A 144,179-nucleotide genomic window follows, 5' to 3' on the forward strand; every position below is an offset into this window, starting at 1 on the left:
ATCAGAAAGTATGTAGTATACATCTATATATTTAGTGTATAAAAAATAATACAATCAGAAAGTATGTAGTATACATCTATATATTTAGTGTATAAAAAAAGCATGTAGTATATATCTATATACTAGTGTATAAAAAAACTTAATGGTTTTATTTATCTTAAAAGTTTTTTTTTTAGAATAATTGACATGGTGAATGTTCATTTATCTCATGATGCTTGTAATGTTTCTGTTTCAATGAAGGTTTGTTTGTTCATGTTTTTGCAATAAAAATGTTTAGAAAAATTAGGGTTAATATTCAAGAAATGTTTTTAATTATTTCCTCTGATAGTGTCATTAACGTAGTTACATCATAATGTGCATCTATAGTTGACATTTCAGATATTTTTTTTTTCTTCACACTATTTTTGTATATCCTGACCAAATCTTTTTATCTTATAAATATTGCTTTATATAGCTTAACATTTAACATTTATAATGATTTATTATTTTCCACTAATTCCTTATTAATCTTGACCTTTATGCACTAGCTCAACAAACCCGTTGCACTTCATCAATGAATTATTGTATAACTGTAATTCATTAATGAATTACAGTTATACAGTAATTCATAATATAAACACTAATACATTTGTTACAAAAATTATGGTGTTGATTAAATGACTTAGAAACAGATAATTTAGCCGTTTATGTTCATTTAATTTCTTTTATTGTGATTTTTTATTGCTTTTTTAAAGCTTAGGCTTTTGCCAGTTTGTTCACAGTCCTTTTTACTTTTTGATGATTTTTTTTTGTATCCTGCAATATTCTTTGTTTTCTATAAAAAGTTATAAAACTCTGTCAAATCTTAGGTATGCTTCAAGAGTTGGCTTAAAAGATATAAAAAAATACAGGAGTTTCAGTTTCTTAAATTCTTTTTTTTTATTCTTTTATTTTTAAGTTCCTAAAGTTTTTCTTTGTTAACTTTAAATTTTGATTGAAATTTCTTCAAGTTTTGTTTAACTTGTTTTCAGACTTGGGAAGTAATTAAATTTTTTCATGTTGATTTTAGTTGGACAACCTTCTAGTGTAAATGTTATCCAATATTTATTTATCTATCTAATATATATTGTTAATATAGTGACTTACATTTATTGCATGCTTTAATCTAATTATTTATGTTGGTGTTTTTAAAACTGGTTTTCTTGTTTCACTAGTTTTACAAGCATTTTTATATGTAGACAACTAATCATGTAGACAACCAATTGTCAACGGTTTCTTCATTTCAGCATATACAACATTTTAACAAAGTTTAAAAATCTTTTTCATTCAATTTTAAAAATCTTTTTTTCTAATGACTTAGGTACCTTTTTATTTTGTCTTTCTATACTATCAAATCAAACATATTTTTGTAATAGTTCAAGTTGAACAAGTAAGACTTAACAAATGCTTAAAAATAGATTATCAATTTAATTTATTATCAAGGAATTTAGAGTTTTTTATTTAATAAAAACTTAAATTAAGCATAAATTAGTGTTGCATAATAGTAAAGTAAATTTTAATAAAATCTCTTGCAATAAATGTTTTGCATATTTTCTCAATTGTCTTAATTGCCACTGTTATTATAAAAAAGGTTCATCTCTTCAAAATAAATCCATAATACCATAATAAATATCTAATTAATTATCATGAAATTTATTAACTATCATAATCACCTAATATTATCAATTTATAATTTATGCATAAACATTATTTGTATTTTATAAATTGTATAAAGTTCTAACTTGTTACTTTAGTCCGTGTCAAAGTATTCAAAGTACAGAAAACGAGCCTTGGTTTATACATTAGAACAGTTCAGTTGAATTTTTTTTTATTTATAAAATAATTTTTCTCTATTTATAATTTTATTACGATTTTTAATTGAAATTTTCTATAAAACTTACATGACACTGCAAACGGTTTTTACATGCTGTTTTTACTTGATACAGAAAACAGTTTTTATTTGTTATTTTACCAGTCCACTAAAAACAGTTTTTACTTGTTATTTTTATAAAAATTGTATTTCTTTTTAGACTTCATACATTGCCTTCATATCATCATTTGTTGTATGGAGACTTCAATGTTCGTCCTGAAACTAAGGAACTTATTGAGGTAAATTTGAATGTTTGTTATCAAAACTAAAGACTTATTGAGTTTTTAAATTTGATAATTATTAACTACCATGCATTAATGTTTTTTTTAATTTATTTTTAGCTATTTCTTTTTTTATTATTGTCTAGCACATAATGAAGAACAAAGGAAATCAGGTGATTAACCATATTCACACCAACAATAATAACAACAATAAAAAAGATGGTAAACCATACAAAGTTGTTTATCAATCTTTAAATGGATCGATGAAGGTATTTCACTTAAATCTTAAAATCTTTAAAAATACTTATTATAGGTACTATGGGTTGTTTTCCTTCCTCTATTTGCAGTTCTTTTCTTTTTTTCTTTAACTTTTTTTTTTTTTCTTTAACTTTTTTTTTTTTTGCCTCTTTTTGATGATAAGATTAAGAATTAATGTATTCAGAAAATAAAATTTAAAATCATAAAAATTTAATTTTGATTTTTATACAATGCAGAATGGGTAAAAGTTTTTTTTTTTACCAGAAAAAAATGTGACTTTGTATTGTTTTTCTAAATGTGCAAGCAAAAATGGATCATATGCACATAAAAGATAATAAAATTGGTTTAATTTTTTTTTTGTGATTGCATTTCCTTGTAGAATTTTCATAAAAGATCTTAAAAATGGTAACTATTGGTAACCTCATTTTCCATCTTAAAAACCTAACTTCTTGAGCAAATAATTCAAAGATTTCAAGCCATAAATCAAAGCTATATGTAGTGTTTGAATCATAGGATACCATGGGAACAGGTTTATATAAAGCAAAAAAGGTTTCAATCTAGGACATTAAACAGAACAAACAGAATTTCATAACATTCCACAATGTAGGACATTTCATTTTAAAGTAACCTTCTATTGATAAGATAATTTTTAAATTAAGTTTTGGTCATACGGTAGAAAAATATACTTTTTAATAAAGTGGTTAAAGCTTTATTTATACTTTTTTAAACTTGCTGTTATTTAAAATGATAAATTAAAGTTTTGAAAATACATTTTTTTGAATGGAATACATTATATTTCATTTATAAAAAATTAATGTAAAGGCAATATTTAAATAGTAAATATGTTTTCTTGTAAAATTATTTTAAAATAAAATACGACTTATGTTGAGCAAAGTTTGTCATTTTCAAAGTTTTAATGTTTGAAATATTTTGTATGGTTTTGCAACACTTTGACCCAACTTTAATAATAATAAACTCCTATTTCTTTAAGTTGTTTAAATTTAATTATAATAGTTTCATGAATAGTTGTTTATTTTCTATTTGTATCTCATTAGTTTATTAATAATAGTATTTAAATAAGTTATTTTATTAAAATATTTAAATTTTTTCTTTTAAGTTGTAGAAAGTTTTGAGCTGTATTAAATATATAAATATCAAATAAATTTTTTTTTCACTTTACATTTGGGGGTACAAATGAGAAAACAAGCAATTTCATTCTATTCTTAAATTTGAAAAGAAATATGCAAGTCAGTAGTTAAATAAATGCATAAAGTTAATCAGTAATTATATAAATACTTAAAGTTGATCAGTAATTATATAAATGCATAAAGTTGATCAGAAGTTAGATAAATGCTTAATTAAAAAGTCACTTTTTTCTATGATTTTTTTACTGCTCATCATCAAAGTTAAGCTTACCTTGCTTCCAAGCTTTCTTTTTATGCTTTTTTGCTGTCAGTATCTTTCAATCTCTTGAGTATTTCAAGTTTAATAAGATACTTATTTTCTTAGAATGTTTACATGTTTTTTTTTTGTGTCAACATGTTGATGCAAAACATTTATTGCAAAGTTGCAGCTAGTGATTAATTGGAATTGTTTTTCAACTTTTTTTTGAATTTTATTTTGAATAGCCTAAATTACTGCAACATTAAGGGTTGTTTGCAGGTGAGTAAGATTTGGAGCTACTTATACAATAAATGCTAGTGCTAATAAAGTTGATGTAGAAGACAGTGGACATTTGTTACTGGAGCTAATGGTGGCAGTAGAATAAATTCTAGTGGTTAAGGTGAAAAGTTGCGGGTTAAGATAAAACTGTTTCAAACATGTTAGCAATTTGAAATTTTGATTTTATCGATGTCAAGCAAAAAAAAAAACAGTATCTTGAAATTCAGTGATTATTGCATGCATGTAAAAACTTCACCTGAGCTAGATAGTTTTGCTTGCAGTTGGCTCAAACATTTTTTAACATGTGTCAATGGTCTATCTGCGACTAAAACATGAATACCTATTTACCATACCTATATAAATATTACATTTTTTTGATTAAATAATTGATTAAATTAGAAATTTTAATTGTGACTTGAAATTTTTTTAATGCCAGATACATTTATGTCAGTGAGCCACTGCATAAATTTCTTTATCTTCTGTCTATCCATATGAAGATGTTGCGCATTCAGCATAAGCACCACTTAAGCAGTGACCTTTGACTTTTTTACTTTTACTAATTTTTACTAACTAGCCTTAGTTGGTTTTTTTAGTTGTTTTTAATTAGTTTCAATAGCTTTTAGCACTGTAAGCTGTGAAGCAACACAACTGCAAGCTATGAAGCTGTCTGAACTCTACTCTGTGTTTTTATCCTTTTTGTACAGTTATTGTTTCAAATGGTAATCATTTTTTTCATCTTTTTTACAAAAAGAACCCTCTATAGAACAAATGTTTTTTTATTATTGAAAGAAATTGCTGTAAAATGGTGCTGCCTGATGTACTGTCTGGTATAAAATGGTGTATTATCTGATGTACTGTCTAATGTACTGTCTGGAGTACTGTCTGATGTACTGTCTGGTGTACTGTCTGGTGTACTGTCTGGTGTACTGTCTGATGTACTGTCTGATGTAAAATGATACTGTCTCATGTACTGTCTGGTGTTAAGGTCAATATTCTTAGATTACTAAATTTTGTATTTTATTTCAGATATTAGATACTTGAGTCTTTTGAAAAATCTTTAACAACTTAATCTTTAACAAAGAAATTTCTAGAGGTTTTTGTAAAATCTTTAACAATGTCATTAATAAAAGCAAGTCTATTATTCCATCTTCATACAATGACCTGATCTTATTACCTAAGACAAGTTATAACTATTTACAAAGAACTCTATCTCATCTTCCTTTCATCCTAATGAAACAGATTGATCCACTGTTAAACAACCAAATCACTCCTGCTTCTGTTGCTAACATTCTACAGCTTGTGGTCCAGATAATATTTCTGTCAAAGTCTTAAAAATTTGTTCTTCAGAACTCTTTATTATTGAACAAGTGTTAAACTGAATCTTGTTTTACTTCCCACTAGTAAATGGCATCTAAGGTTCCAATATTAAAAACTTTGAAGATCACTTAGACCCCTTAATATTATTAGCAAATTTTTTTAATTTTAATATAAAAAATTTATATATTATCTTGAGTTTAACAGCTTCTGACAATCAAAATGGATTTTAATCTTATTACATGCAATAAATGGCAAGAGATAAAATATTACTCACAGCGCAAAAAAAAAAAAACTCACAGAGAAATGGTGTGGAAGCAAGTTGTAAAATGTCTGAGGTCTACTAATCATACTTTTGCATCTCTGTCAGGGATCAGGATAAGTACTGGACACTGTATTTCATATGTAAATTTTGGAATAGTACTCATGACTTCAATGATTCAAATATATGTAGTTCATCTTTAGAAGTTGCAATTGACAAATTTTCTATATATATTGGTGAAGTATAGAAAAGTATGTACATTGAGTGATTTTTTGCCTTCAAATTTATATAATTTATAATATGACCTTTGCTACAGCGTAGCACAGGGAAGAAATGAGAGCCATGATAATTGCTATCTCGAAAATTTAGCGATAACCGACAGGCTATTCAAGCAACTTCTGCATTGTTGCTTAGGCACAAATGCTCCTTAAATCTTTAATCTAGAAATTAATTTATCTTTTATAACCATACCACACAACCTGGAGCTGTTTGTTTCCACTACTCTTAAGAGGGGTCAAAGAAAGTGTCACCAAGCATTTTCTAACTTTTTTTAAAAGGATGGGATGTGTAATAAATTGGCCAGTCTTTTGTTACTGTTTTTCATGGCTTCCTGGGTAATCACAAAGCTGCAAGCTATGTAGAATTGGTTCAGATCTTCATAAAGAATTATGCTAAGATTGTGATGCAGAATTTCAATCAAAGTTCATATCCTTAATACTCATCTGAATTAATTCTAAGCTAAAGATAAGTCGTATCTATTATAGACTTGAAATATTTTTTTCAAGAAAAGTTTAACAAAAATATTATAGGTGACTACTTTTGAGACCTACTTTGTGAATGTGATTTACTGTAAATTCAAAAGTCTGAGACTTTTAAAGAGATTTTTTTTAATAATTATGTAATTGTTGTTTCTTAGCAAACCAAATGAACAAAAATATGAAGTTTTTCTTGTTGTTTTAAAATTACTTTTTTTTTTTGTGCTTTAGTCATAACATAGAAGTTTTTACTAAATTTAGTTTTCTACTGTCTTTAGACATAACCAACTAAAATATAACATATTGAACTTGAAGATAAAATTGTTTTGTATAGTGTAATTATTTAAGCTTTTTAATGATTTTTACTTTTTGATAATAGATTTTAACTTGTTAATTGTTGATATATTTAAATAATATATATAATATAATACTAATAATAAACAAAATAATAAATAATGTTTAATAATAATAAATAATGTTTAATAATAATAATAATAATAATAAAATAATAGGTTGAATAAAAATGTTATGTTGTTTGTAAAAAACTTTAGGATCTTTTAATAATTGAAGATCGCTTGTTCATTCTACATGATTATGATGATTTTGCTCATGACAAAATAGAAAGTTTGCTTCAGTTTGATAAAGAACTTGATTGGTTAAAAAATGATTCTTTTAAAGAAATGCAATTGAACTTTATTCCTACGTAAGTAATAAGTTTTATTTTTTTTTGTAACCATTTGAAACATGAAAATCTAGTTCTTCAACAAATTAATATAGATATCCTCATGTAGAAGATCCTTATATAGAAGATTATCTTGTCAAAGATCCTTATATTGAAAATCATCATGTAGAAGGTTCAAAGGAAATCTCATTTAAACATACTTTTGGAAATGTAAGGTATGAGATTTTTGTGAGTGACATTGTTGACAATTTTGATTTTTATCTATTACATTTCTAATTTCCAGCTATATTTAATAAAAAATGTGCCTTGAGAAAATCAGGTTATTGTTTTTTGTTTTCAACTGTATGATATTTTGAAAATGAAAATTCTAAAAAAAAAAGTCTTTAGATTTGTGTATTTTTTTTTAGGGACAGGTTCAGTTTTATTTTTCAAGGATTTTTTTGTTTTTCGTGAGCTGAATTTTCAAACCAAAATTTAGGAATTAAGTTTTTCAATGCATTACTTACTTTTTTTTTTGCATTTCCATGAACCAGGAAATGTAAGGAAAAAAAACAACATCTAATCTATGATTAGATTGATGTGCAATTAAATATTTTGCTATTTTGAAATAAAAGTTTTTATTAATTTAAGACATTTTATTAAGAATTTAGTTAAGAGCCTTGGTATCATTAGTTTAAGTTTGGTGTAGGCTTTGATTACTTACAAGTTCATTGATAAAGATCTGCCTGCTTGCAGTCAGCCTAATATGTTGAGTAGTAATATATGGAGTGATATTAGATTTATTTTATAGGTGTCCATCTTGGTGTGATAGAATTTTGGCTGACAGTTCTTTTTTTGAAAAATATATTAGTGTAAGAAATTTTTACTCATTGTTTTATTAAACAAAATTTTTTATTTTTTGTGGTGTTAATAAGAAGATTTACATATATATATATATATATATATATATATATATATATATATATATATATATATATATATATATATATATATATATATATATATATATATATATATATATATATATATATATTGTCAGATCAGGTTATCCTGCTACTGGTAACATGTAACCCAGTACAATCTGCTTCATGTCCTGCTGCCTTGTAGGATACGCCTTTTTAGGCAAAGGCTAGGAGTTGCCAACTCCGATTTAAAACACCCCCTGCCTTGGGGCTCTTGGTTGAGTAAAGGCTAGAGATGGTGTCTCGATAAAAATACTCATCTTGGGCAGATGTTAAATGCACACAGCTACTGTCTTGTAGAAGGCCTCCTAGGTAAAGACTTAAGGGGTAAACAGATTCTATCTGTTGACCAGCCTCGCACCCTTTCTTCATCTATTAGTAGATGAAGAAAGGGTGCGTAGATGTATTTTTAATACATTGTTTCCAGTTTAGGATGTTGAATGCTGGATCTTCTTGACTCAATGCATGGGTTTGCTTGCGTCACTGTTTTTATGACTAGGCAACTCATTCTATTATCTCCTTTTGAGGGTACAGCTCTAAAACTCAGTTTTATGGTTCTGAGGGCGGCTGGTAGTCAGGTTTCCCGAACTCTGTGGTAGCTCTCAGAGAGGCTGATTCCATCAACAGCTGAAAAATATCAAAGTATTAACAGTGCCATGTTGCGCATGGATGGTGTCCCTGTTTGTACATTTGGTGTGCATTGCGGAGGCCACATTTGGAGCCCTTTGTTACGGCTTAGGGTTTATTAGTAGTAATGAGGCAATTGCTTGGGCTATTAAACGGTGTTTTGAGTACTATCTATGCTTTGAGTCAAGTTCTTCAATCTAATTTAAAAATGAATAAAGTACCAAAAACTATAAAACACAAAAACCCATCATCATCACCAAGTTGTCTAAACCTATCATTCACTAATATTCATGATCTTCGAAGTAACTTTTTTTCTGTTGAGTCTTATCTCTTGCAAAGTTCACCAGACCTACTTGCTCTTTGTGAGACTAATTTGAGTTTGGCTGTCTCATCTTGTGATCTTAGTGTTGATGGTTATCTTCCTTTGATTCGTAAAGACTCCAATAGTCACATGCTTGACCTGGGCATTTACATTCGTAAGAATTCACCTGTTTGTCGTGAAACTAGGTTTGAATCCACAGACTATTCTTTCATGTGCTTTCGTTTAGCACCACTTCACTCTATTGCCTTTCTCTTTGTTCTATATCGCTCTCCTTCATCTCAAGACTGCACTCTTTTTGATGTTATTTCTGATCATATTGACCAAGCCCTCTCTCTTTATCCATCAGCTAATATAGTTGTTGTCGGTGACTTTAATGCTTACCACTCTAAATGGCTTGGCTCTAGTGTCAATGACTCTGCAGGCATTAAAGCCCACAACTTTTGCCTTTCTCAATCCCTAACTCAAATAGTCAACTTTCCAACTCGCTTTCCTGACAACCCTAATCATTTACCTTCTCTACTCGACTTATGTCTTGTTTCTGATCCTAGTCAGTGCTCAGTTTCTCCACATTCACCCTTAGGTGCTTCTGATCACAGTTTGATCTCTTTAAAACTAATATCTCATTATTCTTCATCACCTGAATACCCCTATTATCGAACCTCTTACAACTACAGTAAAGCTGACTGGGATTCTTTCCGTGATTTTCTTCGTGATGGCCCTTGGGTAGAAATCTTTCAACTTCCTGTCGACAAATGTGCTTCTTACATAACTTCGTGGATTCAGGCTGGCATGAAATCTTTTATTCCCTCTCGGCGATTCCAGGTCAAGCCTCACTCTCCTCCATGGTTTTCCTCACACTGTGCTGCTGCGATTGCCAATCGAAACCGTTTCTTCCATATTTATCAGCAAAACAATTCTCCAGAAAACAGACATCTGTTTATTACTGCTAAAAACAACTGTAAAAAGGTTTTGTCTAACGCCAAAACCCGCTACTCTCTGGTCATGAAATCTCATATCTCATCTCAAAAATTAGGCTCTCGTGACTTCTAGAGAATCTTTAATAATATCAATAATAAGGGCAAATCTATAATTCCACCTCTCTTGTATGGTTCAGACTTTGTCACCTCACCTAAAGACAAAGCCGAACTGTTTGCTAAAAACTTTTCATTAATATCATCTCTTGATTCCACTAATTGCGTTCTACCTGATATTGCCAACAAACAGGTTGATCCATTGCTTGACATTCATATCACTCCAGCATCTGTATCTAAAGTGATTTCCTGCTTAGACTCTTCTACAGCTTGTGGCCCAGACAACATACCTGTTATTGTCTTGCAGAAGTGTTCTCTGGAGCTGTTGTCTATACTCTCAAAACTATTCAACAAGTGCTTATCAGAGTCTTGTTTTCCAGCCTGCTGAAAAGCCGCATCTGTTATCCCTATCTTCAAAAATTCTGGGGAGCGATCTGATTTGTCTAACTACTGTCCCATTAGTCTTCTTCCTATCATAAGCAAGGTTTTTGAATCTTTAATTAACAAACACTTAATTTCTCATCTTGAATCTAATAATTTACTTTCTGACCATCAATATGGATTTCGATCTTCTCGTTCTACAGCTGATTTGCTAACAGAAATAACTGACAGGTTTTATCGTGCATTAGACGAAGGTGGAGAGCTTAAGGCCATCGCTCTTGACATTTCAAAAGTGTTTGATAAAGTTTGGCATGCTGGTCTTCTCCATAAGCTTTCTTCTTATGGTGTATCCGGCAACATCTTTAAGATCATTGAGTCCTTCCTTTCCAATCGTAGCATAAAAGTTGTCCTCGATGGACAACACTCTTCTTCTTATTCTGTAACTTCAGGGGTTCCTCAAGGTTCTATCCTTAGCCCTATACTCTTTTTAATTTACATTAACGATCTTTCAGATATTCTCACATCTAAGGTGGCATTGTTTGCTGATGATACTACCTTTTATTCTTGTCGTGATAAGAAACCAACACCCTCTGATTGCTTGGAGGGGGCATTTGAGCTTGAAAAGGATCTCACTTCTGCTACAGCATGGGGCTCACAGTGGCTGGTAAACTTTAATTCTGATAAAACTCAATTTTTTTCAGCCAATCGTTATCGCAATAATTTAGATCTTCCTATATTTATGAATGGTGATGTACTCGATGAGTCACCTACTCTTCATCTTCTAGGATTAACTCTTACTTCCAATCTTTCTTGGAAACCGTATATCAAATCGGTTGCAAAATTAGCATCTGCTAAGGTTGCATCTCTTTATCGAGCTCGCCACTTTCTTACTCTGGATTCTATTCTCTATCTCTATAAATCTCAAATCCGGCCTTGTATGGAATACTGTTGCCATATCTGGGGCGGATCTTCTAATGATGCCCTTTCTCTTTTAGACAAGGTGCAAAAACGCATTGTAAACATAGTTTGACTAGCGTCTCTTGTGCCATCTACTAAAATTCATTCTCGTGTTACTCGTCATTCAATTAAGTGTCATCCTTTTTCTGTGACTGTTCCTAAGATCTCCAAAAACGCTTATTCATCTAGTTTTTTTCCTCGAACATCAGCTCTTTGGAATTCGCTTCCTTCATCTTGCTTTCCTGATTCATATAATTTGCAATCTTTTAAATCGTCTGTCAATCATTATCTTGCTCTACAATCTTCATCTTTTCTCTTACAGTAACTTCCAACTTTAATAAGTGGCTGCTTGCAGCCTTGTTGGAAGCGAAGATGTTTAAAAAAAAAATATATATATACATATATATATATACATATACATATATATATATATATATATATATATATATATATATATATATATATATATATATATATATATATATACTTTTTAGTGTTCAAGTGTCTACAATATATTTGGTGAACATGTGATATTGGGCGATCATAAGGTAAGTTTTATTAAAAATAATTTTTAAAAGGTTGGAAGGTTTTTTTTTCTTTCCAGGTGGCAAGAAATATTGCCACCTAGAAAAAAATATAACCTTCCTTAAAAACATAACCTTCCTTAAAAACATAACCTTCCTAAAGTATTATGAAATTAGTATGCAAATAGTATGCGAATAGTATGAAATTAGTATGCGAATGCAAATAATATTTTTTTGTTTGCATTCGCTTTCTAATATGGTAGTAGGCCGCATTAAATAGACTGCTGAGGTTCAAATCCACTCTATACATTTGGAAATACTGTGCTTAACGGCTCACTGCGGCTTTGTCCCTTTTTCAAAGTTTAGGGTTATAAATGAATTGCAAATAAAACAAAATTAAGAATATATACACACAATGGACCAAAGAGATCTCTAGGTTTTGATTTGTTGAGTTAAAAAAACCTTTTTTATTTAACAGTATTTGTTTTATAATAATAAAAAAAGTTTAACTATAAAATATTAAACTTTATTATTCAGGACCTCCAGAATCCATTAAAAACTATAAAACTCTTGTTTGTTTTTTTGTTTTTGTTTTTTATATCGAATTTAAATGAATAAGTTTTTAAACAATAATAAACATTAAAAATGTTCGAAATAAAAATTTAACCAACATACGGAACATACTTCAACTATAATTTAATTTTCCAGTTTTTAAGTCAGGTTAGGATTGCTATCATCATGATCCCTATGGTAGTATAAAATTCATTACAACCTGCTTTATGTCCTACTGCTAGAGGAAGTTAACCTAAAATACAATGCCAACTTAACTATAATATGAAGCCAACTGGTAGTAAGGTTTCCCAAACTCTGTGGTAGCTCTCAGAGTAGTTGGTTCCATCTACAACTGTAAAATTACATAGTATTAGCAGTGCCATGTTGCTCATGGCAGGTATTCCTATTAGCGCTTTTGTGTGTGAAAAATTGAAAAATGTGTCTTAAATAATACTTCTCCCAAAGTCTGCACTCTTTTCAGTGTTGTTTCTTATCAAATTGAACAAGTCCTTTCTTTTTATCTTTGGCCAATATTGTTATTATTGGTAACTTTCATGCTCATCACACTGAATGGCTTGGCTCTAATACCACTGACGCAGCTGATTAAATGCTCAAATTTTTAACTTTCTTGATCTCTTACTCAAATAGTTTACTTAGTGGCTTGCCCTAATCACTTATCTTCATTTTTTGCTTTGTGTCTCGTCTCTGGCTCTAGCTTGTGCTCAGTTTCTCCTTTAGGTGGTTTAGATCATGCTATGATTTCACTAAAACCTTTATTATGTACTTGTTCATCAAATTCAGAGATTGCACTTCCTACTACTACTCTAAAGCTGATTCATTTCTTGGTTTTTAGTTGTGATTGTTGTTGAGTTATTATCTTTTGTCTTTCTGCTGACAACTGTGCCTCTTTTATAATTTCCTGGATTCCAATAGGCATTGATGTTTTTTTTCATTCTCGTTGGTTTGTTAGAGCCTCACTCTACCTCATGGTTTTATGCTTCTTAGTTCAACAGGCTCAAACAGGCTTCTTGCTCCAACAGGCTATTGCTTTTGATATAGCAATAGCCAGTTGATTTAGCTTTTGATTTAGTTAGGTTTTCTGGTCTTCTCCATAAGTTTGTTTCATATGGTGTGTCTTGAAAAGGTTTTAAAATTATTGATCTCTTTTTACTTGCAGTATTAAACTTTTAGTAAAAATTTTCTACAAATTTCATTTCTTAAAATGTTTTATTCATCAAGTTTTTTACCTTTGACACTGGTGCTTTGGAATTCTCTCTGTCTTTAGATTTTTCTGACACATTCAGTTTGCAGTTTTAAAAGTTTTCTTTTTCTTTCTTGCAATATAACTCTTTGTTTTCTTAACTTCATTTAGTTGTTGTAGCCTTATTAGAGGTGAAATTGTTAAAAGGAAAAAAAATTGTTTTTGCTTGCTATTGCTATATTAATATATAGCAATTTCTTTCTTCTTTGTTTCTTCTTTTTTTTTTTTTCTTGTTCAACTGGTAATTTTTAATTTTTTTCTTTTTCTTTAATATAATTAGTTGCTTAATTAAATTTAATTAGTGTAGAATTATTTAAAGTGAATTGTTGAAAAAAAAATTAAAGATTATAATTTCTCAGAAAAATCACATTCATGAAATGTTTCATCTTTGATTTGAAGTTTATTTCTTCCGTGTCTTCAACTATGGAAAGAATCTGACAGCGCTGTTTGCCACTATTTAATAAAAATTATCTGAAGAAGTGTTTTTATTAAAATTAAAATGATCTACAATAACTTACTAACATGAAACCACCTCCTTTATCCATAGAAATTTGTACAAAGCTGGTTTTTAAAATCTATAATAAATTTGAATGTATCTTGAACCAAAATATTTTGTAGTTATATCAATACTATCAAGTTGACCCAGGAGATAATTGTAATTTTTTTAAAAAAAACTGTTAACATTTGACCTTTTTTAGCATTTTCAATACTAAAAGATATGTAAATGCTCCTTTTCTACTTGATAAAAATGCAATATAGACTTTTTTTCTTTATTATGCTATTTTCTACTGCAGAGTTGCTTCCTATTTTTTTTTCCAAAGAGTAGATATCAATAACCCTGTTTTACTCAAGGAAAGTTCTAGCGTTGTTTAAAGTTCCTTAATCAACTGAAGACATTCTTGTTTTATAGACTTGTTTTATAGAGGTAAATGAATATGTGCATGTATTATACATTCTATGTTTATATGTGTGTGTTCATACATGATGACAATACAAAAATGTAGAAAATTAAGTTTTTTTAAGGTTTTATGTTCATGCTTCCGCTTGTTGGTATTTAATGCTTTCAATAGTATCATTTCTTAATTAAAATTATATTGAAAATTTAATTACAAGGAAATGCCACTACATCGACTAAGGGTTTTGGTTGGGTTGCTCGTTTTAAAATTTAGAGACACAAAATATATTAGGAAATTGCATCCTTATATATATTATATACAGATATATATCATCTGTTGTATGTATGTATGTATGTATTTATATATATACATACATACATACTGTGTGTATATATATATATATATATATATATATATATATATATATATATATATATATATATATATATATATATATATATATATATATATATATATATATATATATCGGGAAGCGGGAGCGATCGCTCTGATAACTGACCACGGGAATAATATTTAGTTGCGAAAAGCTGGCCAGATTTTTTAGTTGTTTAGAGAACATTTCAAAAAACAAAAAGTAAGCGCAAAAAAGATTAATTGGACCGATGAGAGACAAATACAAAAAAAAAAATCTAGAAAATAACTTTTAACGCAAAAAAACTTAAAGCAAAATAAAGTACGTTTAGAACAAATAATTTTGAAACATCACTCTTTTATAATTTTTTTATAAAAATAGACGAGATTTTTTTATATAAAATAACATCTTACGATTGCTTAATAAGGAAACAAATGTTCTTTTATTTATTAAAGAGTTTTATATAATTTTTATTTATATACTCGTGTCTTATTTCCAGTGCTGGACTAACGAGGGTTAGGGGGCTATAGTCCCGAGCCCCGCAATGTTAGGGGCCCCGAAATAGTCAAGAAGACTTTTTTTTTAGTCATTAGCGATATTGTAAAGCAGTTTCGCTTCCTCTTCATAAAGTATTTTTAGTTGATTTCTATCTTTTTAGGTAATTTTTATCTAGCTAATTTAATTACTGCAGTAATTAAATTAACTAGATAAATTATTTTATAAATAAAAAAATTAATTTTTTTTAATAACTATTTAATGTTTCGCTTAAAATTTTAACATATTTGAAACAATTCTTCTTAGTAAGATAAACAATCAAATAATTAAATCATTGTGTTACTGTAGAATTAAATTAACTAGATAAAAATCACCTAAAAAGATAGAAATCAACTAAAAATACTTTATGAAGAGGAAGCGGAACTGCTTTACAATATCGCTAATGTTTAGCGAGTGGGCTTTTTAATTTTAATTAGTATTTAAAACAGAAAAAAGTAACTTTTAGTTAAAGGATAACGAGTTTGTAAGAATCGCAACTGAAGCGAAAATATTTAGAGCTAGTAAACTAATATCTAAGAACTTAAAAACTTTTCTTTATATTTAATAACTTTCTATATATATATACATATATATATATATATATATATATATATATATATATATATATATATATATATATATATATATATATATATATATATAGCGCGAGTTACTTTGAATGCATGTTTGTGTTTAGTAATTAGAAACTTCTTTTAAGTTTATTTCATAATTAGTTTTTTCGTATATTTTGCGTGTTTTTAGTGTTCGAAAATATTATTTTTATACTTCCGCACCAAGATGTTTTAAGAACATTAAACTTTATGTATGGGGGGGGGGGAGAAGGGCATTAGGGGCATTTGCCCCCCAATAATTTTGAAAAAGTTAACTGAAAAAATGACAACAAATGACAAAAAAGGTCCTTAAAACTATTTCGAGGTAGTACTGCCCCCCCCCCCCCTAATATAATTTTTGTTCCTGCGGGCCTATATATATATGTGTGCGTGTGTGTGTGTGTGCGTGTGTGTGTGTGTGTGTGTAGACACACACACACACACCTGATAAAAAAAGTTACAAATGCTGAAAATTTACTTTTTTAAATTAGAAAGAAAAAATTTTGTTCAAAAATTTTTTATTAAATTGAGGTTTAGAAGTATTTGAATTTTATTATTATATTTTTTATTTTTACATGTTTTTTAGGCATTCTAGCGCTAAAAATCTTAACAAATCTGATTACAAACAAACTAATAGCGGAACTATTTTGAATATTTTATTATTGCAATTTTGTTATTCGAAAACGTCGTCGAGATAAAATAAAAAAAAATTTTAATATATACAAATAAATTTGTGTTTAATGATTGAATAATTGCACTAAATGAATCAAAACATGCAAAAACTAAGTAAGTTCAATGAAATATTCTTTTTTAGCTGCATATTGCAAAATAATTTTTAGTTATTATCTTGAAGATATTTATTACTTAATATTAGGGTGGAAATTTTCTGGGAAATTCAGCTCAAAATTTTTATTGCAATATACTTATAATTATTATATACTTTTATAAAATGTATTTCTTTGTTTCAAAAATATGCGTTTTATTGTCGTAGTATTTGGGTATTCTTTAAATATTTCAACAAAAAATATAAAATAATAAAGCCCCACAAGCGAAAAATTCACATCTTTTAGTCAAATTTTTATAATCAAATTTATCAATTTAAGAATCGCGCTTTTTTTTTTAAAGTTATAAAACGCTCAAGTTGTTATATGTTATGTTATATGTAACATGTTACTTTTAATTACATTACTTTTGTAAAACAACGAAAAATAGATGTTTTCCGAGTTAGATTGATATATATATATATAGATATAGATATATATATTAAAATGTATTAAAAGGAATAATTGGGAAAGTCAAACATTTTAAAAAGTGTTATGTATATATGTGTGTACATGTATATGTTAATAGAAGCGCAACCAAGGAAAAAGAGTTTTAATTTGTTTTATTTGCGTTTGCGCATTAGATTTGTATTTGCTTTTAAACTTACTCCTCTTAGTGTAACAAAATATTAATTGCATACTTTTTTTTTTTCAGCCAGTTTACATGGCTTTTGAATTTCCGTTTGGTTTGCTGGCGGACCAGTAGTTTAATATTTGTATTGTTATTGGTTCACATGCTTTGACAGTTCATTTACCTTTCATTGTTGACGTTGTTGGTGCTATTGACATTTAACCCTTGTGAGTTAAAGTCGTTTAAAGTCGATTTTATCTAAAATCCATGAACTCCTTAATTTACCGGATTTTTTTTAAATTTTAAATTGTATATTAGTATATTTATTGTGTATTTTAAATATTTTTTAAACTTATCCTTTATGGTATGAACAGGTTAATCCTCTCATTTGTTTTTAACATTTTACTTACTGTAAAAATATGCTCAATATTTATAATGTTCTTTACTGCTACACTACAACAATAAAACTGAAAGTTAAAAAAATAAATAAATTATCAAAAAATATATATTTCGTTCGAAAAACTGAACATTTCTTCTAAACAATACTTTTTAAACGCTTAGATACACACTCGCTATACAGTTATCTAAACACAAACTTCTAATTTATGTTTTAATTATAACGCACTTTTAGTTACATATTACTATTGTACAATTGTAATCTATTTAACGTGAAAAAGATAATTCTTTTTTTTTCTTTTTTTTTGATAAACTGTCTTTTAAAGGTATTGTCGATCCGGGTTGCTTGAGTTTTTGAGGTTACATGACGCGAGGGGGCCACCCTAACCCCAGTCAAAATGTTGTGGAGCTGTAGTTATACTTTAATTAAATATTGTTGCAGATTTTCAGTTAAGCGAATACTTTCTTCTTATCGTGCCTATATGGAGCAGTAGTGTTATCACATCTAGTGGTTGCATAAAAATAAAACAATCCAGATTACCAAATGATCGTTGAATAGTCATAAAAATATATAGTCTGTTTGTTTATATGGTTAAAGGAGGATTTTTAAACAAAGACATTAACTTTGCTACAGATATAGAATCCTTTGCTTCTGAAGTCGATAATTTTGTCGAATAACATGTATATAATCAGTGTCTAAAGTAAACAAGAAATTGCAAAGAAGCATATTTTTAAAAATTCTGACAATAGTTTTTTAAACATAGAAAAAAAAGAATTCTTTAATAACATGTCATCGCTAAAACTGAAAAGCATAAATGGAGATTGCAAGTTTATTGGAAATAGACATGTAGATCTGCCAATTGATGTAAAGAAAGCAGCTGTTTACAAAAAATCTTGTGCAAAAAACTCCCAAAAACACATCATTGAAAAAATTAGGATAAAAGATTCAAAGTTATTTTTCTCAGCATATATGCGCCTTTAAAATTGTTAATTGACTTTATTTGAAAGAGATAGTAATTATATTTCTTCAGATTGACTTTAAACATTTTTTATAGTAAAAATAGTTTTTTAGATGAATTGAATTGTTTTGGAGATTATTCTTCAAAAAAATATTTGTAAAAAAACAACTTATTCTCCAACAACAGAAAACAGGATACCATTTTTGAAGCATTTTACTACGTTTGCAATACTCATAATTTGACTATTGTTTTAAACTGTTTCTTCAAGTAAACAAAACGTTTTTTTAGAAATTACCAAAAGAAGGATTACCCCAAAACCATGACACTACCACTGTCTACATTGCGAAAGTAGATATTAAAAGGTACACTATAAAAAAACAATATTAAATAATTTCAACATTAAAAAAAATTAGTTTTATAACAAAAAGTTTTTATTTTAAGATTGTTTCATAAAAAGCACAGTCAACTGCAGGCATAAAACATAGCATTGACTATACAGGGTGTGAAGAAAATTCTGTCCCACTTCTAAAAAATCATTGAACGTGTATTTCTCAGAGAATTTCATTTATTTTTACTTTATCTTACTGGTTTTAATTGATATTTACAAAATTTCTTACAATTTAAACTTTATCTTACAATTTTAATTGCTATTTACTATGTGTTTCAAAAACAAAATTTGCTATTTTTAGGAAAATGGACGCGAGAAAGAGGCATCACAATCATTGAATTGTTGAAAGCTGGAAAAACCAGCCCGCAAATTGTTTCTATGACGGGTTATCCGAAGCGAATGGTTAACAGGGCCATAAAACGATATAAAGAGTTAGGAAATGAGATGGACCGCCCTCGGAGCGGCCGCCCGCCAACTGCAGTCACTCCAGTCAACATCAACAAGGTCCGTTGCAAGATCTGCCAAAAACCCTTTGCGCTCGATGAGAAAGATGGCCGGAGACTTGGGAATTGATGAAAAAAGTGTGCGAACAATTGTTCAAAAAAAGCTTGGGTTGCGTAGTTTTCGAATCAATCAGGCCCACTTCTTGAGTGATCAAGCGAAAGCAAACAGAAAGCTACGTGCCAAGAAGATGTTGCGTCTGGTTGCTGGTGGTCGATTGAAGTAAGTGTTATTCACGGACGAGAAGATTTTACGATTCAACCTATCCACAACTCCCAGAATCTTTGTCAACTTCTCAAGAGTGGTTTGAAGAACACTTTCGCGGCTAAACTGATGGTCAAAATGCATTTCCTGAGGTCAGTGATGGTATGGGTAGGCGTATATGCTACCGGAAAAGACCCCTTTCGTATTAATTGATCAAAATGAGAAATTTAATGCCCAAGTTTATCAACAAAGCATTCTAAGAGATGCGGTGGAGCTGTGGGGCTCAAATCACTTTGGTCAGGCTGGATTTACGCTAGAACAGGACTGGGCCCCGGCCCATGGAGCCGCGTCAATAATCGCTTTCTGTAATCAATTCTTTCCGGGATTCTGGAGCAAGGATGTTTGGCCAAGTAATTCACCAGACTTAAACCCCCTCGACTTCTCAATCTGGTAGATTTTAAAACGGAAGAGCTCAGGCAAAAAATACAGAACAGTGGATGCCTTGAAGTCAGTTCTGAAGAAAGCTTGGGATGAAATTACCATCCAAGAGCTTGAGACCATCATCGAGAGCTTCCGAAAGCGTTTGAAGAAGTGCATCGACGCTGATGGTGGAAACTTTGAACAATTATTATAATTTTTTGGTTCTTTGAACTTAAATAAAAATGTTGTTACATTTTAATCTTTCTTGCAAAAGATTTTACTATCAATTGGTTATCTTAAAAAGTGGGACAAAACTTTCTCCGCACCTTATATATCTTTAGTTTTTTCTATGCTTAGAGGAATTGGTGATGTTAATAATGAGACACTAGATATTGGGACTATTTCCTGCAAATGTGTTTTTGCGCCAGCTCGTAATGTTCTTCCTTTTTTCAAAATACTTACACATATTTCTGGTTCAGTGACAATCCTTGTGTGTTACAAAATGTGGCATATTTGAATGATATTTTAGTTGTTTGACAGAAAAAAAAAGGTATCTGCAAAAAATTCATAGTCTGATAATTTTTCAAAGTTAAAAAAATCTGATGATCTCATCTGAAGAATTTGGAGTTGGGGCTTTCTTCTCAGCGTTTTTAATACTCGAATTAAGCTAATTGAACAAAATACTTTATTCTTATCTAAAAAAATTTCAATTAAGCTATGAGCATTATCAACTTCTTGCACAAGAGAATGACTTTTTTCTGAAAACTTTTGAGTAATTGTCTTAATTTGTGTATTTTCCAGCATAAAGCCTTTTATAGCAAAAGCAAGTATTGAATTTCTATTTTGTGGCACACATGAGTTAGACAAAGGAATGATTTCTGCTACATTTGGATGTTCTAAAACTAATTGCCTTAAAACCTTTACCAATGCTGATGCAATACATTTAGCAGTTCTACCACCAGTATATTCACTCCACACGCAACAGTAAACTTTGTTATCTATTGAACTATGAACAGTGAGATTAAAAAGTGATAGTTTTCTTTAATAAAATTTTTTTATATATTTGCTCTTGGAAGCTGAATAACATTTTCCATATCAAAACATAAAACAACTTTTCTGGATTTTCGGTCACTCTTCCTTTCTTAATAGAAATCTGTCTTTAAAAAAATATGATGCTGAAATTGTATTTTATACTCTAAACTGTTAATTACTTTCTCCATATTTATTTCATTCTCTTCACAGCAGTCACATCGGTCTGATTTTGGTCTTGAAAAACCTATATTAAACTCTGTATTTAACACTTTACTATACTTATGTTGCTCAACATATTGAATTCTTTTTTTTTGCGCAATATTCAGTATGTAAGTCATACATTAATGACAAGTTCAACTTATTTTCAAGATATTCTTTTTTGATAGTGCTCCTACAATAATGAGATTCAATACGTGGAAACATATTTATGTGAGTACGAACTTCGTCCAACAATGTTTGTGACAATTTGTATTTTATGTGCTATCCTTTTTTCCTTTCAACTGGAACTCCTGTATGTGGATCTATTAAACTGTTGTGAAAGTAATGTACTCTTGCTTGATGCAAAGAATTCCTAAAAAAAAGTTTTTTACAAACCCTGTAAATAATGCTGTCATTTTCCATAAAATATTGATAAGACTTTCTTCTGCTATTGTGTGAGACAGTTCTAATTCTCACTATTTCATTCCTTTTCGTAAATTTAGCATAAAAAGCATTTTTGCTATTGTCATCTAAACTCCAGAAATGTTTAAATATAAGTTTCCTATTTTTCAGGGTAATTTTTGATTCACAAGAAAATATGCACTTTAGGCAATTACTTTCTACAGATTTTCTTTCTTCAACTTTTTTTCCCTCTTAATTCAATAATTTAGTTTACAGAATAACAGCAGCAACAAAAACACTTGAGTAATATTTAATAAGATTATATTAAATTTTACACAATTATTATTAAATTCTAAACAAATTTTTTATTAATTATTCAAAGATAAATTCTTTAAGCACTATTTTCTTAAATAAACAAACAAAATAATCTCAATTCTCAGTTACCTTATTGAATTACAAAAAAAGACATTTTGTGTAGTTTCGCGGTCTGCCATCTTGAAATTGTCATCAAGTTATAAAAAGCAAATGCTTGTTAGGCTAGAATCTGGTAGTACAAATGAGCCCCTGAGATGTATAGTGGTATAAGTCACTCATATCTAGTTTGGTATAAGTCTGACTAATATCACTATGGCTGTGAACAAAAACAGCTTTTTAGTGAGGAGCATAACAAAAAACAATTCCAGCATCCTTATTGATATCATTAGACTTATACCACTCTGCCATATAATAGAATAAACAAAATGCTAACCATTGGTGGCAATAACTCAAAATATTAAAAAAAGTGACTTATACCACTATGCATCTCATGGGCTCAAATAAGCATTAAAAATTTTGGTTTGTTTGGAAACTAGTTTTTTTTAACGCTTATTTGGTTGGCCGTTTTGGAGTTCAAACAATTAAGCATAATAAAACAAGTTAAAAAAGTGGAGATAAGACAAAGTGAATTCTTAATTGACGCGTACCCGGCACATTATTACACAAATCAACAATTAAAATATAAAGATTTTGATGCTTTATTGACTGCTTTATAGTTATATTGATTTTTTACAAAATTGAAGTTAAAACAAATAAGTACTCAGGTCGCGATGTGGATCTGTCAATGTAACTCAAGAAATAACCGATATATAGAGAAAAAGTTTACAATATCTTATTGAATATCTAGAGGGAAAAAAGTCTGATGTAAAAATGTAGTTTTGATTATTTATAGCAAAATAATAAAAATAATAATCATAAAATGCAAAATAATAAAAATTAAAATAAAGAAAAAATTAAAAACAAGAATTTACTCATTTAAAAAATAAAAATTTTACGTAAAAATTTTACTCAAAAACTTTTTTTTACATTTAAATAAGAAAATACAATTGTAATCAAATAAAATGAATTACTTATTTAGAAGGGATTACTAGTACTGACATATTCTTCAAATGAGTCCTCATATGTGTCCAGAGAAGTCCTTATTTGTGATATTTTCCTCGTAAATTGATCCCTATACTGGTAGTTGTATTTATTTTGAGTCTCTTGAGCCACTTCCAAATACTGTGCGATAAGAAGAATGTGTGTTTCCATAATTTCTCTGCCATGAAACAAAATTTTATAAATGTTAAAAGGACGCCATACATATTGTTCAATGGTCTCGATGGATATTGTCTCGAGTATCTCTTTTCGAATTTATCCTAATTGATTTTATGTCATGAGTATATGCATTCTAGAATAATTCTCAAGCACTTAATAAAGTCTAAGTGTACTCCTGTTACCTTAACTGACTTAACATTCCTAAAAATTTACGAGCAGAGTTTCCACCGTTTGTATAACCAGTTAGCTGTTAGGGTACATCAATTGAAATACCCAATTCATCTCCAAACCTATCCTGATTTTTTTTCTCTTTTTTTTTATCCAGGCATGAAGAAGTGATAATACAAATAAAAGATAATCTTTGTTTACTTCTTTTCTTGAAAATATATTTGATTTCAGTAGATTTTACCTCACATAAATACTAGCATCGCGCTTCAATTTTTCTCCGTAAACCTTACATCTCATATCGCTTATAACGCTTCTGCTCTGTTCCGCATCTCCACTTAATGACAATACCATATTTTTTAGTTTTATGTATATGTAATTTCTCGCTCACTTCTTGAATTTGACAAAAGAGAAAAATTGTGCGATCAGTGAGAGCTTGCAGACGTATTTTTACAGATGTTTCTGATATTATAACTTCTTGTGGATACGAGCGCAACGACTCATAGCACAACGACTCGTAGCACAACAACTTGGGCTGTGGTACAAAACTGTGGCAGAAAGGATATTGATTGCAATTTAAGCTATTAACTTAACTATTAACTATTAATTGTACCTCATTTTGGAGATGAAATTGAAGTATCTATAACAAATGAAGCTGAATCTCTTTTTCCTTTCTTTTCTCAGCATAATTCTCGTCGCCATACTTAGCTTTTGGCCACTTGACTTTAGTAGATGTTGCACTTTGTATTTTTGAGTTTTAAGACACTAAGCAATGAAAGTTTTTGTTGGTCGCCCTGTCTAATTTTTGTGATACTCTGTTGGGAGTCATTTGGCACACTTAGAAATATAGGATCAGTAAATTTAAAGTTTTTACTATTCCAAGTAGAGTAGGTGTCCGTGAATTGTTGCCGGTATCATCTTGTCTCAGTCCATTTTTCTTAAATAATTATTGAAAGCTTGTCATTTTAATTTTTAAACTCTTTAAAGCAGTATCAGAGAATCCAGCTTCACCTGTTTTTTCAATAACGTAACTCATCATAGCATTGAACTTAAAATCTCTCGTAGTTTGTAACCATATATTAAAAAAGAATCATCCATGAAATTGTGGGGCCATTCTGTAAAAAAAAATCCACTCGTTCTTCATCGTTCATTCTATGCTTCGTAAACAACTTGTACGCCGTGTAGGATACTAAAAAAAAGCTTGCAAAAACACATTTTTTGATTTTCTCAGCAATTTTCTTTTTTTATTAATCTTAACTTAAACTAACGTAAACTGCATGAGCAAAACTTCACAGAAACACAAGATAAAGCACTATCGCCTTAACGTCTTGCGTATCTACAATCACCTTGGCGCTCGCTGCAACCAAATTGCTGCATCCAACACGCCATCGTATTTTTCAAGAACGTCCGAAAATTTCAAAGACAATTTCATCACGTGTTTTCCAACTTCGAAACTTTTTTATAGCTTATTCTCTTCCCAGTTAGCTTGTATAATGGGTGATTATTGCATTAGGACCAGTGGTAATTTTTCGAAAATATCATGTAAAATTAACGGTTTTTTTTTTAATCTTTTGTTGCTGTTGTTGTTGTTTATTTTGGTAATTATTGGTAATTTTTCGAAAATATCATGTAAAATTAACGGGTTTTTTTTTAATCTTTTGTTGCTGTTGTTGTTGTTTATATAAACTACAATTCCCTTTCATAAAAAATAAAACTTAATTACAAGTATATAACCTAAATGTCAGACCACAAGTAGAGTCAGCTGCATCAATACCAAATCGAATGCTAGAGCGACTGAAAAAAACATTTCGAAGTCGCAGTTCTTATTAATGGCGCATACTTTATCTCATTTACACACGCCCCAACCTTGAGTTTGTTGTGCAAGCCGCGACATAGCTATTCTCGAGTAAGTCCAACATAGAGCAACAAAAACAATATCATCTATTAAACACCTTTCATATGAAAATCCAACAGAAGTGATCTAACAACATTTGAAGAACGTCGTAAAAAAAACAGACCTTACCGAGCAATTTAAAATCACGCGTCAACTTGAACTTGTCAGTTTTTTCGTCCCGCAAAAACTTTCAAACAGTAAAACCAAGTATATTTTGAAAGGATATAAAAACTAGAACTCCAGCCTGTACAAAATAGTGAATAACGACATAACTTTATATATAAATAATAAACAGGCAGGGGCTCAAAGAAGATATGTATGGCAAAATATTAACCTAATCTTTTCATAGAGCCCCAACAGATCATAACAATAATAGTAAAATATGGTAAATAAATCAAGTAGAAAATTTAGCGAAAAAAATAGTAAAAAAGAAGATATAATATTTAAAAAATAGAGAAAAAAAGAAGATATATTAATTAAAAGTACAAATATCCTCAATTAGTCAAAAAAGAAAATATAATATTTATAAATACATATAGTGAATAAAGAATATATAGTACTTAAAGATATAGATAGTTGCCATCAGGGCCGTCTTAAGGCCATCGGGGGCCCTAGGCTAGACTTAATTTGGGGGCCCCCTTTTTCCTTAGTAAAAAAATTAAATCAAATACTAAAATAGGAAACATTTATTAAAGCAATGATAAAATTTACATGTGACGTTTACGTGATTTTTTTCTTGAAAATTCTTTAATAATATCATCAAAATCAATGGTTAAAAGAACATCTGATTCTATTGACATTAACGACAAACAGTTCAATCTTTCTTGCAGCATGGTTGAGCGGAGTTCATTTTTTATAAGTTTTAGTTTTGAAAATGATCGCTCGCCAGTGCAATTTGAGACCATCATTGACAGAAAAATTCTAAGGGAAACTTCAATATTTGGAAAAGTTGATTCCAAGTGGTCTCTTTTTAATGTTGAGTAAAATTCTGTATATGAATGTTCATCTTTTGAAATGTAATATTTAAATTGCTGGCACTCAAAAAAAAGTTCATTTTCATTTATGTCCTTCTTATAAATTTGTGCTAGGTTTGAACAATGGTCTTTTAGTTCAACATTGGCAATTGTTTGAATGTTTACTAGAAATCCGAAATTGTCATTGATCTTCTCATATGCTGATGTTCTTTTTTCTAAATTTGATGTTAGTGAATCAATAACAGAATGGTATGTTTCAATTTTGAATTTATAACTTCCCTGAAATTCCAATTCTTCAGCCTCACCATCAAAGAAGGCCATACGTCGGCTTCTTTTTTTTGTTCTTTTTGAAGAATCTCTGTAGTCAGTGTTTGGAAGCAAGATTTTGGCTTTTTCCTGGTAATTCTCAAATTGACTCCTCAAATCTTTAATGAAATGCAACAATGACTTTAGAATACGAACTGCAACATCCAGGTTTAAATTTTCTTTCTGTAAAATCTTCGATGTTTCATTAAAATGACAAAGAATATCATTCCAGAAAATTGTCAGAAAAACAAAAAGTGTTCATTTTCGTGATGAGATTTTGAGCATCATTTTGAGTTTCTTTTGACTGACTTATGTCCTTGATCAAAAATTCAAGTGCTTTTTTAATCTTATCATAACTGTCATGCAGACAAGTCACAGCATCTGCACGTGCTGACCATCGAGTTCCAGAAAGCTGTTGGACAATTTTTTTGCCTTTGCCAACAAAAGACAGAAGCACTTGCCAACGATGAGTTGATGCAGAAAAAAAGTTGTAGAGGCATTGAACAAAGTCAAAAAAAATAATTGCTTCTAAACAACATCCAGCTGCACTGTTGCCAACCAGATTTAAAGAATGTCCAGCACAAGGAATAAATAATGCTGATTCACTTTTGTCTTTAATCCTCTTTTGTAGGCCTGAGTACTGTCCTGCCATATTTGATGCATTATCTTATGACTGCCCACGACAGTCAGATATTGAAATTTCATTTTCTTGTAAAAAATTCAAAACCACTGTTTCTAAATGTTCAGCTCCATGCCCGTGAATGGGAACAAATTGCAAAAAACGCTCAACTGGTGCCAAGTCTTTAACATATCGAACGGTAAAAGTTAATTGATCTACATGTGACAAGTCTGGAGTTGAGTCAACGCTGATTGAGTAGTATTTTGATTTTTTTAATTCAGAAATTATTTCGCTCAAAACTTTATTTCCCATTAGGCATATAAACTCCTCACAGATATTGGCGGAGAGGTATGAAGTATTACCCTTTCCAGAATTTCCATGTTTTTTCATGTGTTCATGTAGGAATGGGTCAAACTGGCTAAGTAACTCAAGAGTTCCTAAATAATTACCATTTTGCTCTGAACCAATGGTTTCATTGTTTCCACGAAATGGCAATCCTCTTGATGACAAGAACTTTACAACTGCAACAATTCTTTTCAGCACATTTTGCCAGTACAATTGTTCGTTATGTAACTGTTTTAATAATACAGAGTCAAGCTGGCCACTTTCTCTCTGCCGACTGGAGTAAGTAAGCATATTTTTGTGATGTTCAGAACCATTCTCGTGTCCAGATATACATTTTAAGGCATTTTTCCAGTCATCAAATCCAGTTGTGGAAAAATTAGAGTGTTTGCTGGAGAATAAGGTACAAGCAAAGCAAAAAACAGAACCTGTTGAAGGTGAGTATAATAGCCATTCACGATTGACAAATTCGCCATTGTGTAGTTCACGTCTAAAGCAAGATTTTGATAAGTACCTTTTTTGTCCGCAACTCAACCTTTCCGAATTTTTGAAGCTCCCATCATTGTTCTGGCACATGGACGGGTCATTAGAAATCCAAAATGATTGAGCTTCTTGGGATAACTGATGCCACAATGCTGGGTCAGTTTCTTGAGTAGTTTTTGTTGTTGCGTTTGGATAAGTTTTAATTTGATTTGATTCTGGCTCCTGTGCTGGTTCTGGCTCCTGTACTGGTTCTGGCACCTGTGCTGGTTCTGACTCTTGCTCTGGTTCTGGCTCCTGCTCTGGTTCTGGCTCCTGTTCTGGTTCCAGTTCCTGTTGAATTTCTAGAGTTTCATTTGGCAACAAAGCACTATCAATGCTTACGAAATTTGAAGTTGGACAAAGAAATACATCTTTGGACACAACAGGCTTTGACTTTTGTACCAAAAGAAATGATGTCAAAGGAAGATATTTTGAAATGTCTTCTTTTGCTTTAGCGGCTTTTTTCCTCTTTGCAGCACCACTTTGATAAGTCCGATTAGACATGTTAAATGACTTTTTTTCAAAACAGATGTTTTAAGTTGATCACAGCAATTTCAAATTCAATCTAATGGGATATTTTAAGTGCTTGTCTTTAACACTTCTTATCGGAAAATTTATGTTTATTTTCGGACGCATGCATGCATTTTTGCTTATCAAGAAAAAAAAAATTCCCTAGGGGGCCCCCAAACTGAAAAACTGATACTTTTCTAAAAATAATTAAAAAAAATCTTATCAAGAAAAAAATTATTCCCGAGGGGCTCCCAAACTATGATTTCTTCAGAAAATTTAGAAATATAATTTTTTATTTATATAAATTTGAAAAAAAATCCAGACACATTTTGGGGGCCCCTAAAAATCGGGGGCCCTAGGCTGCAGCCTACCTAGCCTATGCGTTAAGACGGCACTGACGTTGAGTATTGGTCAAGCAATCCAAAAGCAGTTTCTTGTGGTGTGAAATACAAGTCCAAGGCAAAGTTTGAAAAGAAAATGCTTGTATGGTTAGCAATTTCACCTCGAGGCATCTCAATATCCTATTTTGTTCCTTCGGGTCTTGGTTTCAAACAAATGTGTATTCGAAAGAGTGCATTATCAAAAGACTGATGCCTTTTATTAAAAAATATCATCCTGAGGGTAATTTTGTGTTTTTGCCTGACTTGGCTTCGGCCCATTATGGTAAATCAATGATAAGCTACTTGATTTCAAAAAGCATCACTTTTGTCCAAAAAGCTGATAATCCTCCTGCAGTGCATGAACTTCGTCCAGTTGAGAACCTTTGGTCAATTTTGAAGGGAATGGTTATAAACACAATCGGGAGGCTACTTCAGTTGATAAACTAAAACAACGGATCAAGTATTGTTTGAAGAAAGTAGATGTAAATGCTGTACAGAATATGCGTGGAGAGGTGTATTGAAAGTTTGATTTTGTAAGACGAAACGGTAAAACAAGTCTATTGCAACTTCAATAATAAATTATTTGATTATAAATCTACGAGCTGTTTTTTATTTTATCAAAAAATATTAATCCACTGCTAAGTTAGAGCGTTTCAAAAAAAATCTCAAGTTTTACTGTTTACCCGTTAATCACTTAACCACAAATTCGTTCAACAAATTTACAGTTTATCTTTTTAACGCAAAAAGTCTTGCCAACAAATTTAAAGTCAAACAAACCTACCTTAATTTGTGTTTGTGAAACTTTTTTCAATCATAAACTCCCGAACTCCATGGTCTGTCCGAGAAATTGTTCCATTTATCGTAAGGACCGGATGCAAATTGGCGGTGGTGTAGCTATATACTGCAGAAATAACGTTAAATCTGCCATAGTAAGAATTACTCAAACTGACCTAGATATTGACATCATTTGTGTTGATTTAATTTTTGGGTCTAGTAAACTCCGCTTAAATATTTGTTACCGTCCACCGTCCTATTTTCTTGATAATTATATCTATCTTGAATCAAAGATTTCGAAAATTGATCGGGTTAACTATGCTTCGCCAAATGAGAAATACCATATCTTTTTTTAACTTTAGTAAATAGTCTTGGTATGCACCAATATGTACTGGAGCCCAATCGAGAAAATAATTTTCTTGATCTTTTTCTTTCAAATATCATTTCTCTATTAAGTAATATTTCTGTGAAGTGTTTATTTAGTACAAGCGACCATAACTCAGTCCTTTTTCATATAAACACCTTTGATTATTATCAGCCCGATACAAACTCTGAATCTTTTTATGATTTCAATAATACAGATGTATTTGGTTTTATATCTCACTGATCAAAAATAAATTGGGACTTCGATTTTTCTTTTGTTATTACAACTGAAGATTATTGGAACATCTTTTCTGATCATCTTCGTAAAGGTATTGATCGTTTTGTTTCAATCAGAACAATATACCATAAGAAAAAAAGTCGTTCTTATCCGAAGTATATTCATAAAATGCTTATTCGCAAATCATTTTTATGGAAAAGGTGGTCGATCACTAAGACCATCTTGTACAAAAAGGCATTTATCCAATATGCATCAAAATGTAAAAAAGCCACATCCACACACCACAAAAATGCGGAACTAAAACTGGTCAAAGAAAATAACTCAAATAAGTTTTTTAGTTACGTAAATAAAAATCTAAACAACCCCAAAAAAATGAATCCTCTAAAAACCAATAGCAACTTTACTACTAGCGATGTTGAAATCGAGGAAGTGTTTAACAAACACTTTGGAAGTGTTTTTACGGTAGATGAAGGAAATTTGCCTAAAATAAATCTTTTTGTTAGTGAACATATTAAGATGGATTGCGTAGATTTTTCAGCAAAGATAGTTCATTAAAAACTAAAAAATCTAAAACCCATCACATCATTTGGACCTGACGGTATTCTAAATATACTTTTATAACAGCACATATAATATGTATTCCGCTTTTATATATATTTGAATCAAGTTTTACGTCAAGCTTGTTACCAAAACAGTGGCTTCAAGCTTCGGTTTCGCTTATTTTTAAAAACGGATCTACTTCAGATGCCAACAATTATGAACCTATATCCATCACATGTACTAGCTGTCGAGTAATGGAAATTGTTAGTTCATGTATCGCTGATTATCTTAACATAAATAATCTAATAACACCTAATCAACACGGCTTTTTATCTAAAAGATCAACGTGCACAAATCTTCTAGAGTCAACTAATGACTGGAATAAAGCTTTAGACAGCAATTTAATTACTAACGTGGTGTACATTGATTTTCAAAAAGCATTTGACTCTGTACCTCATCCAAAACTTTTGAAAAACCTTGCAATGTACGGCATAATAGATAACCTGCTTCATTAGATATCAGCATTTCTTTCCAACAGATATCAAAGAGTTCTGGTTGGAAATTCACTTTCCAGTCCGACCAGCATTTTTAGTGGAGTTCCACAGGGTAGCATTTTGGGTCCAACGTTATTCTTGTTATATATTAATGATCTATCCTCTACAGTAAAAGATCTTAATTGCTCTCTAATTTTATATGCTGACAATATCAAGTTATAATAGTTCATTTAAGGGTTCCGATTACAGTCACAATCTCGCTGTTGTCATCTATGAAGTTTATCTCTGGTCAAAAAAATGACAGTTAAAAGTAGCCAATAAAAAGTGCTTTACTCATATGATAGCGCCTACTTTATTTTGTCAAGATATAAATAACAACTATCAATTAGGAGATCATAATTTAACCTGGTCTACAAACCCAAAAGATCTTGGTGTGACTATGGATTCTTACTTAAATTACAATAATCACATTTCAAATATCGTCCGCGCATCAAACATTCGAGGATATCTAATTCCTAAGTGTTTTAAAAGTCGAGATCCACGTGTTATCGTAAAGGCCTACACTACCTATATAAGACCAATCTTGGAATATTGCTCTCCGGTAGGTCGCCATACCGCCCTGAATTTAACAAAACAGTGAAAAGAGTTCAAAGATGTTTTACCAAGAGAATTGCTAACCTAAATAACTTTTCATATTTAAACTTAGAATTCTTGGTTTGAAACTACTAGAAATTCGTCGCCTTAAGCAAGACTTGATTACATGTTACAAAATTCTGAACAATTTAATTTGCTTAAATAAATCAAGTTTCTTTTTAATTAACAACTGTATTTACACTCGAGGACATAATTTCAAATTACAAAAACTAAAATGTAAACTCGATGTCCGTAAATACTCTTTCTTACTCAGGGTTGTTAATACATGGAATAACTTGCTGTCTGACGTCGTGAACGCTAAAAATATCAAGAGCATCAAAATTAAAATTAATTCTATCAACTTTGAAAAATACTGAAAAATACTTACTAGTTTTTGCTTTATAACTGTTGTCTTATATATAATTGTAATATATATATATTTTTTTTTTGTATTTTTCGCATATGTGTTATGAGATTGTAGGGCACGTTGTCAGAGTCCTTCATATTTTATGGACCTGCGTGTCCTTTAGAACATGTATCACTGTTCTAATAAATTTTAATCTATCTAATCTAGATTTTCAATTAGGTTAAGATCTGGACTACATGCGGGAGATTCCATTACGTGAATATTTTTTTTCATCAATTCATCAATTCCTTACCTTATTCAAGCAAACTTATTTCTAATAAGTCAATGTAGTCCTGTGAATTGATATTTGTTGAAATCCATGCTAGTGGAAGTTTTCCAGCAAAGGAAAAAGCCCCCCAAGCCATAACAGTTTTACCATCAAAGTCAAAACTTATCTGAGTATCTTTCTCTTTTTTAAGATCGTGCCAGTAATGTTAATTGCCATCAGGACCATCTCGATTGAACTTTTTTTCATCAATAAAAAGAACTTGATGCCACTTTTCCTGCCAAGACATGTGTTCTTTTGCAAATTGTAATCTAACTTCTTTATGACGAGCAGTAAGTTTTGGTTTACGCTTTTTCCAAACTGTGTTTGGATCTTCATGTAAGATTTTTCTCACAGTTGAACAGATACAGGTAATTGTAATTCAATTGTAAATCAACACGAATTTGAGATGCAGTCATGTGCTGAGCAGCAGCACGGCGTACAATAACTTATTTAGTACGATTATCAATTTTACGTTTGCCACCACTTCCCCTATAAGTTTCATAATTAACTCCAATCTCGAAGAAATTATTAACCACTTTTAGAGATCTTTTAATTTTCTTTGCAATTTCCCAATTAGATAAGCCTGTATCTTTGTATGCTTTAATTACAGCTAATTCTTCATTCGTTAAACGCTTACCACGTTCTATTTCAAATAAAGGTATTAAAAACCAAATGTTAAAAACTTTATGAGCACTGATTTCACAGTCTTTGTTTAATTTAGAAATAATAATAAAAAACACAAATGCGTATTACCAGATCAAAATATACAAGTAAATTGAAAATAATTATTGATGAGGCTAATTCTATTTTTTACCGCAAATATCAAGTATTATACACTTTATAGTTTTATCAAATGTACTGCAATTTAATTATGCTACATTACAATCTAAAAAGTTTTTGTTTGTAACAATAATTATATATGTGAATACAAAAGATGCACCTAAATATTTGGGTACCCGCAACTTTTTCTTAAAAACACAGAGGTTTTATAAAAGTATCAAAAGTGCCAATAACCCAGACCAAATAATAATATGAGTATTTTGAATTAGCTCAAAAAATTATCATTAAGATCAATAAGAGATTTGTAGAAGTAGATAATGGAGTCAGGAGTAAGAAAATGGTTAGCACAAAAAGAGAAGCTCCCTTAGCGGATGCTAATTTAGCAATCAATTGTATATATGAATTCCATGAAAGATCAATAGTAAAGCAGCCCTAGCACAGCGGTTAGCTAGCAACCGTAACGCAGTGGTTAGCGCGGTTGCCTCAGTAGCTAAAGATTCGTGGTTCAACGCCACCAACTGAGCAAGTTTTATAATATTGGTAGGGAAGAAGGCGTGAACTTCCTTTCAAATGCTCTTCCACGGTGCTCTGTGATGAAACCGTAAGGACTTCTTGGGACACCTAAAATAAAAAAAATAAAATAAAGTTAAAAATAAAAATGTCAACAGTATTGCAATATTTCTTTGCAGTAAATAACTGAGTTTTTCTGGAGTTAAAATTTACAGGCCACTGCGAGCCCTAATCTATTACAAAAGTGAGATCAGATTCAAGATCGGCTGCCTGTTCTGAGCTATCGAAAAGAAAAGACTTTTTGTCAAGACAAGAGTATAAGGTTGAGTCATTAGCAAAAGAGCTACTTCAGATGTATGGTTGTCGGGAAGATCATTAATGTAGATAAGAAACAAAACAGGACTAAGAATGGAATCTTGAGGTACCCCAGAAGCTAGTAAAAATAAAGAAGAGTGTTGGCCTTCGAGGATTACTTTAATAAAATTTTGCCAGGTAAACCATATGAAACAAACTTATTGAGAGGTCCAGCATGCCAAAGTTTGTCGAAAACTTCAGATATGTCATGAGCAATAGCCCGAGTCTCACCATGTTCATCTAATGCACAATAAAATTTTTTAGTCACAGCAGTTAGCGCGTCAACTGTAGAGCGAGTGGATCAAAATCATATTGACTGTCTGACAGTAAGTTATTTGACTCAAGATGGGATGTAAAAAATTTGTTGATCGAAGACTCGAAGACCTAGCTAATAACAGAAAAAAGACTGATCCAACAATAATTAGAGGGGTCAAAATGTTCTTGTTTTTCTTTCTGCTGGAAATTGCATCTGTTCAACAGATGCAATTTCCAGCAGAAAGAAAAACAAGTCAAGCACTTGTTAAATAGTTTAGAGAGAATTGAAGAGAGTTCTGGAGAACAATTTTGTATGCCTTTGACAGGAATGTTGTTTGGACCAAAAGTTTAATTGAGATATAACTTTAGCAACGCAAGCTGGAGTGATTTAAATGTCTAACAATGAGTTAACCTGTTTCATTGGATCGGAAAGAAGAAAATGAAAATAAGATTCAAGAGTTGAACTGGTAGAAAAGTTTTTAGCAAATAGTTCTACCAAATCCTTGGGAGAGGTAATAAGATCAGTTGTTGAAGATTTTTCAAAAGTCTCTAGAGCCTAACTTCCGAGATAAAGTACGAGAATTAGTGAACTGATAATAACGGAGCTTAGCATCAGACATCACCTTTTTACATTGATTTCTTGAAATAATAAATAGCTGTTTGTTCTCGAGAGTTATTCCTTTAAAAAGGTGAAAAAAATGATTACGATTATATATAGCAGCTGCACAAGAAGGTGAAAATCATGGAGCAGAATTTAAAGTGGAAATAAAACGGAGTTATTAAACATGGAGTAGAAATAAAGTCTTTTTTTTTTTCTTTCTTTTGTACTTTCAAAGTAATGTTAAAAAATAATAATTAAAATTTATATGTGTTAAAAATTTATATGTGTTAAAAAGTTTTCCTTAAACAATCAAAAGCAGCTAAAAGTTTTATCATATTTATAAAAATAAAATATTTTTTTGCGGGTGGGGTACAAATTTGTTGTGTAATTTAAAGGGAGAGGGGAGTGGTCAGTAAAACGTAACGAAAATTGTCCAAAATTGCGTGACGTAGTTTGTGGAGACCCCAAATCAGTATAACGTCTGGTCTGTGTTTTTTTGAAAACTATTGATCTTCTGTTTACCAATACCATGAGCATTAAGTGCGAAATAACGTCAATACCCGCAGTGACAATCCAGGGGTGGGGGTGGGATAAAGGTATGCATCCCCCCCCCCCACCATTAGAATCTGAAAGTCTTAAAATATATTCGAAATGGAGGACCTTTTTTTTTTTTTATCGGAGAAGTAAATGTGATACAAAATATAAAAATACTTCAACATGTCCTTACGTCCCTACACCCAAAATTCCAGGATCAGTGCATATGACTGCATACCCGGGCAACAAAAAGAATTTCTGCAATTAAACTCTGCCGACCAACGATGAGCCGCGGAGAAGAAAGAAAAAGAGGTTATTTGTCTTGAGTAACCGATAGTTTTATGTATTAATTTATTGAACATTGAAATAAGTTAAACTAAAAATGTAAAAGAAAAAAACGACAAATACAGTCTTTCGCACAACTAATTGAGCGATGATTCGTGAAATTTTGCGTACCACGTTATTTCCTCGGGATTTTAATAACACACGTGACGAGACTTGATAGCGTGGTTAATTTAATTTTCTTTCAGAAATAAATTTCTCGAGAAAGTTTTTACAATAATATCCTGTAAGTGCCACAGATTTTTCAAAATATTTAATTTTTGTTGTAAAATTTTAAATACTTATATGTATTATCAGTTTTAAGGTAAAAAAAACTAAAATCAAAATAGGATGATTCAACAAAAAGTCACGAACATTATAATATATTTGAGCATTATATTATATATGAGCATTGTATATTAATTTTTTTTACAGGTATTTCTATTACCAATTTTTGAGGCAACTTGAATTGCAGGGCTCATGGCAATCAGGGAATATCAGGAAATTTTTTTGAAAATCTTTAAAATTAAGGAAAAATATTTTTTTGAGTTTTATATGTAGGTTGAAGTTGTTTTGCAATATACAAATTTTGAATCTTTATTATTACTAAAAGTTGCTCACTACAGTGGTTTTATAACTTTTATAATATATAGTATTGACAGTCAAATGAATAAGTATCCGAACAAAACATTTTATTATGAAAAATAAACTTTAATACGTTATTTCAGAAAAAAATGATTTTATAATAAAAAACTGTATGATTATTCTAAAAGAAAATTACAAAAAAAATACAGTAATTATATTTAGTTAATAATAATTATATTTAATTAATAATAAATTAACAATACATTCTAATTTTTTTTTTAGCTATAAATAAGTATCGGAACGAGATTAAATGTTTATTGAAGTAATGATTATTTTTTTGACTTTTTTGTATCGAGTCAGGCCTTTAGCTTTTATGACTTCTACAAGTCGACATGGCATTGATTCAATTAATATCTTTGTCCTATCTGGATCGATATGATTCCAAGCTTCTGGAAGCATGATCTTTAGCTTTTCTTTTTTTTTGTTTAAACATATGCCACATTTTTGATCCAGCCATTCTAAGAAAATCAATCTGCTTCTGGATAAAAAACTCTTGCTTTCTTTGATGTATGTTTTCGATCGTTGTGCTGTTGGCAAATAAAATGATTTCCCAACCGCAAATAACTATCCTAACAAAATTTAACGTTTAAATTTTGTTTGAATACTTATTTAATGGTAACAAATTACATAATTTGTACCATAAATTTCTTTTAGCAATTAAATATAATTATTATAACTTTTTTATTTGCTTATTGAATTCTTGATTAAATTTTCTTTTAGAATATTCATACAATTTTTTATTATAAAATTATTTTATTCTCCGTACTTTAACTCTTTGAAACTCTACTGTCTTTATATTTTCTTGACTCATACAAACTGCAACTTTTCAAGTTTTCTGTCAATTGTTTCCTTGCTCTATAACTGTATTCTTTTTTTCTAATAATTCCCAACTTAATAGTGGTTGCTTGCAGCTATGTTGGGAGTGAACCAGATTTAAAAAAAAAAAGTTTGTTGGCATACCAAAATGAAAAGCCAATGATTCTATTTATGTATAGCAACTTAGAAACTGTTACAAAATGTAAAAGGGTTACTGACCTGATGCCGACCTCAATCTTTTATAGGTCGGCATCAGGTCTGTATGATTTGATACAAAGGTCTTACCATATAACATAGAAACGAAGTCAGCAATTTTTTACCAACCTCAAACACTTTAAGGTCGGCATTGCCGAATGCCAACCCTAATTCCAAGGGTTGTATGTATATATATATGTGTATATATATATAAATATATATATGTGTATATATATATGTGTATATATGTATATATATATATATATATATATATATATATATATATATATATATATATATATATATATATATATCTGTAATCCGCTATTTTTCTAATATTAACATTTGACTTCAAGTTTCTCTGAAAGTCAAAAAAAAAAAAGCAACTGAAAAATTACTTTGAATTAAAGACTCATTTATATAGATGATTTGTTGTACATATAAGCTATATAGATGTATTAATTCCCTTTGCAGAAAATATTATTCTGTAGTTCATTAATTGCTGATGTTACGTTACTGACATAGGGCTCTAACTAAGAGAATCATAGTTGTTTAAAAACATGCTAATTTAGTCAAGTTTTATTTTATTTTTTAATAAAATTTATTATTGATAAAATTGGTATATTAAAGATATTATATAATTCCAGTAAACCTTGGGGCATACCCTGTGGGTGCCAAAATGAAAAGACGCTTAAACGTCAAAGACTTTTTTTTTTAATTTGAATTAAAAGTTCTAAAAACAAAAAATAACTATTCAGTTGCTTTAACTTTAATTTTAAAATTTGGTAAATATTTGTGTGACTCCTTTATAAATACTTTGAGAGTAAAGGCCGTAAAACGCTGTCACATTGACCAGAATTACACCAAACAATTAAAAAATGAAAAATCCAATTTTGTTTTCTTATTCTCTTTCCACTTTAATCAAAGTTTCATAATATAAACTTTAGTTAATAAGTCAATAGATATTTTAAATCAAACAAGGTGCGATTTTTTTGCCAATATATTTCTCAATAACTTTCTGTTTTTTGCTAATAGTTTGCACTTCGAAATGTTTTTTTTTTTAATTCCTGGTAACGATTTTGATGAAGTAACTAATTTTGACAATCCAATCTCTTCATTGCGTTTTTTAATTTCATCAACATCAACCAAAATAACCTTGAAATCCATATTTTTTGCTGCCTTGGCAAGTTGGGATGCTGTTGTTACTTTGATATTTTGAGTCAAAATTCTGAATTTTACAAATCTTTTAACAAATCCTCCGATTCCGTCAACAACAGATTTGCCGTGCATGGGTGCAAAAAAGCCCATTTAATTTTCATCTTGTGTTGTTTTTGTAGCATTTTTAAAGACTCCATTATATAATTATTTTTGAACTAAGATGTTGCATTATCACTCCAAAACGTAACTTGTTAGACTGTTTCTGGCAACTGCTCCATAATGACATCAATAAATGGAATCATGGTTTTTTTTGAATGTTTTTGATGGTCCGATGCAATTGCAAGTGACTGCAAATGACACCGATGATATTCAACTGAGGTGAAGATTGAAATTGGAGTCTGGCCGTAATAAGCGCTTTGTGGTTCGTTTTAAGTGATGCATTCAAAGTTTTCTGCAAATCAACTCTTACGACAGCTTGATTAGAATTTTGTTGTATACATATATCAATCATTTGACGATATAGTTTAGCTTGATTAATTTTTACATATGCGTGATCCAAAAAATTAGGAGTTAGTTTGTTTAATTCATTTAATAATTCACTTATCAGCCCAGACTTAGAGACTTTCTCGATATTACAATAAACGTTAGGGTGATTCTTTTTAATTTAGTTTCAACCCATTTTTGCCAAGTTACTTGATTATTTAAACTCTCAATTTCATACTCCAATATTTGAATGTTAAGTGCATCCATACAATATTTGCAATGGTTCATGAAACACTCAATAAGCGGATTCTCACATGTAAAGTTTAAGTGCATGTCATTGTCTGTCAACAAATTATCAAATAAGGGATGTGACTTTTTAAAGTTTCTAATTTAAAACGCATATTTTCATAAATAGTGCAAACACAAATGTCATATGATATTTTGGTGATTGACAAAACCTTACATGGTCTTAAGTAAAAAAAGTTTGTTAATCCAATAATAATACTTGGATTCTGTTTTTTAAACATTCCATAAACTTCCTTTATAGGGTAGATCAAATGTTTAACACTAAGTTTTTTTTTTAATTCCGCTTTCACAAGCTTCAACAAAGTCTGATATGTTTGGTGATGTTGTACTTATATCATCGCTTAGATAAAAACTTTGCACTCATTTTATCATCGCTTAGATAAAAACTTTGCACTCATTTTATAGTATCATCTGATACACTTTTACAGTTGCTGCGATTTAGCTTAAACGGTTGATTTTCAGCTAATAATGTTTTCAAAATGAAAGTATTTTGTTCTGGAGATCCAAATAAGGCATTTTTTACTTTTTTCATTAACTTACCTTTGACTTGAGGTCAAGAAAACAGACTTGTCTTATTTGTTGATCGCACAGCAATTCTCTTTTCTCTATACTTCTTTTGCCTTTCGCTATTTTTTGTATTTCTTATTTCCCTTTGCTCATCATTGAGTGAAATTTTTAATCTTTGTCTATAAGTTTTTAACCTGCATTAAGAGTTTTGTTTTGCTCTGGATAACCTGTTGTCTGGATAACCTGTTTTGTCTGGATAACCTGTTGTCTGGATAGCCTGTTTTGTTTTGCTCTGGATAACCTGCATTAAGAGTTTTGTTTTGCTCTGGATTCAGTTTCCTCCATTTTGCAGACTTTTCTTTTGGTGTCTTAGTCTTACTATATGATAAAAACAAAATTACTTTTTTCATACTATTTATAAAATTTATACTTTTATACTATTTATAACTTGAGCGACTTGATTATTAAACAATTAAGCAATAAAACTCATGGCATGGTAATTTAATTTTCAAAAGTAAATCTAATGCTAATTGCAAGTATAGTTTTCAAATTAAAAAAAAATGAAAATTTTTTGGTAATGTAATTCATTGTTATTTGAAGTTGCGTTACGTCAATAACATCGTTTTAATCATGTTTTCAAAGTAGTTATGCAACTTTAGGTATAAAATTTTGGAATCAGTTTTTCTTTGATAGAAAAAATAATAATAAAGTTTTATTTTAAATAATCAAGAGTTACATTTTATTAACTGTAAGAATCGCGTTTATATATTTTTTTTCTTATTTATGTAACGCATATTTTTTCACTATTCTCGTCAAATATTTTTATTATTTACTTTTGGTTAAAAATCTTTTTTGCAATGAAATGGTGCATCTACCTTCTCCCTTTACGTATCAAAAAACTTTTAAAAAATTGCAATCACATATACTTAAAGTATAACATTAAATGTACTTTATTGATTTTAAAAAATCAAAATTTTTTTTTGAGTTTCGGCAGCGTGAAGGTGTCATTTAAATTTTGAATTTATATTTATATCAATTTAGAGCATAAAGTATATATTATAATAATCCATAGGCATATATATATATATATATATATATATATATATATATATATATATATATATATATATATATATATATATATATATATATATATACATATACATGCATACATACATACATACATACAGTAGTTGCCAAAAAATTAAGGCATGTCATAAAAAATAATTCAAATTTTGCAGTGTAAATTTTTTATTGAATAAACACAATAGAAAATGTAAAATAAATGAAAAAAAAAAAGATAAAAATTATCAAAAATTGTTAATATTCAATAAAATAATAGTTATAGCACCAAATTATAGCAAAAGTTCAGTTTAAATGACTTAAATGTTATAGTTCAATACTTTGTCAGATGTCCCTTATTATCAAGCACGGATTGTATTCTTCTTGACATATTATGTACTAATGTTTTACAAAATTATCGAGTGATTTCATTAGTCTACACTTCTTTAAGAACTTTTTGAAGATTTTGGCTGATGTGCTGCAACTGTCTGCTTCATTATATCTTAGCAGTTCTCGATAACATTAAGATCAGGTGAACTTGAAGGCCAATTAGATAATAATTCAATTTTATTATCAGTAAACCACTTCTTAACTGTTTTAGCTGTATGACAAGGTGCTGAATCTTGCTGGAAAATACATCTTTCAATACACTTTTTTTAAAGATGTGCAACCCGCATCGGCCTTGCACTGTGATTGCTCCCCATACCATGACTGAAGGAGGGTGTTTTACTGTTTTTATGGCATACTTTGGATTCAGGCGTTCTCCCACAGGTCATCTAACATAATTATAGCTTGTGCTTCCAATTTGTTGAAACGTACTTTCGTCTGTAAACATTACGCGTTCCCACCATTCTGGTGTCTTGTCTTTTAAACTCTTACAAAATTTAATCCTAGCTTGTAATTGAGATGGATTAATAAAGGTTTTTTAGCTGGTCTTCTTGCAACTAGACCAAAGTCATTACACAACCTTCTTCTAATTGTTCTCAAACTAATAGTAAGTCCCCTTTTCATAGCAAGTTGTGATAACCTTGCAGGTGTTGTGTGGGGCTCACTATTAACAATATTCTTTAAAAAAACGGTCTTCTCGTGATGTACTCACACGTTTTCTACCACAATTGTTGTAATTTGAATAGTCTTGCACACGTAAAGCATTTTGCACGGCACATCTTGATATTTTTAATTGTTTTGCTATACTTCTTTGAGAATAGCCTCCGAAAATAGTGCATTTATTTTACCTTTAACAAAGTTATTATTATCATGCTTTTTACCCATAATATCACAACTATGGCAACCTGACGGTGTAAAATAAATCAAAATACCTTCAAAAATCAAAATATAATAAAAAAACTATTTGTATCTAAGGTAATAACGCCATAAATAAACAATAAGTTAAAAAAGTTTAAAAAACGTAGCCTGCCTTAACTTTTTGGCCACTACTGTATGTATATATATATATATATATATATATATATATATATATATATATATATATATATATATATATATATATATATATATATATATATATATATATATATATATATATATTTGGAAATCATCAACTTGAAAAAATTCAAGTGTTAGACTGACTTTCCAAAACTATAATAAGTTTTGGAAAGTCAGTCTAACACTTGAATTTTTTCAAAACAAAACAAATTAATGGAAAGAATGGTTCTTTTGATCATTATTTTGTCAAAAAGTCTATCATTTATATCATTCCATGTTGCAACAACATTTTTGATTGCATTTAAATATACATTCTGATCAATTTCACCTTTGATGTGATAACCAATAGAATCCACTTAGTTGACAATTAAAAACAATAGTTTTTGTTTTAACAAAAAAATTTTTGGAATACTATTTTTTGATTTTTTTGTTTTTGTTTTTTTGTTAAATCACCTCCCCAAGGCCGAGAAGACCACTACAGATGAGGAGGTTAATTAATTGTGGTTTAGCCAAATTGTAAAGCTTACAAGTTTGCTTCTAAGGAATTTTCTTCTCTACAGTTTGTGTTAATAAAATTTACCCTTTCTTATAGTAATTCTTTTGACTTTCCCATTGTTAAGATTTTTTTTTTAAATCATTCAATCTTAACCTCAAGTAACTGTAATCATTGAGATTGTTGTGATGTATTTACAGCTAAAACATTTTTATCATTACTGAAGACATAGTGTTGATTTTGAGCTATTTTTGTGAGTATACAGTTTTAGGACTATTATAATAACATAAAACTATTGTTGTTTTAGATGAGTTGTTACAACGAAGATCCTTTATTTGATATACCTTTCTGTAGAGTAGAAGAAGGTTACCTTCCTACCACCAATCCTTGGATTGTAAAACAAACCCAATTAGATTTGAAAGGAGTTATTGCAAAACCAGATATTTTGTGCTCTGGAAAGGTAAATATATGTCTCTATGCAATCTAAAAGTACTTGTAAAATCTTCAGTAGTACTATTCAGGGGTATACCATCTGGTTTTTTTCCGGTCACCCTGCTGTGGACTGAAATAGTTTTTATTTCTCATTTGAGTTGTCCACTATGATAATTAGTAGTCTGGTATAACAGTTTTTTTCCTCAGGTGAAAATACTGAAGAAAAATAATTTGGATGTCTGACAACTAAAATACGTCTAATTAGAAACTATTTAATTAAATGTGAATTAATTAATTTAAAAAAAAAATGTTATAACCTGTTAAAAAATATTGTTAAGTAACTCTAGTTACAAAGAGATATTGGTAATGAGATAACTATAAATACAGCTTTTAAAGATTGTCATTTTAGTTGTTGTCGATATCTGTTTTGTGTCCTTTCTTTTTGTCAATCTTAACAAACTTATTTTAGTAATAATATACAGTAAACTCCTGATATCTTGAACCCTCGATAACTCGAACTTCCAGTAACTTGAACTAATTTTGAATCCCCGTTGAACCTTTATTTAAGGATTATGCTCCCGATAACTCGAACATTTTCTAACTTAAACTAATTTCTTGGTCACTTGGAGGTTCTACATATCGGAAGTTGTATTTTTAACTGTTTTAGTTGTATTTTAAACTGTATTTTTAAAAAGATTTGTTTTTATAGTTTTGATGTTATTTATCTGCAAATGATTTTTTATTGCTTTCTTAAGAAAATCTTTTCCAGTCAAAAAAAGTTTATCTGTTTTTTTTTTATGGCTAAAAGTTAATATTTTTTTGTTGTTGCTCAAAACCTAAAATTGTTGTAAAAATATTGAATATTTTATATTTTATCAAAAAAATATTAGTATTTTTTGTATAACATTGTTTAATCCTTGACATGGTAGGTGATTGCAAAAGTCATACTAGTTAGCACTTACCGTTTATGGAAACAATTTTTTGGACGTGTTTTATTTTGTTAATTTTTTCTCTAAAAAACCATTTAGGTTAATCTAAAACCAAGTAAAGGTAATTTAACCCTAGGGAATATTCATTTGATATGCTTTTTATACTTTATTTATGATAAGAAATGCATTATAATGATAAGATTCAAGATTTGAAAAAGAAAAAAAATATTGGGAAATGTTATAAAAGTTAAATTAATATATTCCAAGGAACAACTGCAGAAGCTCTTACAGCTATAAATTATGACAAAGAATTAAACAACTAAAAAAAGCAAAACACAACAAACAACGCATATAAAAAAAGGAAACAAAGATTTTTATCCATTAAAGATTTTTTAATTCAGAAAATCTTTAGTGGATAATTTTTATAAATTTATAAAAATTATCCACTAAAGATTTTCTGAATTAAAAAATCTTTAGTGGATAAAATCATTTCAAATGTTAGACTAAGACAAAGAAAAAATCTTTAAAAATAAACTATTAGAAAATATTTTATAAAATATTTAACCTAGAATATAGTTGTCATTACCTGACAAGTCAGGTTCCACAAGAGTATCTGCTCCTGTTTCAGCACTTTATTATTATTTTTATAGTATATACTTACTATATAGTAAAATATTAAATTCAAATATGTATTAATAAAAAGTTGTGAAAGAATAAAAACTATATGTGTAAAAAAAATATATAAAAATAAAAAAAAAAGGAAAAAAAGATTTTTGCATGAATAAATAAAAATGTCCTATTAGTATAGATTTATATTTCTCCATATATCTCCTTTTATTAAAAAATGACTTATAATTAGTTGCACCCTTTACATAGGCCAGTTGGTAGATTAGAGGGGCACTGGTTTCTAATAACACATACAACTGTTGATGATTGAAAAATAGGGTAATTTAAAAATGCTGGCATTTTTAGTGTGGATTTGACAAGTTTATAATGTTTGCATTTTCAGATAGTAAGGTCTAATGGTCTTATATGCTGTTAATCTTACATCAAAACAAAGTGTTAGAAAAATTTACAAGCATCTCAAAATGGCTGAAAATTGGACTTTTTAGGCGAGTGGACATTATGCTTTTAGATATATTTAAGTTCTTAACTGCAACAAGCTGCCTATATTTTGCCTGTTTATTGCAGACAGTAGTAGCTAATCAGAAAAGCTATCTGTAAAGACTTGTGAATGATCAGAATAATGGTACAGTTAGTTTCATTTTGGCATATTTAACAATTTTAAGATTTTTTCCAAAGTTGAGGAGGTCATAATTTTTTCTAATTTAACACAAGTTAATAAAAACCACTTTTTTAAAGAGAGAATTATCCAGAAAATAGTTCTAGAAACAATGAGACACTTGTTGAAAGTGAGAAAAAAGTTATACAACTCTAAAGTAGTCTGTTTTGACCATTTGTAAATCGAGGGGGGCCACTGTGTCATGTTTGTAAGGCTATAATTTCCGAACCGTTGTACTTGGAAGTCTGAAATTTCAAATTTAACCTATCTACATGATGCACATAACAATATGTAAAAATCAGGAAAATCAGAGATGGTGAGCCACAGGCCATTGGTTGAAATATAATGATTTGATATATATATATATATATATATATATATATATATATATATATATATATATATATATATATATATATATATATATATATATATTCATCCTTGTTTTTTTAGAATTTTGATTGAAGATTTTTTTGAGATTTTGATTGAAGATTTTTTTGAGATTTTGATTGAAGATTTTTTTGATTTTGATTGAAGATTTTTTTAGATTTTGATTAAAGATTTAATTGAGATTGGCACTGTTCTAATATATTTTGGACATTCAAAGTTAAAAAATCCTTAAATGAAGAATAATGCAAAAAGCAAAGGTTTTTCCATCATAATAAAGTTGCTTCATTTCCTTCAAACCCAAACCTTAGTTGATATAGGTGTTAATGCCCCAGCAGATCCCTATTTTAGTATGATGCTAACAATGACGTTTTATGCAAGGCTACTTATGCAAAGATATTTATATACATACACATTGACCTATATATACTTTTGCTTGGTTATTTTTAATTTTTCCAAAAATTTTTTTTAAATTGTTTTAAAAATCGCAAAAAGTTTATAAACTTTAAAAAAAAAGTTTTTTTCATGTTATTTGATAGACTGCCTGCCCCAACCAAACTCTTAGTTGATATAGCAGCACTTCCTTGTAGCAGCATGCTATAAGATAGTCGATGTAACAGTACTCCCTTGTAGCAGCAGGCTATAAAATAGTTGATGTAACAGCAGTACCTATAATGCAAAAGCCTATAAGTAAGGTGACCATATTTGAAAAATGCCAGATGCATACAAGGCAAATTTGACGTATAAATACATACATAATAGCCTGATTTAAATACCATCTCTTTAAAGGGGAACACTTTTTCAAGAGGCACCAAAAATAAAATAAAAATAAAAGCACCCAAGGGCAATTTTTCTTAGCGTCTATATTCACCTATTTTTCATAAGATTTTGCATAAATTTAATAAAATGTTTATAATTTCAAGACGGTTTCGTCCGGCCCTTTTTTGTGTTGTACTAACAATTTTTGAATATATGTTTGACGAAAAAATTAAAATTAATTTTTTTTGTGAAACTAGATAAAGCGAAGGGGAGCACGTGTCTCCCTCATTCCCGCCCTGCCTATGGACCTGGCTTAAATGGGTGTTACTAAAAATTTATTAATTTATTTTAAAATAGCATGTAAAAAAACTAAATTATGCAAAAAATATTAAACAATATTTGTATTTTTAAATCACAAAAATTTTTCATAAGAATGAGTTGTTTTCAGCAACATGTCATCTTTTTCAAATTTTTCTGCAAATTCTGAGCAGCTATATTTTCTTAAACTAAATTTAGCAAAATAGCTGTCAAAGTTTTAAATGTAAGTTGGGATTTCCCTTCCGTCCAAGTTCTCTGAATTTTGTCGAACAATTCATTGTTATTGAATGTAATTTCTATTGATTTTTTCAAAAAAGTTATAGTTTCAATAATTTCAATCCATTCAAGTTTGCAGTTAAGTAAAGACCATTTCAAAGCTTCAACCTGATTAAAGTGACGCGTCCACTCATCTATATACTCCAGCCAGACACTGCAAAAAATGTATACTTTTATCAGAAATTGGTTTTTCAAATGATGACTACTTTCTTCAGTAGCTTGCAAATGCTGTCTTACTACGAAAGGTAGAAATTTTTCTTCTTATCTAGATTTTATCTGGTCTTTCAAATCTTTCACTTCTTATTAAAATAAATCGCAAAGCGTTATTTACAATAATTAGGGAAAACTACGGCAACTTCAGAAGCAGAAATATCATCTTTCTCAATTTTTTTTACCATGTTATGAAAAATATTGGCTTGACTGTGAACCAAAAACAATACTATTTCACTCATTTTATTACTAAAAAGGCAAATGAAAGTTTCTGACAATTTTCTAAGCTTAGAAAGTATGATTTTAGTGGCTGATTTAACTTAAGCACTTTTTTAATAGCTGGAAGTAAGGCCAACCAACGAACTTTTGAGAACCCCAAGCAATTTTTGATATTCCACTCTGGCATCATTTCAGAAATTTTCTAAGCTAGAAACTCGAACAGTAAAATGGTACAAAAATAAATAAATTTGAGAAATAATTATCTCCACATCAATAGATAAACAACCAGATGCAGTGTTTATTGCGTTAGATAAAATATGAACATTGCAACCGATACCAATGATTTCACGGTTTAGCTTAACGATTACGTTTTTGTGAATATTGTTATTACCGTTTCGTTTTAAACCTCTGAAATTGGTATTGGTGTTGTCTGCAGAAATAGCCAAAACTTTTGACGAAATATTGTTAGCACTAATACATTTAAAGATAACTTCTGATAAAATACCTGATGTTTCTCCATTTGCACAATCTATGTTAATCAGCTGAATTTGCACTCCCTCTTTAACATCAAAATAATGAGCCAAAATTGGATACATTTTAACATCCTTGTGGTTTGATGCATCAGAAAAAATTGACACATGATGCTTTTAAATAAAGCATTTTCTGAGTTGGTTTCACAGTATTTCTTGAACCCATTTACAATAATTGCTTCACATTTTGTATGCGCACAAGCAAATCTTGGATTATAAAATTTCTTAATTAGCTTTGGATGTACAATCAGCACTTCTAAAGCTGTGGTTGTGTTTGATTGTGTGGAATACAATTGTTTCTTCTTGAATGGCTAATATTTCTTCATTTTGACCAAAGCTCTGACTCTTCATTAACTTTGTGATTTTGTTTGACAATATAGAAGCATCCAATGCCATTTTGTGTTTGATAGATTGGCAATAATCTTCAATTGCAGACTGTCCACGACTACTAGTGTCAAATAGGATTAGACAAATAGTACATTTGAGGCATTTGCTCTGGGTTAAGAAAGGAAACATTTTTTTAAATCAAATGTGTTTATCCTTCTCTTCTTACTATTCATTTTTTGAAATTAATGTAGGGTAAAAATATATGAAATCATCCAAAAAAAATAATTTTCGACACCCTTACCTCTCAGAATTTGTTTATTTTTACACCACTTGCAGTCCATATCAAAAAAATAATAACTGCGAAAATTTTAGTTAAAAAATACCAATGGGTTCCAGAGATATCGTCACTTGAAATAATGCTGACTCAGCATTTTAGTGATTTTCTGAAGCGACTACAAAGCAACTTTGATATACAGTATCTTCATAATGGCTTATGGAAGTTTCCTAAAATTTGGTACTCTAATAGATTTTAACTTGAGGAATCCAAAAAAAGTACCCTCAAGACTCGATTATCTCAAGAAATGCCTTATTTGTCCAATTTTGTTCAAAATTATTGACTTGTAAATTAGTGATTTTTGGAGGTAAAATAAAGACTGTGGCCCAAAATCCCGAGTAAAAAGTTTAATTGTATATCGTTATTTCATCTTAGGTCTACTGAAAAAAATTAGATTCATCAATTGTCTCTCTAATACATGATCAAAATTTGCATTTAAAAATGGTGTCTTTTTAGAAAAATTTAAATTTTGTAACAAAAGCAGTTAAAATATTTTGTAAAACATTTATTTGAATAAAACATCAAATAGTGTTATTTATTGACTAGTTTAGGATATTTATAGTCATGGGCCAAGGAAGACGCCCTCCCCTCCCACTGGAGGCCCCCACGCCGCCCGCCCCCCCCCCCCCATCTCCCTAGATTTTTTTTTATTTTTTATTTTTACATAAAATGAATAAATAATAGTTGATTGTTAAAATACATTTTAAAAACATATTTTTTCAGTTTAAGTTTGAGAAACAGTTTATTTGCATTACTTCAAATCGATAAATACTTACCTCTTATTTCAAAGATCTTTTTACGATTTTTAGTCAAAAATTTTAAAACCAAAGATATTAAAATGTTTTTAAAACATTTTGACAATCAATATCTTTATATAGTTTTAGACTAATATAGTCATTGACATAATAAGATAGGAGTGATTTGTGATTTATTTAAACCCCCACCCCTCCTTCTCAGCCTACAATTCAAGAATTTGAAAAAATAAAAGACATTTTAAATGCAAAATAGGTAAATAAAATAAAAACAAAATTATTTTAAACATAATTAATTTTTTTTTGTAACCAACAGTTTATATTCTTCAAATCTAAATCAGATATGTTGTATGTACGACCTGATATTGTTCGCGGTGTAGAAATTAGGCATATAACTTCAGAATTGAGCACCCAACACTCATCAGTTCTCATTGGCCAAAAGAAGTTTTTACCTGGTCCATGTGGATGCATGAATCTGACTTTTATATCAAGCTCACTTACATCTTCAGCAATCCCTACCCACCAAAATCCATCATAAAAACATGCAATATAATCCATTTTTTTAATATTTAATGAAATATCTACATGTTTGCTTTTTGGAATGATATCAAATATTTCAGTGCATGCATCAGTACTTATTTTTTTATAACTTATAGTGTTTGGAGCAATTATAATAAAATGATGATACATCCTTGTGCGAGGAACTGTTCTTCCACCTAAATATCTTTTTTCTAATTGTGCTCGTGTTTGATCAATTTCTTCTTTTGAAAATAACTTAAAATAAATTCCATTTATCTTGGCTTTACAAAAGGAGTTCATTAAATTGACATCTAAAATCTGCCCAGTAGTTATTTGTTTTAGACTTTCTTGACATACTACTCTTTTAACAGTCCCACCAATACCATCACAGGGGGATTTACCATGACTGGTAGCAAAAAATACCCATTCAGCATTTAAATCAAAGTCTTTACTGTGATGACAAAGATTGATAAAATTTTTAAAATTTTTAAATTGTGCTTCACAACCATCGGAAAAGTATTTCACACTTGATACATCAGGTAGATTTTCTTTGATATATCTAGTTATATCTTCCTGAGTCTTGTAAATAAATCCTGTGTCATGATCAACATCTTCTGAAAGGTAACAAAAAGGCTTATGTTTGAGAAGTTTGTTCTCTATAAAATAAAGTACAATTGTATAAAGTGAGCATTGACTTTTGCTCCAGTGATAACTTTGAACCTCATCCTGAACAACATATTGATAGTTTTCAGCAAAATCTCCTAAAATTAAGCATTCGTTTTGGTTAAGATTTTCTTTACAGTTTTTTAAGTATTTACTTTGTGTTTTTGCAATATATGAATGAGTGGTAAGGTTGTCAACGCTGTCACATAATAAATCATTAAATTCATCTAGTGACAATGACTGTGAAAGTAGTGTTGTATGATCGGTACTCCGCCATTGCTTAAATACTACATCTTCTTCATGCTCATGGTCCATAAACTCCTGCACTAAAAAACTTTTTAACACTTCAGGGCATTGGTTACATCGATGCAACATACATTCTGCATTTTCAAGAGAGCAAACAATCAATGCCATGAAATCTTTATAACTTTTATTCCACCTAATGGCATCAATGAGAAATTTTGTATTTTGGTGATGTATGCAAACACATACATTGTGGGTACCTGACGCATTAGCTGTAATACACCATTTAAGTTTAAGAGTACAAAATTTTGACTAACTGACTTTGATGTTAGGGTAGTCTTTTTTAAATGCAACATGTAATTCATTAAGATTGAGTAGCAATAATCTCTTTTGAACATGTTGGTTTTTCTTAATACTTACATAATCTTTTTTTCCTGGCATCATTCTTGAAAATTTATCACTTTGATAAAAGTTAATCACTAAATTAACTGTTTCTGGTGAAAGTGGGTTTCCAGTTTTTTTTCCGGGTAATGATAGAATTCCATTCTCATTTTTAACTTTTCTTGCTTTTTTAACAAGATACTTAAAAACTTCAAAGTAGCTTGATATCTTTTTACGTGTCCATGATTTTGATGCGAGTGTTGACATTTGCACCTTATGGCAATAAGAGTCAGTCTCTGAAATTTAATTTTTTATTTCATACATTAAAATGTCTAGATCATGGTCATTGTTAATGTTGTTGTTTAAAATGGGGCTTTTTATTTCTGTTGTTAAAAAAGTTTCTTTAATATTATATGCTAATGAGACCATTTTTGCAACTCTGTCAATAGTGTTCTCAAACTTTTGTTTTGCTACAGGCAATTTGCTGTGTTTTGAAAGACTTTTTAGTTTGACTGGTGAAATTCCAAGCAATTCTATAATGGTATCTAATTTAATTTTTTTCTCACTTTTGGATTCCCATTCCTCCTGTGAATTTAAATCTTCATCAGTTTCTATTGCTTTTTTGTAACATTTACTACAGAATTTCCAACCTGGGGTTACATAAACATTATTTTTTCGCAAATAGTTTGCCATGTCTATGGAAATCTTTATATTACCTAAAAAACAAATTTAGTTTTACGTGGTTAAAATAACTGAAATTATCAAACATTTTATAAATAATAAATTGTTTTCTTTTAATTTCCATATTAATTCTGTTGTAAATAAGGTAAGATTACCTTTTATAGCAATTTTTTTACTTTCCTTGTGTGTTCCAAAAGGATTGCAACACTTTGTAATTTTTCTCTCAAAATATTTTCCATAGAATTGCTCATGATAACAACATATAATTCTTATTGAACTATATTTTTCCTTTAAATTTGCTCGCCATATTATTTCTTCTTGTTTTTCACAAGGAAGATCTTTAAATTGAACAAAACCTTGTTTTCTTGAAAATCCAGTTTTGTGGCAATGAATGTTAAGACTTTTTCCAATGTCTCATATCTCCATATTAATTATTTTTATTTTTTATTACCTAACAAAATAATATAAAAACTATAAAATTAAAAGTAATTCTTTAAGAAAATACAAACAAGTAAATACCTTTAAAAAGAGCAAAACAAAACTTATGTTTGTTTTTTATATAAAAGGAGGTTTTAAGTCACCAATTTGAAATAATGAAAATTTTTTTTTTTTCAAAATTAAAATTAAATTGTATGTTTTTGCATTATTTATTCATTTTATGCAAAAAAAAAAAAAAAAATCTAGGGAGATTGGGGGAGGGGCGTAGGGGCCTACCGTGGGAGGGGAGGGTATCTCCCTTGGCTCATGACTATAAATGTCCTAAACTAGTCAATAAATGACACTATTTAATGTTTTATTCAAATAAATGTTTAAAAAAATATTTTAATTGCTTTTGTTACAAAATTTAAATTTTTCTAAAAAGACACCATTTTTAAATGCAAATTTTGATCACGTATTAGAGAGACAATTGATAAATCTAATTTTTTTCAGTAGACCTAAGATGAAATAATGATATACAATTAAACTTTTTTCTCGGGATTTTGGGCCACAGTCTTCATTTTACCTCCAAAAATCACTAATTTACAAGTCAATAATTTTGAACAAAATTGGATAAATGAGGCATTTCTTGAGATAATCGAGTCTTAAGAAAGCAATTTTTGGATTTCTCAAGTTAAAATCTATTAGAGTACCAAATTTTAGGAAATTTCCCCAAGCCGTTATGAAGATACTGTATGTCAAAGTTGCTTTGTAGTCACTTCAGAAAATCACTAAAATGCTGAGTCAGCATTATTTCAAGTGACGATATCTCTGGAACCCATTGGTATTTTTTAACTAAAATTTTCGCAGTTATTATTTTTTTGATATGGACTGCAAGTGGTGTAAAAATAAACAAATTCTGAGACGTAAGGGTGTCATGGTCTGGATTTCATATATTTTTACCCTGTATAAATAGTTATAAAAACCTTAAAATACTTTTTTATGGACACTTTTTTTATGAACTTCTTATTAAAATAAATTGCAAAGCGTTATTTACAATAATTAGGGAAAAAAGACATTACAAGACAAACAAAATTTGCATAAAACGAGCGCATTTTCTTTGTCGTAGTTGAAAAAACTTTCGAAGTAATTTTTTTTCTTCTCTAATGGGAATTTTAAAAACTTTTGTTTTTAAATGTTTACGGGAATTTAATTCATTTAGTTTCGTGTTTTAAAGTTAAGTTTATTTTGGAATTTTAATTATTTTGTGTTTTAACTATATTTTAAAAATTTCATTTATTAAAAGTCTTTCAAATAATATTTTTTGAAAGAATTTTATTTGCTTTTTTTAAATATATAAATGCGTACACAAATGGGTACAAACCCTAAACGCACAAAACTACCGTCAAACGCTTACTGTACGCGGCAAACGCCTACATATGGTCACCTTACTATAAGACAGTCGATGAAGCAACACTCCTGTTTTATACATATGTTTTACAGTAAAAAAATAAAAATAAAAACATTCGGTATGATTCTAAAAACATTCTAATCTTTTAATTTGTGTTTTTGTAGTTTTTTAAGAATACAATAAATTGAATTAGTTTCCTCAATTAAATTAATGCGTATTGACATAATCTAATCTTAATTTTGTCTCGTTAGATGTCAAGTAATTAAGTGCCATTTTTGAACAAAAATGGAAAGTTTAAGATCCTAACCATCGAATATTCATAGTTCTTAAAGAAATTTATCAGATTTGAAAATTTTAAATTGTCAAATATAATAAATTGTTAAAATTTTTTGCAACTAAATAATCCTATGCCCAAGTTTTGTTTGTTTTATCTAGATTAAAAAAAGAGAGAAATATACTAGCAAATTGGAAAAACAGCTCATATCAATTGGAGTAAACTTGGCTGAAGATTCTGTGAACACAACGTATTATTTTTACTTTTTTTACTTTATATTCATTAATCATGGAGTGTTTGAAATGGTTGCCATCATTTTGATTTTATTGTTATTAGGCATACACATGTGAATTAGAAATCTTGCCTATACATGTACAGCCAGAATTTCTCACCTAAGCTATTTTATTTTACAAATTCTTTATGCATTTTTTCAATTATTATTTAAACATTATGCTAAATTATTCACTATATTTGAATGTGTCTAGTGCCAAATCTATTAATTTTGCCCTAGGAGGGCACTGTATGAGGGAATTTTAGTGCTGCATGATGGTAATGGCCTATGTTGTAAAAATTGACAGCTAAGTTTTATATAATTGTAAACAAACCCTAGTTTGAAGCTTGGCATTGTATAATAAACTTTTTGTACTTTGTTAAAAACTATCCTAATTTAGCTTTAAGAAAAATACACTATAGTGTGTTTTACCTGCAAAAGCAGTATGCAGTATTTCTTAATTTAAAAAAATTACTAATACTAAGAATTTTGTTTTATGTGATAGTGGTGTTTAATGTGCTTGCTTCTTGAGCAATAGGTATGAAATTCAAACCCACCATGTCCCTGGAGATACTTTACTCAACTTGTTAATAAGTAGAGCAGCCTCCTCAACTATATTAGCTTTTTTGGGTCTTTGGAAGGTCAATAAAAAAAGGGCTCAGAATTAAACGTATTGCAATAGCGAATTGCGATTGCTTTTTACACTTTCGCGATTAGTTTTTTTTTTAATTTAATATTTTTGCTATTTCTTTTATTTTTTTGGTTGTTTATTTACTTTTTTTTCTAATTTAGCTTTTTTTTTTTGGCAATTCTTAAAGATAATGTTTTTGTCATAAAGTATGTCACGCTAAATTTATCTTTTGAATAGAAGCATGATCATTTGCACTTTTGCGCAGAAATTTTTATTCAACGTAAAGCACTTTTGAATTTACATTACTTTTAATCTCTGCATGGAAACCAATAATATTTTAAAAGGTTACTAGAGCAAAAAGTTAAAGACTTTAAAGAGAATTATTTCTTCATTCTTTTTTTTTAAAACGTTGCATCAAATTAACTTATTGATAATTTAAATTATTATTCTATCAACAATTTTATTTAATTAATTTTACTACTTCAAGTATATTAAAATATATATTAAATTCATTTTTAAATTTTTTATTAGTTAAACAATACTAATAGAAACCAGCAACTTTTTTGCTTCAACATTTTTCGCTTCAATGACTTTAAACCTTTTAAAGTTTACTTTGTTTTACTTAATAGATAAATTACATCACAGTAAATTTACTTATAAACTAAATCAAAACAACCAGTTAAGTTACTACAGTAACTTAGAGTTATTCAAATATTATCTTATCAATTATATTAATTTACTTAATATACTCAAAGTCTCGAAGTTAGCCATACAAATGTTTCTATTTACATCTTATGTTGTTAACACTTAATATAAGCTTTTAGCTATAAATTATTTTAACAAAAATTGCCAAATAGAGTATGAAAAACGCGTCACCATTTTTTTAAATTTACATTTTATTAAAAGCGATATCAAGATTAAATATTTTCTATAAATATGCAATTTGTTTTTAGGAATTTTATTTAAAAAGAAATTTGAACATTACTAGTCTTTTAAAATTCTCTTATTCATTTTTAAAACAATTTTGCAGTTTGTTTTACTGTTTTATAGCTTTTTACAATAACAATTAAATAAAACTTTAAAAATAACACATGTTTTATTGTCAGCATGAACGTATTAAATAGTTTTCTATGACTAATAAAAGTGTTTTAAATATTGTAATGTTTGCTTTTTACTCTTACTTTTTTACTTTATTAAGTATCATGTTAAGTAAAAACAATTACTGAAAGAAATATCTTATTAGTATTAAGTACGGGTAATTCCACATCAAATCACCCAGTCCATTGAACCATGTGTCTTCTTTTTGTGTTATATTTTGACACATTATTCCTAATTACAAAAAAATACTGCATGCAAAACTTCAGCTAAAAATGTCGAGCGGTTGACAAGTTACTGCAATTTTAATATTGACCTGGTTTCCCAAAATGACCTGGTTTTCGTAACATGAAAAAACATTTTTCTTATAAAAATAAGTAATAAAAATGGCAAAATATAAAAATAAACATGTTTTTTTCATGCTGAATTCAATAAATGTACTTAAAATGCTGAAATATAAAAGGACAAATTTAAAAGTTAAGACAACTAGTTTCATCAACCCGTCAAATTTTTTTTTTTTTTGCTGTTAATTTTTTTGGATATTTATAATCTTACTAGGCACAAAAAATTTAACTGGAAAAAAAACTGAAATATATAGAATTTTAATTTCAAAGATACATCACTTTTTCAAGAAATTCCCCAAAAATATTTGTAAATAAAAAAAAAATAAGTTTAACGTAATTTAAAAAGTTACTTAAATATACAATAGGTAAAAAATTTTTTAAGGTTTAAAGGTATCAAAGATGTAAGTTATTTTGTTATTAAGATGTAAGTTATTTTGTTATTAAGTTATTTTGACTGTGTTTGTAATAATTCTCAACATTGTTCCCATTTTACTTGTACTTCTTTTATTTCAGCATTTTTAAACACATAGTTTCTATTGAAACTAGAGTAAGCTTGTGGAACAGATAGTTTTTTCAATATATTAGTGTTGGGAATAAAACAGTAGTCATCTCTTTCAGGCCAGTTAAAATATAGACTGCAGCTACCTAACCTCCTAAAGTGACAGTATCAAGTTGAAATATATTTTGTTTCTTTTTAAGTTAGGATTATTGTATAATTAGTGTCCGTACTACACTACACAAATGAAGTTAACAACCTTGATTTTCTCATTAAAATATTCATTCATAGCTTCTGATGTGATAATTTGGTTTCTGTATGGCCGTTTTAAACTTTCTTGTCTGTTAACCTTTTTACAGTACTGCCAATCCTATCAGATGGTGACTTTCCATGAGACGTGGCAAAAAAGTTCTATTCAACTTTAAGGGCAAATTTGCTCTCTAGTTGGCATAGATTGTAAAAGCTTTTACAATTTTTGTACTGTCCTGCGCAACCATCAGTCAATAAATGTAATTTGGACAGATTAGGAAATTTTGTTTTTAATATTGGCATAGTTAGTTGGAATATTTTTTACACTTAAGTTACATCATGTGTAATGTTGTCTGATATAAAACAGTAAGAAATATGTTTCAGTACACCTTTATCATTTTTTTTAGTATACCATTAATGGATGTAAAGAACATTGTTGGGCGTTCCAATGATAGCTTTGTATTTCATCTTGGGCTTCAAAAGCATAATTTTCAGCAAAGTTGCAAATAATGATAACGTTTAATTGATCCATATTTTGTTTTAGTTGGTTAAGGTACTGTGATTGAGAGTGAACAATAAAAGAATGAGGTTGTAGCTTTTCAAAGCAAGATACTAATAGTTCAACAAATGTTGGAACATCTGCTATTGAACTCAATAGTGTTGCACAATCAGTTGTTTGCCATTGCTTGTAGTGTATCTCAAAATCATTTTCGTATTCTCTAACAATCTCATGCAAATACTTGATGAGGGGTTCTTTACCAGGATAATTATCACACTGTGCAAGCATGCATTCTTTGTTTTCTACTGAGCAAACAATTTTTGATAGTAAATCCTTATACTTTATTCCAATATTTAAGGCATCTACTAACAATATGGCGTTTTGGTGATAAGAACAAACACAAACAGAATGTGTACTACTTGCACCTGGCAAAATGCACCACTTTGGTCTAAATGAGTCAAATTTTGAGTAACTTATTTGTATTTCTGGATTGTTTTCTTTGTATAATTCATATAGTTCCTTTAAATTACACAAAAGTAGTTTTTTTTGTTTATGGAAGTTCTTTTAAATGCTTTGATTATCTTTTTTTTCAGGCATCATTCTACATAAAACACTTGAGGCATAGTTCTGCATAAAACACTTGAGTCATAAAAAATTTAACAGAGTCTTCTATTTCTTTGTGTAAGACTTTACCTTAATATAACAGAGAGATAGCTAACAATCCTTTTTTATTAAAAATTTGTCCAGACATCTTTGCTTGGTATTCTGTAAATGCAAAGTTATTTTGTAGTTCTAATATCAAACAAATTGGGGGCGCCAGTGTTAGAAGTTGAACTATAGTCCTTTTGTCAGAACATAGAATTTTTTCTTTTATCAAGCTCATAATTTCATCAAAGTTATCAGCCTTCTTTTTCATGTTATTTGTTTCATAACACAGTTTTAAGGGAACATTGACTTGACTTTCAGTTTTTTTAGTAACGTTACTTACCATTTCGTTTGTTTTTTTTTTTTTTTAGATCAACCATATAAAATAGATACAAGTCAAGGATAACAGCAGATAAGAATATGACAAAAATAAAGACATATTTTGATATACAATTTATTTGCGACTTTTGTTAGTCAGTATATTAAGAAAATACTTTATTATTTGTGCAAGAAATACAGACAATTTTAAAATTTATTTTTCAAATGCTTTTGCTAAACTTTACTCTTTTTTATCAATGAACAGGAAAACCAGAAATTTAATTGCTATTTATTTGTACTTTTTTTTTTTTTTTCTTTAACAATTTAAAAAAAAGTAATACTAATGTTCAAATATAAAATAATTTGTTGCTTTTACTACCCCATTGAAGTAGACTGCACTTTTGTTTGATTCTCCAAATTATGCATTTAAACCTGATAGTTTATTTCCTGATGAACTATTATTATTGGAGATGCTACAAAAGCTTGTGGGCTAGCACATACGTAATTTACTGAACTTTTTAACAAAATTTTTTGATAATTAGTAATTAGTATTGATGTTGGATATTGGGAAATATAAAGGAAACAATTCAGATGGGCATTAAATGTGTTAAATACATTTATAAAACAACCATGCTATTTGTTTATTTAATTTCTTTTGTTATTACAAAATTTATTTACTGCAACGTAATAGAAGGGGAGCTTTCATAAGAAAAAATCAGCAGAGAAAAAACAAGTATAAAGCCTATTACAAAATCATTAAAACTGTTTAATCATAGAAATACGATTTTCTTTGTCAAGAAGTTATAAAAGTTTTGCATGTTTTATTGTTGTAGTATTTGGATATTCTTTAAATATTTCAACCAAAAATATAAAATAATGAAGACCCATAAGTGAAATTTACTCATCTTAAAGTCAAATTTTTATAATCAAATTTATCAATTTAAGAATCGCTCAGTTTTAAAAAAAAACAATAAAATACTCAAGTTGTTATATATTACTTTTACATATTTTACATTACTTTTGTGGAACAATGAAAGTAGATGTTTTCTGAGTTCTAGTTTCTAGCTTTTTTCTCTCTCAACTACAGTCCAAAATATTCATGTAAGACAAAGAATAGAGTATTTTTTAGATATTCAAACTTTGTTTATATTCAAACGTGTAAAGATTGCATTTTAAAACATTTTTATACAAGGTACATGCACAAGCTGTGTTAGATTTTAACTTATCTAAAAATGACATTAGAAAACACATATGATCTGAATATTCAGTAAAATAATAAATTAATTTGCTTGGTATGATACTCATGGCCCCCACAAGGGAGGTGGGGAGGGATGGCAATACTGTAGCACTGGGGCCCGGATGTAAAGAGGGCCGGGTGGTAGTAACCGGAAAAATAGTAAATCTGAGTAAAGTTTTGTTGTTTTGAATTAAAAACAAGTGTGAAAAGAAAAGAAAAACTTTTGAACCCAAAACATTGTCCAAAATTAGACATTTTAAAAATTCAGGTAACCTTGATTTTTTACTTATTTCTTATGTATTGCTGTTTTTTTATGCTGTTGTCTTTGAGCGATTCCTAAAGCTAAACTCATTTTCATTATGAAATATAATTTATTCGTCGTTAACGTTAACGAGTAGCTTAACATTTATATTTGCACCTAAGAGTGCTATGGTCTTAAAACTATTATGCAGGGCGTTGTGTAAACTAATTCCTGCATTTTTCTCATATACTAGTTTTTTCTTTGTTAATGGATTGGTTAGCATAATTTGGTCCATATTCTTTCAGTTTAATCATTTTACATTAATTGAACTTTGTTATTAAATCAATAAACTAAAATAGGAAGATAATTTATTCTGAAATTATTTGAGTTCAGACACATAATACTGCCCAAGTTAATATGGGTTATATAAGTGCTTTTAAGAGTCGAGTTTTAAAAGGAATTAAATAATTTTAAAAAAGTTTAAAAAAGCTTAGCATTGAAATTGGAATTTTTAAGTAGTTAATTTCTTTACTTTTTTCCTTCCATTAATCAATGTCATAAATCAAGAACAAATTGTAAAATACTGTAAAATATTCAATCAAGTATTATTACATATAATTTTACAGTTTTCAGTAACTTAGGCAAATTTAATAGACATTAAAAAATACCCCTCCCCCTTTAGGGATAATGTTTAGCCTTAAACTTTCTACGGCACTGAATGTTAGTATGCTTAACAAATAAAAAAATAAAACAATTTTTAAAAATTTTGAAAAAACAATTTATCATTGTTGCTGTTCGAAGTTACAATAAAAAACTCAACAAAATACCAAAAAAAGTGTTTTTCAAAGAGGGCTTTCTAAAATTTTTATAATCTGCTTCACAATATTTTACCATAAAATTATCCATAACAACCGCCTAAATAAGACATTTAGGCGGTTGTTATGGATAATTTTATGGTAAAATATTGGTAGTATATAAAATTTTATAGAAAACTTTACCCATTATAAAAAATTTATAAATTCATAATTATAAAATTTTTTGAAAATTTCCGGAAATTTCCATCGTTGATCTTTGTTCTTGGTTAATATTCTTATTGCAAAGCTTTCATTTTCTAAATTTGAAATAAATTCTTTCTTATCAAAATTTAAAAAATTTATAAAAGAATTTACAAAAAAAGTTTTTTAAGTTTTTTATAAAAATTTATATTTGTTAATTTTTAGAAATTTTTAAAAATATTTTCCTTTAAACAGAAAGTTGATCATGTCAGATGAAGATAATTTCAATAACTGGGACCCAATGAAAATATCATATGAACAAAAGCATTTCAATTCTTACAAGGAACAGAAATATGACGATAATCCAGTTGAAAGACATTGCCCTACCAAAAGGTTGGTTATTTTCAGCTTTTAATGCAAATTTTATGCTATTATGAAAAGGTCTATTAACTCTGTTTGATTTTTTAAAATATAAATCTATATCAAAAAATATCAATTACTTTTAATATTCTAATCCAAAACAATCATTAAGGGGTTATGGTCAGCTTTTTTGTAAGCATTTCAGGATTTATGCTTACTATGATTCCCAAGTAAACCTTTGGGAGGCATAAATACATAAATAATAAAAAAAAAGTTATTTCAAATCATTTACTTTTTTGTTAATTTTTTTCATTAATTTGAGTCCAAGTTTCCAAAGCAAGATTTTCAGCTAATTTTTATGTTCTTTTTAAGACATGGTGTGCCAGCCTTTGGTTTTAAAATAGCCCAGAGGTTTTTTCAGTTTTAGTGTAAATAGTTCAACTTGGTTTTACAGCATGTGCCAATTCAAATTTCTAAAATTGTTGACATGCTGATTTTAACAGTTATATACTGTCTTAACTAAATGGTTATAATTTTATTCAGTTAAACTTTTTGTTTAAATAATGTTTAATGGATTAGTGGTGTATTAGTTGCGTATGAGTTGCTGGTGCCAATATAAGATGGATAGAAAAAGATTTTTACTGATACTAATTTATTAGCTGCTTAATAAAATTAACCAGGGTTGGAAAAAACTCAGGGTTTTTTATGGTTTTTTTTAAAAACTGATCAAAATTCCAAATTTTTATTATTGTAAGTGTACAAAAAAAATTTTTTCTGCTCTTAAATTTCAAAAAACACACAGGATAAGGGACCAAATATCCTTGGCTCCTGAGTGTTTAACTACTCACACTTCAGCACAATCAGCTCCTTCTTTTTCTTTATTGACAATTATATCCCCAATCAAGGGTCTTTCACTTATTGTCTTTTATTGCTCATAATGGTCAAATAGGTGCACCAGAATTATGGAGGTTTTGACCCCATAACCTCTTATAATGCGTTTGGATAAGATCTTTATGTCTCCTTATCCATGGAGTTCTGTCATACATTAGCCTTGATTGCTGATCCAAGTTTCTAGTGGCGCTGAATAGGGATAGGCATGCACAGATATACCATTGTAGATACGAGATTAATCATGGTTAAACTCGGATCTTCCTCTCACAACACCATGACTACTGAAAAATGTGTCACTGAACCCAAGTTTCAGCTTTGCTACTGATAGGGAGGTGATGTGTGGAGAAACAGATTTAATGCAGTAATTTCAAAGGGCGCAGGGTAGATTTGAATCTCAACCTCTTGATTGTGAGCCTAATGTTTTACCACTAGTCTACAACTACATTAAATCTATGGTGCCCAAGGGGCCTCCAATAACTATAAGCAATGTTAGTTAATTGCATTAAATTAAAAACATGTTCAGAATATTTTTAACATGTATTATTGCCAATTGGGATGGCTATTAACACTTTTTAAACATTTTTGCATCAAAAGAAAACTGTTAGCCTAATTGCTACTTTTTTTTAACGGAACGTTATACTATCTAGTTTCCCAAAAAATTCCTAGGCCTAATCAACACTATGCATTAAATATCTTAATTTTCTTATTTTATATGATCATGTTCGTATTTTTAAAATGGGGTGAGAATCAGCCAATTTGGGGTTACGTTGAACACTTCATGTTTTTGTTCTTTAGATTATGGCTAGATTCATAAATGGACTTATGCCTAAGTTTAGATTGTTCTTAAGAATACTGTTTTAAAGAATATTTGTTAAGAACCATTTTGGTGTCTTTACCACCAGGTTCTTTATTTTTTTCCTGGAAGACATTTTATCACCTCAGTTTTGCAACTGAATCTAAGTAACACAATATATATCTCTATTAATCTCTATTGTGTCTATTTCTTCACTTTTTTATTAAACTTAATACTGATGTTCATTTTCAACCTGCTGTTTATAGTCACCCCAATTGATGATCCATATTAAAAACTTTTAGCTGATATTAAATTTTTAAAACCTGTAAAATAGACAGATAAGCATGAGTATCATTTCACCAAACCTTGTCCTTTTGAAGTGCATACAAGCTTCCAACATGTTCTCCTGAACAAGCAAACATGTTGCAAACTTGCATGCACATAACATATGTATTTTTTAACATATCTATTAAGGTTGTATGTAATTCACAGGGATAAGTCCACAGCCTAGTAAATTGTAACATAACTTTTTTTGCCAGACAAATTTCTACTTCCAGACTGTGAATAAAGTTTAACAACTTTTATATATAGTGTTCTGCTTGTAGCTGAATTTTGCAGTTTATAACATAAACTTTACAAAATAAAGATCAAATACCAATATAAAATGATAGATCTAAAACGCTTGTTCAGTCATGTAAGCATTAAGAAGGAGAGGGCATATATTAAATAACTAGTAATCTCTGGTACTTTGAAATTTAGTTAATAGAATGATTTTTATTTCGTTTATAAATATTTAACTAGTTTACCCTATTATTTTAATATATATTTCAATAATATTTTTTAATTTTTAACTTGCTATATGGTTTAAAAAATAATAAATTACCAGCTTGCTACAATAATAATTATCGGTTTTGGATAATTCTGTTAGGAGTTTATGTTCTAAAAGTTATGTTCTAAATACCATTTTGTATATAAATACAGAGTATACAAGAGTACTTACAGTATTTAAGTTGCAATTTCTTATAAAGCATTTATAAGAGTTAAAATCAGACTTATCAGTTGTAAAGTATTATATTTAAAAAAAACCTGAATATATTTGGGTTTTTTTGTTTTTTTGCCAACCCTAAAATTAACAGAAGTATAAAATGCATTAAATTGTGTGATTTTTTTTCCTCAAAAATCATGAGCATACTTATATTAAAGTGTAGAGCTTTTAATTAATTGGGCATTATACAAATTGGACTCAAATTAAAATCCCTATTTTTAAAAGTTATCAAGTTAGACTAAAGTTATAACTTTAGTCTAACTTGATACATTTTTTTAACCCCAAAAGCAAATTATTTAAAATATAAAATTTGAAAAAGCTTATAAAATTTATAAAAATTGTTATTTTCATTTAAGTTTTAAAAATCTACCAAGATAAACAGTTTACTAAGAAATAAATGTTGATCAGCAAAAATCACACATTTTATTTTATTTTATCAAAATGTTTCTAAATTTGATATATTTCTAATTGAGAACATTTCATAATAGGTAGCTTTTGAAAATCAAAAGTTTTTATAACAAGAATTATATGTAATTTCTCTAAATAAAATAAGTCAGTTTTAAACCAAATACCAAGAAAAATTACAACTAAATGATTATTGTAATAAAAATTGTTTTGAGGCCATAACAATTTTAATTTAGAGTATAAAAATGGCACAAAAATATTATTGAATAAATAACACAAAAATATTATTGAATAAACAAATACAGAATGTTAAAAAATACCAAATAATTTTGGATTTTTTCTGACTTAAAAGTCATAGAAAATTTTTAATTAGTTTAATAAATGTTAATAAATTTTTTACAAATGAATTGAATTTTTTTTGAATGAAATGAATTTGAAATAACTAGAAATGATAACATTTCTTTTAAAGTCTAAATAATAAATAGCGATCATAAGTATTTGAGCAAATATTTATTTACTTAAATTCTTATGATCTCTCTATTTTATTGTTTAAATTGTTTAATAATCTCAAAAGTTTGAGATCATTTAATATCAAAACAATAAAGTAGTTTTCGTTTTAAGTATTAAAATTGATAAAATTTTAATAAAATTTGATAGCAGTATAAATAAATCATAAAATAGAGGCAGGCAAAATACAGTAGACAGTTATATCATTTAATAAGAAATCAATATCTGAATAATCCGCAAAGAAAAAAGTAAACCTTTTTTTTCTAAGAATGATTATCTTTTCATTTTTTTAAAATCAAATGATAATCTTAGATAATGTTTTTTTTTTTGTTTCTTACATAACTGAAGATACCGTGTTAGTAACTAAAGATGGTGTGTTTCTAGCTAAAGTGTTCATTTTTATTAAAAGTTTCATAACATTAAAAAAAATCAAAATCAAGATTTTTTTACTTTATATAAATCTGAACTCAATTCTATTGGATCTTTTTGTTGAGAACTTTTTGAAAATTCTAAAACCAATTCAATAATATTCATGTTGCAGTTGTAACAGGTAAATCATCATTATGTTTTGGGGATTATCTTTTTCCAGATTTTCCGGAACTCCTGATATTTTTCTTAACTTTTAGTTTTTCCGGATATCTGAAAAAAACTTGTATGTATGGAAAATCTGAAAAGTTTTCCATACATACAAGTTTAGGTATATATTTTTTATAATATATTTGTTTTTTAAACTTTCTCACTTATACAAAAGTGGGTAAAGTTTAACAAAAACTTGGAAGCAACTCAGTTAAAAACAAAATTAAGAAAATAATTCCTTTTTTTCCTCTTAATTATGCTTTTAGCTAAGTTGCAATATATTCCAAATATATTCCAGATTTTCTGGAGAATTTACCCAAACGATTTTCCGGATTTTTAAAATATGATCTTGATGATCTATGATGTATAATTTAGATTTTCGTCTGGTAAATGTATTAGTTTTGAAATATTTAATTTTTAATGCATTTCTCACTTGGAATAAAATAGTAAAGACAAACAAAAATGCATAGCAGTCTTCGAAGTCTGAGGTCTTCATATATAAGTCTGAATATCAATTGCAATCATGTCAGCAAGTTGTCAGTTGATTTTTACCCGTGGTTATTGTCATAGTTTTTACTTTTTAAGTATTTTAAACAAAGTTTGTTGAGACTGTTAAGCAATTTTAATTGTTTAACTTTTCTGCATTCTTTTATTTTTTTTAAGTTTTAACTCATTGTTTTCTACATTTGTATGCTTTGTGTTAATACTGTACGATATATTTGTGTATAAAAAGATTTTTATTTTTTTATTTTTACCTCTTATAATTTTTGCATGTACCATGAATCTCAATTGTACAATATTTAAATAAATGGTACGATATTTAAATAAAAAAATATTGACATAAAGGATGATAAAAGACATGCATCTTGTATAAAGCAGAAAATGTGAGTAGTAGAAACAATCAAAAAATATTTCTAAAGCACTGATTGTTGAGAAAATAAAAACAGTTAATATAAAAGAATAAAACTTAGCTGAATAACAAGTCATATAAGAAAAGTTCTTTGCTAATTTTGCCCAAAATCCGACCTGCATGTGAAAGAAGGATTGTTACCTGCCTTTATTATTTATACAATTAAAGATTATTCAAAAGTCTCCTATAACCTTACTTTCTGAAAAATATCTATTTATAAAAATTTGACAAGTCAGATCTTTGCAAACAACTATTTCTCTAATTTGTTTAGACATTTTTTTTAAATAATTTTTTATATTCAAAACTTGCTTACTATAGTTAGGAGTTGGTTGGTTTTGAATTTTTGATAAAATTCTACTTGTTTTTTGTATTTTAGTTTAGATGGTTCCGAAAAAATATCTCCTACTAAATGTGGCGTAGACGAAGTGCGACTTCATGTATACAACATTCCTTTATCAATGACTGAGGTTTGTACCTTTTTGATTTTGTTATAAGTTTTTGGTTTTATATTTAACTTAGTTGTATTTTTATTAGTTGTATTATTTAGATAATTATTTATTGTGCAATTTAAAGTTGCTTAACTATTCTGATAAGATATATATTTAATATTGTGAAATCATGGACATTAACTTTAAAAAAAAAAGGGTAAAAACTGCTCTTTTTTTTACATTTAAAAAATAAAAAAACTTGAAATATTTTAAAAATTATGATAATCTGAGGTTAACCATGCGCAACAAATTGAAAATGATTGAAATATGCAAAGAATTTCTAATAAAATAATATTAAGCTTATTTTGCCATTAAAAATTTTTAAAAAGATAAAAAAAGATTCATTTGCATACTTATAAGTTATTATACTGTTGATGTATATTAGAAACATCAATTATTGTATATTATTTAACATAAGTTTGGTGGATTGAAATTTATTGCATTTTTCATGCTGGAAAAACTGATAATTTTTTGACAAGGTGTCTAGTACTTTAGTATTGAAAATTGGCTGTGTAATGGCACCGAAATAAGATCAGAAAACATTAAAAATCATGCACAAAAAATTAAAACAATACATACGTGGAAAAAAAAAAGAATAATATACATAATTTTTTCACAAAAATCCCAAGTACCATGTTAACATAAAACATATTATAACAAGTTTCTTCTTAATAAACCAAACTTAAGGTTTTTAAACGCTGAGAACTAAGAAATTATGTATAAATGTTAAAAAGGTTCCCCATTTCATTTCTCATCACTTTTTTTAGTCTGTATGAAAAGTTACAAACAAATTTAATGTGTTTTGTTACTTAAGAATCCTTACCTTCAAAAAAAAGTTTTTGAAAAAATTTTCTTATGGCAAGATTTTTTATCAATAATGGTCTCAAGACAAGAATAATAGTGAAGTAACATAAAACTTAGTACTTTCTATACATGGTTGGAAAGAGTTAAGAGGATAAAAGAGTTCATGAAAATAGCAAGTTAATTTGTCAAACATCAAATATTTTATGTTGCACTATGGAATCGCTATTTATAATAAAAATGAGTTTGATGATCCTATATAGGAAGAAGCACTTTTGCAAACCTTATGTTTACATAAATATGGTATGCGATAAATAGCATACTAAAGCCACTAGAATTCTTAAATTATTGAAACATTAAAAGATTATTTAAAAAAAATTAGTGAAGAATTGAAATAATATTAAATAAACAGTTAAGCATTAGATAGTAAAGGGCCAATTACAGAGCTCTTCGGCACACCACTAAATATATTTCTTTGTCTTCTATTCTTAGTAAATGTTTCAATTCATATTAATAATGAACCAGAAATAACATTTAAGTTTTATCAATAATCTTTTATGTGGCACAAAATCAAATGCTGCCTTAATTCAAATATCATATTTTTTATCTCAGGAATATATCCTAAGACAAAATACAAATAATACAAAATTGTGTCTGCTGTCTCAATAAGAATAGTTATTCAAATTTATTTCTCAATAAAGCCGTACTGATGCTTTGAAAAAAGGTTATTTACATTAAAAAAATTCCTTACCAAATTACCCCTTCCAGAACCTAAACTTAATTAAAGTGAAATTGAATAATATTTTAACAATGAAACTCGGTACTCGGTTACTTGGCACAAGTAAGTTCAAAAACTGTTAGTGTATTTTTATAGTGTAAAATAATTATAGTGTAAAATTAATGGTTCTTATATTAAATATCTTTTATTTACAATATTTGTAGGAAGGTCTTGCAAACTTATTTTCTTCAGTTGGAGATTGTTACAATGTGAAAAGATCAAAATCGATTTCTGACAAAAATACTACTTATGGGTAAGATTTAATGTAAAACTTTTGGTTTGCATTTTTTTTTTGTATACATTAGGGTGGATCTTAAAACAATATTTTTATTAAATCTGCTCTCTTCCCATAAGAATGTTTTATGTAATGAAATAACACCAAGATTCAAATATTTTTTATATAATTTTTAACTAAGTGTAAAAAATTATATAAAAAAGCTATATAATATAAAAATAAGCTCTTCACTCTAAAATATCAGATTAAAAATACAATTGTAAAAATATAGATAACACAAATCAAAAATAAATATACACAAAAAATAATAATAATAATAACTTGGTGTTTCACCCAGGCTAATAAAAAAATGTGCAACTTTTCACTTATTCCCTTAATGAGCTATTACTTTTAAAGGCTTGTGAACATATGTTAATCTAAATTCATCGAAGTTGTAGATGCAATTTGCTTCAAATTGGTTTTCCAAATTATCAAAATCTTTGAACAGCAGCTTTATTTAAACCAAAAACTCGATTTATTGATACTGACTCAGGTTTTCGAATAGACAAAACGGGTTGTTTCAAAAATCCAGCTATAAAGTCTCTACCTGCTAGTTTCTTTAATAAATCGAGTCTTTGGTTTAAATAAAGCTGCTGTTCAAAGATTTTGATAATTTGGAAAATTTTTGATATATTTGGAAAACCAATTTGAAGCAAATTGCATCTACAACTTCGATGAATCTAGATTAACATGTGTTCACAAATCTAGATTAACATGTGTTCTCTCGACCTGTTGTTTCAAAAATCCAGCTATAAAGTCTCGACCTGCAAGTTTCTTTTCAGTATTGATATTAATGGATGGTTTATTTTATTGTGTACAACGTAGTCATGCACCTCCCTTTGAAGTTCATTAATTGATAGTCCATCAAAGTCCATTTCGATTATTTACTGTGCCAAAACTTTTTCTTGGACATCAGATATCTCTTTTCTGTAAAAACCAAGCAATTTTATGTGTGGTTTATCAACCGCCATTGTTTTTATTGATTCATTACCTCTTTTGTTAAGAGAATATTTTGGAACCAAATATTCATCATTCATCAAAACTTCCATGTTTTGTCTTTCATTTGTTATTTCAAGCCATCATAAAAACCATAAAATGTTTTCAAAAAGTTTTTTGACTTTTCGGAGTATATATCAGAGTATCTAAAAATTAAAACAACTAAGTAATGGACTGTCTTATCTTTCTCACAAAGACTGTGTTAAAAATATAAAATTCCTACCTCAAAAATCAACCTAAGTTTTTTTTTATTTGGATAAATAATAAGTCTTTTTTCTAAAAATAATCAGGTGACACAGGTACTTTTCAACATTTATCAAGAATATGACTTGCATTGATCTTGTCTTCACTAAGAAATGCGTTAAAAAAAAAAATGGCTTCACTAAGTCACAAAAATACTAGATATTATGTCATTAAATAAATTAAACATTCCACAAAATTGTGTGTTAGTTTGTTAGTGTATTAGGTGTTCTTAGCAAGTAAAACCTCAAACTAAATGCTTTAAATTAATGAAGGACTACGATGATTACTATCACAAGAAAGAATTGTCCCTGAAAGTTGGTCTTATCTTCCCTGTTGTTGCATACTGCCCAGAATTGCCCTAGTTGGTTTTTACTTTATACCTGAAAACTGACAATTTAAAAAAAATTTTTAGCATTTCAATATTTTGAATTATGCCATTCTAGTTATTTTTAATTACTTAATTAGATAATTTGAGAAAAAAAAATTAAGTTTCAAATTTATATATTTAGCTTTGTTTCTTACCGTAATGTGCGAGATGCTGAAGCTGCTATCTCAAAATTTAACGGATTTGTTTATGGTGGCAAGTACACATTAGGTGTAAAGTTATCTACTGGAAGAAACCACCAATCAATGAATAAAGAAAAAATTCTATGGGGTGATAGCGGTCTAGATGGATTAAGTTCTGGTGAAAGTCATGATCAAGAAAACAGGTAATTTTTTTTTTTAGATATATACTTTTTATACTTAATGTTGTTAAAAGTTTGTATTTAAAAACATTTTTGAAAAATTAGTTTCACAAATTTTTTTACAAAGTTTTATTTGTTTATTTTTAAATTATTCGTGTTTTCTATTTTGTTTTTGATGCGGTGTTGGTGTAATGGTAGAGCGCTCGCCTCATAAACAAGAAGTTCCGAGATCAATCCCCATCATGTCCCTGGTAGTACTGCGCTCAACTTGTTTCTCCGCACAGGGGCCTTGTTCGTCAAGATTCGTGTTTCAAGGATTTAGAGTTAAGAGAGGGTTGTATCCATAGCTAAAAGTAGCTTCCTTGATTGTAGTGGCCTTTATGGCCTTAAGGAAGTCAACTGAAATTAAAAAAAAGTCTTTCTAAAGTATTGTTTAAGTTAGAGAACTCTTAGATCCATTATATATATATATATGTATATGTATATATATATATATATATATATATATATATATATATATATATATATATATATATATATATATATATATATATATATATATATATATATATAAATAAAAAATATATTAAAATAAAAAAATACATCTTTTTTGTTGGTACTCAGATTTTTGTGCCTGACGGAAATCATCTGTCATATATTTTTAAATCAAGAAAGTTAAAAAACTGTTAAAAATACAAATTAAAAGATACTGGAATCTGACATTAAAAAGTTAATTTTAGCTTGTGTCGAATTGACAAAGTAGGAATTTATGTCTTTGTTGACATTTTGATATAATTTTAGTTTTTTTATATTTTATTAATCTAAAGTAATAAATGTTTGATTTACAATATTGTTGCTCAAGCAGTTATTGTGAAAGGAACAATGGTTTTAATAAAGAAAGTTGCAGTTATTTTTATTGATGGTTGGATTTTTGTTTAGGATGCGCTTGTTGTGTATGTTAGTTAATGATTTCATGTTCAGCATTCAACTGTAGCTGATTTTTACAGTGTTTTTGTGTAGTTAGTGGTTAATTTGAAAATGTTTGGGAATCAAGTTTAAAAAGCATTTCCCTATATTTGTGTTGACATTTGTGCTAAAAAGAGGATTGTACCAGATTATTTTAAATCTACCGTTTTAAATTATTTTAAGTTGTACCATCTTAAGTTCTTTTAAGTTGTTTTTATTGTTTTAAGTTAGGTTGATAGGAGATTGCTTTTGAAGTACATTCGTAGTGCTTCAGTATAAATAGATACAGTTTTCTTGAATACTTCTTTTCTACTTGAATATCTAGATCTCAGTTCAGCATAGCAAGATTGTTGTTTTAGTATACTAGGCGGTTGTTTAGACTAAGCATGTATGTAGTTTAAAGTATTATCATGTTTGCAGTATGGTTGGTGTGACTGGTCACGAAGATTAAGAGTTACATAAAGGTAGAAAACAATTTTGAAGTTGCTCTGTATAGATATGCTAAGATTGTCGTTACACTTAAATAAGTGCGTGATATGCTTATTAATTCTCTCCATTTGTGGACCGCTAGCATTTTTAAAAACTGCTAATTTGAAATTTGTTAAAGAATGAATATCCCTACAAATTCACATAACTCTACATCATCAAACCCACCCATTCTAGCATCAAATAAACTGGTTGATTTTTCATCCAAACCTGTTTATTATTAAACAGTAAAGATTTCCTTTCATGAATAATAATTGACTTATGTTATGCGCTTATAGTGAGATGAGAGTTGTTTTTCACAAGTTAAAGGGTAGAAATTGTTGATACCAATAATGAGGAATTTATAAAGGTGTTAAGCATTTAACACCTTTAATATATATATATATATATATATATATATATATATATATATATATATATATATATATATATATATATATATATATATATCATTATCAATATCAATATATAGGTCAAACACCAAACACCTTTAGATCAGCAATATATATATATATATATATATATATATATATATATATATATATATATATATATATATATATATATATATATATATACTGCCGATCTAAAGGTGTTTGACCTCATTTCTATGTTTTATTTAAAAGAGTTCGCCTAATATTATAAAAATATCAGAAAAGTTTATAGTTTGTTGCGTTAGTTTGAAAAGGTTATACCTGAAATTTTTTTTATTAGGAGAATTTTAAAAAAAATTTTTTAATTTTTTAAAATGTTTAAATAAATTTATTTGTTATTATTTTTAATTTGTATATGTATTCTTTTTTTTAGTGAAAAATACATAAATAAATAAAAAGTTATAATATAAATATTTTTATTTTGACATTAAAAAAAAAAAAAAAAAGATTTGTTTGCTTTTCTCCTAATATTAAAAAAAAAACATTATTCAACCTGAACGTAATTACAAAACATATATAAAATAATTTTCTATTGCCGTAAAATTGCCTAAGTTTGGTCACCATTTAACTTTGGTCCTTTAAGAAAAAATATAAAAAAAGCATACAAAACTCAAATTTTACAAACTTTTTTTTCTCAAATATTATTTGTATTTAGTTCGTAAATATGAATCTATTAAAAAAATAGTAACATTTAAATGCAACCTGCTGAAATAATTCTTTAGCAAAACAACACTTTGAAAAAATGCATGCTAATAAAATCTAAAATAAGCAAATTATTATAATAAATGATCATATTTAATCTTAGTATTATTAAGAATCACCAAATTAAATATATTTACAATTTTTGAAAGTTAACTACTTTTTTTTTAAGAATTCGTAAAATTTTGAAATACTCTTACTCCGGTCATTCACGGAAAAACAGCAAAGGAGACGATTATAATGGATACACACCGTTGTATAAACAGTGCAATTTGTATTGAATTAAATACAGGCTGTTTCAGGAAGCGCGTGCGGTCGCATGCATTGTGTATGTCCACGCTTAAAGTTATTTTTTTAGACAATTTGACCACATTTTTATATAGTAAGCGTTTTAAGATTTTGCGGCAAAATGAAGCTATAAGAAACTAGAAAATAAATCAGCAATACTCGAAGAAAAGAACCAAAGACTATACAAAATAGTAAACCTAAATAAAATAAGCTAAAAATGATTTCTTAATAAAAAAAAGAAAATTGTGGACAAAAAAATTATATATCTAAATATTTACTGTTTTTGTTTTCTTATTTTTAAAGTGTTTGTTATTTTCCACTACCAAAATTGATACAAGTCGGGGAAAAAAGTAGATAAGAATATAACAAAAATAAAAATATTTTTTTAACAAGTTTTTTATGTAAAAAAAGAAAATGAAGCTGCAAAATTTTGCATCAGATGCAAAATATATTTATTAAAGAAACTACGTTATTCCTTTAATTCCGTCAATTTTAAGTCAGCTTTAATTCCGCTTATTCCGTCATTACCAAAATTTATTAATCAAATAATATTTTTGACAAATAAGTAACAATTTATTTTCTTATTATATAAGTATTGAGAAAAAACGTCAAACATAGCAAAAACTTTGTTTAAAAGCAAAGACTTAAAAAGGAACAAATGAATAAACGAAATAAGCAAATAAACGTAAGGAAAAAATTAACAAAATTTCTTATAGTTCTAGCGTACATAGCAAAATAGTTTTTAATTTATATGGACTGATAAAAATCATGAATAAATTGTATATCAAAACTTTCAATTGTTGTTAAATCAATAAATGATGTTTTTTTCAACAACAACTCTAAAAAAAAGAATAAAAAAGTTGTATAAAAATTTTATAATTTTTTTTTTTTATTTATACTTTCTTAATTAATAAATTTTCTAGTTTATTTTATTAAACTTTATATTTTGTCACAATTTTGTTTCCTTATTTAAGAATTTTTTTTTTTTTTTCTCAGTAAATAAGTTTAGCTTTCTGCCGTGAATTATTGAAACGCTTTAGAAGTTAAAATATTCAAACTGCCATGGTCAGTTAGTCTAAAAAATTTTAGACTAACTGACCATGGCAGTTTGCATATTTTAGAAAGAGAAAAAATTTCTCTTTAGTTAAGTTTTCTTTCTATTTTTTATAGTTTAAATTGTTAATAATTTTTTTCCTTTATTAGTTTTTTTCACCGCGTTTTTAATTATCTAAAAAGTTGTGGTAAAGTTTTCAGTTTCAAAAAAACAATTACACGCATCATGATTGAAGTGCAATTACATGCTTTTCCTGTTCACGACTCTGTGTGTGTGTGTGTGTGTGTGTGTGTGTGTGTGTGTGTGTGTGTGTGTGTGTGTGTGTGTGTGTGTGTGTGTATATATATATATATATACACACACACATATATACCCCTCTTAACCTTGGCAAATAAATGCAAAGGACTTGACTCCAAAAAATACAATTTACCTCGGCATTACCTTGGCAACATTTTCAAAATTGAATTAAAGTTTTGCTTTTTTAATAAATTGACCTTTATTGTAAAACTTTTCTGTCTATGTATTTATAAATAATGCTATGTGTATCTCAAAACAGTTTTGCTAAATTTAGAAGTTTGCTTGTAATCCTGGTTGGTATAAAAAATTGACATCTGAAATCGCAATAAAAGACAAACAGAGTGTATTCCAAATTTTTGTCAACTTTGTTCTTCAGGCTAACAAAAAATATTTCATAGAATTTTAATTCATTTCTAAAGATCGATTGGACTTATTTCTCAGAAAACTCATAAGTTCATATCCTAATTGTAAGTCCGATTGGTCTGTTTCCTAATAACAATGAGAATGAACTGAGTCGTTTTGGTCCCATTTCAGGGTCATGCTACTGTTGATCAAGAATTTACTGAAAGCAAATATTTTGTCATTAAAAACCTTTATTTCTCAGCAAATAATATGCAACTAAATCTTTTAAATGCATATTCTCAAAACCTTTGCTGTTCATGCATTTATTATTTAAATAAAGAATTGAATTTAAAAAGAAACTTACAGCGGTTTTTAAATGCATAAATTTTTCTGAATAATTTATTCTAGCTAAACAGTAATAAAAATTCTTTATCAAGCTTTCGTATCAAGTTTATATAAAGGTGTTTCCGATAGTCGAATTCACTCATTAATTCCACAACAAATCAAGAAATTTTCATGAATAGAAGAAACTACCATTCTCTATGACATCTTTTTGTGTGTTTATGTATATACTATATTTATATGTGCAGGGTTGTACCCTCAAGTTTTTTCCCGGTTGCCATGCGGGCAACTGAAATGGTTTTTATTGCTCATTTAAGTTGTCTGATAATCAGTTTTCGGATGTAATAGTTTTTTTGGCGGTTTTTTGGAAAATACTGAAGAAAAAAATAAAGATGTCTGACTACTTAATAAGAAACAGTTTAGTTAATTGATTAATTAAAAAAAGTGAAATGTTATAACCTGTTAAAAAATAATTTTTTCATAAAAACTTTAGTTACAAAAAATATTGGTAGAAAGATAACTATAAATAATTTTAAAGATCAGCATTTTTGTTGTAGTCAATATCTGTTTTGTGTCGTTTCTTTTTTTTTTGTGTCAATCTTAACAAAGGTATCATTACGTGAAGCAAAAAAGTTGAAAGCCAAAACTGCAAAGAAACTTTTTATAAAAAGTACAATATTTTATTATTCTCTCTTAATCTTCAATCAAATTTAATTTAGTTGAATGTTTATAACATGTTTATGTTTTAAACATTTTTCATTACACTTCTTTTGTTTTAGAAAAAAAGAATTTCCATGCGCATCATTAATGCATTCTAATAATGATTTTTCACATGCACTCTAATTATGTTTTTTATTTTGTTAATTTTCTTTGACAATGTTAAAATAAAAATTTATTTTAATAATGAAAAACAAGAAGTTTAGTGTTACTAATGATTCAACTGCCCATTCATGTGGTTCAAAATGTGACTAAGATTTTTAAAATGTTACATTTGCATGGCCGACGACACAGGTTTTTAAAGTGGAGGAGGACAATCATCAATTTCTTTAAAAAGTTTTTATATCTAGGGATTTCTTTTAAAAAATGAAATGGTCCTTTACAAAAAAAATATGGAGGGGGAGGGCACATGCCCCCTGGCCCTCTCTTCTCCGGGTTTCATTGGCTCTGATTTGGATTTATAGGAAATTTTATTTTAAAACTTATTTTAAATTAATAAGAAACGTGCTTCAAAATGCAACGTTTAAAAAACAGTCCAGTTGCACTTTAAAATATTAAATCGTGTGTCAGCTTCTTTTAATTAAGTTTAGTAAAATTATTTAAAGCACCGTTGTGTACTCATTATTATATGAAGTATATACTATTTTAAATGCTTTTTAAAGTTTTCTATTAAATAATCGCAAGGAATAATTTCTTCATATATCAAAATACGGTTTTATTATTAAACACACTTTTGTAAGTAACAAAATGTGTGGTCATCCTGTCAGGAGTCTGACAGATTTTTTTTAATTTCAGTTGCCCTTGGAGAAAACATGTTGTCCTGTGCCACTGGACAACCATGAGGGTACACCCCTGATATGTGTATATATTATAAGTATATATGTGTATATTTTTCTTTTTTAGTAAGAATTCTACACTTTCTGGTGACTCATCAACAGAGCTCTCTAAAAACACTGGACACTCAAAAAATACAACTAAATTGATTAAAAATGAAAGCACTCGGTTACACATACAAGGTCTTGATGTTTTGGCGAATAATGTATGTTCTGTTTTTTATTTATTTTTTATATTATATTTGTACTAAAATATATAAATATAGATAAAGAAAAAAATTTTTAATAAAAAAAAAGAAAAATTCAACAACTGAATTCTTTTTTTTTTTTAAATAAAAGAACTTAATTAAATTTAAAAAAAATTAAATATGATTTTAAAAGTTTAAATTTAACATTGAAAAAATGGTTTTGTTATTTTTTTATGAATTCTTTTTCTTATTATTTGCAAATTGATTATGTAAAAACCTTTTAAGTCATAAACTAAAATATGTAAAATCAACCAAAAAGTTTGATTTTTTGATTATAATAAAAGGAATAGCGTTTAGTTTCATTTTTCACAAATGGAAATGAATTTTTTTTATTTCTTATTAATTCAATATTACATAAAGTTCTAATGACATAAGTTTTGTGAACATAAACTTTGTTCATTAATATCTTATTATTATTTGATAAAATCCATCTATAAATTGTATTTATAAACTTTGATACCTTTACTAAAAGTAGTTAATTAAATACGTAAAAAAATTGTGATAAAGCAAACTGACTTTTCATTTACATTATAGAGTAGCAAAAATGTGTTTAGCGTAGCTAAAATAGGAGGTGAGAGGGGTCCTAAAATTTAACCTCTGATATATATCAGAGGAACAGATTGATGTCAACATGGTGATCTATATCTAGATCTTCATCATCTAGCTGTATCAAATTTACCCAAACATCAAATATGACAGTTGTTGCAATCTTCTTTTTTTTTTAATATCTTCGGTTCCAACAAGGCAGCAAGCAACCACTAATAGAGTTGGAAGTTACTGGAATCTTCTGTGATTCACTGTTGGGAGGATCAATATACAAAATAGGGATGTGCCAGGTACTCGGTTTGGATCCGGTAATTCAGCTGTTTTCCCGGGTACCCGGAATTGGCCATTTTGTTACAGGACCCGGGTATCTTTAAAGAAATTTGTAATAAGCATAAGCCTTAAGCACTTTAACTATTTGTTTTAGTGGTACTTGAAATTGTGTCAAAATATTATCTACAGCATTGTTTTTAGTTTAAAATTCAACCAATAAACTTCTTGATATAAGTCTAAGAGTGTCATGGGGTTGCTAACCACAAAATCTTATTTGCCTAATATAGGTGTGTCTCACTTTGAATATTCAAAAAAATATATTTTTGCATAATAATCAGAAAATATTTCAAAAAGTAAACTGATTTAAATGGATATAAAATCAGTAACACAAAATAAAATAACTAGAGAAACGAAGGAATAAAAGTATTTGAATTGATTCTTTTTATTGTGTGAGAAACTTTTTCGCGAGAGTTTTTAGTAATTAAACTGAATGAATGAGTACTTTGATCTAACTGAGTTGAATGGATAAATGCTTTGGTCTAACTAAGTTGCATAATTCGTTTTTAAATACAGTTTTTGCTAAACAATTGTTTAGAATAACTAAACATTTACAATAGATTAAATAAATTTTGATTGTTTACAATAAACATATAGGATTTCTTAAATGTTAATTGTAAACAATCGTTCAAAGATTTATTTAAAATTATTAATATATTTGCTATATAAGTATATATACATTTTTTATAATTATTTAATTTGAATTTTATTTCTTTTATTTAAATTTTATTGTCTGAAAATGATTTTACTTTAAATGCTTCAAACGATGAAAACATTTCGAACTTATTTTGAACGATTATAACACTTTTCATTTATGTTAAAAAATCTTGAAAGTAGAGGTAGAAGGTAAATATTTTACATATTCTTCTACAGAACCTTTTTCTAATGTTAAATAGTTAAATAGCTTATTATTTAAAATGTTGTAATAATAATCTTTTTTTTTTTAATATTTAATCAAAAACATATCTTCATTATCTTTATAGAAATTTTATTTGAAAGTAAAATTATGTCTAAAATAAGTATAGTGTGGAAGTTCTTTGATATAAGCACTGCTCCTCATATGTGCAAGTGCAAACTATGTGATAGCTTAGTTATGAGAGTGGGGAAATCATTAAAGTCTTATAAAACTACAGCAATGGTAAAACATTTGCGCTTAAATCATACCAAAATGTTTGAACTAGAGGAGAAGAAAAAGGTTCAATCGTCACTGTCTTGTGCTACTTCTTAAGCCACAGTTGCTTCTACCACCAATATTACAGGACAAAGCAACATTATTTTTCCACAAAAAAAGCAATGGGATATCAATGACCACAGATCTGTTTGAACCCTAAAAATAATAGGAAAACTTATCGCATTAGATATTTTCTATTGTTAAAGATATGGGATTTAATGAACTGATTAAAGATGCTTACCCCAATTATAAATTATCATGTAGAGCATATTTCACTCAAAATGTAATCCCTAGCATGTATGATATATTGTTTAAAAATATAAATCTGACAACATAAATTTGGACAGAGGATATTACAAAAATCGCATTCTTAAGCATTACTAGACATATATATATATATAAATATATATATCAAACTAAATTTACCCAAGAACCTGTTGTTCTTTGAGTAATTCATTTTTCTGAAAATCACACAGGTGTTCATATAAAAGAGTATTTACAAAAAGGTTTAGAGTCTTTTGAAATCCTGTTAAGCAAAGTTCATGTTATTGTTACTGATAATGCAAGTAATATGAAGGCTGGAGTAAAAAATAGTGGCATGTTATCAACTCCATGCTTTGTTTATATTTTGCAGCTATGTATTCATGACTTTATATTTAGCCAAAAATCCATCAAGAACATTTAACTTAAGCAAAGGAATAGTAATTAACAAAGCAAAGGAAGAACATTTAACTTAAGCAAAGGAATAGCAACACATTTTAATTATTCCCCAATAACATGTGCAAAATTAAAATCAATTCAGCAGCTATTAAGTATTGTACCTTACAAAATGAAACAAGATGTTCCGACTAGCTGGAACAGTTGGTTTCAAATGCTACAAAGAATGTTTGAACAAAAAGTTCCTTTAGCCACTTATGCAGCAGAATTTGATGAAATTAAACTTCCTGATAACCATCAATGGGGAATAATCAAAAACCTTGTTCACATTCTTGCTCCATTTGAAAACTTAACAAAAAATGTTGCAGAAAGGACGAAACTTGCGCACAAATTATACTAAATGTTCTTGGACTGAAAATTTTGAATGATAATTATCCCAGAAAATTATGATGATGATTGATGAACTAATAAAATCTGTTACTAAAAGACTTAATAAATATTTGCTTAATAAAATGTTATGTGTATCAACATTTTTAGATCCGTGATATAAATTACTTTATCAACACGTAGAAGAAGATGTTATTAAGGTGTGGGTTGAAGAAGCATCAAGGAGCAGAAGATGTTGTTGACTCTGGTTCAGACAATGTTCCAGTAGTGATAGCTTCGGCCTCTGCTGGATTCATTAGCATTGATGATTATTTTTAAGATTTAAAGCTTCTATGAGAGCTGGAAGAAAGCAGATTGAAAAACGTTTTGAGGTAGAAAGAGAACTAGGAGAGATTAAAGTTGTTACCACTGAACTAACAAAGCAGCAAACAATATTAAGGTCTGCAATTACTCGTGAAATTCACAACTATTTGTCTCTGCCTCTTTTAGAAAATGAAGGTTGTCCATTTTAGTGGTGAGGTAAATGTGGGATGCAATTTGAAAAACTAAAAAAGATGGCATCAAAATATCTTACAGTGCCTGCTTCATCAATAGAAAGTGAATGAAATTATTTAGTGCTGGTGGGGACATATACAAAGCGACAAGGAGCAGACTAAAATCAGATAACGGAGAATACTTATTGTTTGTTCATTATAATCTAAAGTTAATTAAACAATTAAAATAAGATGCAGCAATTAAGTGTTGTCTATGTTCTTTTTTATTTGTTTTAATTTTTATCATTTTATTCACACTACAGTCGAGAAGTGTGAATAAAATAATCGACTATAGTGTGAATAAAAATACTCTTTTTTTTTCCTGTTCTCTTTCTCTCTTAATATTTTTTTCCATAAGATAACTTATAATTAATTAGCGCATGTTAGCGATTATATAGAGATTAACAACCCTGAGGAAGAAAGAACAATCTTTTTTTTTTTTTTTTGTTATTCACCTCCTCAAGGCCCAGAAGGCCACTGCAGATGAGGAGGCTACTTAATTGTGGTTATAACCCTCTCTTAACTCTATAACTCCGAAACACGAACCTTGACGAACAAGGTTGCTGCGCGGAAAAACAAGTTGAGCGCGGTACGACCAGGGACGTGGTGGGGATCGAACTCGGAACCTCTCGCTTATGAAGCGAGCGCTTAACCACTACCACATACAGATATCAAATTTACACTTTACAAATATCAAATTTGCACTTTAGTTTGTATAATTTGAATTAGTGACCTCGAGTGTAAATATTGTTATTTATTAAAGAAAAACTTTATATATTGGCAAAATTAATAAGCATTATTTTGTTAAAACAATTCAGCACTTGAAATTTCACACGCTTTTATTCCAATTGTTTAGAATAAAATTTTGATAAAACAATAAAAATGGACTCAGTGCCTGGTACCCAAACTCACACCTGGTATTTTCTTCCAGGGACTCGTCATAAACTGGTTCCGGCAATTCTCTAATACAGAAAGCTTAGGAAAATGCTAAGAGCTATCAACATGGATGTTTTCCATGTTGTTAGCTCTTAAAAAATTCTATTAGAAAATAATTTTTTGATAACATTTACCCTACCTGAGTCATATAATGGAGTTTACTCTACATTTACAGTCTGCCAAAATCAGATTCTTAAGCTTGAAAATGTCCATATGACATCTTGACTAACAAATTTAGTTCTTAAAATCTGTTCCTGAAAATCTACCTACTATATTTGGGATCCCTTTAAAATTAAGTTTGGTTATCTGGCAGTGGAAAGCATAAAATGCATAGTTAGCTTCACAGTGTTAATACCAATAGTACAATCACGAAAATGTTGTCTTCTTGCCTTTTTAAACTCTGATGCTGATAGAATTAACGTGATATGTAAACAAAAATCCCTAAACTCAGATTTTTCTCAGATGCCTCTTATGATCTAGATGAGAAAAGAATTCCTTGAGAATGTGCAGTCTTTAACTTTTTTGATGCACTAAGGTAGAAAAAGGTTTCAGTATTTTCTTCAATAAACAAAAATTTTTTTAAATAAAAAAGTTTGTTTTGCATCAAAATCATCAAGTACATATACAGATTAATATATCAGGCTTAGTGGGAGTAAATGAGTGCAAGATTGACAAAAAATTCTCCTAAAACAAACATGGCAAGCCATGCGAGCTGCCCCTCTAAACAGCTGCTTAGGAGAGCTTTTGGTTTTTGCACGAGCTATCTGTTTATTCCTTATTGCTTATTAAATACAAAGTTTTAGTTTTTAAACTTGTTACAAGCCCAGGACGCAGCAAATCGCTTTTTTTTTAAATGAATGTTGGTGTTCATCTTTATTTAATGACGAACGTCTAATTTAAGAGATATTTGTGATATAAGGAAGTTTTATTTTCAAATAATTTTTATTCTAGTTAATAAGTTATATATATTAATGATGCTTATTGAATTTAATTAATTTTTATTTCTTCAAAACAATTTTTTATGCATTTGCAAAGTGCGCTTAAATTAATGATAATAAATATGCAATGACCTGACGATCGTAAACTGTTATCCATTGGTGCTAAATAATGAATTTTTCTCGATAAGTTTGCTAAATTTATTTATAAATAAAATAACGCATAAACTTTTTAAAAAAGAAAATTAAAATGCTAAAGCTTAAAATAAAGTAAAAGTTGTTTTGGCATTTCTTTTTTAAAACTTTTAATAATAAAATCATATTAAGTATTTAATAATAATATAATAAAAATGTCATATTATTGAAGTTGTTAAAAACACAAAAAATTAAAACTATATTAAACATATTCTATATATTCTATTAGATTATATATATTTCAGCAAAACTTAAAAATTCTTCTCAAGCATTTTAAAAGTGATTTTAATATGCACTTTGAAAAACATTACTTTGCTTTAAGAAAAAAAAGAAAATTAAAAAAAGCATGTTTTAGAAAAAAGCGAACATAATGTTTAAGCATGGTTTCTTTTTTTGTTATTGCAAATGCATTTATTTTAAGTAAAAAAAAAAATTTATTTTAAGTAAAAAAAATTTTTGGATGCTTTTGTTAATTTATTATTTTATATTTATTTTTTATTTAGTTAATATTAAGTTAATTATGTGGACTGTCAATGTTAATTGTTTAAAAACAATACTGCTAAATAAATATTTAGGACAGTATTTTTTGTGTACTACATACTGCTGCTACTACTACGCATTAGGCAATCAAAAGTTGATTATCTATCATCAACAGTCATCTTCAACAGGGCAGACTTTGATGCATCTGCAAATTCTTTCTGGTGAAGATCAACCAATTGAAGAAGAAACTGATTTGGTTTTCATCTTTTAGAACTATCTGATAAGAAGGAATCTGATTTGAGTTAGTATTCTCTCTCTCCAATATAAAAAGAACTGCTTCAATTGTTGCCCCAATACTTTTGGTTAAAAAAAAAGTTTTGGCATAATGTAAATGGCTTAACCTATAGGTAAAATTTCTTACGTAAAATTCACATAACATTGGTGGTACTATAAAGCATATTATGTGTGGTAAAAATGCATAACTTTATACACCTTATGCTAAAGGAGGGCATAATTATATGGTAGATTCATCATAATTATGTGGTTGTGGTGTATTGGTAGAGCGCTCGCTTCATAAGCAAGAAGTTCCAAATTTGATCCCCACCATGCCGCTGGTAGTACCGTGCTCAACTTGTTTCTCTACACCGCATTCTTGTTCGCCAAATTTGTGTTTCAGAGTTAAAGAGTTGAGAGAGGGTTATAACCATAATAAAGTGGCCCTCTTGGCTATAGGGAGGCAAATAACATTTTTATACAAAATATATAGAGATACTGAAACCATGGAGTAGATATTTTTGGACTTACAAAAAGATACTTCTTTAATTAAAACATAAAAGAATTATGATCTGCGTTATGGGCAAACAATCTATTAACTGGATCTAATGTAAGGTCTGTACAAGTGTTCTATGCATTACTCTGTGGATTCAAACATTTAAAGTGCCATTGAACATGAATGTTCAGGGTACATTTAAATGTTTGGGTGATTGGAAGGGTACTACTGACTGTCTATGCATGGATTCCATATGAATGTAGCCATATGAGCCACCACTTAAAAGTGATGGTTCATATGGCTACATTCATATGGAATCCGTGGATAGACAGTCAGTAGTACCCTTTTCTTTAAATAGGAAAGAAAATTATACATGAGTTAATTAACAAAAGAACAGGAATCAAATGAATTCCTGTTCTTTTGCTAAATTCTTGATTCAGATTCATCAGATCAATTGGGAGGCAAACAAACAACTGAGAATGTTCAGAGAATAAATATGTTGCAGTGCTTGAAAGATTATTTTTTTGATATTTTTTTGGGTTACTCTCGATTAGAGATTTTTTCGGGTTTATCGTAGTTGCAGATTTAAGCTAAGACTTTCAAATTTACAGATTATAAACAACTTTTACTTAATTTTTTAGTTTGACTTTTCAATACCAAACCAAAGTTGTCTTGAATCAAAACTTTTAAGTTCGATAGAATGTGCTGCTATTTCACTTTTGATCTTGTTAACACATCCGATTTGAATTATCAAAACGTGAGAAAATCAATTTGAACTTAGTGAACCTATCATAGCAGGAGCTAAAACTCCTATAGCATCTTTTTTAAATATGCATTTTGCTATATAATAATTCAATTTCAATAAAGTAAATTTGAAACTTTTGTTACACCTCTAATACTCCTCCCTTACATCTCCTCATCTCCATTACATCTCCTCCGTTATGATCTGACCCTTTAGTTATGGAGCAAATAAACAAAAGTTAAGTACAATGTCGTCATGTAATGAGATTAGACAGTAAAAATAATTCTAAAATTCAGGTTTTAAAAGGGTACACACCAGAATAAAGTGGTGGAAAAGGATGCAGTCAATTGCAACACAGTTTTGCAATCATACATGCAGAAGGTATGGCGCACCAGAAAGCTTTTGAAATATTTATGAAAACAAGAGGTAGAAGTTTGTGCGATAGAAATCAAAATCAAAATGAGTTGCAGCAGGAAATGTAGCAAACAGACACTTTATCTGGTATTCAAACAATGAATAGTATGAATCTTGGTTTGACCAAAAAAAAATTTGAGGTTGCATACTTTATAGTAAAAGAAAAACTGTTGCTTAGTCTATATCTAACAAACAAAAAAATTTCCAAAAATTTTAAATACAGAAGGCTGGCTTCAAAGTATTGAAAACAATGCTTTTTTGGATGAAGGGATAGAAAAAGTTTATGACTTACAAAACGCTGTTGCGACATGCTGGTTTCACCCGAAGCGTAAAGGATGTTTTGGATGCTTGGCATAGCTTAGTAAATTACACTATAAAGTACTTAGTATCACATAATTCTGGTTATCGCAAGTTATGGCACCAAATATTCTCCAGCTAAATGAAAAATAAATAGGTTCTGGTTCTATTTCTTGTTAAACTATTATTTTCTTGGCCTGTATTTTCTTGGCCTTTAATGCAAAAGTTGATCACCTTTTTTCCGTGTCAACCCGACCTACTAAGTTGTTCTACAAAAAGAACATCTACTAAAAAATGAAACTAATTTTCAGATAACCTAATGAGACCTATGCTGTTTTCAACCCATCATATTTTTTTTTCACTTAATTTATGACATTTTTGTTTTCGACTGATTTATTTTTTGACCTATTTTATAGACTTTCATTTTTTATTCAGATTATCTGTTCTTTGTTTTTAATATTGTTTTTTCTAAACTACAAAATTAAAAAAAAAAAATTAACAATCAGTAAGTTTTCCAAGCATTCATCAAACCTTATACCTCCTGATTCTGAAGACAGCATTGCAACCACTGTACGAAGGCTGATCAAGTTTGGCTTGTATTCAAATTAGCTAAATATACAAAATACATACCAAAAGGTGTAGTTATAAAATATGGTAGATTCAATATTCAGTAGGTTAAAAATGCAGTAGGTCAATGACTTAATAGGTTAGAAAATTAGTAGTACATGTTTTAAATAGGTATAAATATAAAAATTAAAAATTGTCAGTTAAAAATCAAAAACGTCATAATTGACGATTTACATAATTTCAATATGAGGTCACCTTTTTTCAATAATGAATAGAGTGAAAACGGACACACACAGCTCTCTGAAAGAGAGATGTTTTCAAAATTTAATTTGAATAAGTTTGCATGGAAAAGATTCTAATGTATTTGATTTAAGTCCTGCTATAGAGTTATGGGCAAATGATGTAGTGCGAAGGCACAATCTGAAATAAAAAATTACTTATAAAAAAACTGGTATAAATTAATTGATTGGTTCTTAATGTTGTTCCTTGTATTGTTTTTGTAAAAAAAAAAAATCATTTATTTTCGGTAACCAAAACCGTAAAAGTTCAATCATTAATATTTGAATAGTTTTTCATTGCGTAAAACGCGAGAGAAAGAAACATTTTTGCAATTAAACTTAGAATGAATGAGCTTAATACTTTGATCAATTTTGCTCTGTTTTTGGAATTTTTAAATGTTTTTACTATCGTTTACAATGTTGCAAACAGTCGCTGAGTTTAAATTGCAGTTTTAACTAAATGAATGTATTTTATATTATGAATATAATAAAAATATTTATATTATAAATATAACAAATATATTTTGTAATATAAATATAAATAATAATAATAAAAATAATCATAAATGAACAAGATATTCATAACAAAAATCTTAAAGTTAATGACAATATAATTATGTGCTAAAAAATATTTTAAGGTGATTAGAAAATAAAGTTTTATTATTATTTTGAATGAATGACTGCATAATCGAATGATGAATCAAAAGTTGACTTGATCAACATAATTTCTTATTTGTTAATTTTTATGATAAGTTAGAATAAGCCGGACAACTTATCATAAATTTTTTTTATACTTAAGCTGGATAACTTTTTGGTTTAAGTATAAAAAAAATTATTCTTTTTTTTAAAGGCTTGTTAAAGTGCCATTAACAAGCAAAACACTTGAAAAAAATTAATTTAAAAGGCTCATTTGTATTTATAACATGATTTTTTTATCATTTTGGAGTTTAAACTAAGTTGTAATTCTGCGGTATAAGCAGTGCTATCAAGCACAAACATTAAAAGTGACACAAAAATTGCTACACTTATAAAAGTTTGATACAAACTTACAAAAAATTTGATAGTCTGGAAAATTATTTTATCGTCTACTTTTTAATTCTTATCATTACAGCCAATCAGTGTTGATCCATAACCTCTAAATATTTATTTTGAGCGCTGCATTACATTTCTTAAGCTTAGAGCCTAAAAGTTACAAAATTCATGTGAAAAGTCTTACAATTCTTTATAAACTTTTTTTTTTTACAAGTTTTTTAAAACTTTGAAAGGTCTTCATAATATCAGAAATAATTAAAAAATATTTTATACTGTTTATTTATACTGTTTTTGTTACACTACAAAACAATAAGTATAATGTTATATTTAATTTGAGAGTATTTATGTAATTCAATTTTTTGTTGTTGTTCAAAATTTTATTTTTATTATGAATTTTATGAAATTTAGTAAAATTTTCTTGATGAATATTTTAATGATATTTAAGATAAGTTTTTGGTATAAAATTAAAGAATATTTTAATGCTAAATAAAATAGTTTTTGTTTTTGTTGTTTAGAATGATTTGCATGAGTTATTTAAAGATATTGGTCCAATAAATAATGTTAAAGTTGTTCCACCGAAGAGATCTGGCCAATATTCAACATATGGGTATGAATATTTGTTTGAGCAATGCTGTTTTTTTTTAATCAAATAACTGAGAATATAGGTCATTCAATTTCTGTTGTTTAGAACTCTTGTTTACTAGTCTGTAATTATCATTAGATATAGAGTTCTTGTTTAGGTTTGTAACCATGGAGTCTGTTGAAGTGGCTAGTTTGGCTATTCAGATATTGGATAACAGCATATTCAAAGGGAAAAAATTATATGTGTCTCATGCTAAACCAAGTGTACAAAGTTGTAATGTAAACAAGCATGAAGATGAAGTTTTTTATGATAAACTTTATGATGATTTAGTTTGGGGGTAAGTTTTTTTAATAAAAAGGTGATTTTACTGGCAATTAAAATTTAGCAAAATAAGTTTTTCTAAATTTTAGTTATGCACATTTTATGTTGATGTTTGAAGTTTATTGACTTTTATAGTATGTAGTACACCATATTTTATTTAACTGTTTCACAGCAAGATTTTTTAATAGGAAGAAAAAAAAAGTTTTTGTTAATATTTTTGAATTTATTTAAAGTTAGTTTTAAGTTAAAAGTTTTGAAATCTTGATGATTAGATATTAATAATTTGGCACTTTTTTCATTAAAGGAACATGATTATTATGACCAAGATGACATGATTATTATGAACATGATTATTATGACAAGGAGTACCAATTTGTATTTACTATATAATAGGGTGTGTCAATTTCAGACTTTATTTAAAAAAGTGGTTTAATAAAATTTAGGATATAAGTAAAAGTTGCAAAATTTTATGGAGAAAAATTTTTCTCATTTCTAAACAATACAAATTTTTCTTAAAATATTTTATAACTTGAAAGAATAATGGCACCCAAAGCCAAAATATGTACTGGCACACAAGTTAGTGTTGCATTCGGTACAGGAAAACAGTTTCTAGTTTCAGAATTACTAACCAACAGAGATGTTATAAGATATGGAATTTAATTAAAAGAGGGTTTCAAAGACAAAAAAAAAGAAATTATCCTGTAGAAAGAAAAAATGGAGCTAAACAAGTGATAAATTTCAAAGAAAACTTAATAAATTTTTTGATATACTAGTATGCAAATGTCCAAGTGTAAAATGAGATGATTTTATTTGTTCTGATGATTGCGATAAAGAAGTTCATTATAAAGTGCAAATGTAATAAAGAGTGCAAAATGCCATCTATTGGCATTATGTATTTTCAAAGAGTTAAAATTGGAACTGTTATCAAGCTTCAAATTAAATTAGCTGAAAACATTGAACCCAGGAAACAGTTTTAAGATTACTCAGAAAAAATCAAGAAGAATATTTTGAGAATAAAGACAGCAATTTTATTTTAACTGGATAAAAAATCGAGTCAGATGAGATTAACTATCAAAAAGAAAGTGATTTCAGGAATGAAATAGAATTAATTGATGACAATTATAACATTACTAATGTAGAATATCTCAAGTGCTTGCAAAATTATCAGAAAAAAAATAAAGTGTTACAATACCTTAGATATTTCACACATAGTTATGAATAGTATAAGGTATAGGTTTTTAAAATAAGTTTGTTTATTAATTATGTATTTATACTTATAAACGCATATATAAAAAGTTAGTTATTGACCATAGTAAAGTTTCTAGAGCGCTAGAAAAATTAATCTTAGTAAGGATTTTGACAATATTACAAAAAGTGGAGAAGTGAAATGCATATTTTTTGATGGGAGAATAGATCAAACCAAACAAATGGTTGAACTTGAAGGCTCGAATGCAAAATTTCCAGTAACTGTTAAAGAAAAACATTACTCTGTATGGAACCTGGAGGTAAATATTTATTTCACTTTACTCCTGCGAAAGCAACAAAAAGTATTAAACATGCAGAGATTATAGCAAATAAAATTGTTGAATGGTTGACTGAGAGAGGTATTGACCAGTATTAACTGGCTGTTGGTGGAGACTCTACAAATGTGAACACTGGTTGGGAAGGAAATAGTCATCCCACATTGCTTGATCTGGCTACAGATCTAGATAAATCCAGTATTTAAAACTATTAAAATTGATAATCTCTTTATTTCTCTTGATGATAAAATAATAAATGGCTTGTCTTCCAATCAATTTTATGGTTATAAAGTTGTTTGTGTCATAGTGGTATTTTACCACCAAAATTTCATTTATTACAAATTGGACCTGTTTTCACATTCAAGATGGTTAACTACTGCTAACAGAATATGTAGAATATGGATCTCTAAACATGAAATTCAAGATTAAGATTTAGAAAATTTAAGGTCTATTACCAAGTACATGATGGCTATTTATTTTCCTTGTTGGTTTAAGATCAAAGTTAAACATTCTTGGATTGAAGGTCCTAAACATGTACTTTACCAGCTGCAGCAAATTTCATAAAGAAAATCTCATTAAAATAGTATCACCCTCTATTCAAAGATCAGCTTGGTTTTGTTTCAGTGAGTGTATACTACAAACATTGTTGTGTTCTAATACTGAAGAGTATAGAAGTTTAGCTTTTAATAAGATAAAATATATTGGAGGTACTGAAGATGAAGATCTATAAAAAGGTGATTCTTCTCCTAGACAAAGAAAAACTCTTGTTCCAATTTTTAATGCTGAAAAATTTGTAGACCTGATATCATGGAAGTCACTAGTTTATGAACCAGTCTTAACTGCCTCTCTAACTAATTCTGAAATTAATTTGTTTTTATCAAATCCTATGCAGGTGCTGATATGTCCATGTCATGGACAATCTGTTGAATGTTGCATAAAGCAAGTTACTGAAGCTTTAAATAGAGTGTGCACTCGTGAAAAGAGAGAAGGGTTTGTTTGAGACATTAAGGGGCGAATAGAAAGTTAATGCCTAAAAATAATAATTAACTAGACCTTAAAAGTTTAACATAAACTTTTTTGTATTGAACTTATAAAATTTATTGAAACAATTCGGTTTTGTTTAAAAAACATATCTCTGTTTTTTTAACATCTATACCAATAAAATTGTTATTAGATGTTAAGCCAAAATTTATTTAAAATACATTGAAAAATATTTTAATATTTATATATTAATCTCAATCTAATTTCAGTTTTAAACTAATATGCATATTAAAATTTAAATTCAAAGTAGAAAAAAATATTTCTTTTAAATTTTATACAAGTTCTTAAAAAAATATATTCATATCAAATTTCGTTTTAATCGACATTAATATACCAACTGATATTTATCAAATAAAGTTAAAAAAAGCTTAATAATGTTTAAGTAAAACCCGAGTTTTTTAGAGAAACCAGGTCAAAATTTTATTGAAATATAAAAAGTCAAATCACCTAAGCAAAATATATTTTAATTTGAATTTTAAAGCCTTATTTGGATTCTCCATCAAATTCTGCAACTTTTAGTAACTCCTTAATTTTTTTCTTGACAAAAATCCAAAATCGACATTTGTTTAAGTAGATTACCATTATTTAAGTAGATCACCCTTTTATTTAAGTAGATCACAATGAGTATTTGCACTTTTTCAATACAGCATATAATACAGTATTTAAAACAGGCAGCTAAAATAGGATAAAATAAATTTAAAAAAATTAAAAGTGTTTATTCTCAAGAACTTTTTCAATCCGACTTTTGTTCAATAAAACATAATTATATTATTATAAGAGATTATTTAAAGTTTCATCTTTAGATTTATTTTATTTAAGATAAAGTTCTTATACACAGTTTTGTCACAAATTTTAAATCTTTAAAGGGGCAAATTTGTGTATCATTAGGTTCTAAAAGTTCATCAGCCTACCTTTAGCTGGCTGTGTAAATCTGCTAATGTAAATTCATGTATACATAAAAAAACAGAAAAATAAAGAAATAAGAAATAAGTAACAACAACAAATAATAAAAAATAAAAACAATAAGAAATAAATCTTTCTCTTCCTTTCTTTTTCAATCATGTTTTTTATTATTTTTATACAGTTCAATAGTTTGTTGTTGTTTTTCTTTATATTCCTAATTTTTATTTCTTCTTTTTCTTATTCGATTTTCTTTGTTTTAATTGCTTTTCTTTTTATCAAAAAAAATTTTTTTTTTTTTTTTTCGCTTCCTTATTTTTGAATAATTTTTCCTTCTTTTTTCTGTTTTATATTTTTAGTTTATTTAATTATTGGATTTATTTATTTTTTTTGCTCCTTTAAAACCTATTTTAAGTCGGAAAAAAAAAACCATCCTCTATTTCCATAGTTATTGAGTAAATTCATATATACGCACGCACACACACACGCATGCGCACACACACATACACACATACAGTCTTTATAATGAAAAAAAAATTCAGAGTTCAGCAAATAATTTGTCAACCTTAATCTGTTAGAGGTCAGCATCAGGTTGGCAAAAAAAATTTGATACAATGGTTTTACCATAAAGTATAAAAAACAAGGGGAGTTTTTTCTGCTGGCCTCGAACACTTTTAGGTCAGCAGTTAGTTCGGCATTGCTAAATGCCAACCTTAATGCTCTGTATGTGTGTGTGTGTAGAAAGTAAGAAAGTGCCTATGTATGTATCAGTGATGCGGAGTCCTAAAAGGACTCCGGCCTTATATCTCTACTTTTTCCGAGTCTGTAGTATCCAGAAGCTCTAATTATGATTGTTGACTTATGATCTGCTATAAGAAAAAAATTCATGAGATTTAATGACTTGAAACTTATTGTTTTTAAGCCCGCAGTCCTGGAGTCCTTCCGCCATTATACCTAAGGACTCCGGGTTCAAAAAAAGATTGTTTCTCTATTCTAAAAGTCTTAATTTTTTTCCTATTACTAGTCCATAAACTTATTCATATTTTCAGAGCTCCTGGATACCAAAAACTAGGGCTAAGTAATCTTTTTGTGACTTTCAAATCCGGAGTCCTTTTTGGGACTCCGCATCCCTGGTATGTATATAAATATTCCCAGAGTAAAGACTTTAAATTTACTAAAAACGGCTTCTAATGACTCTTTGTCTTTAAAAATGATAAAATTAAATATAATTTAAGTAACAGCGATTAAATTTAATTGAGGAAACTAATTAAACTTTATCGTTTTTAAAAAACCCACAAAAACGCAACTTAATAGATTTAAATGTTTTTTATATTTTTAATATAAATGAAAGCATTCTGAATGTTTTTATTTTTATTTTTTTACTTCTTACATACATTGACTGACAATTAGGTAAAACATGTGAGGAGTGCTGCTACATCAACTGATAAACAAGTAGAATATGCGAGGAGTACTGCTACATTGACTAACAAATAGGTAGAACATGCAATGATTGCTGATAGTTTGAGAAAGTTAATATAATAGTTACTAAAGGTTTGTATAATAAGCACGGTATTCTTAAAATTAACCAATTAAAAATTATAGTAAAGCTATTTGGACATAGTACAAAACATTAAAATGCGATTTTTGTTAGGGGGAAACTTTGCATAACTAATTGTTTAGAAATGTTAATGTTTTAAATTAAACATTAGTTATTTGATAATATAGGCAATGATAAAAAAAATATGATTTAAAATATCCTAGAATTAGTATTTTTTTTGTTTTATTTGAAAATAACTGTAAGTGATTTAAAGTTTTTGTATGTTTTTAAAATCTCTGTCCTTAATGTTATATAACTGTGTTAGAGTTGGCATTTAATTGACGTTTAATATTAATTTATGTATATTGATATTGATATTCACAATTTCTTTTATTTAAAATATTTGATCACTGCTAAATTTCATTAGGATATTTTAGGCTAATTATTTTTTTGGTTTTATCTGATAATTTATCAAAGCTATTAAAGTTTAAATCATAATTTTTTAATAACAATAATGAAAACAATAGTAAGGTTTTATAATGACATTTTTTATAATAATTTCAAGATCAATGCACAAATATTTTTATTGAATAACCAACTATTGAGTTTTGCGATAAAAACAGAGTTTACAGTTTTTAAAAAACATATTCTTTGACAAATACCACATATATATATATATATATATATATATATATATATATATATATATATATATATATATATATATATATATATATATATATATATATATATATATATATTAGCGTGGAGTGAATTTTATTTTTTTTTACAATTCATTTAGCCTGGGTGTGCAAAAGTTGTCTATTCACTTCGGAAATACTCTGGAAAAATATCAATGCTCTAGGAAATTTTCTTGAGGTGCCTCCAGACCTTTAAAATTTTAATAGGTCCCTAATATTATATAAAAAAAAGTTTTTCAAAAGTATGTCATGTTGGGTCTCAAATAAAGCAAAATTTTATAAAAATTTCAAAAATAATAATTATTTTTTTAAAAAAATTGTTATTTTATAGTTTATTGCAGAAAAAATGACCTTTTAAACTAAAAATAAAAAAAGTTTATTTTTTTGATAATATTTTTGAAAAAAATCTTAAATAATAATTTTTTTATAAAATAATTGTTATTTTTAAAATTTTTATAAAATTTTGCTTCTTTTGAGACCCAACATGACATACTTTTGAAAAACTTTTTTTTAAATAATATTAGGGACCAATTAAAATTTTAAAGGTCTGGAGGCACCTCTAGAAAATTTCCTAGAGCATTGATATTTTTCCAGAGTATTTCTAAAATGAATAGACAACTTTTGCACACCCAGGCTAAATGAACTGTAAAAAAAACTAAAATTCACTCCACCCTAATATATATATAGGGGAGACCGGGGCTAGTTGGCCGCAGGGGTAAGTAGACGAGCTGCGTTTATCTTTAGAGCCTTTCATCAGAAAGTGACAAAAATTACTCAGAATCTTCCTCATTGACCATTTCATCATTCACTGTAGTATTGTCAGGATTCAGGCATGCGCATGGGAGATATTGAGATTTATGCGTTTTTTGGACAAAAACGTAACTTTGAGAACATCGCTTCCTTTTTACTTTACAAAGAAAATATTTAGTCGTATGAAAAAAAAATTATTGTAAAAGTTCCAGTCACAATTGGTTTACTATATCCAGTCAGACTTTTTTTTCAAAGCTGCCGTTTTTCAGTATCTATAGACTGTTTATTAAAAAAAAAGCTTTCGTGGTAAGTTGACAAATTTTTCACGGGGTAAGTTGGCTCATAGCATTTACTATGGAAAAAAATATTTATTTTTATAAAATTATTTTTTTTTATTTTTAACAATATTGAAAATATTTATTCTTACAAAAAAATTTAAAAAAAGTTTTGTTTAGTTTTTTTTTCCACAGATAAAAGGTGGGTTACTGTTTGGCTTTTATATGGACTAATATTTGGTACCAGCTAAAAGTAATATTAAATTTTGGGATAAAATTGTTGCAAAAATTAATTTAAAAAAAATTTCTATTAATTTTGCACTTAATAGTGCATTAATAATCATTTTTATAGTTTGTGCCAACTTACCTTGTGGTGGGGTAAGTTGGCGCAAATTTTTTTTTTTTTTTTTGAGGGTCCGGAAAGGCCCCAAGAATTTTTTTTTATAAATGAATACACATTTTATAAGATACCCTAATCTATACTCTTTAAGACTACACTTTAATATTTTTAAAAAAATGTACTGTTAGGGCTACAGAGCTCATCGAGTAAAAACCGAGCCAACTAGCCCCGGTCTCCCCTATATATATATATATATCAAGGTGTTTAATATATATATATATCAAGGTGTGTATATATATATATATCGCTTCATAAGCGGAAGGTTCTGAGTTCGATCCCCACCACGTCCCTGGTAGTACTGCGCTTAACTTGTTTCTCCGCGCAGCGGAGAAACAAGTTGGGCGCAGCGGCCTTGTTTGTCAAGGTTCGTCCGCGCAGCGGCCTTGTTTGTCAAGGTTCGTGTTTCGGAGTTATAGAGTTGAGAGAGGGTTATAACCACTATTAAGTAGCCTCCTCATCTTTAGTGGCTTTATCGGCCTTGAGGAGGTGATCAACAAAAAAAAAAAAGTATATATATATATATTTAAATCCATTTATTCAACCAAAAATTAAAAAATAACAAGTTTTTTATAATTTAAAAAAATTAGGTAAGGTGTCACTCATAGTTAAAAACTAGTCATTGGAGTGACACCTAAATAAGTAAACAAGTAAACAAAAAAAAATTAACAGTAATAATAAATAAAAGCTTGCGTAAACTAAAGTTTAAAAAAAAAAATAATAATGATAAAGCTGTAATAAGTTAAATAATAAGGCAAAAAATATGAAAACACTTAATTACAACAGCAAACAAAAATAAAAATGATTAGCGGACCGGCACAAATAAAAACAAACTTTACACAAAAGAAAAGGCAAAACACAAAAACTACAAAACAAAAATGCAAACAAAAAAACTTCTACAAAATAAAATTAAATAAAAAAATAATAATCTTTTGTTATTTTTAGCGGGAAAAAAAAAGTGTAGAAAAATTGTTAGTGATTTATTTTTACGTTTAAATTAGTTCTTTCTCTTATTATTTCTAACTTAATTGATATTTTAATTTTTGCTTTTAATTGATATTTTTTGTTTTGTTTTTGTTTTATTAAATCTGTTTGTTCTTTTAATCATTTTCGTGTTTTATTTTTTTTCAATTTTTTAATTCGTTTGTACCTTTTGAAATTTTCTTATTTTACTTTATATCTAACTTATCTTTTTCATACTTCAAAAAAATCTCCTTCACCTTTCCTTTTCTCTTTTTTTCCTTTTCACCGTTAAATAAATGCTTCCACTATTTGCAATGTCATATATATATATATATATATATATATATATATATATATATATATATATATATATATATATATATATATATATAAATCAGCCCTCATTAAGAAAAATGAATTTCTGACCTTAAACCATTAGAAATCGGCAAAAAGAAATTTGACGCAATGGACTATAAAACATAGAAATGACAATTTTCATCAATTTTTTTACTAATCTCAAACACTTTAAGCTCGATAGTTAGATTGGCATTGCCAAATGCTGACCCTAATTCCGAAGGCTGGTATATATATATATTAAAGTTTAGTAGTTAAACACAACTGATGACATATTTATTATATAAAAGCACTTTGCATTTCTTATTGTTCAATAATGCTTGTTAATAATTTATTTAATTAAAAAGTTCATTTGTTTATCTTTTTATTGATATATAGTTTGTTAAGCTTTTAAATACATTTGTTTAGCTTTTTATTGATATATAGTTTGTTAAGTGTAAAATCTATAAATATTTTTTAACTAAAAATTTAAGAATTCAGCAAATATCTCTAATAAATGATGTCGTTTACCAAAATTCTTTAATAATTAAAAATTTAAGAGTTTGCAAAATGTCATTTTGATAGGAGAACAAAATTGTCATAGTGATAAATGTTTTGAATACATTAAACTGATTTCAATAATCTTAGTTTCTTTTTCTTTAAAGTTCTTTAAAATGTTTTTAATGATTTTAACTTTAAAATAAATAAAATATTTAAATGAGAAATAAAAAACTTTTTCTCTTATTTTAATGTCTTTGAGTGGACTTTAAAAAAATTATATTTTATTTTAAAATTGGCTCTAGTGTCATAGTGATAAACGGCTTAGGTAAACTAAAAAAAAGAAAAAATTTCACATTGTTTACCTAAAAAGAAAGAAGATTCAGAGTATATAATAAGGTGATCAACCGTTTTGAATATTTATTTTATTTAAGAGAATATTTATTATATTTTAATATAAAATTTTTAGTTTTATTTGGTTCTTGCGCTCTATTAAAAAACATTCTTTTGTTTAGCTACCTATAAAATTTATAGGAAAGTCATACGATTGATAATAATTGCTTATTTAAAAAAAAATAAAAAAAAAACAAATAATATTGATTCAAAAATAAAAAAAAATCTACAATAACATCTTTTACTAAAACCCTTTAAAATTAAATGCACTTAAATAAATTATAAACTCTGTAGATTGGGGCGTATATTTTAAAGACTTTGAGGAACTGATTAAGGAGATGGTGAGCTTCGAGTAAAACAGCAAAGTTTGTTTTTCTTGGTATACTTTTATTTTACTTAAAAAAATTCTGCCCAAACATTTTTTTTAAATCTTACTCTTTAATATGAAAACAACTTGTATCAGCACTTTATGATCCCTTTATAAACAGCTTGTTAATAAATTTCAATATTTTTCATGAAACAGATATGTAAATGAAAGTTGAGGAGGAAAATGTAAATTTCATAATTGACATTGTGTGTTGCTTACCTGCGCAAACTTTATATGCAGCTATATAAGTTAACATTGTTCTTTTTATTTATATAAAGAAAGTTTTAGCTTTCATTCATAAAGAATTTTTTTTGTTTAGTTGTGATAATAAAAATAATAAAGACCAAAAGAGTACTGAAATTGTAACAACTTCTATGTTTCATCAATGTGAAGCTCAATTAAATGCACCTAATGAGATATTGCCCCAGGGTATGTTGTCATATTTATTTTCTAAATATATATTAATTTAAAATTTCTTCAAAAAAATTGAAATTAATTGTATTTTTCATATTGTAATCTACCCATTACAACACAATGAATGTTATGAAGTAAAACTTTAAATCTAGGTCAACTGAATTTACCCTAAACTCTAAAAAAAGCATCCTGAAACAGGCTTGAATAAATATAAGTTTAATTTGAAATACATTAAATTTATTTTAAGTAATGTTTTGAATACATTAAACTGATTTCAATAATCTTACAGTTTCTTTTTCTTTAAAGTTCTTTAAAATGTTTTTAATGATTTTAACTTTAAAATAAATAAAATATTTAAATGAGAAATAAAAAACTTTTTCTCTTATTTTAATGTCTTTGAGTGGACTTTAAAAAAATTATATTTTATTCTAAAATTGGCTCTAAATTTTTTGTACTTGCAATATTATTTTTATGGATATTTGATAATATAGTCATGTTTTTTTCCTTTATTGTATGCACATTTGAGTGTCATTAAGTAATGAATATATAGAAATAAACTATTTTATAAGTCTAACAATAATTATGATTGCTTTTTTTTTTTTCCCTTTAATTTTTATCAAATTATTTAGAAAAACAAAAAGATTTTTTAATTGCTACTAATTTTTGCAAACTTTATTTTTTGTTTTCTATAAGCAGTGTACAGAAATACTAAAATTGTATTTAAAATAATTTTTTTTTAAAAGCAGTAAACATTCAGGCATTGATTTTTTATAAAAAAGATTTAATTCAACTTTTAATTTAAAACGCTATATCTGCTAATCTTTGTCATTTGGCCCTTATGAGTATTTTCATTTTTGCTCATTTTAAGAAAAAATAGAAAAATTAAAAATACATAGATGCAAGATTTTTTGACAATTGTATTTCGATAATGTTAAATATATTTGGGTAATTCCATATCGCCCAAAATTTTAAAAATTTTGAATCATGGGTCCCCATACTTTCATCTAACTTCTTTGGCTCTTGCATGTTAAAAAGAAAACTTCACACAAATTTTTCACCCAAGATGTTAAACAGTATAGATTTGCAATATTTCAATATTAATATTGACCTGGTCTCCCAAAATGACTTGGTTTTAATAGCATTTTGAGTATTTTTCTTGATAAAATGAGAAATAACAAATAAAAAAAAATATATAAAAATAAACATTCATAATGCTTTTTTGCATAATTATGTATGAAACTTAAATTAACAATTTGATATATTTAAATAAAAATTAACAATATCTATCAACGCAAAACATGCTAAAGAAGGAATCTAACATGGTTTGAAATATTTCTACATTTAAAACTTTTTTTGCAGAAGAAAAAAAGTAAGAAAGATTAATTTATCTATTCGTTTTATGAAATACTACCTTAATACAGTCATAATATGGTAGCAAGTAAATTTCTTTGTTAAGGTTTTTTTAATGGCATCAGAGGAACGGCATCAGAGGCATGCAAAGATCAACAAGATGTTATTGAAATATTATGCAATAAAAAAAAAACAGTTATATCTTTACACTGTAACATTAAACTTATCTAACTTAGCAATATTATGTAAAAGATCTACTAAAAATATTTGAAAATGTATCCTATATAACAGAAAGCTTGTTGTGTTTAAAAGTTACAGAATACCAGGCAAAGACAGCTAGAAAGATTTTTAACAAAAAAGGATTGTTAGCCATTTCCCCATTGTATAAATGTAGAGTCTTACATAAAAATTTAGAAGATTCTATTAAAATAATCAATGGCTCAAGTGATTTATGTTGAACTATGCCTGGAAAAAAAGATGATAAGCATTGCAAAGAATATATATATAAATTTAAAAAAAAAAACTACTTTTGTGTAATTTAAAAGAAATATTTGTACATATTGTACTATTTGTATTATACGAAGAAAACAATCCTGAAATACAAATAAGATTCTCAAAATTTGCTTTATTCAGAAAAAATTGGTGCATTTTCCCAGGTGCAATATTTACGCATTATGTTTGTTAATTGTTGGTGAATCGTATGAGGATCTATTTTCAAAAACTGTTCAGTAAAAAACAAAGAATGCTTGCAGAGTGTTGTGATATTATGAATAACTACATATTATGCAGTACTATTTGGTTTGACAGCAGATGTTCCAAAATTTCTTAAACTGTTAGTATCTTGCTTTTAAAATACTACATCTCATTCTTTAACTGCCCACTCTCAATAAAATTACCTTAATCAAATAATATAATAATCAATCAAGCATAATAACTATTAGAATTATTGCAGAAATTTATGCTTTTGTTGTCCAAAATGAATTACAGAATTATCACTGGAACTACGATTCAGCTATCACTGAAAGACGATAAACTAAAACATTGATGATGACGATGAACAAAACATTGATGAACTAATACAACGATGAACTAAAACATTGATGATGACGATGAACTAAAACATTCTTATTGTTTTATATCAACCCACATTACACAAAATGTTGCCCATTTGCACATATTTTAACTAATGATGCCTATACTAAAAATAAAATTTCTCAATCTTTCCAAACTACATTTATTCACTGATGGCTGTAAATAAATGTAGTTTTTAGGGTTTGGGTCTTAAAGCTGAATGAAACCTTTTTTCATGTTCCACTGAAAAGTCACCATAATTGCCAGTACTATAAAAAGGTAGACAGTGCATAAAAAAATGTCTAGAACAACCAAATCAAATTCAAATTCTGCTGTTTTATTCCCAATTATAATCAACAAAAATATATTAAAAAAACTAACTTTTTTATAAGCTTGCTCTAGTATTGGTAGAAACTTTCTGATTAAAAAAAAAGCGAAAATAAAAGAAATACTATTAAAATGGTAAAAGTATTGTGAACTATTACAAACACAGTCACTATAACTTATGCCTTCAATGCTATAAAAAGACAAAAAATTACAGTTACTTTACCTTTATTGTATTTGCAAATATTTTCTTTTATTATGATTTTATTATATTGTTATTTTATGAAAAAGTTACATATTTTTTAAATTATAGTTTGTTTGTTTTTACTGTTGTCTTTCCACATTTTTGTTGGCATTAAAATTATAGCTGAAGCAAAAAATAAAAAATAAATGGGAGTGTTTTGAGATATTGGGCCCCAAAGTTGAGTCACATAAACAGGGTTGTTTTAATAATTTTAAGCATATTTCCTTCATATTTCAGCATTTTAAGTACATTTATTGAATTCTGCATTAAAAAAGCATTATAATTGTTTATTTTCATTATTTTGTCAATGGTAAATCTTATTTTATTAAGGCAAATGTTTTTTTCAATGTCATTAAAACCGGGTTGTTTTTGGATAGGAATCATATGCCAAAAGATTAAAAAAAGAAAGACACGTGGTTTGATAGACTAGGTATTTTGATGTGGAATTACTCGCTTACTATGAAAAAAGTTAAAAATTTAAGCATTGCAATCATGACTGCAATTTCACATTGCACTTTCAATAAGAAATGGTAACCGCAATTGCAATGTATAAATCTTTCACAAAAACTCAGTCTGTTGTGGCCATTTTATAATGTGATGTGCACTTTAATGTCATAGAGGCAATCAAAGAGGCAAAGTGACAAGGAGATTGTGAAACTGCTTCAGACTTTTTAGAAATGACACTATTTTAAAGTCTTTGATGACTTCCCATCCATAGTTGTTATTTTTTAAGGCACTCGACAACATCTTGACACCGGTTTAGTTCAATCAAGATGTACATAGTTTGGGATTAGAAATGATGGGTAATTATTTCTATAGTAAAGCAACACAACTTTGAGGCTCTGAGACAAACTATTTATAAATATAGACCATTCATTTGGTTTATGTGTGGACTAATAGCCTAAAATTATCAGCCAGTAGCCAAGTCCATCTTTCTGAGTTGAAGAGTTGGAAAATGTTTGGTGATGGTTTCTCAGGTTTGTGATTTGCACATCGTTCTCGAAAAAATCTCACTGTTTGAAACTGGATCAGCAGTGGAATCTGGAGCAATTAAAGAAGGAATGTCAAGATAAACTGTTAAAGGTGCATTTGTCTATATTTTGTGTTGATAGCAAACTTCATGTGTGGCTTTTTTCTCTTCCAACCTGTAACAGCTGAATAACTTATTACATAAATTTTAAGGCAGGAAATTTCACACATTACTTTATACAGGGTTTAAGGTATAAGTCAATACCTTTAGACAGTTTCAAAATGTTCCGGAAGTTTCTTGAAAGTATTTAAACTTTCTGGACAATTGTAACAGTATTAGTTTAGATGAATGCTTAGTATTAAATGTTAAGAACTTTCTTGAATACATACATGTCTCAGTGATAGAAGCAAAATTTTTTTTTTGTCAAAACAGGTTAGAAAAAATACACTTTCAACGCAAAGACAAAACAAAATTAAAAGTTTATGCATTATTATCTATATGCATTTTTGCAAAATGTTATTATCAAACTAATGGTATTCATCAATAAGATTTTGCATTTGGTATCAACATATTATTGCATGGCTTTTTTATGTAGCAATTTTGGCTGTCTTGAACATATTACTATCATTATTTTGTATAAGTATCCATGCATGTATGTATATATCTACATTACATTCTTTTAAGTGACAATTACATTTTTCTATTGATTGCTGAGTAAAATTGTTTTTGTTTGTTAATCAGTTTATAATTATTTTTTTCTATTTCAGTTGTGTTTTAATGGACAAAGGCAAGAAGTATAACTATTCAGTAAGAAGCTGTTTGCTAAAAGAGGAAAGTAAGAAGCTATTTGCTGAAGTATTTGATTATATAATCTTCTAGCTGGCAGTATAATGAAATTTTTGCCAAGTTTTAATCATGTGTAAACATTTGATTGGGACCTAAGTATGAGTTGATTGTTACTTAGTAGCTAAAGTTTATATGGTGAATGATTTCTATTTTTTATTAATACAAACTCTTTTCATATAGGTGTCTAGTTTACAAGAGATCATCATTCTATCAAATGTCAAACAAATTACATTTGTGAGAGGGATATTTGCTGTGGATTGTAATGAATAAACAAATGTATTTTCAATTTAGTTGGGACAATTCAGTTGGAAAAATACAAAAATTGGTTTTTATTATTGACTAGGAAACAAAAATTTATGATGTTAAAACAGTTATTTAAAAAGCAAAAGTTTTCTGAAGAATATTTATTTAGTACAGTTTTGTGTGGTCTGGTGTAATTTATCAATTGATATGATGTAATGTTACATGTATGAAGATATAGATTCGCCTTTCAATAAAGAAAAACTAAAATTATTATATATATGTTACCATTGAGTTATATTCACAACTTTATAATAAATTGTTTAATTCTAATAATTTTAGATTTGTATTTATTTTACACTCTTCTCTTAATTGTCGGCTCATTTTGTTAAAAAGCAATCTAGGAGCTGATAGGGTCTTAGTTATTTTATTTTTCGTCAGCTCTTCAAACTCAATTACTAATGTAGAGATGGTTTCTTGATAATCATACCCATTGTTACAAGATGAAGCATAGCATAAATGGATTATGGTACTATTTCATTACATTCAAGCATCTAGAAATGTAAATTGTTCAATTTTGTGACTGTGTATCATAATGAAATACATCCTGACCTCATCAGTTTCATTGCAAATTTGTTGCACAATAATAATGAAAACATTTGATGGAATGAAGCAATAAAATAATAGATTGCATTTCAAATTGTCTATAACAAAATTACATATTAAAGTTGTAATGATTGTTTTTAGTTTAATTTATTTTTTAATTTGTATCTTTTTAATAGAATATATTTTTTTATTTAAAACTAGTTTTTAATAGAGATTACATTTATAAATAATGAAGTTTAATTTTTTAGGCATAAAACTACATAAATAAGTAACACAGTTTTGGAATCAAAACTCTAATGCTTATATTTGGGATTAGCTATATTTTAAAACAAAATAAAGTTTTGTCTTTGTCGGTACAATAACAGGTTTTAAAAACTATAATTTAAATTTTTTTTTTAAATTTTTATATTTTGATATTTCATAAACCGTAGAACACAATATTAGTTGTGACCACACACACAAAAAAATTTTAACGCAACACCCACAGCCTAATAAAATAATCTCTGAAAAAAAATATAAATTAAAAATGATTGGAACGATTAAAGAAAACAATTTTTACATAAACTATTATTTTTGCTTTTGTGAAAAGTATGGTGTTTATATGTTATATTTTTTAATAATTTATATATATATATATTTAATTTACATTTAAGTATTTTTAATTTTTATAAATATATATACAATTCTATAAATTGTTGGTGTTGGGTGTAGGAAAAGTGGAAAATGATTCTTTTAACAAAAAATTACATCACTCTTAATTACTTTCGACTTTCATCCAACATTTCCGTGTTGTTTAAAGGTTAAAACCATTAAATTAATTTCAAAATAAAGGTTTTTTAAATAATTACAAACTTAATTGACTTGATTTTTTTTAATGCAGAATGTATTTTTTTAAAATAGGGATCCCAAACCTCCAAAACATGTTGTGTCTCTGTTTTATTGTAGGCCAAAAAGTCAGCATAATATATGATAAAATCTACAGACTAGATAATTTATTCAAGTTTGTGTAAAAGATTGATTATGTAAATAAACAAAAAAATTAACGATCTCATGTACTGAAACTCTTAGGAATAAAATGCGCTTGAATAAATTATCAAGTCTGTAGATTGCGGTGTATATTAGGCTGTCTTTTTTGTATGTGCAAATACAAAACATACACACACACAACCCATAGGCGTTGAACTTTTGTCCAATCTCTATGGGTTGGAAATACTAATTGTGACTCTCAATTATGACTTCATTGCTCTAAATAATAGATTATAATGTATTTCATATGTCTATGCGTATGTAAATTATATTTGTTTTATTATATATTCTTTTATGATTTTGTCTTTTAAGATAAGAATTGGTTTTATTATATAAAATGAATGATAAAGTTTCATATCCTAATATTTTTCATGTTTCATTTAAAACACTTACACTGAATTGTATGATAAAGAAGTTAATAATACTTGATTGGTATATATGTTTTAGTTAATAATACTTGATTGGTATATATCAATTTAGTTTGTATATATATTTATGCATATCAATATCTTTTATAGAAGATAATAATATGCGTAAATCCATTCGGTTTCAAAAAAATAATAATAATACAAATAGTAAGAAAAAAATTGGATCTGCCCTAACTGAAACCCTTGGTCATTCTGGCTGCAAATTATTTGCATGTCATCCCTGTATCAGTTGATGTATGTACAGACAATCTTGTTAGCTCTCTTTTTCAGTATGACATCAAGGTGCTGTTCTAAGTATGCTTTGTGTGTGTGTGTGTGTGTGTGTGTGTGTGTGTGTGTGTGTGTGTGTGTGTGTGTGTGTGTGTATATATATATATATATATATATATGTATATGTATATATGTATGTGTATATATATATATATATATATATATATATATATATATATATATATGCTTTTTTATTTGTTTTTTAGATAGTTTAGAAATTAAAAAAATGAACCATATTCATTCTGACACTTTTTGTCAAATGATGCTCTCACAATTGTCAACAAATTCATTTCCTGATTCAACTGAATTTGAAGTCTGTTTTACAGAAATTGTATCCCCTGTACTTATGTATGCACAGATATTAGACAACAATACAATTGATGCTCTACAACAAGTTACTTTAAGGTTGCAAGAAATTGATGAAATACAAGATTTTCCTTTGTTAAAACCTAAAATTGATCAGATTTGTTGTGCAAAGTATAATGCTGATAATCAATGGTATCGTGCCAGTATTATATGTTATAAAACAGATTTGATGGCTACAGTATGTTTATTTATTTTGAATTTTACAAATAATTTAAAAAATTATTAATAATCAGTGCATCTCTTATAAATCATGAGTTGCTATAAGGGCATTTAGTAGTTGTAAATGCATTTAGCTAGCATTTGAAGTGAAATAATTTCTAAAAGTCTCTAGTAATTAAATTAATGGTCTCTTTTTAATACTTATACTATTTTGTTTTATGTTTCTATTTTAGGTAAATTTCATTGATTTTGGAAATCAAGCAGATGTAGAAATAAAAAACATTCGTAGTATTGACAAGCAGCTCCTTAGCTATCCAATACTTGCTTCAGTGTTTTCGTTGGAAGGTATAGAAAGTATATCAGAGAATGGTGTCTGGGGTAATGATGTTGTTGAATTTATGGCTTTGTCATTACTAAATCAAGCTATAAAAGTTAAATGTTTGAGCATTTCCAATAATAAAATGACTTGTGAAGTTAAGTTACCTGATGGTAATTTTTTGTCACAAAAACTTATTGCAAAAGGTGAGCATAAATGCATTTTTATAAAATATTCTTGTTATGTGTTTTTGATCATTTTATGATTTTGCTAGTTTTGATATATTAAAGTGTTTTTATATATTAAAGTGTTGATAAAATCTTGTCAAACATGCTGTATTGAGTATCCAGTTTATGTTTCTTAATACATTTGTATTTTAATTTACTTTTAAATTAAAACCTAAATTTTAGCTTTTTTCAATAAATGCAAGTTTATGCCCACAACATTTCTAGGGGATATTAAATATTAATATTTAATAACAAAAATGTAAGAAAGTCTTATATAATATAATAAATAGAAGAACATTTAAAAGAAATGAGAAGGTAAAAACTATTTACTTTTGGTATTTTTAATTTCACAGAGTTTTTTGCTCAGATGTGGATAGCTTAGTATATAATTCATATTCCATGTAAATTTTTTGTATTATCAGTACTAAAAAATACTTAAAAAGAATTTATAATTACATTTTTTTTTTTTTTTTGCACCTGGCAAAGAAAAATAAAATCTTACACTCAATGACATAGAGTGCTTGGATCAAAGTTGTTTTTACACCAGGTGATAGAGCTTCTTTCATATATTAACAATCCATTTATGCTTAAAAGTTAGCCAAAGTTACATCGAGTTACACCATGTCTTTAATTGTACTTAAATATACAATTTTATAAAGGTGCTTGTCTAAAGCATGCATATTTAGCATTTAGTGCTTTTTGCAGTATGTTTTTTAGTAACAACATATTAATTATACCATATTACTAGTTGTGTGGTGTCTTAGTGCCTAAGAAGTTAAATACTGCAATCTTGTTAAAACTGCGATGGGATGCTGCTATATTTGAAAGTGAAATTACATGAAAACACTTCCAGTCCTAAAAAAGTCATTAAGTCAGGCTTTTGCACATTGGTTAGCATGTCAATAACACACATTTTTTTGAGGATAGAAAATGCCATTTTTCAGACATAAATTTAGGCAAAGTGAACAATTTTTTCATATTTTCAAAATCATAGGCTAACTATATATAATTTGAAACATAAGTTGGGTTATATATAGTTTTCTTACGCAAAGTTTTCTTATGACTTAGATTTTTTTATGACTTTGACTTATGAATTAGATTTAATTAAATCTTTTGATAATTTAATTTCATTACATTAAATTTACGAAATGTTTGAATGAATACTTTTTGCTTTGCAATAAAGTCTCTCTAATTCTCTTAAAAAAACAGATATTGCAGTAAAAATTTGAAATTTACATTTAAGTAGTGGTTTAATGTATTTATCTTCTTAATGTATTATCATATCAGTAAATTTATTATCTTATTATTATATAAATGCTAGAATAATTATATGTTAATTGATTTTTTTAGTTAATAATCTTAAGTTTTGGGTAATTTCATGTCACTTGACAACTTAGATTTTGCAGATTCTAGGCTAAATTGATGAAAGTGACAGGTCCCAGAAATTTTTCTACTTTTAAAATCTTTTTGTAATGATGGCAGTAAAAATTTTGATGCCTGTTTTTCCAGATCTCTAAATTAATTTTTCTCTGGCATTTTCTCTATAACAATCAAATAATTTTTAAAATCTAAACTAACTTTTAAACAGAAATTTTAGATTTAATTAAAATGTCTAAAATAAATTGCGTCATTTTATGATTACATCATCTATTCAAAATGGTACAAAATGTTGCAATACAGATAAAAATAATTATGACAGTTAAAAGCGATCATATAAAACTATTTTTTGTCAAAATGGCCGACAAAAAACGTCCAACTTGTGCATGTTGTTTCCTTTTGAAAAGGATCACATTAACTTATTAAAGTAACTACTGCAGTACAACTTCATATTCATAATTTATTTTGGAGATAATATGATGTAGAAAAAGAGCGTTGTCTAAAAAACATTTGTAATTCTTGCAAAACAAATTTATATGCATTGAGGGGTGAAACATCAAAATTAAATGATTGGATTGAAAAAATATCTCAAATTAACAGACAAAAACTCAGAAGATCATCTGATATTAGTAAAATATCTGAACAGATCACAACAAATAATCGAGATATTGTTGATAAAAATATTAAAAAGACATGTTCTTTTTGCTTTTCTACAAAAGGTATATTTCTTTTACCAAATTTAAAATATTATTTGTTATTAAACTATTTCTTCAATTTTTGTTAAAAAAAATAATCTAAATTTAGCATAGAGTCTGTGCTAGTTAATACATAGTCTATGATGGACTTATTGAATATTAGTGCATTATTTTTATGTTTTACAAATATTATAATATCAAAGTTTTTCCTACTTTAAATTTCTATTTAGGCAAAGGAATTTCTCACTTTCGCTGTTAGAGTGAAGTTGTAAAAAACATAATTATGATGCCTGAAGGTCTTGGAAATGTATCCAGTGAGCAAGTTGCTTCTGGGATTCTCAAAATAAAAATGAAAAGAGACAATTTCAAATCTGGAGATAAGTTTTCTTTAAAAACCTTTGCAAACAACCTTCTTGTTGTTGTTGGAACACCTGATAATAAGTGTAGCAGAGCATCCATTAAAAAGTTATCTCTAGAAACTATAATGGAAATCTCTAATACTCTGAATCTATAGGAACTATAATGGAAATCTCTAACACTCTAATTCTGAATAAAAGAAAGACTAAGCTACTTTGTAAACAAATGCGACAAAATTTACCAAAGAAAATGTTAGAACCTAATATATCAACTCAGATAGATGAGCTTCATAACGTATTTTCAGGTTTTTATGATGTCAAAACTGAATCATTTATTTCAGGGGATGAAGTTGCAGTTTGGTATTTATTAAAGATATTTCTGATTTAATTCTTCGTATGATTAATGAAAGAGGTTTGAATACTTATTGCACTATTACTAGGATTTCCATTGATGGAGGACAGGTTTTCTTAAATGCGTTATAAATTTTTTTGATCCACTATGTTGGCATACAACTTCAGAAAGTCTTGATGATTCCAGTGTAAAAAGATTGGTTTTGGCTTTAGTTGAAGATGTTTCAGAGCATAACGGAAATCTTAGCAAACTATTGAAACCAATAGCTCTGAGTGATGTAAAATGTCCAATAGCATTTGATCTAAAATGTGGTAACTTATTTGGTTTAAGCAGTCACAGCAGCAAGTATGCATGTCTCTGGTGTGAAGGGGAAAGTACTCTTGAGAGCAGAAAAAATAGAACCTTAGGTTCTTTTTTTTCCGCTCTCAAGATCACAACATGTAGCTCTCAATATTAACTACAACAAGTTCATTGAAGATGCAAAAAAAATCACATGATGGAATTTAAAAACTGTATTTCTCCTAGAGTTGTGTATCTTGATGAACCTCTAGAAACTTTAGTAGAACATATCATTCCTCCACCAGAGTTATACATTCTTATTTGTATTACTTCTATAATTGTAAAAATATTAATTACACTGTGACCTGATTTTGATTCGTGGCTTTAGTCGAATTATATAATTTTTAGAGGTACCACAGAACTGGTTTGGATGGCAGCAATTCACAGAGACTTTTAGGTAAATAAGATAATTTAGAAGTTACTTTCTAAGTGCAGCCTATATATTACCAAATATGGTATTTCTCCAATCTGTAGTTAGCTGTCTTGGAAAGTTTTCAATTATTAAAACAAAAGGTTTTATTTATAAAAGCATGTTCATTGGAGAATCTATTGCTGAATCAGTTTTAGATTTTAAAAAAGCTTTCAAAAATCTGCAGCTTCATCTTCTAGAAAAGTTTAACCACCACCATATTAGCTGGAAAGTTTATATTTTAGAATGTCATCTTGTTCCTTTTCTTCAGCATAGTCAGTTTAGGTTTAGTGTATATGTCAAGCAAGCAGGAGAAAGTGCTCACTACTATTACTATCAAGTATGGAAGCAATACAAGCGTTGTTTGGAACACAGTGATTATGCAAAGCAGCTTAAGAAAAGTGTGATTGAGTTTGGTATAAACAGTTTCAAATAGTCCTTTTCTCTCCTTTTTTAATTATTAACTTTAAAATGATTGAATTATTTTATAAGAAATTTCAATATTTCATAATTAACTGTTACATTTATTGCATTGACGTTATATTTTTAACTCTGGAATTTATCTCAGTTTAATCATATAAGATCTCATTTCAAAGTTGTATTCTTTTAGCAAAAATTGTTTTAGAGGTGTAATACCCTATTAGTTTTGAAAAAAATCCCCGCCCTCCACATATTACCTCCTCCCCCTCCATATGTTATTTTAGATTATTTTACAAAAAAAATATATTTAAAAATGGTTTATATTTTAAAAATTTTTTTAAAACACTTACCTAAACCTAATGTTAATAATTAAACAAAAAAAATTAGAGTAAACCAAAGTTTGAACTGGCCGTCTCAGGAGTGTCCAGTACTTAGTTAATAAAGCAATTTGATGTGTTAACATCAAATATTTTGAAGAGATCATTTTAGAATTAGCAAATATCAATTAAAATAATGATTTTAAAAGATGATAATTTTCGTTTTTATTGATGTAATATTATGTCAGGATTTTTTTTTTGTTGTTTTTTTTACTGTTAGATTTTAATTAATTACGCAACTTGCTGTTAACATTTTAGCATTAAAAGTGTCAATTTTTTTCAATTTATAAAGTTTAAAATTATACAATGTCGAATGTATCCAAGCTCCAGCTAGTCTGAAAAGTTGTAAAATTCAATTTCAACATTTTGCTACAAAAAAGTATGGATCATGCCCCATTATCCATATGAAGAAATCCATATAGTTCAGATCAAAATTCTAATGTTTTCTGAAAAATCAATAATTATAGAATGGTGTGTAAAATATATATATATATATATATATATATATATATATATATATATATATATATATATATATATATATATATATATATATTATTAAGGCCAATATATATATATTATTAAGGCCACATAGTTTTATTCAGGATTTCAGGATCTTTATGGAGCTAGAGGCTAAAATGTTCAAGAAATTCTTTTTTTTACTAAGCAACTATCAACTATATAAAAATCAGCAAAATCTGAAATATAGGGTTATATAGGCATTTTTAAATATTTCTGGGTCATTTGACATGAATTTACCTTTTTTTGCTTTTTTGTTATCAAAAATTTCAAATTTAATTTTTCTCTTATTTTTGTGCTAAAGCATTAACCCCTTAAGGATCAGGCCCAAGATATCTCGAGTCATGCTATATGGTCCAAAAAGACCAAACCCGAGATAACTCGGGCGGTCACATATTTTACGTTTCATTATGTATTAGCCTAAAATAATTCGTGAAAATAGTCTTATAACAATATTATTATATTAAATCAACTAATAATCAATCAAATTATTAGAATTAATATTTAGATTTAAACCAGACTTTTTTTTTATTCCTAATATGTCAATATCTAAGTTCTAAGCATTAAAAAAAAAATGATTTTTTTGGTGCATTTATTTGAAAAAATATTGGTCCTTAAGGGGTTAATAAAGAGCGCGTACAGAGAAATAAAACTTGTTTGTTGCGTAACTTTGTCTAAAGTCTAGCTTTGAAATTCAGTAATCAGTAAAAATGAAAGGACTGTAATTTAGTAAGGAAAAAAGTTAATGTTTTAAAGAGGTAATTTAATTATGGTTTAAAATTGTTTCATATTCTAACAAGCAAAACTTTAGCAAATTTAAACTTAATGTTTATTTTTAAATAAGTCTTTCAGGTATTAAAAATGGATCGAATGAGCAGGATTTAGAATACAAAAATGTGTATTAAAGTCAGACTTTGTATTAAACTTCATATCATAACATCAAAACAAAAAACCATTAAAACAAACAGGAGCAATTAAAGTTTATTGAAAATAAACGTTATTCAGTAATTAAAAGTAAAAAGTGTGAATTGTACATCATTTTCTTGTTATGAGAATGCTTTTTCCACCATAATTGTAATGTTGTCGTTAAGTTTTAAAAAAAAAACTTTGCTTAAAACTGCTATTTACATTTTGTTGTTGTTGTACTCATGGCTAGGAAGTTTAAATTTCAAAAGATATGAAAGTTACACCCTGTTCACACTGAAAAGAAAACAGTTTTAACAGTAGTATTTTATACACATTTTATTTTTTCATTCACATCGAATTTAGAACTAGTTTTAACTCCGCAGAAACAGCGCTAAAGCTATTTAAATAAAACAACCTCGCAACGCTTAATTAAGACGCAGTTTGTTTAAGTGCGGTTTTAGTTTAAATGAGTTAGTAGTTGTCACAAAGCGTATTTTATTAAAGATAGTTTTTTTTTTAATCATAAATCTTAATAATGAATATTTATCTATATATGTGTGGCTGTATGTATGTATACAGATTGTATTTTTTTATTTTTTTTATTTTATTAAATATAGGATTTGCTAAAAGAAAATATTTTGAAGAGATCAGTCATAAAGAAACTTCTTTGAAAAAAACAACTCCAAATGATTCAAATAAAACCATTTTGTTTCAACATTACACTGTAAAGGATATTACTTTTTATTCTCCTTCCAGTTCAAATCTTGATTTGTTAATTACTCATGTAGAAAGTCCTTATTTGTTTTATGGTAGAATTGCAGATCTATCTCTTAATGAAACTATTGCAAATATATCGGTAGAATTATATGAACTTTACTCTAATTCAATTAAAAATAGCAATTACAAACCTGCAGATGGAGATGTTTGTGCTGGATTTTATGCAGAGTATGGTGAATGGTACAGAATTTTAGTTTTAGCTGTTTATTCAGAAACGGTTGTTGCATTTTTAATTGATTATGGTGATGTTGTGGTAATTCCTTTTGATGAATTGAGACTTTTACCTCCAAGATATATATCATTGCCATCCCAAGCAATTGCATTGCGGTTAAATAATATTAAACCTATAATATTTCAATGTGAAGGAAATTATCCTGAGGCTGATACATGGAGTACAGAAGTTGTTGAAGTTTTCAAAGATCTGGTTTTGTTTAAAAAAGTCTCTGCTGAAATAGTTTCTGAAGTAGATGTTTCTAAAGAGAAAGCTACCAAAATAAGTCTTACATATGTTAAAACTTTTGCTAATGTTCATATAAAAATAAATGACTCCGATGTTGCATCTGTTTTACTTTCTAGAAATTTAGCATGTCCTAATGAAAAAAAAACTGTTAAAACTACACAAAATACTACCCAAGATAACAGCAAAAGTCAAGAATCAAAATACATTTTTAAAAGGGTAATGTATAATGACCTCCCTAAGATAGATTTTCCAGTTGAAACTTTTTCATTGCTAATTGTAAATACTGATAGCCCATCAAAGTTTCATGGACAAATTCCTGATATAGATCTTATTAAAGATCTTGATTTGATGTCTCAAGATATGACATCATATTATAGTGACGATATTTTGGAGTACATACCTATTGTTGGTGAAGTCTGTGCGGTTTTTTTTATAACATATGAGCAGTATTTTCGTGCACGTATTGACCATATAGGAAATTCTGAAATTAAAGTAACATCAATTGATTATGGTAACACTCAAACTGTTGCCCTAGGAGATGTAAAGCCTCTCCCACTAAAGTACTCTATGATTTCATGTCAAGCTTATTCTCTTTCACTTTATGGCATTGCCGAGTTACACGGCAACAGTTGGTCTGAAGAATGTTGCAGGTTTTTCATGGAGTGTTGTATAAACAGTAAAGTTTACATTACCATTAGGGAAAAAATAAATGATGTATGTTATGTAGATATGTCTTCAAATAATATATCATCCTTTTCAAAGTTATTGATAGACAAAGGCTATGCTATACGTAATGATCAAATTAACGAAAGTGAAAATAAACCGTTGGATGCATTAGATAAGACAAATAAAGAAGAAGTAATTGAAAACAATATAAGTGAGACTGAAATAGTTGAAAAGCCTTTAAAAACATATGATTCACCGAAGGATTTACATGAAACTTTGGTACTACAAACTGAAGAATCACTTAATAAAAGATTATTTGACCCATATACTAAGTTACCCTTGTTTAGCTTACATGAAAAGTTTGATATTATAGTTTGTCATATTGAAAGTTTAGAATGTTTTTATTCACAAGTTTGTGATAATGAACTTCTAACAAAGAACTATGAGATGCAATTAGAAATGTATGAATACTGCCAATTAAGTGAAATCAATTCCTATTTACCAAAAAATGGGGAGCTATGCTTTGGATATTTAGAGGAAGCTTGGTATCGTGTCCATGTTAAATTTGTTAGTAATTCTTCAGCAAATGTATTTTTCATTGACTATGGGAACTGCTGTGATCTGTCGTTTTCAATGTTGCGACCTTTTAGTGACACTTTTTTAAAGTTTCCTTCCTTGGCTATACCAATGAAACTTTACAATCCAAAAAAGGTTAAATCTTATGCTGGTGTTATAAAAGAGTTTAAAAAAAGGACGGAAAATAGAAGGTGTTCTGCTGCTGTCAAAAATGTTTTAAGTGATGGGTTTATAGAAGTAGATATAGTAGATGATTCTTTTGTTGATGTTATGTCTGTATTAGTTTTAACAGAAGCATCCGAAGCATCTTTGTCGGAAATATCTGATGCATCATTATCAGAAGCATCTGAAGCCCTAAATGATAATCAAACTGATGCTTTCAATATTTTATCCAAACCTGATGAACGTTCGCTTAAAAAGTTACACGGTGCGAATGCAACTCTAGAATCAACAGTAAACAATTTAATGCACAATGGCGGGGAATCTAAAGTCTTACCAGCAAACACCTTTACAGTTTCAAATCTGCCACCGCGTGAGCATCCATTAGAGTCTGTGTCGTTTAAAATGCGCTTATCATTTTTACCGATCTCAAATAAAGCTGTTATTATCTCAATAACTCATATAGAATCGCCTTACCTAATTTATGGATTAAGATTAGATTCTCTCGATATAGTTAAGAATCTTTCAGAAAAAATTTCTCATTTAGTAGAGGAGAGTAATGAAACTTTACATTTAAAAGCCGGTGCATTATGTTGTGTTCAGAAAGATGGAAAATGGTTTCGATGTGTTGTATGTAGCGTAGATAGTAACAATGTTGTAGTATTTTGCATAGATTATGGATTCACGTTAATTGTTAACCATGACTGCATTCGCCCATTTTTCAAGGAGCTCGAAGATTACGCAGCGCAAGTTTTACCAATTAAGTTGATGTTTGTTAAGCCAGTTAATGAAGAGCAAGATTGGTCAGATAGCGCTATATTTAAATTTAAAAGTATTGTAAATAGTCAAAATGTTAAAGTTATATCGAAGCAAAATCAGGGTGTCGTTTCAATCGTGAAAATGAAACTGATGAACGATAACGAGTCTGTTGAAGCACTCATGGATAAAATGGGTATAGCTGTATTAAACCCGTTTATTACGGAAACTGAAAACTCAAGTGGTGAAAGTATTAAAAAAGAAGTTATTCCTTTTTCTGACATTTACAAAAAAGTTATGTATGAGACAATTCCACAAGAGGAGTTTAAAGCTATAGTTATTTGTGCGGTCAGTCCTCGAATCTTTTATGTACAAATCTTTGATAATGAAAAAATTGCTGAAGTCGACGACATAAGCGTTAAACTTCATGAGTTATATGGTAATGATGAAAGAGAATTTGAATTTTATCCTGGCCAGCTATGTTCAGTCAAGTATCGTGATCAATTATGGTATCGTGGTTACATCATTAGTATTTCTGATGATTTTGTTATTTATCTTATCGATTATGGTATAAAAGAAAATATTAAAAAAAATAACATAAAACCGTTACCTGAAGAGTTGCAAAAATATCCTGCTCAGGCTTTGGTTATGCAAATTAATAATTTAATTCCATCAAGATCGGCTGATTTTTTTAGCCGTGGTGCAATACTTGCATTTAGATCTTTGACCGTAGGCCGTTTAGTAAGAGTTCGATATATCTCTTCAATTGGATACCGTCATCGTGTTGATATTATTGACGATGTTTCCAACACTAATATTGGATTAAAGCTGGTAGAAAAGGGTTTAGCTGATTATAAAAGTATTGCACAGACACCTTCAATGAGGTCGCCTGAGAAAGGACTGACTTATGGAACATTAAGAGATATGCGACATAATGTGGTTGAACAATATAACTCAATCGGACAATCAAAGCAGTCTTATCAACAAAAAAAGTTTTTATTTATTTAACTTATATAATATATAATTCTACGTAAATTATAAATATAAGAATTTATATATGGGTTATAATTTAAAAAATTTAACTTTAGATTGCTCTCATAATGATGAATATTGCGCGGATAATACATTTTATCGTGAACATCGTACACGCTCTAGCACACCGCTTGTTCGGCTAATTCCTTCAACAGAGGACGGGAAACTTCAATCTCCTCGTAACAGTTGCGAAGAAAAGTGTAGTCTTTCTAACGGTAAAGGCAGTGGAAATATTTATAACTGTGCTAATGGTGTTGCGTAATAGTTTCGAGACCCTTAACTTGTTTTAGTCTGCAGACTTTTTTTAATGCAGCTATTCTGTAACCATAGTAACAAGTCAATACTGTGTTCGTACGAAAAGCCAAAATCTTTGAGTTTCAAGGTTTTAGAAAACAATTTAGCATAGGAGCTCTAATTTATACTTTTCATATTTTTCATTTTGTAACTTTTCAGTTACAAAATGAAAAATATGAAAAGTTTTTCATATTTTTTTAAAGTCAATTTCATTTCAGTACTTTTCACATTGTTCATTTTTTTTAGTACTTTTCACTTGTTCATTTTTTACTCGTATTTTTTGGAATTTATCGCAGCATTATCGCAAAAAGAAATTCCTGTGTAAAGTTTTTTAAATGAGTTAAGATGTTTGCGTCAAGTTAAAATTAAATAATGGTTTTGAGTTTCATTATTTGCAATGTTGAGAAACGCCGTTTATATGATCTTTTTTTATTACAAATTTTTTTTACTTACTTTTATTTACAAATTTTTTATTACATTCATTCTGGGTAATTTTGAATGCTTCGCGTAAGGTTTATCTCTACAAAAAAATTTTACAATCTAGACATCAAATATTTTTACATAAAGGGCGTTCTGATTATCTCTTTTTTCTAGTTTGTTATCATTTTTTTAAATTTGCTAGTTATTTTGTAAAAAAAAACAAAGTTCAAGTAAGGATTCAAAGTTACGCTTACATTTAGGGTAACTTTGAATATTATTAAACTGAATTTCAATTTTAATCTTTTAAGAGCCATTTTCTGATAAAATCAGGCAAAAGTACTGTCGGCTCAAAAGTAATATCTTTTAATCGCGCTCAATTTTATATACAGTAATGGTAATAGGGTAAAAAAGAAGCCTGTAAATTTTTTTTTACCCTATTACCATAAAAAAATATTTCTAGTTCCTGAGTTATGGTCAGTCAAACTTTAGCCCTTTTAATACTTGGAATGTCACTTTTGGGGTTTTATGATTTTTAAACTAAGATTAAAAGCAATGAGACCACTGCACCCTAAGTTTCTTTTCATATTATGGAAGTATAGGTAGAACTTAGAAAAAAAATCAAAAAACCTGAGGACAACCCTTCCTTTGTCTAAAAATCATAAGCTGAAATCACACATTTTTGAATTTGGGGCCTACTTTAATACATTTATCTCGGAGCGTTAAATGTGCCCGCGACTTATCTCATTCTTTTTAGAAAGAGTATCTCATTTTTATTTGAATGGTCTAGAGAAACTAAGAGGATATTGTTTACAAAAAAACTTATGAGTCATCAAAGTGTCAAAAAATGTTTTAATTAGCGTTCAAATATCAGCCATTATGGGAAAGGTCCCAAGATTGAAGATACAGATTTTCTATTACTCCATATTACAATTTTTTTAATGCGAAAAAAAAACTTAGGGGGTAATATTTCATTGTTAAAATGACTCCATCACAAAAAGTTAAATTTTTTATATATTTAAAAAAAACAACCGAATATAGCAGCGGAATTAATCAATATATTATATGATGTCCTTATCTTATTATGTCATTGTTTGCGTCATAAATCAGTTTTACATATCCTATATCTTTGATTTTAATGCCTTGTTGCTTGAAATGCTTTTTGGGCTTTTTCAAATTGGTCATCCCTAAGCTTATAGTCTCCAGACTGTTTTAATGGTAAAGGTGGTAGAATTCCACAAATGATTTCACTTTTTCTTTGTACTTTATAGCATGAGGAAAAGCTGGCCACTTAAAAAGGTTCTTGACTGCAGAAGCATACTTCATACAGCTCACATTGTAACCATCACTGAGAACCTAATAAGAGTAATGATTTTTCTAGTTTGAAAAATCTGATTCTCATTTGACAAAAGTAAAACTTCGTTTAAATTTAGTGACACATTCAATATGATCAAATAATGTTTAAAAAAAATGTTTTTATTTGAATGAAAAACATTTTTTTAAACATTGAATGAAAATGAAGTACCTCATTTACAATCCCAGGATACCAATTGCCCATATAAATAACAACAATCCAATCGTTTTCATGCCATGTACTAGATAAATCAATGGCAATGCTTATAAATTCCTTTTCAAGTTCTTCATTTTCAAATTCTTCTAGATCTACAGAAAGAAAAATATAAATATTTATACAAACACTTGTACAAATATTTATAATTACAAAATAATATTAAAATATATATTCATGAGAGTAGATATAAAAATTATTACCTAGATCTGCTGTCTCTTCTTCTTCTTTGTTATCCGCATTAGTACTACCAACATCAATTGGTTCATTTAATCTTTTGTCTTTTTTTAGCCTGCTCCAACGTGAAAATAGTGATCTTATTTGCTGAGTTGTTACGTATTCTGAGACTTGAAGCTCCTTTCTTATCAAAAGGTGCACCTGCTCTGGACTAAATTTTTTCCAGATACTTCACCTTCAATAAAGAGTTTATAAAATACATCTTTTTGTCTCATACTATACCGGAAGGTACTGCGTGTACGTAAAGCCCAACCTTTAACATATTTGCTAATATCAGAACATTCTTCTTCAAATACCTCCTGTTGTGAGTTTGGTTTATAACTTTGTAAGTTTGACTGAACTTGCATCTTCATTATGAAACTCTGTTTCGCGTTATCCATTCCTGATTTTAAAGTGCTAATAATGTGTCTTCCCAACATCATGTGTTCTTCTAGTTCTTCTGATGTATCGAATGATCCATTACAAATTGGCTCAGAGCAAAAGTGAATAAGTAATCTATCTTCGCGAAACTTTTCCTTCATATTGCTTTTAAAAACTCTTGTTTTCTTTTCAGTATCACTATATGGGTGTGTTAAAAATATCTGCAGATCAAAATTGACATTGGAATATTCTTGTTTAACTCCATCGCCAACTGCATAGTATCGCCACATTGTCATATAATTATGAAAGAACTCAAACGAATGATACTGACTTATTTTAGCTATTTTTGTTCCGCTCAACTTGCTTTTTCCCTTTATAGTGGCAACACCAAAAACAGAATTTTTCAGCCCATGTCCGTAATGTAAAGCAGTATAAATATCCTCTGCACACATCAAATCGTTACCAGCGTCAACAAAGCTACGAATCAATGACTTTGCTCCGGCAGCTTCTCTGTCGCACTGATCCTTGCCACGACAAGGTTCGTTGTAATCGAAGCGCTAAAGCTGTATTTGGTTATTTTTGCACAACATAAAAAGAGCTTCCATTATAAAGTTGCCATGGTACGATGAAGCACTGTCAGATTTTGCAAAGAGTTTATTAACATTGTTAATAAACTCTTTGCATTGTTAATAGTTTATTTCTTGATAATATATTTACTAATAATATTCATAATTGCCTCCAAGAATCTGGTATAATCAAAACTAACATAACAGATCATTTCCCAATATTCTTAATTACATATAATATAACTGATAATCATTTTGCTTCAAAATCTACAATCCAAATGCGACAGATCATTGAAAACTCCTTGTTGCACTTTCGAAATCTCTTATCAGAAAAAATTGATTGGGACCTTATATTACAATCACAAGAGGCAAATAAGGCGTATGATCTTTTTTTGGCGCAGTTTTGTAAATATTAAGATTTGACATTTCCACTAAAAAAAATAGTTATAAATTCAAAATCACTTTTAAGCCCTTGGATGACCAAAGGTTTACTTAAATCATCTAAGAGAAAACAAAAACTTTATGAAAAATATCTAAAACATAAATCATTCACAAATGAAATAAATTTTTTTTTTTTTTTTTAAGTTTTTGTTTACATTTGACGTAATATATATAAATTACATATTTTTTTCAAATACAAACAAGGCTTCTAAAAGAAGATCAAATGATCTTATCGTCAGGAGCCTTTTACAAAACAGAGTACATAAAGTATTATAAAAACGCCTTTTTACAATAAGAGAACGTAAAAAAATTAACATAAAAATATTAAAATAGTACTTAGATAAATAGAAACAAATTGTCAACAAGTATAAAACAAAGATTGAACATACATTTCAAAATTATTATATATCATAAGACAAATTAAAAATATTCTAAGATATTTTCAATAGAGAGAATGAGATCTTTTAATTTAATTTTAAATTACAAAAATTATAAAAGTTTATTTGAAAAAACAAAGAAACACTCTAAAAGAATTTATTATGCTAAGATGCTAAAAAAAACACAAGGAAACACTCAAAAAACTTGGAATGCGATTAATCAGGTAATTGGTAAAAAAAGATGTTCTAACAATAATTTGCCACAAAAACTCATAATTGATGGGGAAATGATCAGTAATAAAGAAACCATCGTTGAAAAGCTCAACGACTATTTCCTTGAAGTTGGCCCAAATTTAGCAAGTAAAATCCCAAAAAACACCACAAATTTCAAATCCTATATAAAACCAACCAATATATCTATGAAAGAAGTTAGTTTAAATATAACTGAGGTGCGTAATGCGTACAATAGTCTGAAAAATAATAAATCCGCTGGCATCGATCAAATTAGCGTGAACGTAGTTAAAGCAATCTTCGATATCATAGAACCATCTTTGTTTCATATTTTTAAACTTTCAATACAATCCGGTATTGTACCGGAGAAATGAAAATTTGCTAAAATATCACCTATTTTTAAAACTGGCGATAACACAATTATGTCAAATTATAGACCTATTTCTGTCTTACCATGCTTTTCAAAATTGTTAGAACGTATTATGTATGATAGGCTTAATAAATATTTAACCAAAAACAAAATACTGTATAATAAACAATTTGGGTTCAAAAAAAAACATTCAACGGATCATGCAGTAATCGATTTAATAAATTATATATCCGATGGGTTCAATAGTGATTGTTATACACTAGGAGTTTTTATTGATCTGTCAAAAGCATTTGACACAGTTGACCATGACATACTTATAGAAAAACTAGAACTCTATTGAGTATTAAACAATAACCTACTCTGGTTTAAAAATTACCTGTCAAACTGGAAACAATACATAGTGTATAAAGAAAATGAAACAGGAAACAAAGTTATAACTTGTGGTGTTCCCCAGGGATCCATCCTAGGACCACTATTATTCTTGTTGTACATTAACGATTTATATTTAGCTTCAAAGACTTTAAATCTTATTTTGTTTGCTGACGACTCTAATCTTTTTTACTCAAATAAAAATATAAAAGATCTTTTTAAAATATTTAATGAAGAACTAATAAAAGTTAATGATTGGATTATTTGTAATAAACTTTCATTAAATGTACTGAAAACTAAATTTTTGTTGTTTCATTAACCTAGTAAGAGTGATCACCTCCCTCTAAAATTACCCAATCTCTCTATGAATAATTCAGTTATTAAAAGAGAATCAAATGTAAACTTCCTGGGAATAATATTAGATGAAAATATATCATGGAAATCTCATATTAAATCTATTGAAAATAAAATTTCAAAAAATATTTCTGTTCTATATAGAGTTAAACCATTTCTTAATATCAAGTCTTTAAAAATTATATATTTTTCATTTATCCATAGTTATCTATCCTATTACAATATTCCATGGGGAAGTAGCAACTATGGAAAGCTTCAAAAAATTTATAGTAAACAAAAAAATGCATGCAAAATTATTTTTGGCGTTATGAGAACTACTCATGGAGAGCCTTTCTTAATGGAACTTAATGCACTCAATGTTTATAAACTTAATATATATCAAGTTATGCTGTTCATGTTTAAATCTAAACATGGTTTGTCGCCTAATATATTTCACTCTTACTTTACTAAAATTTCTCATAAGTACCCCACAAATTTTTCAAATGATAATTTTGTAGTTCCAAGATTCTATTTCAAACTCAGTTCATTCCAAATTCAATATCGTGGAGCATTTCTATGGAATGAACTTTTTCAAAAAATTAATAAAAATAACATTCTTCAAAACATATCTTTTGAACAATTCAAAATAGTATGTAAACGTTTCTTATTAGGAAAAAATTTCGATCTAAAATATTTATTTTAAAATTTGATTATAAAATAATTAAAAAATATATAAACTGAATAGGTTTTCATCTACTTTTTTTGTTTATTTTTTTGTGAAAAAGTCATAACTTATATTTTTTTTTTGATCTTCTGACTTTTATTTTTCATTTAAATATGTTGTTATTGAAAACTTATGCTATTTTAATATCTTATTATAAGTTTTATAATATCTTTGTAGAAATATATATATATATATATATATATATATATATATATATATATATATATATATATATATATATATATATATATATATATATATATATATATATATATATATATATATATATATATATACTTTTATGTTTAAAGTTTTTAAATTGTAATATCAATTGACGGCTTCAATGTTAACGAGGCTCGGTGATAAGACAGTATGTCTTCTTCTTGCTCCGGCCATTTATAATATATGTAAACGATTTTTCTCATTGTAAATAGTATTATACGGCAAAATAAAATTAAAAAAAAAATCAAAATCAGTTGTGTCCTCAACTAACTCTTCGTTAGTGGCAGTACTTGTTTTAGTTTGAATAAGAATGCGCTCCGACTTAAGGTGATTGTGACAAAATACAGAACCTACAGGAACATTTTCGTTGTAATATTTTGAAACATTTGTTGACATATTTATTGAAACACTTCTTACAGATGGTGATTTTTTACCAACACTTAGTTCATGCATTGGATGACAGCATCTTCTTGGAGGAACCCAGCCAATACCTTAAATTTTAACAAAAATCAAAATTTGAAATATTTATATAAATATTTCAAATTTATTATATATTATTTAGTAATTAAATTTTGTTATTGTTGAAATACGGTTGTAAGCAAATTCTTACCAAAGTTAAATCTATGGTAAGGACATATATAGTCGTTATCAGAAAGTGATATACACCCTCGGTTTTCTATAAGAGACTTTTTTGTCCATTCTGTCTCGTGGTGCACCTTTAAAACCTAAAAACATAAAACTTAGATATTATGCAATGTAAACTGAGGGAATTAAACAACAATCATTTTACACTACTATATGATGCTAACAGGTTTTTTTTTTACTGCTAAGAGCATTTCTTACTTTAATTTTTACAAAGTGTGCTTTGACATCCAAAGTCAGATCTTGTATCTTGATTAACCTTTTTTCATTGAAACGACGATATGGTCCACACTTGACATCATTAACTTTGCAAACATTTTCAACAACAACCACTTGCTCTGACATATTTTTTGCAACTAAGTGTTTTTTTTTAAAGTACTTTAAGCATAAAATGCTCATTCTCTGTTCTAAATATTTCAGAAGTAAATGCTCAATAAGCCATACTGAATAACTGTAAATTAAGAAATAATGCCTAACAGTAATTAATTATGTTCAATAAACATCAAGTTAAAAATGTTTACTGAAAAAAATTTTTTTTTCAAGTCCACAATCGTATAAATGAAAAAAAACAAAAAACAGATTTAGCATCATTTTGACGTAATATTATTTCAACAATGGAATATTACCCCCTAAGTTTTTTTTTTGCATTAAAAAAATTGTAATATGGAGTAATAGAAAATTTATAAATTCAACCTTGGGACCTTTCCCATTTCCCATAATGGCTGATATTTGAACGCTAATTAAAACATTTTTTGATTCTTTGATGACTCATAAGTTTTTTTGTAAACAATATCCTCTCAGTTTCTCTAGACCATTCAAATAAAAATGAGATACTCTTTCAAAAAAGAATGAGATAAGTCGCGGGCACATTTAACGCTCCGAGATAAATGTATTAAAGTAGGCCCCAAATTCAAAAATGTGTGATTTCAGCTTATGATTTTTAGACAAAGGAAGGGTTGTCCTCAGGTTTTTTGATTTTTTTTCTAAGTTCTACCTATACTTCCATAATATGAAAAGAAACTTAGGGTGCAGTGGTCTCATTGCTTTTAATCTTAGTTTAAAAATCATAAAACCCCAAAAGTGACATTCCAAGTATTAAAAGGGCAAAAGTTTGACCGACCATAACTCAGGAACTAGAAATATTTAGAAAAAACAACTTTACAGGCTTCTTTTTAATATTACAAACAACGCAATATGTAAAATTGAGAATGATTGAAAGATATCACTTTTGAGCATTGCCTGGTTTTCTCAGAAAATGGCTCTTAAATCAAGAGTTGTTTAAATTTCTTTGTATTAGCTTAAATTAATTTAAAAAAAAATCTAATAAAACTGTTTTGAGAGTAAACAAACAAGTTTTTCAATAAAATATTACAAATCATTAAATAATCCTGTTGATCAAACTTAATATTTCACAATGCTTGAACTTAGTGAAATATTAAGTTGTTTGTTTCATTAAGTTTTTTCATAATCATATTTTTTGATTCAAGCGGTCTTCCTTTTTTCTTTGCTCAAATACTATCTTGACTTTTTTTTTTGTTTCTTTCCTTATATTCTACCTTATTGGCTGATTCTTTTTTCTACTATTATTGGTAACTTGAAATTTTGCTTGGTTCATAATAACGATGTAAGAACATCAACTTATTTTGTAAACGATTTTCCAATACTAAATTGAATATCTGTATTTATAAAATAAAGTAATTTGGAGAGAACAAATTACTTTATTCCTGGTCAAATGAATATGTGCCAGTAGCTTTAAATCCTGCTTGTAGATTATGTTCTAGATTTTCTTTACCGATATTAAGAGAAGATATAATGAGCTGCGAAAGCAAAATTTTTTGTTAGGTTATTACCTTTTTTCCACGGTATGTTTTACGCCATTGATTAAGAACTGATCTCCACCTTTTAAACTCGAGAAATGTCCAACATCTTGAGTTTGTCAAAGCTGTATAGATTTGAGTACCAAACATATGTTATGCTTTTATAATTATGCTTTTCACATATATTTAAAGCTTTTCAAAATATAAGCACTTAAATTATCGCAAATAAGTTTTTTTTTTTTTTTTACCTTTTAATATTTGGAACAAAGTGGTTTAACAGCCACTTTACAAATATTTGAATTTCCATCCAGCCACTGCATAAAAAATATTATTCTTGATCCTTCTGGTGCATTGACAAGCCAGACCAACTGTGTTTTCCATTAAAAATGAAATATGTTGGAAATCGTTTTCCTGAGGCATTTCCACAGAAAATAACTGTAACAAGAGTTTCTTATTAGTTCTGTATGGCGAGAAGATCGACGGAAAATAATTTTTTTTATTTCCACAGTCATCATGATCCACATTGTAAATGTTATCTGGCATTACTCCATTTATTTCGCTCTCTAGATTTTGAAAAAACAATTTTATTAAAAAATCATTAACCTGTGCACGTTTCTTTGAATTGCTGAAACACTTTTTCTTTTAATGATGGATGTCTTGTTGAAGTTTACACCACTCTCAGCCTGGTCGGTTATCGTTGTAAGTGTTGCATATTTTTTCCACTATCATCCAGATAGATTTTAACAATACTTTTGAAGTCATTATTTTCATTTAGTATTTAGTTAAAAATATAAACATAATTGCTGTTATTAATAAAAAAATTTTAATTATTGCATATTTCCTATTAATAAACTTAGTTTTAAAACTATCGAAATACCCATAAATATCAAAATATATTAACAATAGATATTTTAATTTTTGATTTTTATAATAATATATATTTATTATTTTATAATAAAAAGATGCCTATTATGTATTATTGCGATGTTACTCAGACAGCAAAAAAATCATTTTTAGGAAAAATTAATTATTCACAAGTTACCCTGAATTTATTTTTTAGCTAAGTGTAATAAATATTCGTTTTGTCGCAAAAAACATGTAAATTCCTTTTATTTTGAGTTGGTATTGAAATTCAAAAAATAATTCAATAAAATACAAAAAAATCTATTCTGATACCGTAAAATCGCTTGAGTTTGGTCACGTAAGCTTTGAACATTTATTTATCGCGCATTAATAAAAAATTTTGAATTTTTTTTCCTGAAACATATAGAAAATTACATTTATAATCGATATTGTAAAAATAAAAATATGAAAAATAAAAACTTGTACACAATATTTTGTTTAAATTGAAAGCATCTACTTTGACCGATTATGATATAAATTCAGGTAATACCAGTAACTAAGGAGTTTGACCATAGATAATTAAATTTTTTCTCTTAAAAATAATGTTCACCTCAATTTCCAGATAAACTGAATGTGGTGATAACATCGCGTGTTTTCTGTTTAGAATATTTGGCATTATATTGTGAATACCGTAAAATCGCCTAAGATCGGTCGCCACGTAACTTCGGTCATTTAAGAAAAAAAAAAAAAAAAGCATGCTAAACTCAAGTTTTTTTTCTCGAATAATATTTGTAATTAGTTCGTAAATATTAATCTATTTAAAAAAATAATATTTATATACAACTTGCTGAAATAATTCTTTAGCAAAACAACAATTTGAAAAAATGCTTACTAGTAAAATCTAAAATAAGCAAATTTTTAAAATAAATGATCAAATTTAATCTTAGTAATATTAAGAACCACCAAGTTATTTATATTTACAAAAAAAAATTAATTATTGAAAATTAACTAATTTTTAATAAAAACTAGTGAAATATTGAAATACTCTAACTTCGGTCATTCATTTAAAGCAAAGTAGTGTTTTTTTGTTAATTGAAAAAACCTTTTTAAATTAATTGAAAAATATATCTTTAATTTTATTAACAAGTGGCGTAGCAAATGTGATAATAGGCAAAGTAATAAAATAGTTGACTAATAAAAATAAAAATTAAAAATAATACTACTTAAATTTAAAAGAAAACAAGAAGGAGCACATAAAAAGGTCTTTTTTCTCGAGCCTGGGGCGATGCCCTCCTGTAAAATCAGATAATTTATCATATTATCTTTTGTTAAATCAACAGGCAAAGAAAATAACAACAACAAAAAAATTTAAAAACATTTACTGGTTTTATTCAATGTTAACCGCAAGTTCAAAGTTATCCAGAATGACTGTATCTAAAATTTTGATGATGTAAACTTAGACAGCTTGTTTACGACAATTTTAGGCCTGGGGATTAAACATGTTTTAAAAAATTACTAATTCTTTATGTTAAACACTAATTCTCAATGTTTATTGTCGTTTTATCATTTGAATATCTTTGCATATATTTTCCTGAATATATCATTAGGCGGTGACATTCTGGCAAACAGAGAAGTGAAGTATATGTATGCCCTTAGTTCTTTCTAACACTACAAAAGCACCAATAACAATATTTATTTTATTAGATGCTATTGCATTTTGATATTTAGCAATACAACATTTTCAATAACGCTTTGTTGCTTGGCATACTTGCAATTGACTTTTTTATAGTTTCTGTTAACTCTGGGTTATTGTGCCAGATCCTGATAATTTTTTCCGTATAATATTACTTGTTAGTTATAATTTCTTTTCCAATTTTTCGCTTTACGAGCTCCTAAATGTTTTCTATAGGCTGAGATCAGGTGAACTGTCTGGCTATGGTAACACATCAATTTTTTTCAGTTTCAAACAAACCATAACATTTTAATGCTGTATGGTTAGTGATGCTTGACTGTTTCCACAATGTGGTTAGAACAAAACTTTTAGCTTGGTTTACGTTAAACAAAAGCTGTTTTGTTCACTTTAAAGATTGACTCATCTGAGAAGCAAACCTAAAATTAAACCTATCAATTTTTTTCTCACTCGCATTTTTCTCACTCGTATTACGGTTTGGTGAGAAACGTTTACAATTTTACTCTGAAAATATAGTGCATTCTGTAAAAGACATCTAACTTGACAAATTTTTGTTGGTGCAATATCACATTACTTCCCCATTGCTAAAAATTTTAATTTAGAACTTCAAAAAATGAAAAGACTCGTGTTTTTTACTTAAACATTAAAAAAACAACCGTTAAATCTTTTATTTAAAGATAATCACTTTCTTTAGTTTCACAAAAAAAATTAATGAAATAAAGCACTCAAGCTTTGAATCAAAACAAACTACATTAAAAGTTCAGTCAAACTAACAAATAAAAATAACCTTAAATTGTCCAAAGTGCACAAAATTGACTATGATGGGCTATTTCAGCCAAAATTGCCAAATGATCAATTTTTTTTAATCTTTACTAAGAATCGAAATAACTTGACAGTAACAAAAAATAACATAATATTTATTTTATCATGTGGGAATTTATGCCATCTATTTGAAATAAATTGTAAAAAAAATGTGTATTCCTATTGTGATGACCAACCACTGTATGTTAAACCGTGATCTGGCTAACTTTTTAAACAACACCTTAATCTTGCCAATCAAATCAAAAATCAATCCAATCAAAAATTTCTCTTTCAGATTTCAGTTGTCTTCAAGATTTCGAATACCGGAGTTTAATAGTAGCAATTGATTACAAAAATTTCATTTGCTATGGTTATGACAGCTTATCTTAACAATATCAATAAGATATTACAAGGACGGTAATGCCTATTAGAAAATGAAGTTTCTTTTAAAATATATTTTCTGTTCATATATCTGTCATATTTTAAGAAAACAGTAATCAAAATTTAATTTATTTCTTTTATTTAAAAAATCGAGAAAGTGTTATTAAACTAACTATTTTTTACTGCATTCGAAAAAATAAAAGATTTTTTTCCAATGCACATCCATTTATTGTAAATAGCAAAGAAATAATATTTAAACCGCTTCAAAAGGTCATTATAATTCAATTTGAACTTTAGTTAATAGAATTAAAATCAATTACACTTTGCAAACAGAAATAAAAAATTTGGAAAAATGCAGATCATGATGTAGTAGATAACTAATGGAAAGAACTTTCAACTTCTTAAAAAGAAGATTTATTTATATTTGAAACATGGAATATTTACACTAAGAGTAACAATTAACTTAAGGTGGTGGCTTTTGAATTCTTGACAGTTTTTGGATCAATATATCATTGTGACCAGGTAATTGGCTACATAGGCATCATTGAAAGTAACTTATGATGCTCTCTAAATGACTATTAGACTTAAAAGTTGTCTAAAATTAAAAATCTCTATTTACGATAAAGCAAGTCTGTCAATCATTTCCCTCACAAAAATCTCACCAAATTTTTTATATAATTTTATGAAATTGTTGACTTTAATTATTTATTTATTTACGTTAAAGTATGTAAAATTAATTGTATAAAAATAATAGGTTGTTGATAATAATTTTTAGTTTTTTACACTAGCATTCTTGCGAAAAAAATTAAAGGAAATATGACTTTGTACTTAAAATAGATAGCAGACCCCTGGGATAGAAATATGGCTTTGTAGTTAAAACATTAGAGCTAACAAAAATTTTATGGCTCCAGCTCCGGCTCCTCTAAAAATAATCAGCCTAGCTCCAGTCTCGCGTTAGATAAATGCTCCTTGGCTCCGGCTTCAGCTCCCCAACCCTGTATTCAACCTTCTTAAAAATTTTAGAAAGAAATAATTTATGAACATATTACTACTTTTAATTAGATAAATTTCTATATAAAAATCAAATCTGTTTGGAATAAAATAATTTAACTCAGTAAGCATGTACACAATTCGTTCGTGAAACCAATAATTCTTTTGGTAAATCACAGTATACACTAGATGTTTTCATTAATAAACTTTCGTCAATTGCTAATTTTTTTTGTCAAACAGCGAAATTTTTGGCCTTTTTTAAAAAACGAATAAAAACGTCTTAAATACAACTCTAATTGGTTTAAGTGCAATAAATTAACGTTAAACAAAAAAAAAGCAAAGACAAAATGGATCCATTCTCTAACAAAGAAACTCTTTTTACCAAATAATTTACTTAAAGTTTTCATTGTTAAAACTCAAATAAAAAAGAGTCTGTTGCAAAGTTTTAACTTTTCTTTAAAATTACCCAATCTCTTTATGAATATAACAGTTATTGAAAGAGAGTCAACTGTTAACTTTCAAGGAGTAATTGTAAATGAAAATAAATCATGGAAATATCAAAATAAATCAATTGAAAACAAATCTTCAAAAATATCTCAATGTTATATAAAGTTAAACCTTTCTTAATATCAGTTCTTTGAAAACTATATATTTTTCATTTATTCATAGTTATCATTCCTATTGCAATATTGCTTGGGGAAATACCAATTATGGGAAGCTTAAAAAAATCTATAGCAAACAAAACATACATGCAGAATATTTGGCGTTAACAGAACTGTTAATGGTGAATTTCTTTTAAGGGAACTTGATGCACTCAATGTTTATAAACTAAATATGTACCAAGTTATGTTTCTAAAGTCAAAACATGGTTTATCTCCTAATATATTTCACTCTTACTTCACCGAAATTACTCATAAATAGGGATGGCAATCCCGGGATCCCGGGATCCCGAAATCCCGGGATTACAGACAAATTCATGATCCCGAAATCCCGGGATTAGTCTCTAAAATTTCCCGGGATTTCGGGATTGTAATAAACAATAAATAAAAACAAAAATTGATTAAACTTAATTTATTTATTTAAAATGTCTAAATTTTCGCTATAAAGTTTGTTGAGCTGCTTATTCTCCATGCAATGTTTTCCTTTTATTTTTTAAATTCTTAACGTTGGCGTGATTGTCACAAGTTCTTTAACATTAAAAGTTATTAAATACGGAAGGTATATTAAATAAACTTTATTTATTAATTCGAAGTATAATTGTTTTCACATAAGTTCATTTTGAATTATGAATAAAGATAATTAGTCAATAAATAGCTTAAAATATAACTTTTTTTTTTCAATAAGATAGAAATTAGCCTAATATCATGACTAACTACGCTGAATTCAACAGCACAAATCTCATATGGAAACATTTTTTAAAAGGAGCAGATGAAACAGCCTTATGCAAAGTAATTACATGCAAAAAAATATTAAAAATTGCTGGTGGTTCAACAAAAGGCCTTCATACCCATTTACTTTCCATACATAAAATTAAATTAACATCGCAGGAATCAAGTTTATCCACGACACCTTCAACTTCAAAAGAATTATTAGAACCGAAAAATAAAAAACCGAAAATCACAAGTTATTTTCCAACAACATCAAAAAAAGATGAATGCCTACCTGAAGTATTTGCCCGTATGGCAGCAAAAGATGGTATATCATTTAATACAATTTGCAACTCTTCTGATATACGAGCTGGGTTAGTTGCACGAGGCTTTAAAAATGTCCCAAAATCACGAAACACTATTCGAAAAATGGTGTTAGACTACTATGAACAGGTTAAAAAACTAGTTATAAAGGAAATAATTGATCAAATATCAAGAGGCTTCAAGTTTTCCTTAACGCTTGATGAGTGGACTTCTTTTGGAAACTGCAGATACATGAATGTGAACGTACACGAGTTGAAAAATTATTGGAATTTAGGTTTGATTCGCATTTTAGGATCTATGCCAGCAGAAAAGTGCGTTTCACTTCTAAACGAAAGACATAACAATTTTAAAATAAAACTTGAGGACGATATCATTGGTATTACCACGGATGGTGCAAGCGTCATGAAGAAACTTGGAAAAATTATAGAAAGTGATCAACAACTATGCTTTGCCCACGCTCTGCAGCTGGCAGTAATATCAGTTCTTTATAAAAATGACCCCAATTACTTGGAAATCGATGAAATTTTAGATGATGAGCACACTACCTTTGCAAGTTTAGAGAACCACAGTGATGAAGAAAAAGATAATGATTGTATTAATGACTATGCTTCTGAAGAGGAAGATTGTATTCAAGATTCAAATAATTCATTTTTGTTTAATGAAACCTCTGAGGTTACTATTAAACACCAAGTTTTTGAACCTGTTATAACAAAGGTCAAGAAAATTGTAAAAATCCTTAAAAGGTCCCCAACCAAAAATGAAAATTATTTACAAAAGTACGTAAAAATTGAGTTTGGAAAGGTCATCCATTTGATTATGAATTGTAAAACCCGATGGAGCAGCTTATTGCTTATGCTTGAAAGATTTGACAAATTAAAATATTGTGTTAAAAAGGCATTTCTAGATTTAGAATTGGATTCCAAAATTGACGATTCAATTAAGATGGACGAAATGAATATAAAATTGTATCTGATTTAGTAGCACTTTTGACTCCTGTTAAAGCCACTGTGGAAGCACTTTGTCGACGAGACGCAACTTTAATTACAGCTGACATTGCATTAGAGTTTATGTTGACCAAAATAAAACAACAAAAATCTGAAATCGGGAATAAACTGTATGCTGCTTTGAGTCACCGAATTAAAGAGAGGACACCATTAAGTAGCTTAGTTTATTATCTTCATAATGGCCAGGTTACATCAACGAAAATCACAGATGTTTTTGTACCAAATACAAGTAATCAAAATAAAAAGATTATAGTAAGCATGATAAAGCGTTTTCATCCCGCAGATATAGCATCAGCAGCAGACAGCAGTTGTGATGTTCAGCTAAACCAGGTTTTAAGAAGCGACGAAGGTGATAAGAAAGTCAAAACAATTAGTGAACAATTAAACGAAGTTATGGAAAAAGGATTGATAGCTATACGAACAACACCTATAAGGGTAGAAAGTATAACTTCTAAGATTGAAAAAGAAATGTTTTTATTTGAAAGTGGTGGCACAAGAGGTGATCACCTTCAAAAAGTGTATAACTATTTCTATCTATACGACCAACAAGTGTAGAGTCTGAACGAGCATTCTCAGCCGCTGGGTTTTTATGCTCTAAAATCGAACACGATTAAACGATGAAATGATGGACGCTTTGAGTTTTTTAAGGTGGAGCTTTCAAAACGAATTATAACTCTTATATATTAATGTATACTTATATTATTTTTAAACATTGTTATTTTGTGTTATCGTTTAAAGGTGTTATTTATAGTTTAAATTACTTTACTTCATCAGTTAAATTAATCATATAATAGTGTTTGATAATTAAAAGTTCTTCGCAGGCTTTATCTTCTATGATTGTAAGTTTTTCATTCAATCCCGGGATTTCCCGGGGACAAATTTGTAATCCCGAAATCCCGGGATTGAGAATTTCCGGGATTTTTGCCATCCCTACTCATAAACACCCTACTAAGCTTTCAACAAACAATTTTGTTGTCCCAAGATGTTATTTGAAACTCAGTTCATTTCAAATTCAATACCGTGGACCATTTACCGTAAAACTGCATAAGTTTGCTCACTTAAGCTTTGAACATTTATTTATCACGCATAAATAAAAAATTTTCAATTTTTTTTCCTGAAACATAGAAAAAAATATGTTGAAATTGATATTGTAAAAATAAAAAAATGAAAAAACAAAAATTAGTTTCCAATATTTAATTTAAAATGTTTATAAATTGTAACACGGTGCTTGGCGATAAGGCAAACTATGCCTTCTTCTTGCTCCGGCCATTAACTTAATTGTAAATTTATGGAAACTGTCAAATTTGTTAAACGGCAAAATAAAATAATAATAATAATAATAATAATAATAATAATAATAATAATAATAATATATATATATCTTATTATTCGATTTACTATTAGTAATATATTGTGTTATACTTTATAATTTTCAACTTGTAAAATTCTAACTTTTTAATTTTTAACTTTTTTACATAAACTGAAGGCGAAAATAGAAACGAGGCTCGTTGAATATACGTTATACGTCTTCTTCTTGCTCTGGCCATTTATTATAAATGTACAATCTTTCTTATTGTAAATTTCATTAAACGGCAAAAAAATTAAATAAATAAAAAAATAAAAAAAAAGTTCGTCATTTGTTAGTTATAAGAATCTGTTACAAAGTTCGTTACCTTAATGGAAATCTAAATGAAAGCGTTGCATGACTATTTCTACTTAAATAGAAAAAAAAGTTTAATATAAGGTCAGATATTATGTAAATAAAAAAATTTAAAGTTTTATTCTTTTTTGTTCATGGTTGCATAAAATATGCAAATATTGTATGGGGAAGCACTCCTAGTAATGTGTATAATAAGTAAATTGTAACACCTTTACCGCTGCCAGAAACATGCAATGTGTATAATAATATAAATGCACTAAACGTTCACAAACAATTTGTCTATCCAGTGCCGTATTTGTGGCTGCGACGCCCTTAGGCATATGAACAGTCGCCGCCTATTTGTGATAAAATATGAAACAATACATGTCTACTGTAAAAACTTATTATCTGTTTTTTTGTTTTTGTTTGTAGATTTGTTGGTATAAAAATTATATTAATAAATTTATAAATGGGAATTTTTTAAAAATGAAACACATCTACAAACAAAACTATAACAATAAATATATCAAAATTATATAAATAAATTTATACAAAGGTATATTTCCACAAAAGAAATTCATTTACTAAGTTGGTATCTGTTTACACAGCCTAAAATTTTTTTTATAATAAATGAATGAAAACAAGTTAGTAGTAGGGTAGATTAGGGTAATATGAGCGAAAATTGAAATATTGTCAAAATTAGTTATGCTGGATCCAAATTTTTTGCGAATAAACAATTTTCAGGGATCTCTACTCATAATCCACTTAGACATATGGGCACCCGAAATTTTTTCTTAAAAACACAGAGGTTTTAAAAAAGTAGTAAAAGTATTCATATTACCAAGACCACTTGGTAATATGAGCACTTAAAATTAGCTCAAAAAAATAACATTAAGTAAAAAAAATACCAATCTGACAATTAGAACTAATTTTTGGAATATAATGATTTGTTATTAATAAAACTTATCGTTAAAAGATCAAATTTTGAACCAATTTTTGTTGAAACCATATCACTATATTTTCCATAAAAAAAATTTCACTATTTTTTCAATTTTTTTAACTTAAACCTTTGAACAATGAAAAATCAGATTTTTTGAATTTAATTTACATAAAAATATTTAGGACGGTTAAAATAATTAAATTTTTTACAATATTTTGCTTTTTTTCAAAAAGCAATTAAAACCACTGCTATTTTGTGACTTTGAACTAGATAATTTCAATGAAAAACACTGGGTAAATTGAGCATGTTCATATTACACAAAAATGGCATCTTTTAATAAAGTCAAAGCTAAATGTTTCTATGCATTGTTTTTCAAACAAAAATGGATCGGATTTTTAGCTAACATATTTTTCTTTATGAAAAATTAATTTCATTGTTTTAGCACCAAAATTTCGCACCACAAATTCATGCGGGATAATATTATTTTAACAAAGTTAAAAATTTAACAGCGTTTTAAATAGATAACAGTCGCTAATTACGGCATATAAATTTACGCTAATTGTACCGATTCCTCAGCTGCACAACGTCAAAACACAATAACCAACATTTTTATCAAAATTTAATTTTTTATATACTCTTTGATACCAATTCATGGAGAATTTTTATGTAATATCCTCTTTGGAAACAGACAGTTATATCAGGAGCTACCACACAGTAGCTACAACATTTTATTCTGATAAATAAAAAAAAACAATAACCAAACCCAGTATCTACACGAAGCTGTAGATAGTGTGTTTTGAACTTGTTATGATTATAATCTGCCGAAAATATATTTCAAGTGTATTGAAATTCAAACTCAAAACACAGTAACTAACTACTAGCAACGATTTTTTTTTTTAATTTTTAAATTTTTACATTAAATAACTAATCGAAAAAAGAATTATGTTCTGGGATCACAATTATGCATTACCAAGACGCATACGTAAGTTCTCTTAAGTAATTACTTATTATTATATTATGTAATTACATTAACATGTAATTCTATTTTTAGTCGACAACGTTGAAGATGATTTAGATCCTGATTTTATTCCTATTACTATTAATGAAGGTACTAAATGTTTTATACACACAGTATTTAGTTAGTTGCACAACATATTAACACGTCATGTTATATTTTATATTAGTGTTTATTAAATTTTTTAGTTTAAGAAGTTGTAAATGTTTTTGATGACAGCGATTTTGTTCCAATTACTGAAGATCAAGGTACTTAATAGTTTATATACACAGTAAATTTATTTATTAATATAACGTATTTACATGTCACATCATTTTGTATACTAATATTTATATCTTTAGTTGAAGAAGTTGCAGAGGATTTGGATGACAGTAACTTTGATCCTGATTTAGCCCCAATTGCTGAACATCAACAACAATTTATATATACCTACAACAATGCAGTTGTTACTACATCATATTTACATGTATATAAATATTTAACATATTCCAGATAATTAACTTATTAAAACTGCAAGGAAAAAGAAGAAGTTTAGTCCGGCAGATAAGAAAGCAGTATTAGAAGAAAAAAGGAATTAAAAAATGTCAATGCCAAGACAAAACATCGAAACCATTCTGTTTTAACTCACTGTTTTTGCTCTCAAGAGTTTTATAGACAAATCATATAGGATTTAAATATATCTTTAAGAAATCCCAAAATTGATAAATGTGAAGATTGCTCTACCTATCAAAACTCTAATTTCATTCTCATCTACTGATGAGAATTAAATTAGAGATAGTATTACACTTTTAGAAAACCATAAAGCCAAGGCTGTAACAGCAACGTCGAAATATAAGGAAGATTCTAAACTGAGTATCGAGTCAACTTGTATTTACTCAATGGACTTACTAAAAATTATATTAATTCCTAATATGCCAGATACTAAATCTTCTTTTTTCACCAGTAGACTAGTGGTATTAAATGAAACATTTGCTCAATTAAAACTAAATGTCTTATGCCACTGTGTACTTAAAAATCTTACAGATTCAATATTGGCTTTAATTAGTAACCAAAGAGATGTACAAGATTTTTTTTTTCCTGGAATGATAATTGCACTGGCCAGAACAAAAATTGGATCTTATACACAGCATTGGTATGTAACTTAAATTTAACAAATTCCTTATTTTAAAATACAAAATCTGTAACAATGAAATACCTAACTAAGGGTCATACCCATAAGACTGCTGGGGTCCATGGAAATATTGAAAATAAATTTTTTTTAAATTAGGCATATATATTACTTTAAAAACCTTACGAATTGTATTTCCCAAAGCCGACAAATGTTAAATATTTTAGAATTGAAAGAATTTAATGAGTGGCAAAATAAAAAAAGGACTACCAATGTAAAAGCAGATACGTTGTGTGGATTTAAAATGAACAGTGTTGTTATGGCCAAATTTTCAAGAGGATCAACTTGTATGGAATACTGGACAGATTTTAATGGAGAGCCAAAGACTTTAGACTTCTAACAAAAAAAATTTTTAAAAACATTAAAACATATGCCCCTAAAAAATGACTCAACATAGCTTAATTAAACTCAATAAAAAAAGGAATCGTTGACTTGTTCCAGTAATGCCAGAAAACAGGAAACATTTTTGGATAAATCTTCCAGTGTCTGTCACTTCAGAAGATTTGGTTGATGAGATGGGCGTGGGTAATGCTTTTATAACTTCTGATTATGAATTTGACTTAATAAAGACTGAATAAGTACTTTACAATTATTTTATCAAGTTTTACTACTATTTATTTTGTCTATATTTGTTGTTATTATTAGATAAAACTGTAAAATTGTTCTACCTGAAGACTAGGTATTTTCAAATTATATATATATATATATATATATATATATATATATATATATATATATATATATATATATATATATATATATATATATATATATATATATATATATATTAAGCAATAAAGAAAGTGATACATATTTGTTTTCATGTTTGAATTTTATTTTAAGTGGTTATTTCTAGCTTTCACATAATTTTATTAAATCTGTCATTTATCTGTTATTCTTTAGTTTGAAACCAATAAATTATGCAATTTAATATGATAATTTTTAGGTTGAGATTAACGAGCATTAACAAAATACAGCTTATGGTAAGTAAAAGCAAATGATTCATAATACCAACAAAATGTGGTGTTTTAAAAAGTTAGATTCAACCACTACCATGCGGACGTTACTTACTAATTGAGTATTTAAATAGAAATTCAATACTAGTTTAAGTAAATTAGTGCGAAATAAGCATTTTTTAATTGGTTATTGTTTTGAACTTTGATACAAGTTTGTGAAAATACCCCACTCATAAAACAATTTAAACATTTGTTATTTCATTGGAGTTAGGGGAGTATTTAGACTTTATTCTAGGAGGAATAGGGCGACTCGATTTTTCACTATGCCACGTCTTCTTGCCGAATGATAAATAGGATTAATGATTTTTCAAAATACTGAATACAAAATATAGATCTAGGAGGAGTCGGTTGACCCATCACCCATCTTAAATACCCCCCTAAAAGGCCTTAATTTTTATTTAACAAATATAACTTACACATACCGTGTTTTAAATTAAATGTGATAAGATTTTCAAATTTTTCTATAAATTTCAAAAGACAGTATCTACAATTACAGCTTAATGAAAACTAAAAATGCCATTTTGTCGATTTACATTGAATTCTATGCATTTTCTTGATAAGCATATAAAGTTTCAAGTGATAAGTATGAAGTTAAGTTGACTACTTTACAAAAATCATTTTCATATCAAATTATGAAAAAAACAGATACTGTGTTTTGACGATGTACAGCTGTCCTGTTATCACCACATAAAGTCGATTCAAAAAATACAAAACAACTTTAACTTTACTGTTTACATTTAAGAAATCTTTGAGTATGCTCATATTACCAAGGTGCTCATACTACCCTAATCTACCCTATATTTCATAAAGGGAGTTAAAATCTCATGCCCGTTTTTTGCTTGGTGGTGAAAACTTCATATGAGATTTTCATTGGGGAGTAAAAAAATAGGAGTAATAACCTCATAAAATAATAGTATTATAATATAAAAATAATAGTAGTAATAAGCTCATATTACGTGCTCATATGGAAGAAATCTTTAAGTATGCTCATATTAATAAACGTGCTCATATATAAGAAATCTTTAAGTATGCTCATATTACCAACGTGCTCATATATAAGAAATCTTTAAGTATGCTCATATTACCAACGTGCTCATATCTTAGAAATCTTTAAGTATGCTCATATTACCAACGTGCTCATATCTAAGAAATCTTTAAGAGTGCTCATATTACCAACGTGCTCATATTGAAGAAATCTTTAAGGTGGTAGTACAGTAATTAAAAAAAAATTGGTATTCAACTTTAACAAATCGTCGCATGAGAATTATAGGGTTCTATCTGCATTTTTTTATGTTGTGAGAACTTAACTTTCGATATTTAATTTTAAAATGTTTTAATGCTATTATTCTTTATAGTTATAAATTACAAGTCGTTTATGTTACTATGGTTTCATTATTAAAAATATATTATTATTCATAATATTTTTAAAGTTGTTTGTTTTTATGATTAATTAAAACTTTAATTGTTAGATTCTTTTAACATAAAAAAATGCTGATAGAACCCTATAATTCTCATGCGACGAAATGTTTTTTTTTCTCAAATTGATAATATACTATTTAAAGCTAAAAAAGTTTAAAAAATTTGAATTTTTTTTTTAATTATTATTTATTAATCATTAAAGGTCAAAAAATGGGGTAAAGGGCGACGAAGATTTTTTAGCAACCGTTCATAATTTATGATTGAAATTCTGGCTGGTGATATATTATATGTGTCATGGACTAAAAGATTTAACTTAGGTCCAAAACTCGATAAAATATTAGCATTTTTGTAAATTTGGGCAAAAATGGGGTAATTTAAGGGGACAAAATCTTTAAAAAATACTAAACGAAAGAAGCAGTAAACTTTATTCTAGTGTATGTTATAAATAATAACACGATAAACAAGTGGGCCAAATTTCAAATCAATTTGATTACTAGTTTTGAAAATATCTCCGTCACCAGCCCAAAAAACATGATTTTGAGATAAATGCAAGTAAAAAAAAAGGAAACAAACTAAGTTCAAAAATCTTCACTTTTTTACATTACACCAACTAATGTTTTATTTTGATCACAAAAACTATTTTGTATTTCTGATAATATTTTTTTTCTCGATTTTGTTTTATGTTTACATTGCTTTTCTGCTTCCGAGACTTGTTTGGTGTCCTTACATAAACTACATTTTTGCTCATTATTACTAAATGTCATTCAAAACCATAAAAAAAAATTATTCAAAAATTCTTGTCCATCATAGAATTTAAAACAGCTGATCCTACTTTAATACTTAGAGCAGTTTTTTTAACATGTGTACAGTTTAGACATCTCGTATAATTTGATTTAGTGATTCATTGAAGCTCTGTTTTTTTCCATGTAAACATTTTTCAGGAAAGTTATCAGAAGAAATGACTATAAGTATTGGTTTGATAGTGTACACAACAGCTAGAATTAAAAAAATCAAATACAGCGGAGAAAATAGAATTAGCCTCACCTTTAATTTTCGTTTTAATTTATCAAAAATGGCAGTGAAACAATTATAAAATCTACTTTATTTCTTATTATCTTCTACTACAACTAAAAAGTTTATAAATTGGTATGTTTAATTAATTACAAATGGAAAAAAAATTAAAAACATTCAATTTGTGGAGAAAATAGAATTAGCCTCATTTACGTTATATACAAGAAAATACAGAAAATATTTTGTTTTTACTCTCATTTAATATTTAGTATTGCTTCCTGAATTTTTAATGACTTCAAATATGCAACTTGACATACTAGTCAAAAGATTTTGGATAGTTTCTATAGATATTTCATTCCAAGCTTCTCTGATACAAGTTTTCAGCTCCAAGGTGGATTCAAACTGCTCACCATTTTCATAAACCTTTCTAGAAAATATTTCCCATATATTTCAATTGGGTTAAGATCTGGACTAGATGCGGGCCATTCCATTACATGAATATTTTTTTCTCTAAACCAAGCTTTTGTGAGCTTTGAGTTATGAATAGCATCATTATCTTGTTGAAAAGTGAAACTTCCACCCATCAATTCCTCACCATGTTCAAGCAAACTTATTTCTAATAAGTCAATGTAGTCCTGTGAATTCATTTTTGTTGAAATCCATGTCTGTGGAAGTTTTCCAGCGACAGAAAAAGCCCCCAAAACCATAATAGCTCCACCACCAAAATTACGACTCACCCAAGTTTCTTTCTCTTTTCAAAGATCGTGCCAGTAATATTGATAGCTATCAGGACCATCTAGAATGAACTTTTTTCATCACTATAGAGAACTTGATGCCACTCTTCCTGCCAAGACATGTGTTCTTTTGCAAATTGTAATCTAACTTCTTTATGACGAACAGTAAATTTTGGGTTTGGTTTACACTTTTTCCAAATTGTGTTTGGATCTCCATGTATGATTTGTCTCACAGGTTGAACAGATACAGTTTATTGTAAATCATCACGAATTTGAGATGCAGTCGTGTACTGAGCAGCAGCACGACATACAATAACTCTTTTAGTACAATTATCAATTTTACGTTTGCCACCACTTTCCTTATAAGCTCCATAATTAACGCCAATCTTGAAGTAATTATTAACCACTTTTGGAGTTCTTTTAATTTTCTTTGCAATTTACCGATTAGATAAGCTTGTATCTTTGTATGCTTTTATTACTGCTAATTATTCCTTCGTTAAACGCTTACCATGTCCCATTCCAAATTCAGGTATCAAAAACCAAATGTTAAAAACTTTTTAAGCACTGATTTCACAGTCTTTGTTTAACTTACAAATAATAATAATAAACTAAGTCACAAATACATATTACCAGATCAAAATATACAAGTAAACTGAAAATAATTATTTATGAGGCTAATTCTATTTGTTACCGCAAATATCAAGTATTTGCGGTAACAAATAGAATTAGTAAAAAGA

General features: G+C 28.0%; 4 protein-coding genes across 6 annotated transcripts in view; 2 read left to right on the forward strand and 2 right to left on the reverse strand.

Moving 5' to 3' along the window:
• Positions 1-17,729, forward strand: part of LOC101235654 (inositol polyphosphate-5-phosphatase A) — a 32,701-nt gene extending 14,972 nt beyond the window's left edge. The window contains exons 8-16 of the mRNA XM_065792237.1: positions 177-240; positions 1,773-1,828; positions 2,049-2,127; positions 2,256-2,378; positions 6,912-7,063; positions 7,138-7,257; positions 7,833-7,893; positions 11,817-11,870; positions 17,550-17,729. Coding sequence (XP_065648309.1) covers positions 177-240; positions 1,773-1,828; positions 2,049-2,127; positions 2,256-2,378; positions 6,912-7,063; positions 7,138-7,257; positions 7,833-7,893; positions 11,817-11,870; positions 17,550-17,600 — 760 coding nt within the window. The 3' untranslated portion in view covers positions 17,601-17,729. The remainder of the gene's footprint in view (positions 1-176; positions 241-1,772; positions 1,829-2,048; positions 2,128-2,255; positions 2,379-6,911; positions 7,064-7,137; positions 7,258-7,832; positions 7,894-11,816; positions 11,871-17,549) is intronic.
• An 8,574-nt stretch (positions 17,730-26,303) lies between these two features.
• LOC136078434 (uncharacterized) lies at positions 26,304-26,891 on the reverse strand. Its single transcript, XM_065794208.1, has one exon. The coding sequence runs from the start codon at positions 26,889-26,891 to the stop codon at positions 26,304-26,306; it is 588 nt and encodes a 195-aa protein (XP_065650280.1).
• A 9,440-nt stretch (positions 26,892-36,331) lies between these two features.
• On the forward strand, positions 36,332-118,797 carry LOC105844625 (tudor domain-containing 6). Of its 3 annotated transcripts, XM_065792239.1 has the most exons (15): positions 36,332-36,567; positions 43,739-43,891; positions 54,937-55,025; positions 62,052-62,189; positions 67,660-67,750; positions 69,515-69,603; positions 71,373-71,573; positions 78,078-78,213; positions 89,037-89,128; positions 89,262-89,441; positions 99,420-99,529; positions 107,096-107,433; positions 107,648-107,936; positions 114,325-118,093; positions 118,190-118,797. In XM_065792239.1, the coding sequence occupies exons 2-15, from the start codon at positions 43,739-43,741 to the stop codon at positions 118,200-118,202; spliced, it is 5,688 nt and encodes a 1,895-aa protein (XP_065648311.1). In that variant the 5' UTR covers positions 36,332-36,567; the 3' UTR covers positions 118,203-118,797. The 3 variants fall into 3 exon arrangements, with proteins under 3 accessions (XP_065648311.1, XP_065648312.1, XP_065648313.1); XM_065792240.1 differs by lacking the exon at positions 43,739-43,891 and having other exon boundaries at positions 36,343-36,567; XM_065792241.1 differs by lacking the exon at positions 54,937-55,025 and having other exon boundaries at positions 36,462-36,567.
• Positions 118,798-124,759: 5,962 nt separating this feature from the next.
• LOC136077644 (uncharacterized) lies at positions 124,760-125,686 on the reverse strand. The gene is made up of 3 exons (XM_065791896.1): positions 125,485-125,686; positions 125,252-125,366; positions 124,760-125,132 (listed from the first exon to the last, which is right to left on the reverse strand). The coding sequence occupies exons 1-3, from the start codon at positions 125,680-125,682 to the stop codon at positions 124,816-124,818; spliced, it is 630 nt and encodes a 209-aa protein (XP_065647968.1). The 5' UTR covers positions 125,683-125,686; the 3' UTR covers positions 124,760-124,815.
• Positions 125,687-144,179: the final 18,493 nt, after the last annotated feature.

This window comes from Hydra vulgaris, chromosome 03, assembly GCF_038396675.1.
Source record: "Hydra vulgaris chromosome 03, alternate assembly HydraT2T_AEP".
Lineage (NCBI taxonomy): Eukaryota > Metazoa > Cnidaria > Hydrozoa > Anthoathecata > Hydridae > Hydra > Hydra vulgaris.

Coding starts and splice junctions, on each gene's coding strand:
- LOC136078434 (XM_065794208.1), bottom strand. CDS start 26,891: ATGGCCTTCTTTGATGGTGAGGCTGAAGAATTGGAATTTCAGGGAAGT.
- LOC105844625 (XM_065792239.1), top strand. CDS start 43,739: ATGAGTTGTTACAACGAAGATCCTTTATTTGATATACCTTTCTGTAGA. Junction 62,190..67,659: donor AGACATTGCCCTACCAAAAG/GTTGGTTATTTT, acceptor TTTGTATTTTAG/TTTAGATGGTTCCGAAAAAA. Junction 107,434..107,647: donor AAACAGATTTGATGGCTACA/GTATGTTTATTT, acceptor TTTCTATTTTAG/GTAAATTTCATTGATTTTGG.
- LOC136077644 (XM_065791896.1), bottom strand. CDS start 125,682: ATGAGCATTTTATGCTTAAAGTACTTTAAAAAAAAACACTTAGTTGCA. Junction 125,367..125,484: donor CACACTTTGTAAAAATTAAA/GTAAGAAATGCT, acceptor TTATGTTTTTAG/GTTTTAAAGGTGCACCACGA. Junction 125,133..125,251: donor TTACCATAGATTTAACTTTG/GTAAGAATTTGC, acceptor TTAAAATTTAAG/GTATTGGCTGGGTTCCTCCA.